Source organism: Herpailurus yagouaroundi, unplaced genomic scaffold (assembly GCF_014898765.1).
Source record: "Herpailurus yagouaroundi ecotype Mexico unplaced genomic scaffold, PumYag 141, whole genome shotgun sequence".
NCBI classification, from domain to species: Eukaryota; Metazoa; Chordata; class Mammalia; order Carnivora; family Felidae; genus Herpailurus; species Herpailurus yagouaroundi.
The window spans coordinates 1,068,084-1,192,421 of record NW_024412396.1 but is presented as its reverse complement, the minus strand read 5'-3'; the positions used below and the strand labels follow the sequence as shown (position 1 = coordinate 1,192,421).

The window sequence follows — 124,338 nt, the reverse complement described above, 5'->3', positions numbered from 1 at the left end:
ATAAAAAATACATTCGTTATTTCATTTTATGAATGCATATCAATGTATATTCATTTTCTGAACTATGGACATACATGTTGTTTCCATTTTTTTGTCTTATGAATAACACTGCTATGAACATTCTGGTATAGGTCTCCTGGTACACATATGCAAAATTTTCTGCAAATTTTTTACCCAGAAGTAAAGTCTTATGTTCAACTTTACTAGATAATGCCAAGCTTTCATCCAAAGTGACTGCATCATTCATACACCCATGGCAGTGGGTAAAATGCCCTAACTTTGAAAAAATTTTTTGGTTTTTTTTTTAAGCTGTCTTTCTTTCTTTTGAGAGAGACAGAGACAGCACGAGTGGGGAAGGAGCAGAGAGAGATGGGAAGAGAGTGAATCCCAAGCAGGTGCCGTGTTGTCAATGCAGAGACTGATGTGGGGCTTCAACTCACGAATTGTGAGATCATGACCTGAGCTGAAACCAAGAGTCAGACACTTAACCAACTGAGCCACCCAGGCACCCCCTTTTTTTTTTTAATGTTTATTTATTTATCTTGAGAAAGACAGTGAGAGCATGAGTAGGGGAGGGGTAGAGAGAGGGAGAGACAAAAAATCCCAAGCAGGCTCCATGCTGTCAGCGTAGAGCCCAATGAGGGGCTTGATCCCACAAACCACACCAACCATAAGATCATGACCTAAGCTGAAATCAAGAGTCAGACACTTAACTGACTGAGGTGCCCCTGAAAATTTTTTATAGAAGTAAAATCAAGTGAAAATAAAATCAATAGTAGCTATGATTAAGATTGAGGGGTGGGAGAGTAGGAACAAAGTTAACAAAAATATCTTAAAAAAAGTTTTTTTTTCAACGTTTATTTATTTTTGGGACAGAGAGAGGCAGAGCATGAACAGGGAAGGGGCAGAGAGAGAGGGAGACACAGAATCGGAAACAGGCTCCAGGCTCCGAGCCATCAGCCCAGAGCCTGACGCGGGGCTCGAACTCACGGACCGCGAGATCGTGACCTGGCTGAAGTCGGACGCTTAACCGACTGCGCCACCCAGGCGCCCCAGAAATATCTTAAGGTGTGTGTGGAAGCTCTTGTGGGCTGTGCTATTTCACCTCAAGTAGCCCACCTCTGCTCAGTGAGACTGAAGGACTAATTACATGGATAGAGGAATGAAACCATTCATTTGTTCTCAGCTTTTGTTGTGGTGGCATTTAGCTTTACCTCCTAAATCCACACAGTAAAACTTTTATTATAAGAATTACGGGGGGCGCCTGGGTGGCGCAGTCGGTTAAGCGTCCGACTTCAGCCAGGTCACGATCTCGCGGTCCGTGAGTTCGAGCCCCGCATCAGGCTCTGGGCTGATGGCTCAGAGCCTGGAGCCTGTTTCCGATTCTGTGTCTCCCTCTCTCTCTGCTCCTCCCCCGTTCATGCTCTGTCTCTCTCTGTCCCAAAAATAAATAAACGTTGAAAAAAAAAATTAAAGAAAGAAAAAAAAAAGAATTACAGAATAAAATTTTAAGAAGATTGAGGAAAAGAGTTAACAGCAAAGCAGTCACTATGAAGGCTAGCAAGCTGCCCACAATGACAGACTGAACATTGTTTTAACTCTAAAAGGTTTCCATCTTCAGGCACTGAATTTACCTTTTGATGCTGGTACCATCAGAGGTGTCCGTCTATGTCTGTACTAGGTCCTTTGATGTATTGTCCTCAGGAGATATGATGTCATATCAGTTCCCAAGATATAGGAGATCCCACAGGACACTGAAATAAAGGAAAAGTCCAGTCAATTATATGCAACTTTAGGATGTCTTCTGTAGGCTGTACTTAGGTTGTAGGAGTAATTTATCAACATTTTCATGATGGTACAAGACACACTAGCATTTTGCGGGGATGGTGTTGACCACTCTTTACTAAAGAGTAAGACTATGTGGTGCCTGGCTGTTTCAGTCAGTAGAGCATGTGGCTCTTGCTCAGGGTTGTGAGTTCAAGCCCCACATTGGGAATAGAGATTACTTAAAATAAAATAAAATGAAAAAAATACTTTGGGGTGCCTGGCTTGCTCAGTTGGTAGAGCATGCAACTATTGACCTCAAGGTTGTGAATTCAAGCCCCGTATTGGGTATGGAGTATATTAAAAAAAAAAAAAAAAAAAAAAAGAGTAAGATTAAGCATTTAGTAATCATGATGTTACTTACTTAAAATGAAATCAATTTTTCTGATTATAGAATTGATGCATATCATTTAGGGTCATTTTTTTTAAGTGTCTGCTCATCCTGCAAGCCAATGATCATTGCTTTCTCTAAGAAATAAGCCTCTGACCCCGGCCTCCTGACTCCATTTATAGGGATTCACCCTCCAGTAACCAGTTTATACTCTATGATCCAGTACCCATTGTCACTGTTCATTGGACTAGGGGTAGACAACTGACCAAACTGGGCCAATCAGATTCTCTTTCTCAGGTGGTTGGAAATGGGACCAAGAGAGTTAAATTAGCCTCTTTGAATGGCTAGAACTATTATGTCAACTTGCAAGTTCTGGTATGGCCATATTCTGCTCTGTAGCCTGAGACATAGCATGAGTGGGGGAGGGGCAGAGAGAGAGGGAGACCCAGAATTCCAAGCAGGCTCCAGGCTCTGAGCTGTCAGCACAGAGCCTGACGCAGGGCCGGAATTCACGGACTGCAAGATCATGACCTGAGCCGAAGTCGGATGCTCAACCAACTGAGCCACCCAGGCGCCCCCACAGTGACCTTTATAAAACAATCCAGGTCATAGCATTTCCTGATTAAAATTCCCTAATGGATTTACCTTACAATTAAAATAAAATCTAAACTCCTTACCATGGCTAACACAGCCCTCCACTATCTGACCTTCTTCCTATTTCTCAGATCCATACCTTGAACATGACCTCCTCTAGCAAACAACACTCCTGGACACTGGCCTCCCCTCTGCTCCCACAACTGTCCAGCTCCTTGCCCTAAGGTCTCTGTACTTCAGAGTAATGCTCTTTCCCTTGCTCTTTACATGGCTGTTTCCATATCATCCTTTAGTCTCTCAGCATCTTTTCCTCTGCCAAGAGGACTTTCTATGACCTTCATAACTAAAGTGAGCACTTCCTCAGTTATAGTCTGTTGTGTGTCCCTGTTTATTTCCCTTGTAACACTTACCATACTCAAAACTACCTCCATCTTTTATATTTATTGTCTGTCTCCTCTCACTAAAATAGGAGGACGTTGAAGGCAGAAAATTGGTTTATTTTGTTTACCTCTATTTCCAAGTGCTCAAATAGCTCCTGGAACATAGAACGTTTCTAATAAATATATGTTGAATAAACGAATAGATGAATGAGTAAGCAGATCAAGAAAGAGAATGACACTGAGCGGCTGAGGTAAGTCAAAAAGTCCTGGAAGCTTTCTGTTCTTGATTCTAGTCTTTTACAAGGCCAGTCTCTGTTCTTGCTCTTAGGTTCTGGAAGAGAGTCCAATGTCCTGTACAAAAAATACCCACTTTTTGCTGAAGCTAGCTTGACTTGTCAATTAAAGAGGCTTGTTACAAGCTTACTTTGAACAGAGAATTGTAATAGAGAAATTCTGTCACTGGGAGAGAATATTGATATTTGTTGATCTACTTTCCAAACAATTTAACTTGAACTGGATCATTCATATTCCGTTCTGTAATGTTTTATTTTTTTAAAACCACAATAAGTGGAGAACATTTTTCTAATGACATAATTTTAAATGAATCTATACAGATTTTATAGCATGCCTATTTTAAAGAAACTAAACAATCACCCAAAAGTTGATGTGTTTTCACAAGTTAGACAATAATCCTAAGATCAGGACAGAATGGAAGCAATCAAGGAAACCATTTTGTTTTAAAGTAAATCTCACATTTAAGTAGCTTTTCAAGTTTGCTAAATTATCTCGTCTTCCCAGCCTCCTATTGTAGAGAAGTAACATGAAGGAAAAGGTGAGATGACCGCATTAGAGTCCTTGTTCTCTGGACCTAAAGCCATTTGTAAAAATATAACTATAGTGGAAGATGAAATGCTGTAGTTCTTTACTGAGTTCAGAGAAGACTGTCCTCATTTATGATCATTCCAAAATACACCACCAAAGACTTATAGCATGGTGGATCAACTGAAAAGTACCAAAATTAAAGTAAAAGAAGCTCCAATAAAGAAACACGGGTTCTCATAATGCAGTAAAGAAAACCCAGGAGAGATGGTCAGTAGAGGTGTGATTAAAGGAACATCCAAATCCAATGACGTCACCAGAGTTAATCTCTCAGGAAAAACGGATTGGAGAGTAGATGTAAGTAAGGAGGGTTTATCAGTTGTTTGAACCCAATGGAATGAAAAACTAAAAGAATTACCTTGAAGTAATATTCAGAATTGCAGTGCACTGGGACAAAGGTAGGGTGAGGGAGAACAAAGAATACCCCTTTAACAGTGATAGATGCATGAAGCCAGCTCGATGACGCCAGCAATTAAAATTAAACAGCCAGCTCCTCTACCTCTGATTTTATCCTCACCTCTGATTAAATTTGGAGGGAATGAACTGTAAATAGTGGCTATAATCAAAAGTGTAAGAATAAGAAAGACATGGATTCACATCTGTCCTTTATGTGTGACCAGGGACAAGTTAGTTAACCTCTTTCCTTAGCTTCTTTATCTGTAAAACAGGGATGAAATACTAAACTCATGTGGTTACGAGGATCCACGAAGATGATACCTATAAAAAGCGAAGCATAATGGTTGGCATTTAGTCAGGCTCTGAATTAGTGAAATGCTAGCTGTTTTGTTGTGTCCACTGAACTAATCTCTGGCCAATTGGTAAGTGTACATTGTATTTATCTGTATATATGTTAATGATTTATATGATGGTATATGTAATTTTCTTGCGTGTTGACTAATAGGAGTCAGTTTTCTATAGTGCTTATATATCATGTCTCTCCTCACTAGTCCATAAGCTCTTTTGAGGACACTGCTGTATACAGAGTACTTAATACAGTGCCTGGTACATGCAAATGTATAATAATTTTTCAGCAGGTATTATGACATTGGATTGTAGCAGAAATTGTTTCCCTTTCTGAAATTATTTTTAATAATTTCATGAAGTTTTGTATTAATTCCCTTCCATACTCAAGAACATAGTGAAGTGAAAGCCACAGTGGTATCTCCCACTTGAGTAGGAGAGGGGAGAGATAAGAAAAATTCAAAAATCAAGTGAAAAATCTGCTCCAAGGAAAAAATAATCTGCTCAAAGGAATGCCAGTATCATTTCAGTAGCGATAGGAGAAGATGCTGCAAAAACATTCCCCTCTTTTAAAAATTAATGCATTGACTAGGCCTGCATGACAAAATATAGAAGTAGGATTTTAACTAGTTCAAATTGAATATGGATTGGGAATCCAAGTCTTCTCACATTATAAGGGACTAACTTTAGCAGGCCCCAAATAGTCAAGTCCCTGAAATGGGGTCTGCAGTTGGGCTCCTTTAAGTTCAAAATCTGGAGGAAGGAAGAGACAAATTATGAAAATACCTTTATTTATTTTAAGTTTATTTAAGTAATCCCTACACCAGGGGCGCGTGGGTGGCTTAGTCAGTTAAGCATCTGACTTTGGCTCAGGTCATGATCTCATGGTTTGTGGGTTTGAGCCCCATGTCAGGTTCTGTGCTGACACAGCACATCCGGAGCCTGCTTCGGATTCTGTGTCTCGCTCCCTCTCTCTGCCCCTTCCCTACTTGCATTCTGTCTCCGTCTCTCTCTCTCTCTCTCAAAAATAAACATTAAAAAAAATTTTTAAGTAATCCCTACACCCAATGTGGGGCTTGAACTCACAATCCCGAGACCAAGAGCCACATGCTCCTCTGACTGAGCCAGCCAGTGCCCCAATAGACTTTTATTTATTTTTTAATATTTATTTATTTTGAGAGAGAGAGAGAGAGAGAGAGAGAGAGAGAGAGAGAGAGAGCGCATGCATGCAAGAGCAGGAGAGACAGAAAAAGAGAGAATCCCGAGCCCGACTTGGAGCTCTATCTCACACACTGTGCGATGATGACCTGAGCTGAAATCAAGAGTTGGATGTTGGGGCACCTGGGTGGCTTAGTCAGTTAAGCATCCAACTTCGGCTCAGGTCATGATCTCACGGTTTGTGAGTTCCAGCCCCACGTCAGGCCCTGTGCTGACAGCTCCGAGCCTGGAGCCTGCTTCAGATTCTGTGTCTCCCTTTCTCTCTGCCCCTCCCCCACTCACACTCTGTCTCTCAAAAAGGAATAAATGTTAAAAAAAAAATTAAAAAAAAGAGTTGGATGCATAACTGACTGAGCCACATAGTCTCCACCACCTCCATAGACTCTTAAGTACAATATTTTTACAGTGAGTGAGAGAACTCAGGAGGAGCTGATCTTTTACGTAAGAGGATAGAAACAAATGAGATGTGTAAGTATTGAGAAAGAAACTTGGAACAGAGATAAAGGGAGAAATGTACAGGCTCTGTAACTGTAGCATTGGTTGTATGAGTGCTCAGAAAAGATAACCGGAATTCCTGGAATTTGGATTGAACTTAATTTGACAAGTATTACCATGTGCCCATTTTGTGTAGTTGCTACAGGGAGAAGAAAAATTGAGCTCTTGCTCTTAGGAGATGAATAATTGAGACAAAAAATGAGAAAAGCACACACTTAACTAAGGCAAAATATAAAAAGTCAACCAGAGAAGAACAAAGCAAAATGAGAATGTAAAGAAGACTGAGATTCCCATTCACTTGAAGGATCAGATAAAGCTTTGTGGAATGGGGATTGTTGGTGTCTGGGAGAGATTTTGGCAGGTAGAGATAGAGTATCCGACACACAGAGGGCAGTCTGAATAGTGTCAGGGGCGAGCAAAGAGCAGGGTGGTCTTGGACAGTAGTGGGTAGCTGTGCTGAGCTGGAGAAAGAGAGCTGTGGGAATTTAAGTGAAAGGAGGCATAGTTTGGAAGACCTTGCATAGAAGTCAGAGGAGTTTTATTCATTCTGCGGACATTTGGCAGCAATTATATATTTTGAGCACAAGAGCAGTAGGGTTAGAGCTGTGGCAGAGCTTTAGGAAGATTTCTCTGGTATTAGTGACTTAGTGAGACTGGCACAGGGGAGGAAAGGGATACTGCTGTGGTTCAGACAAGTGGCCTTGAAATAGGAAGGAGGATGGCAGGGGGATGGAAGAGTGGGATGGATCACAAAGACACTGAGGGAGGAGAATGAAAAGTCTTGCCAACTAGTTAGATGTGGAATGTAGTCAAGAGGGTGATAGGATTAAAGATGACCTAGTGACATGATGCCTGCATGCCTGGGAGACTGGCAGGATAATATCCAATGAATAAACTTATTTTACTGTTCTCAAAACTACGCTAGGCAAAGAAATGGGAGACTATGTGTATTACATATAAACTTACAGTTCTTGGGCACCTGAGTGGCTCAGACGGTTCAGCATTCGACTTCGGCTCAGGTCATAATCTCACAGTTTGTGGGTTTGAGCCCCACATCGGGCTCTGTGCTGACAGCTCAGAGCCTGGAGCCTGCTTTAGATTCTGTGTTTCCCTCTCTCTCTGCCCCTCCCTTGCTCACACTCTGTCTCTGTCTGTCTCTCTCTCTCTCAAAAATAAACAAACATTAAAAAAATTTTTTTTAACTTACAGTTCTTCCTTCCTCCAGAGAGTTCACTCTAAATTCTTTTCTGACTGTTCTGGTGTCCTCTGGTCCTCTAGAATCCTCTTGTCCTCCTGGCTCGTTAAGAGAGGAATTAATACAGTTCTGTTCAGCTATTAAGATATTAACCCTTTGTAGAACAGAGCTTGAAGGCTGTGCTTTTTCTCTATGCATGCTGTAGCTGAAGAAAGTATAGCGACCAGATTCCTTAACGTACCAGTTTCTCAACTAAAACCAAAACTGAAAACATTTATCTGATTTGAGATTAAACAGAAATTTGTTGGTATTGGGAAAATGATCTTTAAATCTCTTCCTAAAGGGCAACCACAGTGGGAGAATTTCTGAATCCCTGAGATCTCTTTGAAGAGAACAAACCCTGCTCCATTGGTGGAATCAGTATCTGCTCAATCCACATATGCCAGAAAGTAAAAGAATGTGTATCTCCCATTTCAGTGTGATGATAGTTTCCAAACCAAACATTGGGCTTTGATTATGCAACAGAACTTGATATTTGAAAATAGATGTTCTTAAAAATTCTGCATGGGCGGTCAGTGCATTCATATCATATATTAAGTGGTATACGGTCCCAATTGTCACATGAAATCCTCTCCTTCACGTACACTGTGTGTAGGCATTGGAAAATTCCATTCTGGTTACTGTCATGAAGTACAGGGATTCCTGAAAGAGTGAACTCATGATTAGTGGTCCTTGTGTGACTTCCCCTATATCCTATGAAGTAATTAATAATAAATTAAATTAAATTAAATTAAATTAAATTAAATTAAAAATGAAACTGAGGGAGGAGCACCTGGGTGGCTCAGTCAGTGAAGCATCTGACTTTGGCTCAGGTCATGATCTCACAGTTGATGAGTTTGAGCCCATATCAGGCTCTGTGCTAGCAGCTCGGAGCCTGGAGCCTGCTTTGGATTCTGTGTCTCCCTCTCTCTCTGCCCCTCCCCTGCTCACACTCTGTCTCTCTCAAAAATAAACAAACATTAAAAAAAATTTTTAATGAAAATGAGGGAGATAAATAGTAAGTATAGAAATAATCTAGAACAGGGGTACCTGGGTGGCTCAGTAGGTTCAGCATCCAGCTCTTGGTTTCGGCTCAGGTCATGATCTCACTGTTCCTGAGTTCAAACCCCAAACTAGACTCCATGCTGACAGTGCTGGAGCCTGCTTGGGACTCTTTTTCTGCCTCCCTCTTTCTCTGCCCCTGCTCTGCTCTGTCTCTCTCTCAAAATAAATAAATAAACTTAAAAAAAAAAAAAGAAATGATCTGGAACACACAAATTTCCCAGTGAAAATAAGAAAATCAACAATGTTTTCCCAGGTTTTAAGCGACAGAGTTAAAAACCGGCTTTTCTGTACCTAAGATTCCTTCCTGCTCAAGCTATTTCACAATAAATCTTAGGTTTTCTCTCCTTTTTTGGATGATCTAACCAGAGATAATGCTGGGCAAAATTCTGAAGTAGGCCAAGTTTGTGTTTGGTGATTTTGCTCTCTCTTTTCTGTATCTCTGATTTTTGTTGTTTTTTAAAACATTTCTTCCTGCCCCTTTCAGGCAACCAGTTACCTCCTGCTTTTTTCCTTGATATCCTCATTATATCTTAGAGTGAATTCAGACCATTTGATATTTTTTTCACCAGGCTTAATGTACTTTTAAATGTGGAATGTGGGGCACATGGTGGCTCAGTCAGTTAAGCTTCTGACTTCAGCTCAGGTCATGATCTCGTGGATCCTGAGTTTGAGCCCCGAATTGAGCTCTATGCTATGAGCTCACAGAGCTAAGCCCTCCTCAGATCCTCTGTCTCCCTCTCTCTTTGCCCCTCCCACACATGTTCTCTCTCTCTCTCAACAATAAATAAATAAACATTTTAAAAAGTGGAACGTAAAGCCTTGTTGTTAAAGGAATCTCAGTCATCACAAAGGAGTTGGACAGACAACATTTTTCTCATTACAAAAGTACTATGTGTCCATGGTAGACATGAACAGAAAAAGGAGAAACTGAAACATACTAATAATCCTATCACCCAAAGATAATCATTGTTATCACTTTAGTTTGTATATGTATAAAAGTATACATTATATTTAAAATAAAAATAGGATCTTTTTTAATATTTAAAAAATTCTAACTGTAATAAAATACACATAAAATGTACAGTCTTAACTATTTTTAAAGGTACAGTTCAATAGTGTTAAATAATGTTAAAAAACAAAATTTGAGTAAATTTTGAAGATCTTACTTATGGGGCGCCTGGGTGGCTCGAGTCCATTCAGCATCCAACTTCAGCTCAGGTCAGGTCATGATCTCACAGTTCATGGGTTTGAGCCCTGCGTCGGGCATGCTGCTGTCAGTGCAAAGCCTGCTTCATATCCTCTGTCTCCCTCTCTGCCCCTCTCCTGTGCTCTCTCTCAAAAATAAATTTTTAAAAAAATATATCTATTTCATAGATGAAAATATGAACTCACTGTCCTGTTAATTTGCATTTCTTTGCTCTTTAATGTGAACTTTAAAAGTATTATTACTGTTTATTTCTTTTTTAAAATATTTTTTTGAGTATACCGACACACAATGTTACATTAGTTTCAACGATACAACATAGTGATTCAACATCTCTATACCTTATGTTTACAAGTATAGCTACCATCTGTCATCATGCAACAATACCATTGACTACATGCAACAATACCATTGACTACATGCAACAATACCGTTGACTACATTCCCTATGTTGCACCTTCTTTTCATGTGACTTACTCATTCTATAACTGGAAACCTTTTTCTCAGAATTCCCTTCCCCCATTTAACCCATCCCTCCTATTTTATGTTTAAGAGTCCCTGATGTATTAAGGATACTAAATTTTTGCACGTTTCTGCTTGGGTTATTTATTTCTGTTTTAAGTGTAAGTATTTTGAAACAGATTTAAGAATGTATTCTTTAAAAGCACGGAGGGGCGCCTGGGTGGTTCAGTTAGTCAAGCGTTGGACTTTGGCTCAGGTCATGATTTCACAGTTCATGAGTTCCAGCCCCATTGGGGCTGTCTGCTGTCAGCACGGAACCTGCTTTGGATCCTCAGTCCCCTTCTCTCTCTGACCCTCCCTTCTTTATTCTTTCTCTCTCACTCTCTCTCAAAAATGAACATTAATAAAAATAAAATCATGGAAAAGTTTTATGTACTAGATCTATGCTGTTCAAAACGGTACTCACTAAGCCACACGTGCTTATTAGGTACTTGGAAGTGTAGCTAATGTGACTAAGGGAATAAATCTTTAATGTTGTGTCCCTTTTTCCTTCCAGTTTCAAAAAATAACTTTATTGAGGTATAGTTTACACATGGCTACTTCAGATGTAAAATACGATGTTTTTAAAACAATTTTTTAAATGTTTATTTACTTTTGACAGAGAAAGAGTGCGAGTTGAGGAGGGAAAGAGGGAGAGGGAGACACAGAATCCAGAGCAGGCTCCAGAAGCTCTGAGCTGTCAGCACAGAGCCCGACGAGGGGCTCAAACGCATGGACTACGAGATTATGAGAAGTAAGATGCTCAACCGACTGACCCACCTAGGTGCCCCTACTTTAAATTTAAATTCAAAGGGCACCACACTGGCTCAGTCAGAAGAGCATGCAATTCTTGATCTCAGGATCTACTCCCCTGTCGGGAGTAGAGACTATTTACTTACATACATATATAAATAAGCTTTAATTTTAATTTTGAAAACTGATACATGATTCAGTTATCAGAAACCTTACTCACACAGGCTTTATTTTACTTTTTAAAAAAAAAAATCTTTTAAATTTTTTTGTCTTTTGAGAGAGAGTGAGCGTGAGCACACAAGCAGGGGAAGAGCAGAGAGAAGACGAGAGGGAATCCTAAGCAGGCTCCAGGCTGTCAGCACAGAGCCTGATGCATGCCTTGATCTCATGAACTGTGAAAGCATGACCTGAGCTGAAATCAAGAGTTGGATGCTTAACCAAATGAACCACCCAGATGCCCCACTTACTCATTGTTTAAGTAGGCTTCACACTCAACATGGGGCTCCAACTCACAACCCTGAGAATAAAAGTGGGATGCTCTACTGGCTAAGCCAGCCAGGCACACCATGCACACACTTAGTAAGTCTTTCTTTTTCTTTTGAGGACTCAAATAAAAGGGAAGGGAGTTTTGCCAATTTAAAAATTGAATTATTTCATTTTTTGGTGTTGGGTTGTATAAATTGTTTATATATTTTGGACACTAACCCAAACCTGATATGTCATTTGCAAACATCTTCTCCCATTCAGTAGACTGTATTTTAATTTTATTGATTGTTTCCTTCACTGTGAAGAAGCCTTTATTTTGATATAGTCCTAATAGTTTATTTTTGCTTTTGTTTCTCTTGCCTCAGGAGACAGATCTAGAAAGAAGTTGGTATAGTCAATGTCAAAGAGGCAGTTGCCTATGTTCTCCTCTAGGATATTTATGGTTCGAGGTCTCACATTTAGGCCTTTAACCCATTTTGAGTTTATTTTTGTGTATGGTGTAAGGAAGTGGTCCAGTTGCATTCTTTTGCATTTAGCTGTCCAGTTTTCTCAACACCGTTTAAGAAACAGTCTTCTTCCCATTGCATATTCTTGCCTGCTTTGTTGAAGATTAATTGAGCATATAATTGTGGGTTTATTTCTAGGCTTTCTACTCTGTTCTATTGATCTAAGTGTCTATTTTCGTGCCAGTACAGTTTTGTAATGTAACTTAAAGAATAAGATTGTGATACCTCCACTTTGTTTTTCTAGATTGCTTTTGCTACCATAAAAACAGACACTTAGATCAATAGAACAGAATAGAGAGCCCAGAAATGGACCCACAAACATATGACCAACTAATTGTTGACAAAGCAAGAAAAAATATCCAATGGAATAAAGACAGTCTCTTCAGCAAGTGGTTCTCGGAAAACTGGACAGTGACATGTAGAAAAATGAACCTGGACCACTTTCTTACACCATACACAAAAATAATCTCAAAATGGATGAAAGACCCAAATGTAAAACAGGAAGCCATAAAAATCCTCAAGGAGAAAGCAGGCAAAAACCTCTCTGACCTCAGCTGCAGCAACTTCTTACTCAACATGTCTCCAGAGGCAAGGGAAACAAAGGAAAAATGAACTATCGGAACCACATCAAAATAAAAAGCTTCTGCACAGTGAGGGAAACAATCAGCAAAACTAAAAGGCAACTGACAGAATGGGAGAAGATATTTGCAAACGACATATCAGATAAAAGATTAGTAACCAAAAATCTATAAAGAACCTATCAAACTCAATACCCAAAAAACAAATAATCCAGTGAAGAAATGGGCAAAAGACATGAATAGACACTTCTCCAAAGAAGACATCCAGATGGCCAACTGACACATGAAAAAATGCTCAACATCACTCATCATCAAGAAAATACAATTCAAAACCACAATGAGATACCACCTCACATCTGTCAGAATGGCTAACATTAACAACTCGGGCAACAACAGATGTTGGTGAGGATGCAGAGAAAGAGGATCTCTTTTGCATTGCTGGTGGGAATGCAAGCTGGTGCAGCCACTCTGGAAAACAGTATGGAGGTTCTTCAAAAAATTAAAAATAGAACTACTTACAACCCAGCAATTGCACTACTAGGCATTTATCCAAGGGATACATGTATGCTGTTTCAAAGGGGCACATGCACCCCAATATTTACAGCAGCACTATCAACAATAGCCAAAGTATGGAAAGAGCCCAATTGTCCATCAATGGATGAACAGATAAAGAAGATGTGGTATATATATACAATGGAGCATTACTCAGCAATCAAAAAGGATGAAATCTTGCCATTTGCAATGTGGATGGAACTAGAGGGTATTATGCTAAGTGAAATTAGTCAGAGAAAAGACAAATATCATATGACTTCACTCATATGAAGACTGTAAGACACAGAACATATGAACACAAGGGAAGAGAAGCAAAAGTAATATAAAAACAGGGAGGAGGACAAAACATAAGAGACTCTTAAATATGGAGAACAAACAGGATTACTGAAGGAGTTGTGGGATGAGGGATGGGCTAAATGGGTAAGGGGCATTAAGGAATCTACTCCTGAAATCAGTGTTGCACTATAGACTAACTTGGATGTAAACTTAAAAAATTAAATTAAAAAAAAGGTTGCTTTTGTTATTTGGGGGCTTTTGTGGTTCTATACAAATTTAAGGATTGTTTGTTCTTGTTCTGTGAAAAAAGCTGTTGGTATTTTTATAGGGATTGCATTAAATGTGCAGATTGCTTTGGGTATTATGGACATTTTAACAATATTTGGTCTTCCAATTCATAAGTATGGAATGTCTTTCCATTTCTTTGTGTCATCTTCAATTTATTTCATCTTTTTTTTTAAGTTTATTTATTTATTTTTGAGAGAGTGTGTTTTGGGGAGGGGCAGAGAGAGTCCCAAGCAGGCTCTGTGATCTCAGTGCAGAGCCCAATGTGGGGCTCTATCTCACGGACATTGAGATCAGGACCAGAGCCTAAATCAAGAGTTGGATGTTTAACCAACTGAGCCACCCAGGTGCCCCCATCATTGTTTTATAGCTTTCAGAGTATAGGTCTTTTATCTCTTTGGTTAAGTGTATTCCTAGGTATTTTAGAAAGACAAATACCATATGATTTCACTTTGTGAAATCTGTGAGATTTAAGAAAGAGCAAACAAAGGGGGAAAAAAAGAGACAAATCAAAAAACAGACTCTCAATTACAGAGAACAAACAGATGATTTCCGGAGGGGAGGTGGATGTGAGGGATGGGTGAAATAGTGAAGGGAATTAAGAGTACACTTATCGGGGCGCCTGGGTGGCGCATTCGGTTAAGTGTCCGACTTCAGCCAGGTCGCGATCTCGCGGTCCGTGAGTTCGAGCCCCGCATCGGGCTCTGGGCTGATGGCTCAGAGCCTGGAGCCTGTTTCCGATTCTTTGTCTCCCTCTCTCTCTGCTCCTCCCCCGTTCATGCTCTGTCTCTCTCTGTCCCAAAAATAAATAAACGTTGAAAAAAAATTAAAAAAAAAAAAGAGTACACTTATCTTAATGGGCACTAATACATGGAACTATTGAATCACTATTTGTGCATCTGAAACTAATATAACACTGTATGTTGACTACACTAGGATTAAATAAAAAATATTTTTAAAGGGAAGGAACTTTTTTTTTAATGTTTATGTAGTTTTGAGAGAAAGAGAGACAGAACGTGAGCAGGGGAGGGGCAGAGAGAGAGGGAGACACAGAATTTGAAGCAGGCTTCAGGCTCTGAGCTGTCAGCACAGAGCCCAACATGGGGCTTGAACTCACAAACTTGTGAGATTATGACCTGAGACAAACCAAGAGTCAGATGCCTAGGGCCAAAACCAAGAGTCAGATGCCTAACTAAGTGAGCCACCCAGGCACCACAAAAAGGGAAGGGACTTTAATGATCTCTCCTCCATTGCTCAGATCTGCCAATTCAAATTCATGCTACCTTTATGATATATATATATATATATATATACATGTATATGTATATATATATATATATATATATTCCCAAATTCAGCATTTTTTTCATTTCTAAAATTTACCATTTTTTAATTCCTACTATTCTATTTTCACCACTCTTTAGAAAAGAGCAGCAGTCAGGGTTCTTTGGACAATGAAGAAGTGAGCAGGGGAGTGTGTTCTGAGGTTTTAGGCATCTGAGCATAAATGGAAATGATGAAAATGGCAGGATTCTGGGGGTGGAGTTGTGGAATAGGTAGTACTCAAAGATAAGAGTACACATTCTATTGGAAACATTCCTCAGGCATTAAGAGACATCTCTCAAACTGTGTTTTAAAAAATCCCTGGGTAGGGGCGCCTGGGTGGCGCAGTCGGTTAAGCGTCCGACTTCAGCCAGGTCACGATCTCGCAGTCCGTGAGTTCGAGCCCCGCGTCAGGCTCCGGGCTGATGGCTCGGAGCCTGGAGCCTGTTTCCGATTCTGTGTCTCCCTCTCTCTCTGCCCCTCCCCCGTTCATGCTCTGTCTCTGTCTGTCCCATAAATAAATAAAAACGTTGAAAAAAAAATTAAAAAAAAAAAATCCCTGGGTAAACTTTAAAGTGGTCAGTAGTGTGAAAGATAATTACTATGTAAAATATAATTTCATAACTGAAAGGATGTGGGCCAGTTCACGTGGTATTTTTGTAACATTTTGATGGGTGCTCACAAGGTTAATTTCTACTTTAATAGTAAAATAAGTACTAATGATGAAATGTAAGGCTTGTCAACTGAAATGTACTCTGTACGCTGTATAAAGATTAGCCTAATGAAACATTACCAGAGGATAAAATCTTGTGCTTCAGAGCCAGAAGGAGAACAGATGGCGAGTGTGTTTAAAGAAGGCTTAACCTACAAGAAACCAGATTCAGGTCATTGCTGGGATGAAAATTACAAGAGGAGCAAAGACGACAAAGGAAAAGATGGAGAAAAACATTTGGTAGGAGGGGAAAAAAACAAATTGAGGAAACAAAGAAATATAAAGTTTTTTTTTAAGGAAGTTTTTTAAGTGAAAATATTTTCACAATATCTCCTTGAAGAGGCGAAGGGCCTATATTACACAGGTTCCAAAGCACCCCATACATATCTTTAGTAGCACTTAATACAATTTACTACAAGTAATTAATTATTCACGTAACACTTGACTCTGTTCTGTAGGTCAGGAACCACAGCTATTTATTTATTTCTGTGTTCTTATGACCTGGCATAGTACTTGGCACAATGCTTATTATATAGCATGTACTTCATAAACATTTGTTGAATAAAGGGATAGGATTTTTCCACCTTGGCAAACTATGAATAACTGTATAATGGTTGTATGCACACACTTAAGAATCAGACTTGCTAGCATCAGAATCTTAGTTCCAACAAAAACTGGCTGTGCCACCTTAGGCAAATTACATAACCTCTCTTTAGTTTCCTCATCTTTAAAACAGGGATGAGATGGTGCACCTGGGTTCAGGTCATGATCTCACAGCTCATGAGTTCGAGCCCCACGTTGGGCTCTGTACTGACAGCTCAGAGCCTGGGGCCTGCTTTGGATTCTGTGTCTCCTTCTCTCTCTGCCCCTCCCTCACACACTGTCTCTCTCTCTCTCAAAAATAAATAAACATTATTATTATTATTATTTTTTTAAAGAAGGGGTACCTGAGCGGCTCAGTCAGTTAAGCCTCTGACTTTGGCTCAGGTCAGTAGCTCATGGTTCATGAGTTCTGGTTCATGAGTTCAAGCCCTGCGGCGGGCTCTCTGCTCTGTGCAGAGCCTGGAGCCTGCTTCAGATCGGTCTCCCTCTCTTTGCCCCTCCTCCACTCCTTCTCTCTCTCTCTCTCTCTCTCTCTCTCTCTCTCTCCCCTCTCTCTCCTCCTCTCCCTCTCTCAAAAAATAAACAAACATTAAAAAATTAAAAAATGGGGATAAGAAAATCACCAAATGAATTAATTTGTGTAAAACACTTAGAAAAGTACTTGACACATGGTATCTGTTCAATAAAAGCTATCTTTTATTATTTTAATTTGAAGTTAGCCAATGACACTCAAAATCAAATGCTACTCAACCTCAAAAACACTAAAGTGGATGTAATGATTCAAAATTTCTTTAATCTAACTTTTTCAAGCTTTATGAGTAAACATTTTTCCTTGTTTATTTTTTTAATTTTTAAGCTCAGGGTTTTGCCTGTTAAGAAGAAAGGTGAGGGTGCCTGGGTGGCTCAGTCAGTTAACCATCTGACTTGGTTTCAGCTCAGGTCATGATCTCATAGTTTGTGAGTTCAAGCTCCACATTGGGCTCTGTGCTGAAAGCGTGGAGCCTGCTTGGGATTTCTTTCTTTCTCTCTCTCTCTCTCTCTCTCTCTCAAAATAAATAAATAAATAAATAAATAAATAAATAAATAAATAAAGCATTAATACATTTTAAAAAAGGATAAAAACAAGTCCTTGATTACAGATTATGATAATATTTAGGTAAAAATAAATTCATACATACATTTTCTTTAATCTGTACAGAGACACACCAAATAATTAGGAATGGAGGCTTTTAGAGGATGGATCAAATAGAAACTTTAACTTTTTCTGTATTTCAAAGTTTTACAAAAATTACATATTCTTAGAAAAAAGAAAAAAGCTTACTTCCATATGGAAAGCTTTAAAATAATAAGATAGGGGAGAAAACACTGGAAGCCTTAAGAAGGCATATATCCAACTAAAGTGACCAATAATTTTATCAGCATGCATGAAGTCTTTTTTGTAGAATTCAGAAGCCAGATCATCAATAATCTATTCACTGGAGTCTATATTCCAAATTCCCTTAGTATGATTTTACCCACTGCCAAAGGCATTTGCAATGAAAACAGAAATAGATATGACAAGATGCTATGACAGAAAGTCAAGCCATCAATCTATAAAATTTTGTGATTCACACATACATACCAAGTACAAAATGAGGTCCATTAATAAAAGAATTACACAACAAAAGAGTGCTATCTTGTTATGGGGTAAATAATAACTGAAATGAGTTTGAGTAGGGGTACAAGGATTGAGGATAAAAACTATGTTATATCTGGTTTTGTGATGTCAATACATTGAACACAGAAAACACTTAAAAAATACATGAGGTACTGGGTGATTGAATAAGCAATTGAATCAATCAATTGAAGCAATATTGAATTGAATATAATAAATAAATTATATTTATTTTTTAAGAATAAATATATTCTTTAAAAGCATTAATTGGGGGGCGCCTGGGTGGCGCAGTCGGTTAAGCGTCCGACTTCAGCCAGGTCACGATCTCACGGTCCGTGAGCTCGAGCCCCGCGTCAGGCTCTGGGCTGATGGCTCAGAGCCTGGAGCCTGTTTCCGATTCTGTGTCTCCCTCTCTCTCTGCCCCTCCCCCGTTCATGCTCTGTCTCTCTCTGTCCCAAAAATAAATAAACGTTGAAAAAAAAGAAAAATTAAAAAAAAAAAAGCATTAATTGGGACTTGAGTTCTGTTTTAAAAAATAGTTGGGCAACTATGTGGATGCAACTGGAGGGTATTATGCTAAGTGAAATTAGTCAGAGAAAGACAAAAATCATAGAACTTCACTCATATGAGGATTCTAAGAGACAAAACAGATGAACATAAGGGAAGGGAAACAAAAATAATATAAAAACAGGGAAGGAGGACAAAACAAAAGAGACTCATAAATATGGAGAACAAACTGAGGGTTGCAGGAGGGGTTGTGGGAGGGGGAATGGGCTAAATGGGTAAGGAGCATTAAAGAATCTACTGAAATCATTGCTGCACTATATACTAATTCGGATATAAATTTTAAAAAATAAAAAATAAAGTTAAATTACAAAGTTAAAAAAAAATAGTTGGGACTATGGGGAAAGAGAATGGCAATGTGGCCTGTTGAAGAAAAAGGACTGCAGGGGCTGCCTAGGCATAGGGTCTTGTGGAGGGGATAACATTGACAGGTAAGGCGGGCTCAGTCAGGGAAGAGCTGTGAATGAAACAATGAAAATGTAGGACTGAAATAGAGAGCTATTATAGGATTTTAGTGTGGGAGTCACACAAAAAAAGCAAATGCTTTTAGATGATTACCATGACAGTAATTTGCAGAATGAGCTTGGGGGACAGATTCAATGTGGGAGAAACAGAATGCAGCCAAAGAGGAAGGGTCTTGAAAGTGATGTGTAATATCTTTATCATATTTATTTTTCATATAGACTAAAGTTGCCTGTATAAGATACACTGTGAACAGTCAGAAAGGTTTCCAAATTAGTGTAAAGAATTATAAAGTAGTGTTAGGTAAATCAGGGAGCTCTGGAAGTTTAAACTTTTTTTTTTAATGGTTATTTTTGAGAGACAGAAAGAGCATGAATGGGGGAGGAGCAGAAAGAGAGGGAGACACAGAATCCAAAGCAGGCTCCAGGCTTTGAGCTGTCAGCACAGAGCCTGACACAGGGCTCTAAACCACGAACCTGAGGTGAAGTCTCAACCAACTGAGCCACCAAGGCACCCCTCTGTGAAGTTTAAATTAAATGCTTTGTCTGGATTCTTCAGAGACCATGTCCTCACTCTCCAGTGGGAAATGCTTATGACAACCTTGGATGATGGAGGATGCAGAGGAAGAGAAGCAATGATGATTGACTAGTAAATTCCTGTTTGACTTGTTGAATATAATAAGGTAGAGAAGTACAACGAGGGTATGTAATATGATAGACATAGAGTACAACATTCAGCTAATTACTTAGGTAAAAAGTAAATTAGGCATTTCACAGATGTTGCTGCTTTTCCTTTCTCCTCCTTCTTCTTGGCAGGTGGCTTGGAACTGGGAGGTGGGACGGTTGCAGGGGATATATTACTCTGATAATAACTCCAAGCCACATAAAGCCTTCCTCAAAGAGAATTACTTCTTGAATGGAAAACGAAAGTTCAGGAGCACCTGCGTGGCTCACTCAGTTAACTGTCCAACTTCAGTTCAGGTCATGATCTCATGGCTCCTGGGTTTGACCCCCGTGTCAGGCTCTGTACTGACAGTTCAGAGCCTGGAGCCTGCTTCAGGTTCTGTGTCTCCCTCTCTTTCTCTGCCCCTCCCCTGCTTGTACTCTGTCTCTCTCAAAAGTACATAAACCAAAAAAAAAAAAAAAAAAAAAAGTTCAGTTTTGTTTTCTCTTTAGCCCAAGGTAAGGAGTTACTACTTTGTTTCCTTACCTCTTCCCTAACTCTTCCTCCACTACTGGAGTCTGGCTCCTGGCTTGCTTTCTACTATACACCACTACCAACAGAAGCATTCAACTTTAGAACTGTAAGGTGTTTAGAGTAAGCTGAAGAGATCAAGGGCGCTTCCTACTTTTCATCTCGCCTACCTAGGTTTACAAAGCTTTAAAACCAGAGTCATAAATCTGTGTCTTCAGCATAGTGCTTAGTAGTTTGCCTTGTATTATGCTATTTTTGCATTGTTTTCTCACCGTTAGTAAATTCTAAGTTACTTGATGGAGGGACTGGTTGTCAATTCTTCCTATATTTTCTAATTCTACCCCACCTAGCAAAGGGATGAACTCCTTGAAAACATAAATGATCTCTTAAGTACTTCTCTTGCATCAAATACAGTGGTTAATAAGTAGGCCGTGACAAAGATAATGCACTAAAACAGATTTCTGGTAAAATGAAAATAAGTAGGTTTTGTTAACATTTTATGGATGTATTTATTCTATGAGAACAATGAGTAATAAAACATGTTAGTGTTGTGAAAAAACATAATTCAATTGAGTAAATTTGAAGATCTAATTGACTTCATTCAATGACTCATGAATCAGGCAGCACCATATCTAGCAAATAGAAAGGAGCTCCAAAGAATTATAGGAAGGAAAGGTTTTCAAAGGCAGAGAGAGGGTGAGATAAGGAAGACGTAAATGGGTGGGTGGGGGGGGAGGATTATTTCAGACAAGGTCACCTTCCTATGGAGGACAAAAGGGTCTATTAGGCAGATTACCTCACTGGTGCTGATCAGGAAATTTCAGAGGGACTGGTTAAGATTACACTCCTGGAAGAGAATCAAACTGCAATTAGGTAAAGTATTAAGTTTCATTTTGGTAGTGTGGGCATAGCACAGGTGATTCCATCAGGGACTGTTGTTGCTTTTTAAACAGTGATTATTTTTATTTACTTAAATCAATAGTTACATGATTGCAGACCAAGGAAGCCTCACAGCCTCTGGGTCCCTCTGAGTAAATGCTATATAAAATATATAATGAAGAAAAGACAATTTACCTGTATGTCCTGGGAAAATAACAATTTCTCTGATAAAGTTACTGATTAATACAAATTTCAAATACACTTTGTGTAAGATCCTGGAATATGCAGTAAGCCAGGGGAATACAGAGAGTAATATGAAACTCTGCTATCAAAAAAAAAACTTACCATCCAAAAACAAAGCCCAAAGTTAATAAAAGGAAGGAAATAGTAAAGATCAAGGTGGAAATGAAATAGAGACTGAAAAAAAAAAAAAGCAATGAAACAAAAAGCTGGTTCTTTATCAATTTTGTTTATCTTTTCAAACAGCCAGGAAAAAAAGAAAACTTTTTTTTTTTCAAGAAAAAAAAAGGGGCGCCTGGGTGGCGCAGTCGGTTAAGCGTCCGACTTCAGCCAGGTCACGATCTCGCGGTCCGTGAGTTCGAGCCCCGCGTCGGGCTCTGGGCTGATGGCTCAGAGCCTGGAGCCTGTTTCCGATTCTGTGTCTCCCTCTCTCTCTGCCCCTCCCCAGTTCATGCTCTGTCTCTCTCTGTCCCAAAAATAAATAAACGTTGAAAAGAAAAAAAAAAAGAACTCAAATAAAATCAGAAATGAAAGAGAAGCAACAACCAACATCAAAGAACAACAAAGGATTACAGTGAATACTACAAAAACTTACATGCAAAAAATTGTACAACCTAGAAGAAACAGATAAATTCCTTAAAATATAGAATTTTGCAAAACTGAATCAGGAAAAAATAGGAGATCTGGGCAGACTGATTACTAGTAATGAAATTGAGTCAGTATTCAAAAACCTCCCCAGAGGCCCTGGGTGGCTCAGTTAAGTATCTGACTCAATTTCAGCTCAGGCATGATCTCATGGCTTGTGAGTTTGAGTCCCACATTGGGCTCTGTGCTGACAGCGTGGAGCCTGCTTGGGATTCTCTCTCATATTCTCTCTCTCTCTCTCTCTCTCTCTCTCTCTCTCTCTCTCTCCCTCTCTTTCTTTCCCCTCCTCCCGTGCTCTCTCTCACGAAAAATAAACAAAACAAAACCCTCCTCAAAACCAAATGTCCCTGACCTGGGGGCTTCACAGGTGAATTCTACAAAATGTTTAAAGAAGAGTTAATACCTATTTTTCTCAAGCAATTCCAAAAAAAAAAAAAAAAAAAAAAAATAGAAGAAGAAGGAAAACTTCCAAACTCAAGCCAGCATTACCCTGAGACCAAAACCAGAGAAAGACACCACAAAGGAAAAAAAAAAAAATACAGGCCAATATCCCTGATGAACATAGATGCAAAAATCATCCACAAAATATTAGCAATCCAAATTCAACCATACATTAAAAAAAAATCATTCACCACAATCAAGTAGGACTGTGGGCACAAGGATGGTGCAACATCCACAAATCAATCAACGTGATACATCACTATAACAACATGAAGGATTAAAACCATATGATCATCTCAGTAGATGCAGAAAAAGCATTTGACAAAATTCGACATCCATTCATGACAAAAAATTCTCAACAAAATGGATTTAGAGGGAGCATACCTAAATATAATAAAGGACATATATGACGAAACCAGAGCTAACATCATAAAGGACATATATGACAAAACCAGAGCTAACATCATATTTGATGCTGAAAAATTGAAAGCTTTTCCTCTAAGATTAGGAACAAGACAAGAATATCAATTCTCAGGGCGCCTGGGTGGCTCAGTCGGTTAAGTGTCCGACTTTGGCTCAGGTCATGATCTCGCGGTCCGTGGGTTTGAGCCCCGCATCAGGCTCGGTGCTGACAGCTCAGAGCCTGGAGCCTGTTTCAGATTCTGTGTCTCCCTCTCTCTCCGACCCTCCCCTGTTCATGCTCTCTGTCTCAAAAATAAATAAATGTTAAAAAAATTAAAGAATATCAATTCTCACCACTTTTATTCAACATTATACTGGAGTCCTAGCTGTGACAATCAGACAAGAGCTAAAAGGCATCCAAATTTGTAAGGAAGAAATAAAACTGTCCCTATTTGCAGATGACATGATACTACATAGAGAAAACCCTAAAGACTCCACCAAAAAAGCTGTTAGAACAAATAAATTCAGCGATGCTGCAGGATACTAAGTTAAAAATACAGAAATCTGTCGCATTTCTATACACTAACAATGAACTAGCAGAAAGGAAATTAAGAAAACAATCCCATTTACAATTGCACCAAAAAGAATAAAAGACCTAGGAATGAACTTACACAAGGTGAAAGACCTATACTCTGAAAACTGTAAGACATTGATGAAAGAAATTGAAGACATAAACAAGTGGAAAGATATGCCATGATCATGGATTGGAAGAATTACCATTATTAAAATGTCGAAACTAGCCAAAGCAAACTATAGATGTAATGCAATCCTTATCAAAATACTAATAGTATTTTTCATAGACCTAGAACAAATAATCCTAAAATTTGTATGGAACCACAAAAAACCCCAACTAGTCAAAGCAATCTTGAGAAAGAACAAAACTAGAGATATCACTATCCTAGATTTCAAGATATAGTACAAAGCTATAGCAATTGCAACAGTATAGTACTGGCATAAAAACAGACACACAGATCAACGGAACAGAATAGAAAATTCCACAATGATCCCACACGTATATGGTTGATTAGTCTATGACAAAGGAGGCAAGAATATACAATGGGAAAAAGACCATCTCTTTAATAAGTGGTACTGGGAAAACTGGACAGCAGTGTGCCAAAGAATGAAACTGGGCCATTTCCTTATACCATACACAAAAATAAAATAAAAATGGATTAAAGACCGAAACATGAGACCTGAAACCATAAAACTCCTAAAAGAAAATACAAGCAGTAATCTCTTGGACACTGGTCTTAGCAACATATTTATGGATAATGTCTCCTCAGACAAGGGAAACAAAAGCAAAAGTAAACTACTTATACACCAAAATAAAAAACTTTTGCACAGCAAAGGAAACCATCAGCAAAAGAAGTAACCTATTGAATGGGAGGAGATATTTGTGCAATATATATCCAATAAGGAGTTAACATCTGAAATATAGAAAGAACTTATAGGGGTACCTGGCTGGCTCAGTCAATAGAACATGTGACTCTTGATCTCATGGTCTTGAGTTCAAGCCCCATGGTGGCCATGGAGTCTATTTAATTAAGAAAAAAAAAAAAAGAACTTAGCTCAACACTAAAAAAAAAAAAATCCAATTAAAATTGGGCAGAGGACCTAAATATACATTTTTCCAAAGAAGACATACAGATGGCCAATGGACATGAAAAGATGTCCAACACACTAATCAGAGAAATGCAAATCAAAACCACAATGAGATATCATTTCATACTTGTCAGAATGGCTAGTTTCAAAAGGACAAGAAGTAAGTGTTGGTGAGGATATGAAGAAAAGAAAAACCCCTGGGGTGCCTGGTCAAGGCAGGTCACGATCTCAAGGATTCTGGGATCGAGCCTTGCCTTGTGTAGCACTCTGCTTTGTGCTGACAGTAAAGAACCTGCTTGGGATTTTCTCTCTCTGCCCCTCCCCCACTTGTGTGCGTGTCCTCTCTCTCTCTCTCTCTCTCAAAAATTAAACTTTTGTGATTTCACTACTGGGTATTTATCCAGAGAAAACAAAAACACTAATTGGAAAAGACCTATGCACCCCTATGTGTATTGCAGCATTATTTACAATGGCCAAGATATGGAAGTAACCTAAGTCTTCTTTAATAGATGAATGCATAAAGGTATATGTATGCATATACACACACAATGGAATATTTATAAGACATTAAAAAGAATGAGATCTTGTTATTTGCGACAACATGGCTGGGCCTAGAGAGTATTATGCTAAGGGAAATACATCAGACAGAGAAGGCAAATATCATAGGATTGCACTTATTTGTGGAATCTAAAAAATAAAAAATAGAAAGAGACTGATAAATAGAGAACTGGTGATTGCCAGAGGGGAAGGAGTAGGTAGGATAGGTGAAACAGGTGAATGGGATTAAGAGATACAAACTTCCAGTTAAAAAAGAAATAAGCCAGAGATTTGAAAAGTACAGCATAGTGAATACAGGCTACCATAATGGAAAAACATTGTTTGGTAACTATACTTATTGTGGGTGGTGAGCACAGCATAATGTATGGCACTGTCAAATCTCTAGGTTGTGCACCTGAAATGAATACATTGTCAATTATACTTCAATAATAAAAATTAAGAAAAACCAAACAAAACAACTTACCATCCAGGACAAGACTGTAAAATTAACCACAGCACTATGAGAGAGTTTCAAATGCAACCTCAGCTTGAGCTGAGGCTTCAAGCACTTGTAGGATGTTTTCCTCTGGTTACTTGTTTAAAGTTGACAATTTGGAAAATACAGAAAAGAACAAGTAAAACAAACAAACAACCCAACAAATAAAACAAAAAGTGCCTGTAATTCTCCCACCAGGAAGAGAACTATGTTAATAATTGAGTATGTTTTTTTACATGCTTAGATTGTTTCCAAATTTGCTTAAAAGCATATAGCCAAAAAATTCAAGCAGTATAACAAGGCATACCACTGAAAAAGATAAAGTTTGCTCCCCAAGGGCATGTTGAACTAAATTTCTAGATCCAAGATGGAGTCCCTCCTTCCAGGTGTACCCTATAAATTCTGCTTGACCGGAAACGCTATATACCCTGTTAGCCAATCCCCAAACGTCAAGCCAGCTCTGGCCTCTAAACTTGTTTCTTTTTCCTTGACCTTTCTAAATAAGGTCAGATATGTAACCCCAATCCTGTTTCTGAGTTGCCTCTTCTAATGCTACGTAAAAGTCGCTGTTGCCCAAATGTCCCGGGTAGACATTGCTTGTGAGGCACCGTATTCTCCCAATCCGTGGATTGTTTTCTCTTGAAGGAAAGACATCAAGCTAGTTAATAAATTGTTTTGTCATTTGACAGGTTAACAGCTAGCTTCATTGTGAATCTCTCTGCAATTCAGAATTAATTCAAAACTAATGCATAAAACTGCATTCACTTATACATTTACCCCTTAAGATGGATACAGATGAAATCACATTATCAGGTGTTCTGCATCCTCCTTTCCTTAACTGTGTAAAGAAATCTCCCCCATTCTTGGTAGAGCTGGAGCTATTTTGATTGCGTTCACGGCTGCTATAATAAAACCAGAGGGACTGGCAGGCGGTAACCCCAGGGAGTAGGTGGTAGGCCATTTCAGGATGAGGGGACTTGAGGGACCAGATTTGGATGGTGAGGGGAGATGGAGGGATAAGCCAATTTGGTTGGCACTAGGGTATCAGCAGGATGACTTGAGGCCAGAGGGTGGGCCTAGTATTCCAGGCCAGCACTTTGGACTTCTTTACTTTTTGTAGTGGAAAGGAATAAGGAAGTTTAGTTGGTTTGGCTGAGTTATGGGTTGTCTGAAGCAAGGCTTGACAGGCTGACAAGTGGAGCTGTCCAGGAAAGGGCTGACATTCGGGTCTAGAACTGAGAAGGGACTTGGCTTGGAAAAACTGCAGGGCTGGTTTGTTTTCGGCAGGCTGGTCCTCATTGCTCCCTTTCCTCTCTAAGAAAAGTCCTCTCTTTACCCACATTCGGTGGAGGATTCAGTAGGTGCGTCCTTTTTTCCTTGACCCGAGGCTAGGGCAGTTCCTTCCAGCCTGCTATCTAAAAAAAATCCCTCAATCCTTCCCCGCCCCCACGCCGCGGGAATTCCGAGATCCGGGCGGGCCTTCTACTTGGAGATCTAAGGAGCAGAGATAGGAGAATGCGGCCGCCAATCAGACCTCCCGGATACCCGGATGTGAAGCGGTGCGCGATACAAAGACGAGTTTCCACCCAGCGCTTCGTCAGGTACAGTGACCAATAAGCACTTCTCAGGTGATAAATGACAGGAAAAGTAGCCATTTACAAACTAGTTTCTCCCACGCATGTGGAAATTCTCCCGAATAGTCTAACCCACTAGTGGTTGTGATTGGGCAGCGTTGTGAAGAGCAGTAGAACTGTCTAATTAGAAGCGGGAGCGAGAAAAGTCGCAGCCAATAGCAGGATTCTCGGGAGCGGGGCGGGGGCTAGGCCTTCGCCTCGGCGGCAGAGGAGACTCGGGGGCCATTTTGTGAAGAGACGAAGACTGAGCGGTTGCGGCCGCGTTGTCGACCTCGAGCAGCAGTTGGCTTCTCCACGTAGAACTCGGGAGTAGGAGATTCAGAATCGAATCCCTTCTCCCTCCCCCCTCCTGGTAAGTGGAGGGGGCGGAAGCAGGGCAGGCGCTGGGTTCCTCCCGGAGCGCGAAGGGGTGTGGGAGAGAAGACGAGGGAACCCTACCCTCGGTAGAGTAACTAGGCCCCGTTTATTCAATTTGCGTTGGGCCATTAGGTTTTATTCAGGACAGAGTTTTATAGGCCTCAGCCCTTGGCGTAGATTTAACCTGGTGTCCTCTGGGCCACGATCGGCAGGGGAAATGTCCTTTTTCTTTTTCGCTCTTTCTGTGTTAACGGCTGCTTCCTTTCATTTTCTACGACCATGAGGACTCCAGGAGAGATATGAAAGGGAAGATCGAGATGCTTCTTATTGCAGTGGAAGTTCCTGTAGTGTCGATGCCTCCTGTTAAATTTAAAAATTGGGCGGGGGATGGGTAAGGGTTACCGAGTAAATCTTGTACCGCAAGCCTTTAAATTCTGGAGCGTGCCGCAGGGTATGAGTAGTAAATATAACAATAGATTTAACGTTTTGCCGATTACTTTTTTACACCTCTCTGAGCAATGGCGGACCTCGAAGTAGTTATTTTCAATTCTATTTTTTTAAAAATTGTGATCGTTTGCATATTAACAGTAATAATTAAAGCTGGCTTACTTTTTATCTGCAGGTTACAAATCACTTGAAATATATAAGTTAGTGGAACTTTGCTTGAGGTAGGTACTACTATCTTTCTCAGACAGAAACTGAGGCTCTAGAGTGTCGGTTACTAGGGTCGTACTAAATCAGTAGCGGAACTAAGGAATTTGACCACTAGGTTGGTTAGTCAAGTGGCTTTACCTAGCTATTGGAATAGTAGGTATTAAAAGTACTATATTTGAATCTTTACAAGAAACTAATTACAGCAACCACTAGCGGTAACTGGAAATTTCCAAACTGGACTTGGGGAAAATATTAGTTACGAGAATTGCAGCTGTTATTAATTTAACATTCTAAAATAAACTTAAAATTTGATTTTCAGGATATTCTGGCAATAATTTTTCCCAAATATCGAAATCTTTTTTATTCAGAAACTATTATAGTGCCTACTTTTTAGATCCTGAAATTTACTAAAAATGTTCACGAAATTTATAAAAATTACATAGGTTTCTAGGTATCACATTCACTTATCCAAGAAAACACTTTGTCTTAATACTGTGGGAAGGGGAAGATTTAGTTGATTTTATTTTTTATGATGTGTTACAAAAACTTACTAAGCAAAATTTAAACCAATACTGCAGGGTAAATTCATCCTTCAGGAAACAGAAGGTAAAAGTACTTTTACCAGGAATAATGATGCATTTGTTAATTCCCTCACTCTGTAGATACTGTAATAGGGATTAAAAGCATTGCCCATTAAAAATGTAAACGTATATTAAATGGGCTTAAAACTAAAGTTTATCACTGCAGAACTGTTAGAAATGAGTTAAGGGTAGTGATTGGTTAAGTCGTTGACAAATAGAGAAATGTGAAGAATTAATATTTAATAGCAGTTATTGGTAAGAAGTGAAATTAATTGAAGGGCTCTTTTCTTGCCTTGAGGTGTTAGAAATATGGGGTTTCTTAGGATCAGCGTGTACCAAGGAAGCAATTACTTTAGTATCCAGCTGGAAAGATTTGACCCCAGAATTCATGTCTGAAACAATTTTAGAGGTGTTTTTAGATTCGTAGGGTTTAGTAGCATTTTCATATGGCTAAAGAGGAAGGGTTTAAGAAGGGTGACTAAGTTGCAGGTCTCCTGACCTTCTGGTGTTTCCCATGCCCGTAGCAGGGGAATGCTTGGCGGTGGTTGCTGTTTTCTTCTGTAGAGAATTTAAACATTCCTTGTTATTTGTGATGAGGTCTTCACTGGGTTTCATATAGCATGCGACTTTGTTTTGAATGGGACTGCTGTAAGAACAAAAGTATAAATCCAAAATAGTTCATTATTGTAATATTAAAGATTACATTAAGTGGTTATTGTCTAATGTGTTAACTGGGGAGTGACATAGTTAAGAGAACAGACTTTATTCCCTATCTCCCCCACCCTCTTTATTGCGTTAGCAAATCATTTAAACCTTATGGCTTTCAGTTTTATACTTAACAAGGGGGCTTAGACATCTTACCTATTTTCATGTCTGATTTCTACTCGTAATTTGTTGTACGGAGGCTGAAAAGTGTACAGAAGGTTTTATTAAAAGCAGTTTTTGTATATTAGTAATTGTTTTCTACCTTACTAACATTTTTTTTTTGTCTTGAAAGAGTTTTGTTAATTATCTGGAGTGCATTACTCATGCTTAATAAGCATACTCATAGGGATCAGGGAAGATGATGATTTTGTACATATTAGATATGTTAGAGAATTGGTGAGAACTGCTAGTACTATTAGTTATTAGATGTAGTATAACTGCATGTATTTTCTTAGATAATAGAAAGTTGGGGTGTGTTAAGGGGAAAAGGATTACTATACAGTTTTTTAATTCTCTTGGTGCAATTACTATGATAGGTTATGATCTTAGATTTATTTTATAGTGCTCATACCTAAAGGGGTACCCGTTAAGCTCTCATAGTGGTTCTTAAATGTGAACTGACATTAGAATTAGCGAGGGGAAGAACAGTTGAAATAGTTTTCAAGGCTCTCCACCACCAGAGTTTCTAATTAAGTCTGGTGTGGGCCCTGAGAATTTGCATTTCTAATAAGTGCCACTTGGTGCTGGTTCGCAGCCCTCACTTTGAGAATAGTCCTTTAGAAGAAGGGATCCAAACCTCCCAGAGGTTGGACAAAGTATTCTCTAGGTATAATTAGGCACTAAAGTTATTTATTTTTTTATGTGTTGATAGCTCATCTATTTAACATAACATTTTGGAAGACTTTCAGAATTGTGAATGCTTTTCATATTAACTTCTGTTTTCATAGTTTGTGTAATTTTTTTTAAAAGATTTTATTTTTAATCTCTACACCCAATGTGGTGTTTTCAACCCACAGGCCTGAGATCGAGAGTCACATGCTCCTGACTGCGCCAGCCACACACCCCTGTAGTTTGTACAATTTAACACATCAGTCCAAGTATAAAAGTAACTTCCTTGTCATGCCTCAACTAGTCTGCTTTGAAAAAGTTAAAATTTTAGAGGTTTAGTATCTGTTCTGTTGCTGTAGTCATTGACACATAATTGATGTAAGGAACACTTTAAAAGCTCAGCATAAGATGTTTTAGTTTACTGACATTTGGCTGAATACTGAAATGTGAGGGCAACCAGTTCCTTATTTGGTCAGAAGATCTGCAATCTAATTTCAAATCTTACCTGATGAAACAGCCAATCTGGTCATGTATGTTTCAGTGGGTGTTATGTATCAGATTCTTGGATTTCATATCTTGGAATTAGCTATGTATACTGGCTTACAAACAGTGGGACCACAGAAACATTCCTCAAGGACCACAATTTATTTTTCACCTATTTTATGACATTAAATATTCAGTAGCTCTAATAATCTTGTCCTTCATTTGTGGTTTTTCTATTGTCAGTGAGTGGAATGATGAGCTCCTTATTTATTTTTATGATGTGCTTCTTATTTAAAACATCTTTCCCCTTTTTGTAGAATCTACCAGGTCTTGTAGTTCGATCATTTACTAGTTTTGAGAATAGATGTCATCTCTAGTAGGTATCTTCATGGTAGACCATTCCCCCTTCATAATCTTGATATTTGACTTATGCTCACTTCTTCATCTCTTTTGGCCTGGTTTTTCTATAATTTCTTTGCCCAAACTGCTGATGTTCAAGATGAACATTCAGTTGTAGATTTTTGTTTTTTTAGACCCTTTTGGGAATATAGGCATATATTTAGTAAATTTTAGTCACCTACTGATAATTGAAGAATTGTGAAGACAGTCACTGGAGGAGGGGATGGTTCTGTAGAGGCTTTCCCATCCCAGTGTAATGTTATGCTTTACCAAAATGTTTTAGATGCAGTGGACAGATGTTTCTGTCTTGGGGGTTTAGGGCACAACATTTCTGAGGAACTCTGACTCAATCTGTCCCTTCTCCTTTCACAGGGCAGCAAGGCGAACCCCATCCCTACTCACTGGAGCTCAGCTTTGATTTTTAACCTCCCTTCCCCACCCTTCCAGAACACACACATTCCCATTCCAAAACTGATTTTATAAAGACATTTTAAACATAATGATGCAACTTGGTGTGCACTACGGCAAATTTACAGGTGTTTTTTTTTTAATTGTTTCCAAAAACGGGCCTTGGATTTAAGATGTAATTTTTAAAATTTCTATTTCTATTTTTTCTGCAGCAGTTGGGTTAGAGGAGGAGGAGCCTTTTAGCCTCTCATAAACTGACCTCTCTACTTCCTCGTGTATTTTTAAGATTGATTGATGATGTGGAAAGGGCTTTGCTTGTCTGCTACTGAGAACTTTACCCTTGCGGTTTTTGTGGAAACTGCTTTTGGAGAAAGAAAAGAAATGAACTTTACTGACTTGACATTTTTGCACCTCCCGTTTTTCTAATCTGGGCTATTTTTATTTTTGTTTTTTTACAGTGAGATTTTTTTGATCTTCAGCTACAGTAAGTTATTCCAATTTTTTTTTTACATTTTTCCTGACTTTCCGCTGATTTCCTTTTTATTGTTGTTACTAGTTACTATTATTATTTATTATTATTATACTTATGATGGTGATGATGATGATGATGATGACACTGATGATTTTTAACCGGATTAAAATCGAGTTTTTCTGAATGTTCATAAGAATTTCTCCGGCCTCCTGATTGACTTTGGAGTTTTACATCTTGGGAGAGAAAGTGAAGGCATTAGCATTTTTAAGTGGATTGATCACATAAACCTTTTCTCTCCCAACCCCACCCTTGCCCTCATCCCCTTCCCCACGCTCGAAAGAATTTTACTGGCTGTTAAGTCTGTGACCTTATTTTTCCTGATCTTTAACTTAACTGTTTTAGAGCATCTCTGGACGTCTGTATTTTTAATTTTTTATTTTTGTTTTTTTATTTTTAATCTATCATTTGTTAAATTTTTAAACTGTGCTGCAATAAAATGTGTGTGGTACTACTTAACACCTATAATGGTGATGGCATTTTCCCAGAAAGCCATCTTCCTCCTGTTTCCCTTGAAATCCCATCCTGCTTTTCCTGTACACTACTACCCCTCACAAACCACAAGCTGCAGCAACATGGATGCCCAGCCTGGAACAGCAGCAGCCAGGATGACCTGGAGCCAGGGGGGCCTTCGGAACAGATGCACACCCTTCCTGGGTGATGGTAAGAGGTGTGAGGTCCACTTGGTTTCATTGCAAAGACTAGGAAATACACCCCTTTAAGTCTAGTTGATACGGTGTAGGTGGTAGCTTCTGGAAATGCTTAGGTTGAGATTTTTGTCTATCTCAGATGTTTCCCAAGGGATGCCATCTCAGTTTTTTGTAAACTATGATGGAATTAGGAGTTTGTAATTGGGCTGACTGAGAAACTTTGGTAATTGGAAAGAGCAGCTGAAGGTTACATATACTTTAGAATGAAAATGGCTTGTTTTTATTAGCAACAAGACGTGGACATACTACGTGGTTTTTTTTTCTTTAGATTATTGCAAATTAGTGTCATTCAGAGTAATCTTCCTTGGGTTGTGGATTGTATTCTGTTTATTCTTAATAAAATTTAACGTGAATCAAGCTGTAAGAAACATCCTGTGATAATAAATGCTGTCTCACTGGGAGTTTTTTTTAAAAAAGGATAGCTAGGCTTTTTAATCTCAGAAAGTGAAATCTAACCTGTATCCAAATTAGGAAAGATCTGGGGGCTGACCTCTTTCAGTGATAACTTGGGACCCAGCTAAATGTTGGGGAATCTGGTGTGTTCCCAAGAGTACTAGGAAGGAATGAGAACCTAAAGACTTAAGAAATTTAGCATCATCTAGTATTTTACTGACAACAGTGGAATATTTTGATAACTCACTTGAGAGTTGCAATAGTAGATTTTGAACTGAGGTTAAAAAGTAAAATGGTTTTTAAAGGCATTATTGAATGCTGTGTGGTACTAGGGTCATTAACATACATCCCTTGCTTGTACTAAAAGAATAAAGTCCAATTAAAGTGAACACTGAAGACCTCCTCAATGTAAACCAGAATGGGAGAAAGTTCTATGAACTGTCCTGAGGTTATACGGAACAGGAATGGAAAATTTTAATAGGTCCAAGTACTGTTGGTGGCCTTTATTGTAGGAAAGCTATTTTTACCTGTTAACTCTCTGTCATTGTCATTGTGTGGTTTCTGTTCGCTATATGCTCTTTCCTGTTCATGCTACAAATTTATCTTGTGTTACAGTTTGGGAGATACAAAAAGGTGTAGTTCTTCAGGGACTCATAACCTTGTGAGGGAAATGGGTGAATGAGATGTCACCATGTGATTAAGAGGGAAACATAGATCCTATAAAAAGTATGCAAAAATGAGTACCTCATTGACTCTTAAAAGGTCAGGAAATGCTGCTTTAAAAAAATTTTTTTTTTTAATGGTAGAGTGTGCAGGCAGGAGAGGGGCAGAGAGAGATAGAGAATCTGAAGCAGCCGCTTCCCTGATCTGGGCAGGGAGCCCAATGTAGGGCTCGAAATCACAAACCATGAGATCATGACCTGAGCCAAAGTCAGGTGCTCAACCAATCTGAGCTACCCATGTGCCCCAGTCAGGAAATGCTTCTAAGAGAAGGAACTGAAGTGAAGCTTAGAAGTAATAATGCCAGATTATAAAAATTTTAATGCCAGGCCAGGGAGTTTTTATTTTATCCAAAACCATTGGTGAGCTATTGAGGTTTTAAACTGGGGAGTGCGATCAGATTTTCATTTTAGAAATGTAATAGTGTGGAAATGGCTTAGAGGAGAGTGAGATTAGAAGTAGGCGATGAGATATTCAAATACACAGAAAAATAATGAGCTGGCCTCCTCAAAAGCAGTGTAATTGGGATTAGAGAGGAGCTGATAGATGTTGGGTAAACAAAAGGAGCAGATTAGAGTTCAGAGTAGGAGAAAGCAATTTAAATACTGCTTTGTGAGGTAGACATTTGAGTGCTTATTCTGAAAATCACTGTTAGGCTGGGGCATATAGGGATGAACAAAAGATTGTTCCCTAGCCCTCTTTGTTATTATAGATCATTGAGCATTTTATAATCTAGAAGGAAAAGAACAGAGTGAGATGATAGGAAGAGAACCAAATTTAGAATATGGAGGTGGGAGGGTGCTGCCAGTGAGAGACCTTAAAGGAATTAGTGTTGAAATTAGATCTGGAAGTGGATTATCCTACCTAAAAGCACAGATTATTGGGAGAAAAAACTTGGCTACAGAGCAAGAAATAATTGGAAAGATAGGCAAGTACCAAGCATAGTATATAGGTCCTTGTAGGGCCACATTTAATATCTAGATTATTTTGGGAAGAAAAGGAGTCTTTTGAAGGAACTTGAGAATGCTGAGATCCTATTTCTTTGGAATTTCCTTCTGGCTATTGTATGGGGATGTTAGTAATGAGGACAAAGTTCAAAGAGGACAATAAATTAGAAGAGTTACCAGAGTAGCCAATCAGAATGGTCACTATCTGGTTAATCTCTTAAAAAAAAGCACATAATCCTACTTGCCCAGGTTTTTCAAATGAGTTTTTTTGGGGCATGTATTACTGAGCAGATGTAAGTTGTTTGAAGAGGGCAGGTTGATCAGATTGTAGGAATTAACTGGTTACTTCTCTGACAACCCCTTTGGTTCAGACATGATAGGATTGCTTCCCTATTTGAAAAGAAAAATGAAGTAGACACAGTTTTTTCCTTTTGGAAGCTATAATATGGACACTTTACCATGTTTGTATTCATCAGTGTTAAAGTTCTTGTAACCTTTCTTAGTTTATTTTAGAGGGGGAGGGGGCAGAGAGAAACTTCAGCAGGCTCCATGCTCAGCACAGAGCAGGGCTAGATCCCACGACCTTGGGGTCACGACCTGAGCCAAAGTCAAGAGTGAGATGCCTAACCAACTGAGCCACCCAGGCACCCTTGTGTGAACTTTTTAAATCATCATCGTAATCTTTGTATAAGTATTCACATTTTGGAGATGAGAATATTGAAGCACAGAATTTTTAAAATTTGCCCAGTTAGACATACTTAGTAAATGGTGACACATGGGTTTAATTCAGGCAGTTAGGCCTACAGATTTCAACTCTTAATCATACTAGGTTGACCTTTACTTGACATATTGAAGTATTTATGGAAAACAAATCTTTACTGGGTTAAAGTTACCCTCGCCCAATTGTGTTGGACCTCCATTTTCAGAGAGTGTCCAACTAAATATCGTTATATATTTTAACTTCTGTTAAATGGCATAATGAAGTGTCCAAGGTAATGAATTACTTAGATGTAGCTTTGTGGTATAATCTTATAAAATATTTGGATGTGACAGTATTCTTTTGAGGAAGTAAATACACTTTAAAAGTGAGTTGTAGTCAAATAAATAATTGTATTTATGGTTTAAAAAAATACACATCCTAGAGGGTTGTGTTGCCAAATCCAGCAGTCTTTTTCAGTCCTCATCACACTTGACCAGTTGGTATGATTTAACCAGTGGAGCCACTTTCCTCCTTGAAACGTTTTTTTACTTAGCTTCCCGGTTTTTGTTCTGTTTCTGGGTCCTTTCATTCAGTCGGATGATTTTCTATACCATTTATAAGCTAATTATTCCCATGGTTCCATCACCAGCCTCGGCCTCTTTTGGATGACTTGCCAATCAGTCTGTTTAACTGCCTGGCTGACTACTCCCTTTAAGGGTATCAACTTAAAAGTCCAAACCTGGGCTCTTGCAATCTTCTCAAACCAGTGTTGCCTGTTAATGAAACTCCAGTTTTTATGTCAATTTAGGTCAGATGTTGGTTAGCCATCCTTATCTGTTTTCTCTCATACCTTATCTTTGGCCTTGTGAAATAACTGTCAGTGCTTCCTTTAAAATACAAGAATTGACCCATACTGCCGTTCCTTGGTCCAGTTTCAAGCTGTCATTGTCTGGTGCACAATTGGAATAGGTTTAGGTTTTTTTGCCCCTCCCACCAGTTGTGGTAGCTGCATTGGTCCTACTGAAATGTAATGCTTGAAAAATGTATTGCCTGAAGGAGTTTCTTCTTGAAACTAAACTAATAGCTCCCTATTTTCAGTGTTAAAAATTTACTGTGATTTAACAAAGTACATGATCTGTTGTGCTCCTCTTTACCAATAGTATACACACAGTATGCTCTAGCCACGTTGCCTCCTTACTGAGTCTTGAACACACTAGATGGTCCTGTCTCAGAGCCTTTCCTTGGAATGTTCTTCCCTGAGACATTCCTAAGATTAGGTTCCTCACTTCACTCAAAGGTCATCTCCTCACTGGTGTTTTCCCTCTCTTGGCCCTTCAGGCTTTCCCCCACTAAATACTCGAGCACTTTTTGACAGCACACGTATTAAGAACTTTGTCTTCTACGTAAAGGTATGAGAGAAATATCTGGAAAGCTACATGTGAAAAAACATTGTTTACCTCTGGGCAAGGAGGGATTTAGGGTTGGAAGGAAACTTGCTGTGTGCCTAGACTGAGGAGTATAATGAGCAACACTATTTTGTTTCTAATTTAAAAACTTAAAACTCCTTTTGTAGAAATGCTTCAATTCTAAAGATTCTGTGACTGAAGTTAAATAGCTAAGGCCTATGGTAGGGGTTTAGTAAACAGTTTTGTAGTTAAGTTGAAATGCAGTTTTTTTTTTTTAATTTTTTTTTTTTTTTAACGTTTATTTATTTTTGGGACAGAGAGAGACAGAGCATGAACGGGGGAGGGGCAGAGAGAGAGGGAGACACAGAATCGGAAACAGGCTCCAGGCTCTGAGCCATCAGCCCAGAGCCCGACGCGGGGCTCGAACTCACGGACTGCGAGATCCTGACCTGGCTGAAGTCGGCCGCTTAACCGACTGCGCCACCCAGGCGCCCCTGAAATGCAGTTTTAAGATAGGTTTGGCTGGAGGCAACTGGGTGGGTCATCCAGTTAAGTGACTTGGGCTCAGGTCACTATCTCCTGTGGTTCAAGAATTTGAGCCCTGCACTGGTCTCTGCGCTGACAGCTCAGAGCCTGGAGCCTGCTTCATTCAGAATCTGTCTCCCCCTCTCTCTACCCCTCCCCCACTTGCATTCTGTCTCTCTCAAAAATAAATAACATTAGAAAAAAAACTAAAGAAATAGGTTTGGCTGTGGTGGAATGAGTTGAGTTGTAATTTGAGGACATGGGTTGTGTGTTTCCTGGAATGGGGCTGTAGACAAAATTTGGAAGAACTTTGTCATTTTCTTAAAAAGTTATCCTCCAGGGGCGCCTGGGTGGCGCAGTCGGTTAAGCGTCCGACTTCAGCCAGGTCACGATCTCTCGGTCCGTGAGTTCGAGCCCCGTGTCAGGCTCTGGGCTGATGGCTCAGAGCCTGGAGCCTGTTTCCGATTCTGTGTCTCCCTCTCTCTCTGCCCCTCTCCCGTTCATGCTCTGTCTCTCTCTGTCCCAAAAATAAATAAACGTTGAAAAAAAATTTTTTTTTTTAAATTAAAAAAAAAAAAGTTATTCTCCAGGAGTATGCATACATAGGCTTTTCAGAAAGTCATGTCATACATACAGCACATAACATTCAAGTAGAAAAAATTTCTTAATGTGAATATAATAACATAAAATTAGATAATCTAAGAATTTTAATAGCTGCATACATTGCATACTTAAACACTATTTTACTTAAAACTATTATTTGGGGCACTTAGGTTCTTGCCATTTTTCCCTTTTATACACAATTGAACAGTCCTAAAACTAAAATTTTATAAGTTCTTTATAATCTTACATACATGTATGTGGATATTTGATGCTGTTTCAATTTTGTGAAAAATTCTTGAACTTACACAAAGAGGGATATAATCAGTTTCCATGAACTTGATCCAGTTTTAACAGTCCTTGTGTAATCTTGTTTCACCTATACCTGCATCTACTCCCTCTGCTTCACATTGTTTTGAAGTAAATCAGGGATTCACTTTTTTGCTTGGTCTTTGTTAATTTGAGTGAATCTTGGCATGGTTTTTCTCATAGGTGATAAAATTGAGTTCAGAGTAACAGAAGATGGTCATCTTATTGTCAGTTCTCAAATTTAGGTATAATCCCATGTTCTAGCTGCTTAGGTCTGAGTGATGGAGAATGTTGTAACTTTAATTCATTTCCTTATTAAAAATTATTTCCTTATAAAAAATTAAAATTTTATGACAAATATTATCATTAGTTTGACAAACTCATTTGGCGACAACCTGACTTCGATTGATTTGATTATTTACAGTCTGTTACATTAAGTGACTGTGATTATGTATATCTATTACTGTATAAAAATTAATACATTTGATTTGACCGCTGAGTGGTTCCCCAGATCCAGCTGGGGTGTAACATAAAAAAAAGGCACAGTATTGGTAAATACTGAAAAATACTGATTTTCCAAACACCTGTCTCCATGGTAGACTTTAAAAAGTATATTTTGGGCACACCTGGGTGGCTCAGTCAGTTGAACATCCAATTCTTGATTTTGGCTCAGGTCATGATCCCAGAGTTGTGGGATTGAGTCCCGTGTGGGCTCCGCATTGAGCATGAAGCCTTCCTTTCTCTCTCTGCCTCCCCCCTGCCCCGACATGCTCTTTCTGTTTCTCTCTAAAAAAAATAAGTAAAATAAAATAGTATAAATTTTATAAAAGTATAATTTGTTGGAACTCAATTGCAATATAAAAAAGAAATGAAATCTTGTGAATAAGTATCACTGACACTTTGTATTTGCTATTCAGAATATGGTCTGTGCTCCAGCAGCAACATCATCATCATCATTGTCATCATCATCATCATAACCTGGAAGTTTCATAGAAATACAGAATTTTATGCCCTATCCTAGAACTGATGGGCACATCAAAGAAAAGTACTGGTCTAGACCACTTGCATTCCCTTATTATTGCTTACTTGTGATGTAGACATTTTGATGGGCTTTGTGGCAAGAGGGTTTTTTGGTGTTTGAGGGGAAAGTTGGGGATCACGGTATGTGAATTTGCAGTAATACAATATAAAAAAATGTAAAAATTGAAATAATGACTCATAAATAGGATTAAGAATCAAGTAATTCAGACGGGTAATTTGATAAATGGTAGATAAGTAGTGGATACCACTGAAGCTAGTAATCAAATATTTGTTGGTGATAAATGATAGCTGAAAAGAGAAATGTTTGAAAAACATAATTTTGCCTATCAATGTGGATCTGTGACTATAATACTTACGAACGTTTTTACCTTTTCCCCATGTTTAAAGAGAATATTCAGACATACAAAACAGTATTGTATATTATATATTATATATATATACCTAGATTGCCATGTTACCGTTTTCTTTGAGTGTTATTTACTGAACCACTTAAGGGAAATTGCTGATTTAAGACCGATCCCTAATATTTAAAGCATTAATCTCAAGTATAAAGATACCGTTCTCTTGATCAAGAGTTCATGTGCACCTTAACCATTTTGTCACTATTATGCACGTAGGTTTTCAGTGATACTAGAAATAAGTACTTCCTGTATTTTTTTTTAATTATTTTATATATTTCCTGTGTCCTTGATGTTTTAGTGTTTGGTCAAGGTTTATTGACTTTACTGAATTATGAAATGTCGCTCTTATTTCTTTTCCTGTGAAAAGCATTCTTTTACATACTCCTAATACTTGTTTGATACTTGTAGATTTGGGAACCTCTTTTTTTGAAATGGCTTAAAACATCCCCAGAATGGCACCAGGGTGGCTCAGTCGGTTAAGCGTCCGACTTCAGCTCAGGTCATGAACTGAACTGTGACTTCAAGCTCCCATTGGGCTCTGTGCTGACAGCTCAGATTCTGTGTCTCCCTCTCTCTGTTCCTCTCCCACTTGAACTCTGTCTCTCTCTCAAGAATAAGATTTAAAAAAAAAATTCCCAGAATGAGTAGATGTTTGTTGAAGGGGAGTTTTGCTATGTAGAAGCTAGTCTAGTTAAGAATATGATAAGTTTATAACAGAGAAAGACAGATACCATATGTTTTCACTCTTTTGTGGATCCTGAGAAACTTAACAGAAACCCATGGGGGAGGGGAAGGAAAAAAAAAGAGGTTAGAGTGGGAGAGAGCCAAAGCATAAGAGACTCTTAAAAACTGAGAACAAACTGAGGGTTGATGGGGGGGTGGGAGGGAGAGGAGGGTAGGTGATGAGCATTGAAGAGGGCATCTTTTGGGATGAGCACTGGGTGTTGTATGGAAGCCAGTTTGACAATAAATTTCATATATTAAAAAAAAAAGAATATGATAGGCTTTGGGGCGCCTGGGTGGTTCAGTAGGTTAAGGGTCGGACTCTTGATTTTGGTTCATGTCATGATCTCATGGTTCATGGGATGGAGCCTTACATCAGGCTCTGTACAGCATAGAACCTGCTTGAGATTCTCTCCCCCTCCTCTGTCTCTCTTTCTCTCTTTCTGCCCCTCCCCCACTCTTGTGCGCGCGCTCTTTCTCTCACTGTCTCTCTCCCTCAGATCATTTTTTGTTTATTTTTGTGAGAGAGAGAACAAGTGGGGATGGGGCAGAGAGAATCCCAAGCAGGGTCCACAGTGTCAGCACAGAGCTTGAAACCATGAACCAGATCATGACCTAAGCTGAAACCAAGAGCTAGACACTTAATCCACTGAGCCACCCAGGCACCCTTCTCTCAAAAATAAATGAAAGTAGCAGCCTTCCCTTTTTTAGGAAAAACAAACGGGATTGCCTGGGTGGCTCAGTCGGTTAAGCATCTGACTTCGGCTCGGGTCATGATTTCACATCTTGTGGGTTCAAGCCCTGTGTCAGGCTCTGCTGACAAGCTCAGCCTGGAACTTCCTTTTGATTCTGTGTCTCCCTCTCTGCCCTTCCCCCACTCATGCTCTGGCTCTCCCAAAAATAAATGAAAAAACACTTAAGAACAATACAATACACTTCTAAAATGCTGAGGTTTGCTTTTTTTTTTCTTTTATTTTTAAGTAATCTCTGCACCCAGCATGGGGCTTGAATCCACAACTCAGATCAAGTCACATGCTCTACCCACTGAGCCAGCCAGGCATTACCTTACCCCCTTATTTCCTTAAGTCAGATGTAACTGACTGAAACTGACAGGTAACTGTTTAATAATGCCAACAGTTGATTATGAAGGTTGAAATGTGGAGAGAAGTACCTGTCTCTGTTGGGACTACTAATGAGATACCTTGAATTTGTGAAACACAATATCCAGTGAAAAATTTGGTTGAGAGATGCCCATTTTCTAAAATTTTACGTAGTTTTGAATTGCTCTTTGTGGAAGGGAAGCACTCAACCATTACAACTTGTTTGTGGGGGGAGGGTGGGTTATAGAAATCTTTGCTTATTCTAGGCCAAGCTGTGCATTATAATCCTTGAATTGCAATGTTGCATTAAGCTATCTTTGCAGAATGACGAATTATGAAAGCAATGTGGTTGTTGAAGAAAAATCAAGGAAAAAGTACATAAAAAATTAAGAATGTTACTACATCCTGAGATGTCTAATACTTAGTAATTTAGATAACTTCTACAGTTGACCTTTGAACAACACAGATTTGAATTGTATGGTTCGACTTACGTGTGGGTTTTTTAAAATATAAATGCAATACTGTAAGCATTTTTCTTAGGATTTAAAAAAAAAAATTTTGTTTTAGTATTTATTTTTGAGAGAGACAGAGACAGAATGCAAGTGGATTAAGAGCAGAGAGAGAGGGAGACCCAGAATGGGAAGCAGGCTCCAGGCTCTGAGCTGTTAGCACAGATCCCGACACAGGGCTCGAACTCACAAGCCGTGAAATCATGACCTGAGCCAAAGTCGGATGCTCAACCGACTGAGCCACACAGGCGCCCCTTTTCTTAGGTTTTAGTAACTTTTTTCCTTATTATTTTTAAGGAGCATGTGAACGGGGGATGGGGGGAGGTAGAGAATCTTAATCTAAGGCAGGAGTGGATCTCAAAACCATGAGATCATGACCTGAGCCAAAATCAAGCTTAACAGTCACCTAGGTGCCCCTCTTGCTTATTGTAAGAATGCAGTATGTAACATACACAGAATACGTGTTAATAAACTTATTGGTAAGGCTTCCAGTCAGCAGTTTTTGGGGAGTCCAGTTCCATTTGGCTTTTTTATTGCACAGTGGGGACGTTGGTGCCCCTTGCCTCCTGTGTTGTTCATGGGACAGCTGTATATCATGTGTGCTCCTTAGCATCTTGAACATCTTTCAATGTCAGTACGTTGTTATTTTTAAATAATTGTTGCTGCTTGTATTAATCAGATTGATGTACTGAAATTCATTAAGCCAGTCCTATATTGTCAGGCACTTATTTCCTAATTTTTCACTGTTAATATGTCCAAATCCTTGTTTGCTTCAGATGAGTTCTCAAAAGTGAGATTGAGCCAAAGAATGTGTACAGGTTTAAGGCTTTTGATAAAAAAAAGTCCCATTGTCCGCTGAAAATAATGGAACCAATTCATAGAAAAAATGTATAAATATGACCATTCCAAGTTTAAAATATTTTTGCTTATTTGGTAAATGAAGTATGGTAATTGATTTCATTTATGTTTTCATTATAGTGATGTTGAATTAAAAAAATCTCCTTAAACCTTTAGTAGTACTTGCTAATAACCTGTTTGTGTCCTTGGCCCATTTTTTTGTTGTTGTTGGTATTTACCAATAATAGTAAATGATGTAGTAGTAGCAGCAGCTGCAGCAGCAACACTTCCTGTGTGCCAAGGACCATGTCAATGTTTTCTGTACTTTGTTTATGCCTCCTACCTCACCAATGAGACAAATACTGTCAATGATACTGATTTTACTGTTGAAATGTCTGGTTTTTGGAGGAATTGGCTTCCCAAAGGGTGGTGTACACTATTCAAAGGGGTTGACCTTGAAAGTGAAACAAGTCTGACCCTAGTCTCAGAGCTCTTGACCATTAGGATGTATTCTTTTCATGCATTTTTGTGTATGTTATTAAGAACTTGAATTGTGGACAAATAGACATTATGGTTTTTTGTAACTTTTATTTTTCGTTATTTTTGTATTTTATTGTGGGAATGTGTTGTATTTTTATGTTCTATTTAGGAAGTTTTCGTTAGTCACTATTGCAAGTGAAATTTGGTCATGGTGGCCATGGCTTGAACTTGTGGGGATAGGTATCTTCATTTTGGTTTAAAAAAAATTTTTTTTTGAAAACAGTGTTTACCTAAACTTTTAATTTGCAATTTTTAAAGTTACTGACTCAGGTCCTGTTCAAACCTAAACCAGGATAGGGCTGATCAGAATACAGAAAATACGCAGAAGCATTTGTCAGTTGAGATTGACTTTTGGTTGTCATTGTTTTAAAACTGATGTGACATAGAAAAAATCTTGTGCTATCGAAGGAAAATTGTGTTAATCTTACTAAACTTCTGTAAGTGATTTGGGCAAGATTCCTCAGGGTATGTTGAACAAATCAGTGAAGGATATGTAATTGTAAGTGACAATATTTTAATACTTAAAATCCGAATCTGACACTTCAGGCTGGAACAAGGGTCATTGAAATAGGTCTAAAGAGGATGAGGGACGCCTGGGTGGCTCAGTTGGTTAAGCGGCCGACTTCGGCTCAGGTCATGATGTCGCGGTCCCTGAGTTCGAGCCCCGTGTCGGTCTCTGCTGACAGCTCAGAGCCTGGAGCCTGCTTTGAATTCTGTGTCTCCATCTCTCTGACCCTCCCCCGTTCATGCTCTGTCTCAAAAATAAATAAACGTTAAAAAAAATTTTTTTTTTAAATAAAGAGGATGAAATGGTATTCGAAGTGTAAAACCGTGTACTAGATGTAAAGAGACCCAACTCTGTAGTCATGCAAATAGGAAGTTAGCATTATATTAATGAGTAAGAATTAGGTTTTACTTTATGAATTGTGCATATGTTGACAATACAAAAGTTATTAGCAGAAGCACTAGCATCTGGATAGCATCCAGAGTGTATTCCATTCTTGAAAGAGCAACCAAATTTGGGCTGCTACTATGTTCAAAGGGACATTGACAGATTAAATTGTTGCATGGGACTTCTTATTTTCACAGATGGTGAGGATAGCACTTTGAATAAGATGATTTATGTTAAAAAGAAAATTTTAATGCTAATGAAGAGATAAGGGAAGAAGGAACTAAAGAAATTAGTTAAAAGCCAGTTAGGTTTTAGAGTTGAGTATCTTTAAATTGTGGATTCCTTGACTTTGGTGGCAGTTCGAGAAGCTAGATAATTAGTGAGTGAGCAAGGATGTTAGGGGATTTTAACATGTTCTGAAGAATTGTGAGGCTGTTGAACTACATGATTTAGTTTTTTCATCTTAGAGATTCTGGGAATATTTTTAAAACCTACAGTTTAAAATTTGTTATTGTATTTCATTACCTATTTATACTTTGACAGGAACAATTTATTATAAAAATGTTTATTAAAATTTGAAGGAAACATGTAAAGAAAATACTTAAAGCATCAGCAAAGATAATCACTATTAATATTTGCTATCTTCGTCCATTTTTCTGTCTCTTTGCTATGGGTGTACCTGTACATCTCTGTATTTTTTTCATAGTATGTATTTTATATATTTATAGGTTTTTAGCAATGTAGAATTGTTACCATATGTAGTTTTAGAGCATTTATTTTGTAAGTGTTTTTCACTTAGTTTTCTACAACATGTTTTTATTAGGGGGTTATCTGATGTTTTTTGTTATAGGGATCTATAAAAATTACAGGCGTCAAAGTTTCTCATTTTCAGTTCCAAATAGGATGACCTGAAATTAATTTAACATTGTCAGTTGCTTAATTAATGCAAGTATATAGACCTACCGGTTGCTTGGCACTTAACTTTAATTAAGAATTTTCAGGGGCGCCTGGGCGGCTCGGTCGGTTGAGCTTTCGACTTCAGTCGGGTCATGATCTGGCGGCTTGTGAGTTCTAGCCCCGCGTCGGGCTCTTTGCTGACAGTTCAGGACCTGGAGCCTGCTTCATATTCTGGGTCTCCCTCTCTCTCTGCCCCTCTCCGGCTCATGCTGTCTCTCTCTTTCAAAAATAAACATTGAAAATTTTTTTTTTAAATAATAAAGTATTTTCAAAGGAACCTATAGAAACATGTACTGGTTTACTTAGCTATAGCAGAGGAAATGCTATTTCTCTTCATCCAATTGGATGATCATTGTTATATTAGTAAATCTAAGAAAAATGTAATTTTGTTATTTTCTGGGAACTTGTTAAAGTGTGTGACCTTGTATATATCATTTTCCCATTTGCCTAAACTAGCTTTAAGAAACTTTGGAACAGGTAATATTACACATGTAAAATACACCATCTGTGTTCCAGCCTTGTGCTTGGTTCTGGTAGCTGCTTCTTAGATTGCCATGTTTGTTCTCTATTTGCATTTTTTTCCCCCTCCTGAATAATTTTAAAATTCTAGGCATGATACTTCACTTAGGAACTTGAATGTGGCTTCACCTTGTAAGAAGAAAGATAGTATGTATCATCACATAATTATCAAAATAATATATAATATTCAATATTCTCTTGTGTACAGTCCATAATAAAGTTCTCTAGTTGTCACCAAAAAATGTTCCCTATCCAGTCAAGGTTCATACATTTCTTTCTTAATCTAGGAAAGTCCTTCCTTTCCCCTATTTTGTATGTATGTATTTATTTTTGAGGAGTTTCAATCATTTGTATTGTTGTATAATGTCTCTACAAACTTGAAATTGATTGTTTCCGTATGTAAGGTTCAAGTATTTTACCAAGAATATTGCATAGGTGATGTGTTTGTTACATCAGCAGGCATATGTCAGATCAGTTGGTTTAAGTGGTGGCATTTATGTCTCCCATTGTAAAAGTACATTTTTCCTGTTAAAATCGTATTCTTTTTGGTAATACTTTGAGATCATGTAAATCCTGTTTCTACTCAACAAGCTTTTGCCCAGTGATTTTAGCATACATCAATAGTCGTCTGAATCAATTCTTAAATTGATGTAATCTTTACCGATCTAACAGTTTTAAGAAGTATCTTTAAAATTTTTCATTTCAGTATGTTTTTCTTTAAAACATTTGATTTTAAATGATTTGAGTTTCCTGCCTTTTATTTTCTCTTCATACTTTTTGGGACTGTTGCATGTTTTGTGTTGAGGTTTTGACAATTGCATATATAATTTTTTACATTTAAATTTTGACCCATTTAAAATTTATTTTGGTGTACTGAGTTTTTTTTTTTTTTTTTTTTTCTGAGTTTGTTTTTAGATGGCTGTGTGCTACCATTTATTGAATTATCTATTTCTCCCTATAATTTATAATATCTTGAGTATTCTTAGTTTAATTCTTAGACATAGTGGTTAGAATAGCTTATCTAAAAATGGCTAGCGTCCCTTTTTGTGACCTGAAAGTGTCTTAAAAATAAAGTATACTGTTCTTTTTTCAGACAGATGGACAGTTCATTGTTGGCCAGAGGTAAATAATTGAATGCAATAAAGATAACAGGCAGAGAACAAAGAAAGGGGGCCAGATTGAGTAAGAGGGAACCAAGAGGGACAAATGATTTATAAAGGGGCAAAATAAGAGCTTAGGATTGTTAAAGGAGGACAACTTAGTGCAGATGACGACACTCTAATTGGGCAGAGAAATTTATAGTATCGGAAAAAGAAACTTTGTCAAGAAATTGTGAAAGGCGGTGTGAAGTAGAAAATCTTTACACTCCAGATTTAGTCATGTATTTTTAAAAATGCCAACTCATTGCTGCCATCTAGTGATACTTTCTTTTTATATTGAAAGAAAGATGGGAAATAACATTAGTCATGTATCTAATTTGAATTGGATGTATGGGGTAGTTAAAGGGTAATAAAGAAAATTTTAAGGCAGAGTTCTGAATTTTCTAGTTTGAGGCAAGTTATTTTTCTTAGTATGATTTGACATCTGATAAGCCATACAGATGTTGTCTTTTATTTTTTTGTGGAGTAAAAGGTAATGTGCTATGAGCAAGTTTAAACGTGATTAGTATAGGGTAAGCAGGTAGAGGTTTAGCTGAAATTTTTTTTTTGAGCAGCTGGCAAAAGTTAATTAGAATATAAGATGGGAAAAGAAGAAAATAGTATGAAAGCTCTCTTTACAGAGAGGGGACATTCAAAAGTGAGGATTGGCTGAAATCTTAAGTAGAAACCTTATGGCTTGTGTACTTAACTTTCTGCTGCTGGGATTTTTGTTTGTAGGAAATATGCCTAAATATTACTACTGTGATACTAAACACAGTCTGAATGAGTGGCACAGTTTTGTCAAGCATTTATCTTTCCAGTCCTTTTCCACTAAAGGTACAGTTCTGGTGTCCCAGACGTAAAAGCAAGGGAGCTACAGTCTTGGTTCCAGTTATAAATTTGTTTTGGGCCAGCTCCCAGCAAAGTCAAGGACCTTCATAACCTATGTTTTTGGGCCATTTGAAACTCTTCATAATCAGAGAGTGTAATCTGCATCTCCCCTTGCTGCCCCTCTTCCCAGCAGAATTTACTTGACATTTAATGTGAACTTGAGAGATGGAGTAGTCATTATAAACATCTCCCAAATTTTTAGTTAGATTGGCAGTCCCAAGTTAGGTTGGTCTCAAGAGGGCAAAGAACCGGGATAGTGCAAACCTGAGAATGAACAGTTGAAATAAAATTTGACAAGTTTGTTTGCATTCCAAACAGATGGAGATTTTATTTACCTTTTTTTTGGTTTTAGGATATAATTGAAATGGCAGGAGTGTGAATAGAAACATTTCTATATCCACAAGTCTTAAATATTTGTCCATCACTGCCACTAAAATCTCTTGGTTTTATTGCTTCAGCATAAAGCCTATGATCAGACACATAGATCCTTTGGTGTAATGCAATAAAGGTAACTGAGTAGTCCTAGTTTAGATTTACTTACCAGATAAAACACGCCTTAGATTCTTTGGGATAAAAATATATATGTAAAGTATGTAGTATGCAAACACCTGCATGCATGTGCATCTGTGCTAGTTTTGAGTGCTACAACCCAGATAACCTTTAGGAAAATATTCATTCTTTCCTTCCATTGTATTTACGGTGTTCGAATTCTGCTCTTCTGGAAACCAGATCTATTTAAATCTTCAGCAGTGAATTAAACAGGATGCAGAGTATCCAGGGAACATAATCATTTCAGAAGTCTACCCTGTTCATTTTACTTTTTTTTTAATAAAAATTGTTTTAAATGTTTTTATTCATTTTTGACAGAGACAGAGCATGAGTGGGGGAGGGGCAGAGAGAGAGGGAGACACAGAATGGGAAGCAGGCTCCAGGCTCTGAGCTGTCAGCACAGAGCCCGATTTGGGGCTTAAGCTCACGGACTGTGAGATTGTGACCTGAGCCAAAGTCAGACACTAAACCGACTGAACCACCCAGGCGCCCCTCATTTTTTACTCTTTGAAACTAATTTTAGGAAGGAACCTTTTTTATTCTGTGTAACTTTTATTTATTTAGATGTTTAAGAAAGAATGAATTTGACTTAGAAATGAGTTCTCTGGGGCGCCTGGCTGGCTCAGTTGGAAGAACATGTGACTCTTGATTTTTGGATTGTCAGTTCAAGCCCCACATGGTGTATAGAGATTACTTACTTCCCTACCTACATACATAAACTTTAAAAAAATTTCTTTTTCTGATAACGCCTGAAACTAAATACAACACTATATGCTAACTAACTAGAAATAAAATAAAACTTTAAAAAAATGATTTCTCTGAGAACACTTTAAAAAAAATTTTTTTAACTTTATTTTTGAGAGAAAGACAGGGCATGAGTGGGGCAGGAGAGACAGAATTCAAAGCAGGCTCCTGGCTCTGAGCTGTCAGCACAGAACCCCATGTGGGGCTCGAACCCACAGGCCGTGAGATCATGACCTGAGCTGAAGTTGGGATGCCTAACTGACTGAGCCACCCAGGAGCCCCTCTCTGAGAAAACTTTAAGGATGTTACTAGACTAATTTCATCTATGAGGAATTACAGAACATTTAGAAGGTGCTAGCAACTTCTGGTTGTCAGAAAAATGGGAGAAGTTGTGGAATTTATAAACTAGCTTGAGGAACTAGACTATGAAGGTCATAATAAGCATTAACCGAAAGCAGAGTACCCACAGGACAACATTTTAAAATATTATTGCTTTATCTTTTGTAAGCATGTGACTTTTATGTGAATATATGTGCTTCCTTTTACCATACAGTTATATATGTTGCTTTTCGACCTAAACATTTAATCATAATTCCCCACATTATTTAAAGTAATTGCCAGATTTTTCTCTTTAAGTTTTTTGTTTGTTTTTGTTGAATCTCTACACCCAATGAGGGGCTCAGGCTCCACCCTGGGATCAAGAGTTGCATGCTTTCCCCCACTGAGCCAGCCAGGCACACCTAAAGTGATGTGCAGATTAGTCTAAAGACTGTAATTGCTGGTAATTAGAATGCTGAGTTAAAAATTAAAAATCTGCTGTACAAAAATGCATGTAGAATATAACATGCTATAGATGTTTGTAAGGTAAAACAAAAGTTAACTTGTTCTGCAACTGCTTTTATACTGAAATCTGATGTATGTCTTGAAGACTGTAGCATTTGGATCTGATTATTTAAGCTAGGCAGCACTTCCACCCATATCTTCTTGCCTAGCACTTATTTTTATTTTTTATTTAAAAAAAATTTTTTTTTTCAACGTTTATTTATTTTTGGGACAGAGAGAGACAGAGCATGAACAGGGGAGGGGCAGAGAGAGAGGGAGACACAGAATTGGAAACAGGCTCCAGGCTCTGAGCCATCAGCCCAGAGCCTGACGCGGGGCTCGAACTCCCAGACCGCGAGATGGTGACCTGGCTGAAGTCGGACGCTTAACCGACTGCACCACCCAGGCGCCCCCTAGCACTTATTTTTAAAAAGCTAGGAGAAATCTGCCCAATGAGGAAAAATTACTCAAGTGTAAACCTTTATGACCCATAATGTAGCCTCAAATAAATTCATTTACGTCTGTTCCATTTCTGTTAGGTCGAGAAAAATAATTAGGAAGCAAAACCTCTAATGACTAAAGTCCATAAAAATACAACTCTGCCAACAAGGTTTGCACCTTGGAATGACCTGTGACAGTTGAGAAGTAAATGAAACCACATATTTAAGGAAAGAAAATGCAGTGATAAAATTTCATACCCAGCAAAACTGACTGACAAGTATAGACCGCATAGGCCAACTGTTAGTAACATGTAAGAACTGAGAAAATATTCTCATGAATTCTGAGTAATACGTTAGAGATAAACCTGAGATACTATAATTTTAAGTCATGGTAGAATTTAAGCAGTAATATCACAAAAAAGACGTGTGTGTGTAATTGCACTAAGAGTATTAAATTATGGGAAATCCAGACTGGGAAACTTGAGGTTTGAATACCCTGTACTCTTCAAAGAGGTTGTTTTGAGTTAAAGGGATGGAAGAGGAACATATCTAAAAGAAGCCATAAAAGACACATCAAATTCGCTTTAATGGGTAAGACTACTAACTAGGGATATACATCAACGTGATAGAATTATTTTGAAAAGAAAGTGATATGGCACACCTGGGTAGCTCAGTCCTTTGAGCATCTGACTTTTGATCTCAATTCAGGTCTTGATTTGAGGATTTTGAGTTCGGGCCCTGCTTAGGGCTCTGTGCTGGGCTTGAAGCCTTCACCAAAAAAAAAAAAAAAAAAAAAAGCGATAGTTAACTTTTGGAGGTTGGAAAGTGATTGAGAATGGAATGGTGCACATAGAGGGCTTCTTAGTTTTGAGATTTTGTAGAGGCTCTGGTACCTAGAGATTTTTACAATAGTGCCTTGTACTCACCTACACTTGGAACAGGAAACACACTGTTTCAACTGCTTTTCTTAAAATTGGTTCCCTTGGCTATCCAGTAAATGGATATTTGGGGATTCTTCAATTCCTGTCTTATTTCCCCCACGTGGGCTGTTGCATGGGCCGTTGGCTTCCTTACCAGCCTGGCATTTTGGCATTTTCATTGGGGTACCTTGACACTAAAGCTCACTATCTAGTTGCTTTTATCTGGGGATTCAGAAAGATCAAAAACTGCTCTGCTGTTGGTGTTTTCTTTTGAGAATCTGTTTTTTTTCCCAATAGTTTCTTTGCATTTGGGATATTGGTCACTATCCATCCCTACCTCCCCAACAGAGATTTCAGGGGTAAGGTACCTTAAGGATTAGAGGTAGGGTGAAATGTGAACTGAGATAATTTATATTTGTAAAATTGGTAAAATTTTGGGTAATCTGTTCCTCTCTTCAATAATTTTTTTTTTTTTAATGTTTGTTTATATCTGAGAGACAGACACAGAATCTGAAACAGGCTCCAGGCTCTGAGCTGTCAGCCTAGAGCCCTACATGGGGCTCAAACCCACCAGCTGTGAGATCCTGACCCAAGCCAAAGTTGGATGCTTAACTGACTGAGCTACCCGGGGCCCTTTCAATAAAATATTAAACAGTAGTATTACTAGAGTGTAAACTCTGAGGAATTGTAGCTGTTGCTGTTTTTCCTCTGAAGTAGCCTTGGTAGCTCGCACTTCTCAGATACATGTTCAGTGAAAAAATGTATTTGTACTAACCCTTTTTTTTTTTTTAGGAAGATGTGTTTGTCCTTGAACCGGGATTAATGAATCTTTGTGGGTTCATTTGTCTTTACTATTGCTCATATTTTGATTAAATCCTTACAGTGAGTATGGGCATTGAAAGCTATACCATTCACTTTAGCCAAGCCTTTGAAGTTGAGGTCAATATATTATTTTTCTGTTAACAATTCATGGTTCTTGCAGCAAATTTAGAAACCATATATAATCACCTAAAAGATAAAATCATATTCTTAAACTCAGAGATGGCACCCAAAGTTACCACCTTCTTATTTGTGTCTGGATGTTTCTTTACTGGCCTTTCCAGATGGAGTTGCTTAAGAATTAATCCGTAATGCCCAGTGGCATTCTTTATATATAATGAATTCTATATTTCTAGATTGGTACAAGCTATATACCTACCATCTTTGTGAAAATTGGAAAAACGGTCATATAAGTCCATTTGTTTTGTGGTTCCAAGGAGTATATTTGAAGCAGGCATTAATGTCCATTGTTTGGTGGTTTACCCTCTTGTTCAGTATACTGATAGCATGTAGAACCATCCTCTTTTCCCTTACAGGTAATTTCTAATTAAACCCAGGAAGATTTTTTCCTGTATTTATTAGTATTTACCATAACATGTAGAATATATGTTTGTTTCTCATGATAAACATTTGTAGAAACCTGGCTTAAGTTGTCCCCATTTACAATAATAGGAAACTTTAATAGCCAGCAGTAATTACGCCTTTCATTTCATTTTTGTTTTTGGTGTTCTAAGGCTTTCTGGCACTCACACTTAGAGTTGAAAATGTGTTCACGACTCTCACGACTGCTGTTTGATAAATGTTTATTTCTTAGTCTTAAAATTTAAGAACTGTTTATAAAGCTATAATTTAGAAACCAAAATCAAATAAAGACAATTTCTTGAATTTTAGAATGGCTAGGAGGGAAAAATGGTTTTGGCAGCTTTAAAATCAGTACTGTTTGTGGGGCGCCTGGGTGGCTCAGTCGGTTAAGCGTCCGACTTTGGCTCAGGTCATGATCTCATGGTTTGTGAGTTCAAGCCCAGCATCAGGCTCTGTGCTGACAGCTCGAGTCCTGGAGCCTGCTTCTGATTCTGTGTCTCCTCCTCTCTCTGCCCCTCCCCCACCAGTGCTCTGTCTCTATCAAAAATAAATAAATGTAAAAAAAATTAAAACAAATCAGTACTGTTTGAAAGGACTAGGTGTTTTAAGGGTCACAATATTAGTGGTCCAAAAAAAAAAAAAAATACCAGTGGTCTGTATAAATGATGTTGTACTATTTTGCTAACATACATATATAGAATATATTTTTACATAATCCATGAGAACTAGTTTGTCATGATTTCTCCTGAGGATTGGAAAGAGACTGATATCTGATTCGAGTTTCAAAAGGATGAATGGGGAAAAATTAATCTTAAGAATGTTACTCTAAATCTAAAGTGGGTTCATCTTCAGTTTGGTAGTTGGAGTGGGAAGGGGCAGCGGATAAAAAAGCTTAAAGAATGTCAAAACTTTTCTCACATAAAAAAAGACCTAAGATGGTAGTATCATGAATCTCCATGTAATTGTGATTGAACCTTTATAACATACATAAAGATAATTTTTGTTTTGAAAAAAGTCTGAGGAAAGTAGTTTTCTTGGTCCCCTTTTGATTCATGCAGTGTTCTACTTACTAGTTTTATCATCATCATCATCTAGTAGTAAATGTCCCAACTGTATTTTGTAGATTATCACATAAAAAGTAAAGTAGGTCAAGAGTCAGTACATTGTGTAAAGTGCTAGTACTGATACTGGAGATACCTCTGGCATATTAGTTCCAGAGTTCTATATATTGCTTTAGTATAATAAGGTTAATTATACTTGAGGGTGTCAGCTGCCCACATTTATCTAGCTAAAGAATGGTTGTTTGTGGGCAGAATTCAGAGTTTTATGTATCTTTGGAATAGTTGAGACTCGTTTTATTAATAGCACTGTGCAAGAAGGTGGAGTTCTTTATACGTGGCAAAGAATGGTTAGGTTAGTATGAGGGGTAAGGTTACAAATCTGAGAAGTTTGTAGTAGAAAGCTTAAGGATTTCGAATTTGCTTCAGGACTTTAGAACAGAGATGGTCACTTAAAATTAATAATGTCCGTGATTGTGTTACTAGTAGTCTCTGAAGAGGACCCCCCCCAGCCCCTCATGGGATAGACTTGGGGAAGAGGGAGCTAAATTTTTATAAGAATGCATATATTCAGGAGCTCTCCTCTCGATAACTTGCTGCTATGACAGTCCTTTTGGTTGACTGATACTCTAGTCACAGTGGTTCAAAATAAGGAGTAGAAAGTTTCATCGAGGAGTATTTTGTTTTTATCTCCTTTTCACCTGAACGCATTTTTTTTTCCTTCCAGCTTTTCGGCTTTGTGAACAACCGTATCATCAAAGACCATGGCAAGCAATGTTACCAACAAGACAGATCCTCGCTCCATGAACTCCCGTGTATTCATCGGGAATCTCAACACTCTTGTGGTCAAGAAATCTGATGTGGAGGCAATCTTCTCAAAATATGGCAAAATTGTGGGTTGCTCTGTTCATAAGGGCTTTGCCTTCGTTCAGTATGTTAATGAGAGAAATGCCCGGGCTGCTGTGGCAGGAGAGGATGGGAGAATGATTGCTGGCCAGGTTTTAGGTAAGATCTGGGTTGAATTAAGTTTTTCATTGATTGTATAATTCACATACCAGTCATTTTTCTTTTTTTTTAATGTTTATTAGTTTTGAGAGAGAAACAGAGACCCACGTGCATGTAGGGTACTGGTAGAGCGAATCCCAAGCAGGCTACATGCTGATAGTGTGGAGCCTGACACAAGGCTCAGTCTCACAAACTGATGTCATGACCTCATGAGCTGTAGTCAAGACTTGGACTCAACCATCTGAGGCACCCAGGTGCCCCCAGATCTAGATTTTTCTATTCAAGCTTCTGTTTTCTGTCCCTTTTCCATTAAGCTAACAGTCAAAAAATGTTAGGGTTGTAGGTATAATTGGCTAAGGATTTTATTCCATTTTGTGTAGCAGAGTTTGGATAAGCTTCAGTTGGCAGTCTTGAGTAAGGTCAGGAGAATAGGAATGACGTGTTACATAAGGAACAGTTGCTGCCTAATAACTGTGTCTACCATTCACAGGAGGGATGAGGTGAAGACAATATAGCTTAGTCATTCTTGAGCTGTGGAGCCGGGTGCTTGGCTCTGCATTGGCGATTCATAACTGTGTATTGGGCAGTCTGCATAGCTTGGCTGAGCCTTAAATTTTCTTAGTTTTTAAAAACTGTGCCTCAGAGTTTATTATCTGTTCTTACCTGAGGTAATAGTACTTTGGTGTTATCAGGAATTTGTCTTAGTTGAGATGATTCATGAGAAGCTTCAAGTATAGTCTAGCATGTTACACTTAATAAAAGGTACTTATTATTAAATATATTTCAGCATTAGCAGCACAAAGTGGTTTTGTCGTAGGTGTTAGTTTTCCCAGTAAGTGTCTGCTCTGATCTAGTATGTTCAGATATTTTAGAATGAGATTTAAGCCCTATTTAATAATAGTTTATATTCTAAACTTCAGAAGATTTCATTACATATTAAGACTTAGCACATAAGTCTTACAGAATTTCATCTCCTTGAATAGTTTTCTAACAACTTACCAGTTGCTAAGATTTGCTGTCAGAATCATAGTAATTTTATATAGCTTATATTTTCTTGGGTGTGAATAATATTAGGGAAGTTGAAGGGTTCAGTAAGAGAAGTCAATTTCTCTTTGTTTTTTTTTATGAATAAAAAGGAATAAGCACATATATTTTGAATGCCACATAATGGCTAGTGGCATTGTTGAGGATACTGTGGTTATCAATTTAACAATTATTTAGGTTTATAAAGTTTATAGCAATTCATAATTGAGAACTTAGTTTTCTGATGATTCCTGTAGAGGCTTATTTAAGTTTTCATTTTGTTTTCAGCATTTTCAGGACTTTGTATTCAGTTGTATAATGTGCAAATTTGAATTCGAATTTAAACATTTTAATTTCTAACTGCCTTCTTCTCCAGGTTGGAGTGGGTTCTTTCCTCCTTCAGTGTATTCATGTTGGTGATTTTCCCTCTAATACTAGATAAAACTTGAGCATTTCATAATGATTGTAGCATTTAATAAATACTTTATATCGTGATTTATTGTAAGGCTTCAACAGCTTTTTAGACTATTTTGGATGTTTATAGTTTTTCAGTGGCTATTTCATGAAAGCTCTTTGATTTTAGAATAAAAGTTTAGTGTAATTTGTATTTCACTTGTAAACCCTTTTCAAATGCTGTTTTAGAAATCTTAACCACAATGGATTGGGAAGGAAAAATATTGGAAGTTTGAGAACCTTGTAATCCTTGATATTGAAGATAAAAGTAACAGTTTTAATTGAGAATACATAAGAAATTTCCATACCCACTTGTCCTATATTCAAACTATAGGAAAACTCAAAGTATAGGAAAACTTTGATACCTGTAAAATGGGTGTGGTGGCAAAAGTGAACTAAAACAGTTTTCTATCATAAAATGAAGTCAGGTTTTTTTATGATACTTGTTTATTTTTTAACGGTCATGGAAATTTACTAATACAAAAATAGAAGAATTTAATGAGCACGTGTGTATGTACATCTCACCTGTCTTACCAACCAGATACCAACATTTGACTAATCTTGTTTTCGTCTGTTGTTTCTTTTTTTCCCCTTTTTTCTCTTAAATTTTGTTAGAGTCAAGTCTCTTTTTAAGACTCCAGCATATATTCAGCAGACTGGGACTTTTAACAAAATGCAAACCACACTGCCCTTATCACATACCAAAATAAAGCCTCCCAGAAATTCCTTAATGCCATCAAATAATTCATTCCATGTTTAGATTTCTTCCTTTAGAGTCTGAAACTTTTATTGTTATTATTTTTAATGTTTATTTTGAGAGAGAGAAACAGTGTGAGTGGGGTAAAAGGACAGAGAGAGAGGGAGACACACAATTCAAAGCAGGCCCCAGGCTCTGAGCTGTCATGTCAGCAACAGAACCCCACTCAAACCCATGAACCTCGCGAGATCAGTGACCTGAGCCAAAGTTGGATGCTTATCTGACTGAGCTTTCCAAGCATCCCTGGTCCCTGGTTGCAAACTTTTTTTTTTTTTAAGTTTTTGTTTTGTGGTTTGTGGTTGGTTTTTTGTTTTTTGGGTTTTTTTTTTTACTTTTTATTTTTTTGAGAGAGAGCTAGGGGTAAGGGCAGAGAGAGGTGGGGACAGGATCTGAAGCAGGCTCCGCGCTGAAAGCGGAAACCCTGATGTGGGACCAAACCCACGAACTGTGAGTTCATTAACTGAGCAGGGATAAAAGTCAGACATTTAACTGACTGAGCCATTCAGGTGCCCCTCAAACTTTTTTTTAAATAACTTGATTAATTCAAATCAAGATCCAGTTCATGTCTGTATGTGTGTTTGATTAATTCCCTCTTAGATGTTTTTAAATCTGAGTTTTCCTGTCCTTCTAATTTAAAAAATGTATGACATTTAATTTGTTGAAGAAAATGTGTTCCACACTGTGTACTGATTGATTCTTTGTGGTGTCATTTAATTTGTTGTTTTCTACCTCTGTTTTGTGTAATACTGCTACATCTAGAGCAGTGCTGTCCAATAGATGTATAAGAGAATATATACTTAAAACACATCTGAATTCAGACTAGCAGCTTACTTCCTTAGACTGCAGATCTAGAGGCTTGATAAAATTCAGATACTATTTATTTTGGTGAAAATATTACATGGACCGTGTTCTGTGTTTTATATTACACCACATCAGGTGACCTAATATGGTCCCATTTTTAGTGATGTTAAGGATAATTTGTGGGTTCTGAGTTTACATCCTGACACATCAATGATAAGGTTTCCCATCAGTTTTTAACTTTAATGGTGATTATCCAGTGATGATTACTGCCTACGTATTTCATTAGGGCTTGCAAAATAATTTTTCTAAACTGATATCTAGCAATCATTAAATATAATCATTGCTTAATAATATAAACTCTTATATTTTAGCTTTTTTTATTTTTGGTTTTTTAATTTTTTTTTAACGTTTACTTTTTGAGAGAGTGAGAACACGGGAGCAGGGAGGGGCAGAGAAAGAGGGAGACACAGAATCCGAACCAGACTCCAGGCTCTGAACTCAAGAGCCGTGAGATCATGACCTGAACCAACGTCGGACACTTAACCCACTGACCCACACAGGCACCCCTAGCCTTTAAAAAAAAAAAAAAAAAAAAAAAAAAGCTCTAGGGGGTGCCTGGATGACTTTGTGAAACCTCCAACTCCTTAATTTCTGCTCAGGTCATGATCACATGGTCGTGAGTTTGAGCCCTGTATTGGGCTCTGGGTTGACAGTGTGGAGTCTGCTTAGGATTCTTTCTCTGTTTTCTCAAAGTGGATAAATAAAAAAGTAAGCTCTGTTCTACACCCAGCATGGGTTGAAGAACTTGCAACCCCAAGTACAAAAGTTGCATGTTCTACCAACTGAGCTAGCCAGGCATCCCCATAAACTTATATTTTAAATTGATACATTTTCTTGCATTGCAAATCATTCCTTAGAGCTTACAATATTTCTTCTGTGGCCAGTGGATCACCTTCAAATTGGTTTCTATGTCCTTGAGACACCTTACTCTTGTAATATTTTATTGCATCTTTAACTTTCTGGCATCACAAGATATTTCAGGTCATCTGATAGATTTCTTGACCTAAATCTCGATTTGCCCCTTTTTTCTAGGAGCCTTGGCTCCTTTAAATGGCACTTACATAGAAACCATGATCTGTACACTGAGAGTGTTTATTATTGTTGAATTTTTAATAGCTTCTGTCTAGTTTCAGCGGGAAGAATAGGAGCACCTTGGTTTTTAGAAAACAAAACATAATTTTGTGCATTGTGCCACAGTTTTAAAATAAGTACGCCTATTAGGTTTTGTTTTCTGTTTTGTTGTTGTTGTTTTTACCAAAATTAAGATTATTAAAAGCAATTTTAGCTTTTAGTTTCTTTTTATAAGTATATATCCTATTCTGGATATCAACACAGTACTATAGTTTAAATCATCACTTGAAATAATTCTTCTATAAGGTTGTGTAATTAGCATGATACATAGTTTATTGTTTTTGTTTTAGAAAATTTTTAAAAACTATATTCTCAACAATAAATGTTAAAAATTAAAAATGAGTTTAGTGAACTAAGAACTGAAGATTATTCATAAATGTAGTGGTGCTCAGCAGATAGTGTACTGAAATTCTGTTTTTCAGTTGGTCATTTGATGAACTGAGTTTTGGAGAGCTGGTTTTTGGCAAATGTATTCTTAATTAGAATAAGAAAGCAATCATTAATTCTTTTGTTAGACAGTGGGTAACGGTAAACAGCTGGCCATGTTGGAATATGTGTTTTAAAAATGACAAGGCATATGGAAACTAGGGCTTTTCCTTTGTTCCCTTATTTCCCTTTTCTTTTTGTTCATGTAACAGTTGCTAGGCAGTTTAGTCTGCATAATATATATTTTTTTAATGTTTATTTAGAGAGAGAGAGAGAGTGCAAGCTGGGAAGGGGTAGAGAGAATCCCAGGCAGGCTCTACGCCCAGCACAGAGCCAAAGTAAAGAGTTCGACACTTACCCAGTTGAGCAACTCCACGTGCCCCTGCGTAGTATTTCTTAACCAATTTTTATTCATCTTTACAGCTGATTCTATTTGTAAGGGGAATGAGAATTTGAGGGTACCATACTCCATATTCATGAATTGCTGTATATTTTATGTCTCTGAGCTCACTCACTCATTCCTAATATATGCTCTGAATAGTGAGTTTTAGTGGCAGTTGAGGGTAGAAGGTACCAAAGACAAACCTAATGTTTTATGTATAATGAATACTTTGTTACAGAACAGAGGACAAAGGAATGAAAGACTAAGTCTTAGCCTTATAAAAATTCATGAGCCCCTTTTATCTAAGGAAAGATGAGATATGGTGTTAGTCCTTTGTTGACTTATATACTGTGTACGCATTTTAAAACTAGTTTAAGATATACCCTACCCCACCCAGAGTTGTCATTAAAGTTTTTGTCTTTGTTTTTGCTTTTTCAGATATTAATCTGGCTGCAGAGCCAAAAGTGAACCGAGGAAAAGCAGGTGTGAAACGATCTGCAGCGGAGATGTACGGGTCAGTACCAGAACACCCTTCTCCGTCCCCTCTACTCAGGTCCGGAACTTTATTATTTATAACTGCATTGTGTCCATCAGTGGGCATCTTCTCTATCTGTTTTCTGGATGTGGGGAGGGTTAACTGTAGTATGTTTTATCTGTGTAAAAGTGATGCTTTATTAATCTTGTATTAGTATACCTCCTTTTCGCCCATTTCCCAGAGAATTATTAGAATTCCCTGAGGTTTTTACTTACTAAAGAGCAGTTTGATATTTTTAACATAAAATGAAATCCTTCAAGAGGAATTGTTTAGTTTAAGAAGCTGGGAAATAAGAAAGGGAAGGAGGGTAGCATAAGAATGTTTGGTTTATTGTTGTATTTTTCAGTGTTCCTGTATTAGCTGTTAATGTTGTATGTTGAAATTGTAGCATACTTGTGCCTAAATTTGCAAATTGGCTGCTGCATGTCCAGTGGCCTCTAAAATGATTGAAATTTTAGTGATTTGTTTGAATGATTGGATATTATTCCATGCTAATCTCTTGATCTGTTTGTTATGATTGGTTTTGCATGGTTTTTGTTTTTGTTTTTCCCATCTACTGTTGTAAATATACATCAGCAGCTCCAAGTTAATCCTTTTTGGTATTTGTTTTTCAGCTCCTCTTTTGACTTGGACTATGACTTTCAACGAGATTATTATGACAGGTATGTTAAATGTGTTTTGTTTTGTCTATTCTGGTTAAAAGCCATTTAAGTAAGAATCATTTTATTGTTCGATTTTGTAACAAACATTCCCTTTTGTAGTAATGAGCAATAAGCAGGTTGTCCGAGTCCCCCCTTTATAAACAAAATGAAAAATACTTTCTTACAAATTGTCAGAGGTAGATGAGGGTGGTGTTTTTGTTAGTTTCAAAGAATCAGTTTATATATGGTCTGGGCATATGGGGGACATGTCCATTGTTTTGTTTGAATATGTATGCCAGATAGAGAAGTAAGGATTCATTGACTGCTAAATGAGGAAATAGAACTTAATTAGCATTTCCATGCTCTCTTCATTTTGTCCCTGTCACATACTTGCCATTTGGCTTTGCTTTGTAGGGGATTACAACAAATTTTTTTTTTAAAGATCCCTAAGTCTCCCTTGAGTAAACCAACTAATACAAAACAGGATACAGTGAGCATACGTAAACGAATTAACAATATGCGCTCCAGACACCTGTGTTGTTAGCTCAATCGGTTGAGCATTCGACTTGATCTCCACTCAGGTCATGACCTCATGGTTCATGGGATTGAGCCCTGTGTGATGCTCTTTGCTGACCGCTTAAACTTAAAAAAAAAAAAAAAACAAAAACAAAAAAAAAAACACCACTCCTTGAAGGACATTTTAAGAATTTGTGTTAGGAGGTAAAAGGTGTTGAAGACTTGCAGACTGGGGATGGTGGTAACACCTTTCTAAAAGACAAGGAGGTTGCAATAATGGTTGGAGAGTGTGTGAGTGTGTGCGTGCACGTGCATGGGCACATACCTTTAGAAAAGCAGTATTACTTGTTGGAGCATGCTGAGAAATAAAATAGGAATATATGTGGATAGGCATAGGTTATGGAAGGTTATGAATGATTCAGACCTGCTGATACAGGAATTAGTTCTTGGGGAATGATATAATACACAAAAGATATCAGTATCATACTAGCATTCTGATAACAGTTTTCATTAACGTTAAAAAATTAGTTTTATTTGGTTTCCTGCTTTTAAAATTATGCATCATATGGAAGTGTATGGTGTATGCTGATACATTGGACTTGATCTAGTAAAAATTTTTCTTTGGTGTTTTTCATCTTAGGATTTCAGTATTCCAATGATTAGTATAATGTTAATATATAAGAAAATTAAATTTCTGCTTTGGGAGTAAAAGTAATAGCTTTCTTGATTTGGGAATAGCTTTTTTTCACACATGAAAAACTTTTGAACTGAGTTGATGAGTCATGCTAAGGCAGTTGGGTAAAGGATTATCAAGTCAGCCAGTAAACACCTGTGTAAAGATCTGAGCGTGTATGCTTTTTCTGTTTGAGAAATACATGGGCTGCGGTAAGCTAGTCATTAATAGGCCAAAAAGAATTAAGAATGGAAACATAGTTTGGGCCTACATTGTTAAAAGTGTTTGAATGCCATATTAAAATTGTGTGAGTATTCTTTGTGCATCATCAGTATAGCTATTTCATTTGTCCTTAGTGATTTCATATTTTTATGTCTATTTATGTTTGAACACATGTTTTGAAAACCATGATTTTCATATTTTGGAAATACTAAAATACAAAAGAGAGATCTGGGCATCTCTTTGCTCCTAAAAATGTGATCAATGGTTGGGTGACTTCAAGGGACAGAGAGAGACCTAATGAGTTTATCTGAAGCAGCTGCCCTTTACTCTCTTAAAAAAATACTCATGCCCAACTATACCTGTAGGGATTCTTATACATATGGTCTAGATAGATGCTTGAGTGTTGGTGTATTTTTCGTAATGCTTCTCAAGAGATTTTGATGTCAAAAGGTTGAGAATCCTTGATTAAAGGATGAGGAAGTAGTTTTGTTTCTTTGATTCTTACCCTATTTCTTTGTCTATGAATCTCTTTAGAAAAATTCTAATACATTTATATATGTATGTATAATTTCTGGGGTATCCTGGACACTGGCACAAATAACTCCTGTTTTAAATTTAGTACATAGAGCATTAACGTGTACAATCCTAACTTCATGACAGTAGTCCTCTAAAGTTTTACTTTTAGTTGTCTTGGTGAGGCAGCAAAACATTGACCATTTCTATCATGCCACTATAAGTATGTTTGGAAAAGATTTTTTTTTTTTTTTTAAACGTTTATTTATTTTTGGGACAGAGAGAGACAGAGCATGAACGGGGGAGGGGCAGAGAGAGAGGGAGACACAGAATCGGAAACAGGCTCCAGGCTCTGAGCCATCAGCCCAGAGCCCGACGCGGGGCTCGAACTCACAGACCGCGAAATCGTGACCTGGCTGAAGTCGGACGCTTAACCGACTGCACCACCCAGGCGCCCCTGGAAAAGATTTTTTTGAGTGAGGAATTTTGGATGAGTTACGGTATCAACAGCAAGGAATAGTAAGGAAATTTAGATGTTTGCAGAAATACCTTCAAATTTCTTGCCACTGCTCTTTGATCCTAAAAATTAGTGGCGGTGTCACTGTTGACCTCATTCTTCAGTTTTTCAAGAGGCAAGAGAATACCTTTAATTACTCTGGTGTATTTGCTTGGTATTAATAGAGTTTCAGTGAAAAGTAGTATTTTCTTCCATTCTAATCTCAGCCAATGGAAAAAGCCTTATGATGACTGATGGAGCAGCCAGGTAGTAGCTGGTAAAGAGAGGATTCAAGTATAGTACTGAGGTCTATAATGAGAAAATACATTTACTCAGGCATAGAGAAACTAGTCAGGAAAATTGCATTAGAAAATCTCACTGAGGGGTGCCTGGGTGGCTCAGTTGATTAAGCGTCCGACTTATGCTCAGGTTATGATCTTGCAGACCATGAGTTTGGGCCCCGTGTCAAGCTGCGTTTTGACAGCTCAGAACCTAGAGCCTGCTTCAGATTCTCTCTCTCTCTCTCTCTCTCTCTCAAAACTTAAAATAAGGATTAAAAAAAATTTTTTTTAATCACATTGAGAAGTCATTGTGAAGATACTTATTTGGAAAGTTAAGATTTGTATTAATTGTCATAACAACATAGTGGTCCTAAATCAACTATGTTGGATTCTTTATTGAAATAGGTTATTGATAATGGCTCTGAGATGAGCTGAAAGCTCTGAATCTTCCTATGTAAATGGGTTAAATTAGTGTTTATTTAAACCTTTTAGTCATACCTTTAAGAACATAAGATTCAAACAGATATTTCAAGACCTAAAATCGGCATTTCTTAATTAGCTTTCTGGGATCTTGAGTTCTACTTATTTTTATGGTAGAGGTAGCTGATCTAGAGCCTATAAAAAAAGAACAATTGAAGAATCCCAAGACCTAATATTTAGCAAAGAAATTTTTGACTGAAGTCCTATGTAATCTCAAGTTTCTTATCCCTAATATGGAAATAATCTTACTAATAGAGTTGCTATGAAGACTAATGGAAACATGAAAGACTAGAAATTGCATTATAAATGTGATGACTCGCAAATATAACTGTTTACAACCAATCAATAGAATTCCCAGTCTTTAGAGCATGAGCATTCATTCCTGTTAATTATCAAGATCTTCACATTTTTTTTTTTTTAATTTTTTTTTTCAACGTTTATTTATTTTTTGGGAGAGAGACAGAGCATGAATGGGGGAGGGGCAGAGAGAGAGGGAGACACAGAATCGGAAACAGGCTCCAGGCTCTGAGCCATCAGCCCAGAGCCCGACGCGGGGCTCGAACTCACAGACCGCGAGATCGTGACCTGGCTGAAGTCGGACGCTTAACCGACTGCGCCACCCAGGCGCCCCAAGATCTTCACATTTCTTTTTTTTTTGTAAAATTTTTTTTTTCAACGTTTTTTATTTATTTTTGGGACAGAGAGAGACAGAGCATGAATGGGGTAGGGGCAGAGAGAGAGGGAGACACAGAATCGGAAACAGGCTCCAGGCTCCGAGCCATCAGCCCAGAGCCCGACGCGGGGCTCGAACTCACTGACCGCGAGATCGTGACCTGGCTGAAGTCGGACGCTTAACCGACTGCGCCACCCAGGCACCCCTAGATCTTCACGTTTCTTATATGCAAAGTTGCTGCAAGTTACACTTCTGGATTATCAGAACGAAGGGAATTGTGGATACCCCTCCAGTCCTCTTCCCCAGAAAACTAACATCTCTAGCGTACTCCAGTTCTCTTTAGGTGTGACAACCGTCTTCTCAACTTTAATGCATATTGAAATGCTTAGTATTTTCTAGTGTTTTCTGGACCTCTTTTTAATGGTTAAAAGATTGCTTTTATAAACATAATCACACCGCCATACTTAATATTAATCTCATCAGTTTTTCATAGATCTCATTTTGTAGGTTATACTTTGTGTTGTTAAGCATGTTTCAGTGCCACCTGTATTTGTGAACTGGTGGATAGATCTGCAGGCTTGATCAGATTTCAGGTTCTATCTTCTTTTTCTTTCTCACCCCCCCCCCCCCCACATGAGGGAGTATGTTGGGAGTAGTGGGGAAGGAGCCCGGAATACTTCATAGAGGTATTGTGCACTTTAATCATTAACCTGATTTGGCAGAAATTTTAAGAATACAGGAGGCATAGGGTGTTTTATAAGAAGAAACACTTTAGATATCAGGAAATAGATAATTAACACTTTTGTTAGAATTAGAGTCACTTTGGTTTTTATTGTTTTGTTTTGAGAGCCCTCTCCTACCTGTGTTGTATTTTGTTTGGGGATGTGTGATCAAGACCCAAGGATTGTAAAATACTCTTTATCTTTAAAACTGGAGGGCAATCAAACTTTAAAACTTAAACCAAGTTACTTATATTTTAGTATTTAGTATAGGATCAAATTCTATAGCCTTAATGCTGCCACCTGCACTGCAGTAATATTACTGATTTTAATTCAGGGTGTGGGTGGAAAAATGCAAAACTGTTACCTGTGATCATTTTTTTTTTTAACATTTATTTTTGAGAGAGAAAGCACCAATGGGGGAGGGGCAGAGAGAGTGGGAGACACAGGCTTCAGGCACTGAGCTGTCAGCACAGAGCCCGACGTGGGGCTTGAACTCACGGACTGCGAGATCATGCCCTGAGCTGAAGTCGGACGCTGAACCGACTGAGCCACCCAGGCACCCCTACCTGTGATCATTAAAGCTTACTGTAGTGTGAATGAATTCTTAGTACATTTTTTGCTGTTGGCATAACAGGAATGCTGCTGTTCTTCCAACGTTAACTACATGTGTTTTGTTAATATTTTAGCATTTTTACAGTTATCAGATTTTGCATCTTTTTTTTTTTTTTTTTTTTTTTTTTTTGAGAGAGAGAGAGCACAAGTCGGGGAAATCAAGAGTTGGATGGTTTACTGAAGTGAGCCACTCAGGCACCCCCAGATTTTTCATCATTAAGATGAAATTATTATTATTAGTAGTAGTAGTAGTTTTTTTCCCAAAAGTTACCTCTTTCATTAGGTAGGTCTGAATATTTGGTCTGTCTTTTGTTCTTAAGACCATTCCTAATTTTATAGGCTTTGGAAGTTTGGGGATGAATTTTTAACATAAAATTACTGATATATGTGGAACTACCATTTTAGATAGATGTATTAATGTTTGACAGACACTGTCAACTATTTCATGTATGCTGTAAACTCTATTATACATAGTTTAGAATTACCTAGATATTCATTAACCAACACATTTTTCTGGTAGGATAGAAGCCCAAAAGTAGCTTTTTGTTTTAGGATGACTGTTCGTGGGCTTCTATGTATAAAACAAAGGGAATTACATAAGTCTTGCCTGTGTGCAGAACATACTGTTGGTTGATTTTGAAAGCCTGAAAACCTGGGGGTGCCTGGGTGACTCAGTTGGGTAAGCTTCTGACTTCAGGTCATGATCACACAGTCTATGAGTTCAAGCCCCACTCGGAGCCTGGACCCTGCTTCGGATTCTGTGTCTCTCTCCCTCCCTCTCTGCCCCTCCCCCTGTTGTATTTTGTCTCTCAAAAAAAAATCAACATTTAAAAAAAAAGTTTTTTTAATCCTGAGAACCTGTAAGATTCTAGCAGAGATCCAGTTTTTGTTGTGTCCTGTTGAGAATCATGTTGCTTCTAGGAAAATTGTTGCTAAAGGACTCCTTATGTGAGCAGTTGCTTTGAAATACTTAGAAGTGATTTTTCAAATTCTTTAAGTTTTATTTATTTACATAATCTCTACACCCAACATGGGGCTCGAACTCACAACTCTAGGATCAAGAGTTGCATGCTCTTCCGACTGAGCCAGCCAGATGCCCTGTTTTTTAGTTTCTTAAAATTTATTTTTAATTTTAAGGTTTACATTTGTGTCACAAAGATTTAGTGTTTTCTTAAGTATAAAACCGTATCCATTTTTTGAAAAATTCTGGAATTCTTTAGATTTTTGTCAGTTGTAGTCCCACTTTTCTTTCCCTTACAAGATCCCTGATGAAATTATTCTGGAATTACATAGTGGTAATGATTGCAGAAGTTTGTGTGTGGAGGGTGTTTTTTCTGTGGTATGTGAATCATATGTTAATATAAATTGGAAAAAAAAATACTCCATTATGGACAGCCAAGTAATTCTTTCTCAGTCATTTCTTCTATAGAAACTTGGGAGCACAGAAAGCAATAAGGGTTTATTAGGTTTGACAGTAGGCTACAGTATAAAAGTGAAGACACAATAAACCTAGTAGCAAAAGATATGGTAATAAGTAACTTATCACACATTACGTATGGGCCATGAATAATAATGTAAATAGTGTATAAGTGACTGGACTGTAAAAGTTCTTACATGAGAGCTTTTTCAGAGTGCTAATACTGCTTCATATCTAAATATATTAAGTAAATATGCCCTCGCACCATGAATAGAAAGAGGAATGGAGTACATCAACTCACATCAAATACAACACATGGATGACAAGCAGTATGTTATCCAATGAAGAAGCTATTGTAGGAAGCACAATATTATACAGTGAAGACAGTGATGTGGAATTAATATTGGCTGCTATGTGTCCTGCATTTGTACAGGATTGTGTCATAGAAAGACGAGTTGTGTTTTCCCGTTGTGGAGCTCTGCGCTCTCTTCACATTTAAAGATCCCCAGGTAGTTTCACAAAGTGCTATTTTTGAACTTATCTTTGATACTAAGTATCAAAGGTTTTGAGGCAGATAGAGTAAAGGTACAGTGGTAAATATCCCTGGTTATATTTGGAGAAACAGCCTGGTATAATTGCAAAGAGTGGTTGTTGTAAAAGCCTTTTATGGTCTATTAGGGAGTTGTGTCCTGCAGGTAGAGAGGTCTTAGAAACTGCTTCATGGATAGAAAAGAGAAAGTGGAGGGAAAAAAAAGATGTATTAAGTAGTTAACATTGTAAATGTTGGAATGGAGAAGGAGGTACAGGAATTTCTGGGGTAGCCTGGTCTTGGTATAATTTATTGAGTTTAAAGTTAAATGTTTTGTAGGGAGAAAAAATGATGTATAGCAGAGATCTTTTATGACTACAGTTATACCATTAAAGGTTACATGAAAGGGATGTTGGAGGGTTTGAGTTGTTTGAATTTTGGGGAACAATTTTACTGTTAATATTTATGTTAGAGCTCTTTTTTAGGAACGTATCCTGGTAGACTGTAGAACAGCAGTTGAGGTGAAGTACAGTTGTTAGGGGAGTTTCCTTTGAAATGCAAGACAGGTGAAAGCGGCTAACAATCATATTAAACAATATTTACCCCTTATTTGTTCTAAGCACCCAGTTTTAGGTTTTGGTTAGTAAGTTAAAGAAATACTGACTACAGGAGCACCCAAATGGCTCAGTAGGTTAAGCGGCAACTTGGCTCAAGTCATTATCTCCTGGTCTATGGGTACAAGCCCAGATTGGGCCCTGTGCTGACAGCTCAGCCTGGAACCTGCTTCAGATTGTGTGCCTTTGTCCCTCTCTGCACCTCCTCTGCTGCTGGGGTCTATGTCTCTCTCAAAAATAAATCAACATTTAAAAAAAAGAAATACCACAGATTAAAGGATACTTCCACCCCCCCCCCCCGCCATGTTCTTGGGATTAGTGGGGCTGTCATCCTGCCTCCCTCCCTTTTTCCATTTTTCTGATATTCCTGAGTAACACTAGACCTGAAGGAAGAACACCTGAAATATTTTAGGTTTTGAAGAACTGATTTAGACCATCTGCTTGGAAAGGCCTGTGATTCAGAGATAAGAGGGTTCTTAGCTACTTGGAAAAGCTAAGGGACACCTCTGTAGATGTGATTTTAAGCATAAGGTGAAATTTTGCATTTGCTAAGAGCCCTTCTGTTGGTTTTATCTTTTGCATGGAAACCTCATTGCCAGGAAGATTTTAGTTGAGGACATCAATTAGTACAAGTATACTCTCAACATAAACCTATTACTGACTTAAAATTTTGACAGTATATTCTTTATTTCACTTCGCTTTCATTTCGGGTTGTTTATGTTTGTTGTTTCTTGGACTCTTAATAACTAGGTGGGAGGTATTTCTTTTGCAGGGGAAGCATTTGACTTGGTCAGAGAATCTGCTATATGGCTCTGAATTAAGTAGTGTTCTGGTTATGACCTCTAATGCAAAATTAGCCACTGCTGTTTTAGGATTCTACTTCATGATATTCTTAATCCAGGTAGACTTTGTCAAGCTCCTTGACATCGGTTTTTTTTTTTTCTTTTTTAAAAATGTAGCTTTATTGAGACAGATGTATAATATATAACATTATAAAATTTTTTTTAACGTGTACAATTCAATTTAGTATATTTAGAGTTGTGCAGTCACGATCATGATTTAATTTTAGAATATTGCATCACCCCAAAAATAAACACCTTACTTATTATCAGTCATATCTATTCTTCTATCCCTAGGCCTGCCAACTACTAATCCATTTTCTATCTATAGATTTGCCTATTCTGCACATTTTATATCAATAGATTCATATAATATTTGTCTTTTATGGCTGGTTTCTTATACTTTATAGTTCATAATTCATCTATATTTTACCATTTGTTAGTACATCATTCCTTTTTATATTCCATTTTTATGGGTGATAACCACATTTGGTTTACCCATTCATCAGTTGCTGAATAATTTGATAAGTTTCTACATTTTGAATAATGTTTTTGTGGACATTTGTATGTACATTTTTGCATAGACATGTGTTTTCATCTGTCTTGGGTACATACTAAGAGTAGAATTGCTGGCTGTAATGGTATTTCATTTTTAACCTTTTGAGGAACCTGCCATACTATCTTTACAAAGCAGCTGTACCATTTTGCATTCCTGTCAGCCATGTATAAAGGTTGCACTTTTCTTCACATCCTTGCTAACACTTACTTTATTACCTGTCCTTGTTATTTAACTATAGTAGTTCAAGTTTGAATAATGTTATCCCGTTGTGGTTTTGATGTGCATTTTCTTACAAACTAATGACGTTGAGGGGCACCTGGCTGGCTTGGTCAAAAGAAAGAGCACAGGACTCTTGATCTCGGGTTGTGAGTCCATGCCTCACATTAGATGTAGTGTTTACTAAAAAAAAATAAAAAATAAAAAATTATGGTGAGTAATCATGGGCTTATTGGATATCTATTTTTAGAAAAATGTATTCAGATCTTTTGCTTATTTTTATATTGAGTTTACTTACTGAGTTGTAAGGCTTCATATATTAAAGATACAAGTCTTGATACAACATCCAATACTGACATTTTTGATATTATTACTGTTTTTAGTTTTTTATAGTTTTACGATTCTGCTTTGTGATCACAGGAGATGTGTTAACTACCATTTTATACAAAGAACCTTTAGGTTTATTTAGTTTGAGAGAGCAGGAGAGAGACAGGAAGAGAGGGAGGTGTATCCCAAACAGTCCCTGTGCTGTCAGCGCAGAGCCCAACACAGGGCTTGATCTCAAAAATGGTGAGATCATGACCTGAGCTGAAATCAAGAGTCACTCTGGTACCCCACAAATGAATTTTGAGCAGTGTTTCAATATGAGAATTGTAATGAATGAGGATTGCTCTTCAGGCAGGAAGTTAGAGAACCCAGACTGCAGTTTTGAAGTAAAGCTACAAGGAATTTGAAGGAATATCCAGGAAATCAGTCTTTCAGGGAAAGATACATAGGATAAGATGATAATTTAATCTCCTCTTAAAGACTGTAATCCCAGGAATAAGAGGAAAAGGTCCACCAAATATAGTTTGACTTATTCAGGCAGATCAACTTTTTTCCCAGGACTTTATTACTTTATAGTAATAAATGTGTTACTATTGTGAGATTGGGGCTTAAGAAGGGAAATAGGTTAATATTGTAAAAAACATATAATTGCAAGAGAAAGTTACTACTGGAATTTTTTTGCGGGTGAATTCCTTAACAGCAGGTATGACCTGATAGTCTCATCACATCCCATTATAGGCACAGGATCTGATTTTTATTTTGGGGTAGATTATTTAGCTTTTCCAATAGTTTTCATACAGCTGGGGGAAAAGCAGATTAGTGCTTTTGGCTTTCCAGCTATAAAGATAGGTTTGATTTGTTGCATGCTGATAGTGTGATTTGTGACAAATCTTTCCTAGAGGCTAGTTTAGGAGAGGCATTGTTGTGTTCACCAGGGATACTATAGTGGAAAATAAATGGTCTCAGAGAAGGTAGGTTGAACACATAAAAGCATGTTAAGGCATCTTTAGCTTTTATGAAATGAGATGAGAAGACAGTGGGGAGAGTTGAACTGAGGAGTGAGAGAATCTTATTTGTATTGTAACAGGATTAGTCTGATTGTAGATAATAAGTGGCTGATAGAATTAGCTAGATAAACAATCATTTGGGAAAGTACCCTGGGAGGTAGACTTGGAAATGGTAAGTAGTAGGTGAATTTTGAAGTTAATAAAGACCAATTCACTTACACATCACTGTGAAGGCTAAGAGAGGAATCAGATGTCACCAAAGTTTGGCCTGCGCAACTAGCGACTTGGAATTTGCAGAAATAGTGATAGAAGAACATAGGGGAAACTAGGTTGAGGAGTGACTATCACAGATTGGCCATTGACATGTTTATTAGACATGTTTATTATTGAGAGATGTTATATAGGCAGTTGTTTATGTGGAGAGATAGTACTTGTCTGCTCGTAGGTCACAAAACCACAATACTGGGTGAGTAGAGACAGAAAATAGAGATCATTAGAGCACTGCAACTATTAAAAACTAGGGAGATGAGGAGTGAGTTCAAGTGATTGAAAAATGCCATAAAAAAAAGCTGGGGATGGGGCGCCTGGGTGGCGCAGTCGGTTAAGCGTCCGACTTCAGCCAGGTCACGATCTCGCGGTCCGGGAGTTCGAGCCCCGCGTCGGGCTCTGGGCTGATGGCTCAGAGCCTGGAGCCTGTTTCCGATTCTGTGTCTCCCTCTGTCTCTGCCCCTCCCCCGTTCATACTCTGTCTCTCTCTGTCCCAAAAATAAATAAACGTTCAAAAAAAAAAAAAAGCTGGGGCATCTGGGTGGCTCAGTTGGTTAAGTGTCCTACTGCAGCTCAGGTCATGATCTTGGGGTTTGTGGGTTTGAGCCCCACGTTGGGCTCTGTGCTGACAGCTCGGCGCGTGGAGCCTGCTTTGGATTCTGTGTCTCCGTCTCTCTCTGCCTCTCCCCCATTTGTGCTCTGTCTCTATCAAAAATAAAATGTAAAAAAAGAAAAAAAATTTTAAAAAGCTGGACAAAAACCAGAAGCATGAAGTGTCCCAGCTGTGTGAATATGTATTAAAAGAGTAGAAGGATGAACTACAAATGTTGAGTAATATGAAGATCGAGAAATGCGGGGATCATTGGTGACTTGACAAGGGTAGGTTTGGGTAATGGTAGGGGCAGAAATTTTACAAAGAAGTTCGAGAATGGAAAGAAATTGAAGACCTCAATAGGATACCTTTTTATATATAGCAGACTTTACTCTTTCAGTGTATTATTTTAACAAACATAGTATATTCAAGTTACAGTATCTACCAGGATATCAAGATACAGGTAGATCATGCTTCTCACAAATTCACCATGAAACTCTTTTTCTAGTCAGTTTCTCCACCCTATTCCTAGCAACCACAAGTCTGTTCTCAGACAACTCCTTAAAGGAAATTTCATTGTAAGCAAAAGAAGTGTACCCTTTGACCTGGATGTAAATTGAGAATATAGGAATGAGTGGTCTTACATGTTCTTAACATACAGTTTATAAACAATATTTGTCATAAATACTGTTTTGTAATTTCAGCTTTATTAAAAAAAAATTTGACAACACCTACAGTTTATTATCTTTGGGAAAGACCCAAAATGATATGTGGGGAAGTGTATGTGTTAACATTATGACAAAAGAATAATGTTATAATTTTGGCGGAAATTGTGTCAATTAAAGATGGTCACCTGGATATAAAGCTTCCTAAGCAGAAGCAAAGACAGATTAAAATTTTTTCTTTTTTTTTTTTTTTTTTTAATGTTTATTTTTGAGACAGAGGCAGACAGAGCATGAACAGGGGAGGGTCAGAGAGAGAAGGAGGCACAGAATCTGAAACAGGCTCCAGGCTCTGAGCTGTCAGCACAGAGCCCGACGCGGGGCTCGAACTCACGGAGTGGGAGATCATGACCTGAGCCAAAGTTGGCCGCTTAACCGACTGAGCCACCCAGGCGCCCCTAAAATTTTTTTTCTTAACATAGTCTTGGATCCGGTACTGTTTCTGAAAGGATTGATCAAAGCAACCTTACATATTGCTCGGATTATTTTTCATTTAGAAAGTTTTGAGATGAATTTTCAAATTGTCTTTCCTGGAAACCTCTGGTTTTGTGTTAACAGCTTTCCAAATGAATTTGTCAAGACAAATCACTGTAATTTTAAGATGCAACTTTTTACTTTTTTTAATATATAAAACTGGATGCATCCTGAAATGAGTATGTGCAATTAATTTTTTCCTTCTCTTTGAGAGTTGCAAATAAATCAGTCAAGCAATTTTTAATCAAATGTATCTTTGAATTTGCAAAAATACTCGTAAGTGTTAAACCAACAATTCTTTGTGAAAGAAGATTGTAGAGCCAGTTGTTCATTGACAACTTTGGTTCTACGTATACAGGGGCTGTCTATGTATATGTCTATATTGTAAGCAGGAATGCATGTGGTGTTCTCAACCTTGATCATTGTTCTTTGGGTAGTGTTCTTTTAAAAAAAGGTAGTTAGGTAATCTTTGTTTTCCTTTAATTACAAAATAGTTTTTTTTTTTTTTTAAGTTTTTAACGCTTATTTATTTTGAGAGAGAGCACATATCTGCGTGAGCAGGGGAAGGATAGAGAGGAGAGAGAATCCCAAGCAGGCTGATACTGTCAGTGGGGAACCTGTTTGGGGATTGGTCCCTTGGGGCTTGATTCCAGGACTATGAGATCATGACCTGAGTCCAAATCAATAGTTGGACGCTTCACCCACTGAGCCACCCAGCCGTTATACATGAAATGATCCTGTGCAGCATACTGGTTTGTCCTTCAGTCCCTTTACCATTAATATGAGTAGGGCTTGCTGTTTTTCCACTGTCCCACAAATCTGTATCCTTAATGGGCCATTGGATAAAGGCAACATGAAGAAAGTTAAGGAATACAAAGTACAACCATGCAAATTTATATTGGTAATTGGCACTCTAACCATAAATTGTATTAGGGAAACAAATTTAACAGTTGCATTCACTTCAGTCCTTCTCTGAAGAAGACTCACTAAGGCAGCATATTTGTGGAAAAACTACTTGCTACTAAGGTTTAGAAATTGTCTCTTACTGGGCCTCCTGGGTGGCTCAGTTGGGTAAGCATCTGACTCTTGATTTTGGCTCAGGTAATGTTCTCACAGTTCGTTAGTTCAAGCCCCACATTAGGCTCTACACTGACAGTGCAGAAGAGCCTGCTTGAGATTTCATTCTCTCTCTCTCAAAATAAATACACATAAAAATGATTTTAAAATTATCTTACTTTAGAAATAAAACAAGTTATAAAAATTTAGCTAGTTGATTTATTTTTAGGCACAAAAGCAAGCATTCTTACAACATGAAAGGTTTTTTGGGATCTGTTTTTGGTATGACATAGTTTCATATTTACATTTTAATGTAAATCTGAATTAAACGCGTTACAGATACATTTTTAAGCCCCCCCCCCCATTTCTTACATAAAGCAAAGTCAGTGGCATACTCATGTATTTATTTAAGTTTGTTTATTCTTGAGAGAGAGGGAGAGAGAAAGAGAATCCCATGCAGGCTCCGCACTGTTAGCATGGGGCTCGAACCCACCAACTGTTGAGATCATGACATAAGCTGAAGTCCAGTGCTTAACCAGCTGAGCCACCCAGGCGCCCTATCAGTAGCCTACTCATAAGTCTTTGAGATTTAAATAAATATATACTATTGAAATTACATTAGGATGAACTTAAAAAAGTTTTTTTTCCTAAATTCTAGTTGGTTAAACACAGTGTAATACTGGTTTCAGGAGTAGAATTTAGTAATTCATTACTTACATAGAACATCCAGTGCTCCTAACAAGTACCCTTGATACTCCTCACCCATTTAGCCTACCCCCCAAACTCTGCCTCCATTAGCTCTCAGTTTGTTCTCTATTGTTATAAAGTTTGCCTCCCTCTTTTTTTCCCCCTTTGCACGTGTTCATCTTTTTTCCCTAAATTCCACGTGAGTGAAATCATATATTTCTCTTTCTCTGACGGTCTCTGTCCATGTCATTGCAAATGGCAAGATTTCATTTTTTTGTTTATTTTGAGAGAGAACGCACGTGGATGAGGGGTAGAGAGAGGAAGAGAAAGAATCCCAGGCAGGCTTCCCGCTGTCAGTGTGGAGCCCAGCACGGGGCTCAGTCTCATGGTTCGTGAGATCATGACCTGGGCCAAAATCAGAAGTCAGACACTTAACTGACTGAGTGCTCACACCAACACACCCCAGGATTTTTTGATGGCTGAGTAATATTCCAGTGTGTATGTGTACCACATTTTTATTGATTCATCAGTCAGTGGACACTTGGGCTCTTTCCATAGTTTGGCTATTGTTGATAATGCTACTATAAACATCAGGGTGCATGTACCCCTTTGTATTTTTGCATTCTTTGGAAAAATACGTATTAGTGCAATTGCTGAATTTTAAGGTAGTTCTATTTTTAACTTTTTGAGGAACGTCCTTACTGGTTTCTAGAGTGGCTGCACCAGTTTGCATTTCCACCCGCAGTGTAAAAGGGTTCCTCATTTTCCACATCTTCACCAACATCTTTCGTTTACTGTGTAATTAATTTTAGCCATTCTGACAGGTGTGAGTTTGTACCTCATTGTGGTTTTGATTTGTATTTCCCTGATGATGAGTGATGTTGAATATATTTTCACGTGTGTGTTAGCCATTAGGATGTTGAGTAAAAATTTTGGTTTTTATTTATTTGTGTACATGTTAAAATGAATTTTATGCTACAGTGTTTAATTGTGCATTTAAGGTAACTTGGTTATGTTAATTCTATCACACTAAAAATGAATAACATGATTTTATTATTTTTTTTAATAACATGATTTTAAAAGTCTGAGGGGTTGCACTGTCTGTAGTCTAGTGAAAAAGTTTTGGTAGTCTTAAAGATAATGGAAAATAGTTACCTAAATCATTCAAATATGTTTTCATAGAAGCTCTTTTTTTTTTTTAATTTTTTTTTTTTTTTTAACGTTTATTTTTGAGACAGAGACAGAGCATGAACCGGGGAGGGGCAGAGAGAGGGAGACACAGAATCGGAAGCAGGCTCCAGTCTCTGAGCCATCAGCCCAGAGCCCGACGCGGGGCTCAAACTCAACGGACCGTGAGATCATGACCTGAGCTGAAGTCGAATGCTCAACCAACTGAGCCACCCAGGCACCCCCATAGAAGCTTTTATAAAAAGTGGGGAAACAGAGGTGCCTGGATGGCTTAGTTGGTTAAGTGTCTAACTTACGCTCAGGTCATGATCTTATGGTTCATGAGTTTGAGCCCTGGGTAGGTCTCTGCTGACATCTTGGAACCTGCTTCAGATTCTGTGTTTCCCTATCTGACCCTCCCCTGCTTGCTTGGGTGCTCTCAAAGTAAAACATTTAAAAATTTTTAAGAAAAAAAGTGAGACAGAAATATTCTTTTCAAATTCTCAAAGATACCAATTGCTGAAGGCTTTGGTTCTTGAATAGTTTTTAAGATTCTGGTATTCATTAGTATCAGTCGTCTTGTGTAGTGCAACGCTTAGCTTCAGTCTACACCATCCAAAGATAAAGTAAAATTTGTAAAGTCCTTTTGTACAAAACCATGCAGAATGTAATGTAAGGTGTGTATTCTGAAGGTTTACCCTGGATAAATCGTTGGGAAACCTGTAGTTAAAGTTGTAGATTGTCATAAGAGAGTACACTGACAAGAATCAAACTCAGGACAGTTAATAGGTCTTCACTTAGGGCTTTAGTTTAAAAAAAACTAAGTGAATTGTTAGTGTGCTAGTTTCTGTGTAGAGTCATTGTGGGTACAGAGTTTGAGGTATCTGTCATCAACTAGTAATTACTGGAACTAGGATGGAAAAAAATCTCTTTTGGCTCTTAAACTCTATACATAATATTTGCTATTGTGTCACATTGATTTCCATGGTTTCATCTAGATCTATCCAATAGATTACTTCTATTTATTCATCAGGATTTTGTTCCTGTCACTTTCTTAAGATCATGCCTTTTGTATAACATGGATTGTACATAATTTCCCCTGTATTTCTCTAAATTGAAGTACGTTTTGAGGTGTCTAGCTAGCTCATTCAGTGGAGCGTTATGACTCTTGGGCTCATGATTTTGAGCTCCATGTGTGGTGTAGATTACCTAAAAAAAAGTTTTTTTTAGTGAATTAGAGCACATTTCTTAGAAATGAGCAGTCATTTTAGATTTGGTCCTGATTTGCTTAAGTAGAATGGAAGATTCCTCTCGTTTCTGCCTCAGTGATTTTTAACCTTATTGGGAATAGGTACATTTGTAGAATTTTAGCAGTTTCAGAGATGCTTACACATTCCAAAGCCCAAACAACATGGTAGCCTATAAAATCAATCCTAGGAAAATCGAAGGTAAGCAGGAAGAAACACCATCTTGAAACCCCATTATAGATCATAATGAAGCAGAAGAAAATACCTAACACTTGAATGACTTTTTTAACATATTTGTGGGCCTAAGATATCTGGCAGTTATTTCCAGAATTGATAATTTGATAATTAATATTAACCTAAACCATCATTTTTAATCTATCTAAATTTTTAAGACCTGAAGGCAGGTATGGTACATTAAACAAATAAATTCAGGAGAATATAGATATTTACTAATATATTCTAGTTGTTTCTGCTTTGGTAGTGATTGAAATTTAATACTATTAATCAGGGTTTTTGAGACCCAAAGATCACTTTTACATCTAAGCATTTAATAAGCTTGACTCTCTAAACTTCATTTATTTAAGATTTTTATTTTTAAGTAATCTCTACATCCAACATGGGCTTGAACTTAACCCCAAAATCAAGAGTCACACGCTAGACTAAGCCAGCCAGGCGCCTCTATAAACTTTTATTTTTATTTTATTTCTTTAAAGTTTATTTATTTTGAAAGAGCAAGAGCGAGCAGGAGAGGGGCAGAGAGAGAGAATCCCAAACAGACTCCATGCTGCCAGCACAGAGCTGGCTGGACCTGGGGCCATGACCTGAGCCAAAACCAAAAGTCTCACACTTAACCAACTGAGCCACCCAGGCGCCTCTGTAAACTTCTAAAGTTTATTTATTTATTTTTGAGAGAGTAGGGAAGGGGGAAGAGAGAGAATCCCAGCCTAGAGCCCAATCCAGGGCTTGAACTCATGAACGGAGATTATGACCTGTGCCCAAATCAAGAGTCAAGACACTTAGCTAACTGAGCCACCCAGGCATCCCTAAACTTTTATTTTTAATAAATGATTTGTTAGGCGTATGTTTTGCTTAGAGATTAGGACAGAGTTCCTTTGTCTTATCTGTTCAGATAATTAGCTGGCTCATGTGTGATCAGAAGTGATTTAGGTTTTTTTTGTTGTTGTTGTTTTTTCCGGTATTTTAATTACCTTTTTATTCTGGCTAGATTTTATACTGACACTTAATGTCCAGATTGCTGGTTTATGGGGCAGTCCTAACCCGTTTAGGGTTTCTAGTGCTTTTTCCTTTGGTAATAGTGAAACTTGTATGAAGGCTTTTTAAGGACTTGGGCTTTATCAATTATCAGTAGGGGATCAGCGCATGATGTTCATCTTAATAAGGTTTTCTTGTGGGGAAAATGGTTACTTAAATTTGTAGCTGGTTTTTGAAGGTGTCATACTCAGCTTTGTATTTCCTATCCCTTTGACCTTGAGGGTTATCATAGTAGGTATGGTTTTCTTCTCATGTTTTCAGTCATACACTTTGAGATTTTACAAGGAAGGTCTACTTAAACTTACTTCTTCCTTAGAGTTTTTCAAGAGTTCATTTTTGTTTGAGTAGCAGTTAAGTTCCATGGCACTAAAAGCCATTCAGCACTAACAGTTTATCTTCCAAAATACACTTTTGTTCTGAAAATTGGAGCATTTGACTTGAAAACTGCATTTCTTGCCTTATTTTCATTATCGATTTACCTGCATTGCGTGAAATTGTATATTTCCAGTGCGGTGAAATATAAGGAATGTGAACTGGCAAGGTCTTTGGTTTGGAGACTTGTGCCAATGACAGTGAGTGGGTTGGTTAGGAGGGGTAGGTTAGATCTCTGAATCCAACAGGATTGGGCCATGAGTTGTTCCATGCCCAAAGATAATGGATTAACTCACCATCATTGACTGAAACTGCTTTTAAAGTATCTTCTTCCTCATTAACAAAATTGTCTACTGAGCAACAACCTCTGTAGAAGCACCAATACCTCCCTACCTTCTAAATCATACATTTTCTTATTTCCTGGAGCTCAAACATAAAAGTGATCCTTTTAAGGGGTGCCTGAGTGGCTCAGTCAATTGAGCATCCCACTCTTGGTTTCAGCTCAGGTCATGATCTCAGGGTTTTGGGATTGAGCCCTGCACTGGGCTCTGCACTAAGTGTGGAACCTGCTTAAGATTCTCTCTCCCACTCGTCTTCTTTCACACTCACGTTCTCTCTCGAATAAAAATTGTTTTTAATAGAGCTTAAAAACAAGAATTATGAGCACTTCAGGAACTCTTAACATCATTTTTCACTTAGGAAATTAATCAATAACTGCTGTGTTTCAAGGGTGGTCTTGACTGAAAACTGCTTAAGTGAAAATTTAGTTGTGCCCTCACTTGTTTGGCAATGTACATGTGCTCTTTCTTAATTTAGGAAAATGTTCCTGTGATAGCTACTCCTAGGAAAAACTAAAATACTACTATGTTAAAGTATAATGGAAACATTTTATATTAAATTGGGTTGAGGAGAAGAAAATTCTCTGAAAGACCATATAAAATCACTGTTTTCACTACCAGGAGGATTGAAACCTTAGATTCAGAGATTAGCCACTAATGAAGTATATTACAGGGAGAGTCCACATATATGAATTACATAATTTTAATACATCACATTTGCTCCTTAAAACTTTGGAAGTTAGGCAGAGCAGCACTTGGTATGGGTAGTTTTCGTAGAAAACTGGGCCTTGAAATTAAGTTAGTTACTAAAAAGGTGCAGAACTAGAATTGTAAGATTTTTTTCCTACTGCTATGTCTTACCTTCTTATGCTGCCACGGTATTTTGTAAAAATGACATGGAATGTGGACATTTTCTAAAACTGATACCCATGGAAGAAGCTTTTTGTTGGGCTTTGAATTTTCTCTTTACAAATTGTAGAGCCATACTTCCCCAATGGAAGAACCAACTGAGCAACCAGTGTCTGTATTTGAGAGCTGAATGCATGCTGGGCATTGGATTTAGGCACTAGTGAATAGCAAATAAGACAGACAATATTCTCCATCTTGTTGTAACTATGAGTATATCTTATGTTTAAATGTTGTTAGAGGGGCGCCTGGGTGGCGCAGTCGGTTAAGCGTCCGACTTCAACCAGGTCACGATCTCGCGGTCCGTGAGTTCGAGCCCCGCGTCGGGCTCTGGGCTGATGGCTCAGAGCCTGGAGCCTGTTTCTGATTCTGTGTCTCCCTCTCTCTCTGCCCCTCCCCCGTTCATGCTCTGTCTCTCTCTGTCCCAAAAATAAATAAAACGTTGAAAAAAAAATTAAAAAAAAAAAATAAATGTTGTTAGAATTGATCATGGCTTTTTATACACAACAAACACATTTGAATGGCTCTTTGTTTTTATAGTCCTAAGCTGGTTAATCTTGGCAGTTTTGTGTGGTTCATTCTATTATCACAAACTAGTTAGCAGTAATGATTTATCTGTATAATTCTGTGGATAATAAAAATCAGGGATTTAGCTAACAGTAAATATAACACTGTTGGCAGACACCAGTAAATGCAATCCCTTCTTGTGAGAACTTTATTTGGGATTGTTTTTATGTTTGTTTTTTGAGTTATATATTATGTGTTGTGTTACTATGTATTGTAACACGTATAAAAAGAGATCAATATAGACTATTCATTATAAAAAGCAGTGCTTTATTGATACTGCCCTAGTACAAAGGAGGTTTTTATGTCCATCCCTTAAGATCAACCAACTATCCTTGGGTATGCATCTTCTTGGAGTAGCTGCAGTATTCAAAGCAGCAAAGAAGAAAGGTTTGAAGTGGACTTTTGAATGAAATTAGCCAAAAGAAACAAATAGACAATATTATTCTTACTGTTGGGTCTTGCTGACTTAATTTTAGTTGTGAAGGAATTCTGTTTTCTTTTTATCCAATAGGATGTATAGTTACCCGGCACGCGTTCCTCCTCCTCCTCCTATTGCTCGGGCTGTAGTTCCCTCAAAACGCCAGCGTGTATCAGGAAACACCTCACGAAGAGGCAAAAGTGGCTTTAATTCTAAGAGTGGACAGCGAGGATCTTCGTCCAAGTCTGGAAAGTGTATGTATTACTGCAGTTTGGTGATTCTGCTATTTTCTTGTGTTGAAATAGGGAAATTAGTGCAGCCAATAGTCAATTTTTATACAAATAGCTCCACATTATCAAAACAGTGGAAGAGGAGAAGGCATTGATTCAGGGGCCAATTTAGACTGCCTTCTATAAGTTACATAAATTATAAGGCCTTGGTAATTTGAAAAAAGTTGCTAGACTTTAGGGAGCTAACTAAGCATTTATAAATTTATGAAATGTGTAGGTCAGTAAAAACAGTACAAAAATGCTTTCAAATATAATTGAGGTCTTTAGCGGGCCTACAAAAGTAAGATTCTACTGCTAAGTGAGCAGGCACATTAGATGTAGTTTTTAGCTACCAGCTATAAAACCGAGGGTCCCCACATTACCGGGAGAATATGGTCCTGGCTCCATTTCTCCCCAGTGATCTTCTGGTGGCTACGGCCATATGGTTTAGCTGGGGATGAGTTTGGCAACAGGTAGCTTTCTGGTATAGTTGATTCTAATCTAGAGTTTTGTTTGTATTAAAGTGAAAGGCGATGACCTTCAGACCATTAAGAAGGAGTTGACCCAGATAAAGCAAAAAGTGGATTCTCTACTGGAAAGCCTGGAAAAAATTGAGAAAGAACAGAGCAAACAAGGAGGTAAATGGTTTTCCTGCTTGTTGGGTATAAAGTTGGGTTAGCCACCTAAGATAGTTGAAGGTATATGTTGGAGTAGTGGGATATAAAGCAATTGAATATGAAACTTGGGGAGTTTGAATTGGGAAGGGCATTCGTGTGGGAGGATTTAGGTTTGTGCTGCAGTTCTGTGATCATTAGTGGGGATTGTCTACATCCTGTGGACATTACTTGCCCCTAGACAGACTTGTCCTTCTCATCCCCAGTAGAGATGAAGAATGATAAGTCAGAAGAGGAGCAGAGCAGCAGCTCCCTGAAGAAAGATGAGACTAATGTGAAGATGGAGTCTGAGGGGGGTGCAGATGACTCTGCTGAGGAGGGGGACCTACTGGATGATGATGATAATGAAGATCGGGGGGATGACCAGGTGAAAACCACGGGAAAGGAAAGAAAGAGGTGGTGGAGGGGGGATCAGGGACACATGGAGTGCCTCTAACTCCATCCTATTTGTGTCTGTTTCTCACAGCTGGAGTTGATCAAGGATGATGAAAAAGAGGCTGAGGAAGGAGAGGATGACAGAGACAGCGCCAATGGCGAGGATGACTCTTAAGCACATAGTGGGGTTTAGAAATCTTGTCCCATTATTTCTTTACCTAGGCGCTTGTCTAAGATCAAAATTTTCACCAGATCCTCTCCCCTAGTATCTTCAGCACATGCTCACTGTTCTCCCCATCCTTGTCCTTCCCATGTTCATTAATTCATATTGCCCTGCGCCTAGTCCCATTTTCACTTCCTTTGACGCTCCTAGTAGTTATGTTAAGTCTTACCCTGTAATTTTTGCTTTTAATTTTGATACCTCTTTATGACTTAACAATAAAAAGGATGTGTGGTTTTTATCAACTGTCTCCAAAATAATCTCTTGTTATGCAGGGAGTGCAGTTATTTCCATTCATACATGAGCTCAGTAGTTGTGCTTCCCTAACTGCAAAGGCAATCGCTTTAGTTGAGTAGCACCTGAGAGCAGCTTTGAGTTAGAGGTATGTGTGTTATACCCCACATAAGAGTGCTTATGTGGGGATGTTCAACACAAATGTAACAATGTATTTTTGTGAATGAGAGTTGGCATGTCAAATGCATCCTCTAGAAAAATTAGTGTAATAGTCTTAAGATTTGTTTTCTAAAGTTGATACTGTGGGTTATTTTTGTGAACAGCCTGATGTTTGGGACCCTTTTTTTCTCAAAATAAACAAGTCCTTATTAAACCAGGAATTTGGAGAAAAAAAAAACCTGGTTTTTTATTTTTGTAGTTGATAATTGTTTACTTCCAATTCTTTGTTTCACAGCGGCTTCCACAAAACCCTTAAAATGTACTAAGTATATTTTTCTTTGAGTCATAGTCATTATGCATACCAACATACACTACTCAAACGATGTATCATTGGGGTGGGTATTGTGTTAAGGAGACAAGTTACTTAAATTCTTTTGCAGAATGGCTCTTCTTTCCAAATGAAAAGGTTTGGGAACTACATTAATTAAGCCTTTTCATCAATGTTTTGTGGTCCAGTTGGCACCCTTTTTGAGGTTTTTGTTGTGTGCTAAATTGTTTTCTCCTTAAATACATGAGGCTCAGACATGTCAAGATTTTTGGAAAATTGAAACAACTGGAGAACGAAGTTTCTTTTTTCTCCCATTTTATCCTTTTAATTGATATAGTCCCAGTTGCTTCCTGGATTGAGTCTGTGCCTCACTGTTACTAAAAATAGGAAAGCTCTTTCTTTACTTCTCTTCTATAGTATATAATAACCTTGCAAGGTTACTGAGAACATGTATTTTACTTTAAATTGGTTTAATCCCTGTAAGTAATTTTTGCGCCTTTGCCAATATGATTAAATTGTTGTGATTTTTAGTCACGATACTAATTAGCACCCAAACTTCTAAGGACAGATTTATTAAACAGCTTCTAGATTTGTGATGTTTGCCTAATCCTGAAAGGTCCAGTTTATTTATGTTTTATACTTCAGTTTCCAGCCGAACAGGACAAAAACATTGTTAGTTTAGACTACTATCATTCACACAAACCTTGGATTCCCCAGAAAAGTTGTTGCAACAAGGCATTTGTATCCAGCCTACCAGAAGTCCTGTCCTATTTATTAGAATTCCATAAATCGTTTTATGTAACAGGTGACAAAGCAGAAAAGAAGGAAGAGCTGAACTGTGGACTGCCTCTGGACCTCATGTCCACAGTACGAAAGTAGCTTTTTACCCACCCTGTTTCTGATCTGACATGATTTCATGTTACACAAACTCCCTTTCGGCACATAACTCCCAACAAGAAAATAAATTGGATGCTTAGAAGAAAGGGACACGGTTCTAAGATGTTAATAAAACCTGTTTAAGGTTATAATGTTAGCCATCAGTACTTAAAAAATAATAGACTAGTCAGGCCAGGCCTAAAAATACCTACTTTTATAATTTCGTATGAAACCAAATATTGAAAGAAACTGCAGAAAGCTTAGAGAAATGATCATATGCTATTAGAAAACATATACACATAGGGTTATTGATACAATGCCAAGAGACCTCTAGTTTATCTTGATGGGGAAGAATCATTTCATACTTGAAGATCCTCTTAGAACAATACTGTAGAATTCTATAGTCATAGGTGTACTCTTTTAATACTTTGAAATTCAGGCTCCAAGGCCAAAACTGTACGAAAGTAAAGGAAACATGATTGAAATAGCATATAGTTCTATATCTTGTAATCTGATGAAATGGATAGATTACAAACTTGTTTTTTAAAAAAAGAGGCCATCGTCTTACCACCGATCTAATGAAGGTTTATAGTCACTGTTACCTTACTTAACTTTGGGCCCCAGGAAAGAGATTGGAGTAGTTTTAATAGAAATCTAGGCAGAGCAAGTGGTGGGCTTGGTTAGCAGTGCAGGTAAGGATGAAAAGCTTGAGTTTCAGACTCAGCTAATTGTTGTTTAGAGGGAATTCTGGGTAACGACAATCTCAAATTCCAGGACCTTAAGCTATTCAGTAGAAGTAAGATTTAAAACCGTAAAATATGGTGATGTATTTGTTGGGTATAAAATTCAGAATAATGTTTTCCTTTTTTCCCCCAATATGCCAAGAAATAAAAGAAAAAATAGCTTGGAAGCTTTTAAGAATGGTTGCCAGCCAGGAATGGATTAAGAAGGTAGATGACTTAAAATGAAATCTTTGAAACTTTTTTTTTTTTTAAGAGTTTTAATTTTTTTTAGAGAGAACAAGCAGGGGAAGGAAGAGGGTGAGAGAGGATCGCAAGCAGGCTCCACACCCAGTCTGGACCCCAATGTGGGGCTCTATCTCATGACTAAAATCAAGAGTTAGATGCTTAACTGAGCCCCCTAGGCTTTGAAACATAACCTGATACCCAATTTTTAATGGAGAAACTTCTTTGGAGTTGACTGGCTAAGGTAGTTTCAAGTTTCACCTGAAAACTGCAAGGATTATTAGTACTATTCAGTACTTGTTTTAAAGCCTCTGTTTTACAGAGGGAACTAGGCATAACAAAATAGGAAAATGTAAACAAGAACAACAGAATTATGGTAAATTGGAACCAGGGAATAAACAAGTCAAATGAATAGTAAAAATGTAATGGAAGGAATAGAAAAATAGGCATCATTCCAGCCATACAGTAACCAGAAGGTCGCAAAAAGGAGTCTACTGGATGACTTCTAGCAGTAGATTTATTCAAAAAAATAAGTAGCTAGGAGAAGCAAAGCCCATGGATATGATATGCAAAGTAAAGAAACAGAACTGACGAGACATGGTTTTAGACAACCTAGATGAGGTATGTTATGGAAGTAGTTGGGAAATAGGAAATAGCTATGTATTTAATGAGATCAATTGAAAGCTATACTTAGTTCTGAGCACATGTAGCTGACCTGTGATAGCATTGACTGACTAATGATGAACGAATGAATATTATGTTTAGGAAAACTAGAAAGCCTCATCATTGTGTGGCCTAGGAGAATGAAGGATTTATCCATATCCGTTGACCTTTTTATTGAATGTGAGGAAAATTCAGCTGCACCAGTGTCAAATGGGGTTTGAGTTTCTGGACCCTGGTTCAGATCACACCAAAAATTGCAATTCAGTGGAGTTCTAGATAGATTTAAGGAAAAAAGACACTGTGATGAGTTGAAGCCAGTTAACAATAGTAGACACACAGATAAGACATAAAATGAGAGCGACCAGTAAAGGAGCTACATATAATGTGCAGAGTATGGGCTGGTAAGTAACTATAAGGAACTTCATTTGCCTTATCAATGCTGAATCTCCTAGAGAACAGGTATCATTTACACTGTGTTTGACAAATGGGGCATTATGTTGGAGAATTTTTAGTGTTTGGAAAGACCTTAGGATAAAGTGAAAATCTGCCCAGCTTTTCTGTACAGAAAAGGCTAGATTTTAGATATATATGTGACTGGGATGACAATTCCAAATATTTAGAGGGGAGACTAAAGTAGGAGTGTTGGGAAATACCTATTTGAATTTTAATCAAATTAGTCCTAATAAAGAAGGCCTCAAAACAATATATGGTTTATAAGTAACTTTCAAGTTACTCCAAAAGCTTAAAATCCCAATTTGGAAAAGCAAAACCTGTTTAAAGCTAGTCAGAGCTGTTGAGAGCTAGTCAGCCTCCCCCACCCCGCACTTAAGTCAGAACTACAATAGAAAGAAGGGACAGTATAATGGAGTGCAAAAAGGCAAAGCAGTTACATAATAGAAGCCCAAGATTTGATTGTGCAAAATGACTCCTGCAGGCTGGCCTCTTCACAAACAGTTTTAAAATAATTATTAGTTGAGTGGATCTCAACTTTGGTTGTGCATTAAAATTACCAAGGGAGCTTTTAAAATCCTGACACCCAGGTGTGCATTCCAGACCAATTAAATCTCTTCTGGTGGGACTTAAGTGGATTAAGAGAAGTGCTTACAGTAAGAAAGTATGGTGGCAACGCATTTTAAAAAATGAAAGTGTCAGGTGAAAGGGTGAGAGTGTACCTGCATTGAAATCTATGGCCAAAGTATAGAAATCACTGAAGGAGGGGGAGGTATCTGGGTAGGGTTATAAGTTGAGAAAAGCTAGGGCCGGAAGAGAGACACATGTTAAAGTAAGCCCAATTTTATCCATCCACCATTCTTAAAACTATTGCACTGTCCAGTAGAACTTTCTGTAATGGAATTATTTCATAATGCATTGACCAATATGCTAGCCCTGTGGCTGCCACCCTTGAAATGTAGGTAGTGTGACTAATTGGATTCTAATTTTTACTTTTTTATTAGCACAATGAAGGGTATGGGCAGAGGGAGAGAAAGCAAGAATCTTAAGGGGCTTGATCCCACAACCCTGAGACCATGACCTGAGCTGAAGTCAGAGTCGGATGCTCAACTGACTGAGCCACCCAGGCGCCCCAAATTTTATTCATTTTTAATTTAAATAGCCACAGGTAGCATGTGGCCAGTTTATTGGATAGTGTAGTGCTAGAGAATACTGAGCAGTTTTCAAACAAGTACAGATGACTTGGTGAACAAATGTGACTTTCCAAGTTGTTTCATGCCCTGAGTTCATTGAAGATATTTCTAGGCCCTAAGCCCTACAGTAATTCAAGAGTATGACATCCACAGCTACAAGTTTAGTCTGCCAACTTCATTTAGCAATGCTTCTCGCAAGATATAATCTTGTCAGGGTGGCCCAAGGCATCCATCCATCCAAGCATGATGCCGGGCAAGCATTTAACACAGTCTTAGTGATTTTCACACAATCCCATTAGATTAGATTATATAATCCAATATATATAGGATTATATTCCATATACATATATATATACATATGGAAGTAATTCTGTGTTTCAGAGTTTCGGATTAAGTGCCTTGTTGAATGCCCCATAATTATGTTAGCGCCAACATTTCGACCTGTGATCTGACTTGACCAAGGATTTTGGACCTTAGGAGAGGAAATGGTATCTTTGAGCTTACATCCTGTATCCCAAAAACTGACAACTGTTACCAAACCAGGATAACAGACTTTAGGATCCCAGCACTCTTTCTTAAATTTAACAAAAGAAGAAAAATATCCTTACAATTTTTCTCTCGATTCTGTACACTGAATACTATGAGGGATTCATAGACCTAACAATTACAACACATCTTATTGAAAAACACCTGGCTAAGAATATAGTCTCTCTCACCCGTTTTCCTTAGCTCTTCTTGGGTAACCCAGAGGCACTATTTTAAACTATTCTATCTCAAGCAACAAACTTTACAAATATCTTGTAAAAATTATTTTCTTCAGGATAACACTCTGATTATACAACTTTGACCCTGTATCTTTATGCCTGCAAGGTCCATTAGAAGCACCTGGCAGTGTCGTTGCAAGAGTGTCCTTAAAAAAAGGCTTGATCTTTACCCCAAAAGATTTATTAATGTGAAATGGTGTTCAGTGACACAGGTTGAGATACCGCTGCAAACTTACAAGCCACAATAATGAGTTTCTGGTGTGATTTTGGGAAATAGGGGCCCCCCCCCCCCCCCCCCGGCAAAAGTTTGAGCCTACCTGTCGAGTTCAATGACTCAGAAACCCCGTGCCCATTTCCAGCTTGGTTAACAGCTTTACTAGTTCCCATCCAGACTTAAAAAATCTTCCTATGGATCATAAAGTCTTGGAGTCTGATAACCTTTTGCCTATTTTGTCCCTGCCCTAAAGGATACTTGCTTTAGAGAGAGATGAGACACTTAAAGACAGACCCTCTTGGCCCTCCTGGAGGGATTTACCAGAGGGCTTGTAGTGGAGCCAGGTGGTCTGCTAGATGAGCTAGAGCCAGCTGCCAGCCCACCCTCTCTCACAGTATTCCTCTCCCTACTCAGAACCCATGATACTACATTTTGTTAGTTTCCTCATCCAGTCAAACCTGCCCTTTCCCCAGAACTTTACGTGGACTCCACAGAAGCTGTTCTATGGTGGCAGCTAGGTCATTCACAGGGTCCTGGAAGCTGCCGGGGTGTAGTTGCCAGAAGGTTGTCTGCTTAATTGCTGGAAATACTGCAGTGGTCTGCTCTGTCCTTAGCAGGTCCTTCATCCTGGACTGACCCTCAGCATTTTTCCAGCTAGATTCTCAGTGTCTTGGGAAGGAGGAGCAGCTCTTAGAATCTACTCCCTTGTGGGAAGTCTAGAAGCATCCTCACTTGCTCACTGTTATTTGACCACCTGTGGAGATAGCTTCAGTGTTTGCTGTCAGTGTTTTCATTCCCTCTCACCTGGGCAAACAATCCTGATTCATTCCCCTGGTGGGACCCAGTAACCACCTGGCTACATACCCAGGGCCTTGCCATCTCCCTACCTCTCTGAAGCTTAACCTGTCTTGTCCTCTTAAGCACTCACCTAAGTGTAAGGATACACATCTTCCCTTTTAAAATAATACCCCTCCAGCACAGTCCCTCACTTTGTGAAGGAGTCTGCAGTCTTCACACAAATGGCTCAAAGTTTTATTTTCCTTAGATCTCTACAGACCTTGGGAGGCTTTGTCTCAGCTTTGGTGTATCTGAGGAGTCCTGTTTTAACTTTTCCCACCCAAGACGGCAGCCTCCTGCCTGCCCTTTATACACTCATTTTTCTTGCCTTCCTTGCAATGCCCGTTGGATGTCAGTGGTTTCATTACCACATTTCCCCACTCCTGCCCTCTTGCAACTTTGGTAGTCTTCAGTCCTCCCCTTGAGGAATAGTTGTACTTGGCTTCAGAATAACAGCAGCTTCAGAATCTCCTAGGCACAATTCAGTTGCAACATGATCACATACCACTTTTCCTAAGAAGAAATACGCTAGTGAAACAAAAATAACCAAGTTTAACAAAATGCATATCCCTGTATCCAGCTGAGGTAAACACATGGTTCTATTTGCTGTTTAGAAATAAATGCCATATTTTATTGCTACTGGTAAAACTCATGTGCCTCATAAATGTCTGTTCAATCCGTTTTCCTTTCTCTCCACCTTCACCTACCATCATTCCAGTCCAAGCTACCATCACCTTGCCTCTGGTTTACTGCAGTACCCTCCTGTATACCCACAGCCACTGTGATCCTTTTCCAGTCACTTCCGCACAACAGCCATAGCGATCTTTTCAAAACACACCTATAATCATGGCACTTCTTGGTTTAAAAGCCCTTCTGGCTTCACTTGCCTTACGATAACGGTAAAACTTCTTACAGTCTACACAGGCATAAATGGTCCTCCCTTGACCATCTGTCCAGCCTCTCTACCATGTGCTCCCTTACCTACCTTGTCCAAATTTTCTTTTGTGCCTCTTACTCCCCATGGTCACTCCCCACACCTTTGTCCATTTGGGTCCCTAGTTAACTTCTTTTCATCCTTAGAGTTCAACTCAAGTGTTGCTTCCTCCAGGAATCCTCCCCTGCCTTTCTTAAGTAGACCAGTAGGCTCTCAGAGAACCAGTAATCTCTTTGTAGCACAAATTAGTCACACTCATCAACGTGTATGATTTCTTAATTAATACAGCTTTCTTATTAAGAGTGGCACTCAGAGCAGGAACCACATCTGTTACTGTTCACCAATATATCTCAAGTGTTTCACTGTGTCTGAAACTTAGAAATAGGCTCAATGAATGAAAACGGGAAGTGGAAAGGTGAAGTGGGGGAAGGTTATCTCTGGGTAGGGCAGTATTGGAAACACAGCCTGAATGCCAAGCAAGGTTGAAGAACTGACTGTACAACACACCTGAAGGAATGTTGTAATGCCTTGGGCCTGTCCCAAGGAGATGCATTCTTGCAGGTGAATTTCAGTGCCCCTGCTTTCATTGTAATATTTCACAATCCTTTCCCTGTGCCTCCAGTAAATCCCTAATAATCCATGTCTGGTTGCCAAGGATATGAGAGAGTGCATTATCCAAGAAAGATGCATATGCTCACTGAAATTAACCTCTTTTAATACCTGTAAGTCCAGTTGCCCTTACAAAGACCACTGTACCCTTAATGAGTTGCTCTCTGACCCAACACCTGTATTCTTTAATTTTTTAAACTATACATATATAAAATGCATGCATTTTAAGCATACAGCTTCATGAGGATTTACAAAATGAACATGCCTGTTTAATTAAACACCACCTTGATCAGGATATGGAACATTACCAGCACCCCAGAAGCAACCTTCATGCCCCCTCCAACCATTACCCCACTAGGTAACCACTATTTTGACTTCTATCACCATAGATAGGTGTTGTTTGTGAACTATACATAGATGGAATAGTACTGTTGAAGTTTGGGCTCCCCTGGGAGAAACACTTGGGTGTAGTTTATGTGGGGAATGACTCCAGGAGACATGACTCCTGAGGAAGTGGAAGAGTGAGACAGTTAAGAAGAAAAAGCCAATATAAAGGTGTGTTACTGAGATTAGGTACATAATGCTCAGAGTTTTCTGAAGGATGGGGTAACAGGAGGCTGGAATATTTATCCACTGGCTCCTGTTCCCCATTGACAGAGGGATGCCACAGCAGGGGTTCACTTCTCTGCAATTTTGGGCTGTAACTGATCTTAATCAGCTCCAACAGCAATGAAGGACATTTGGATTGTTTTGGTTTGAGTAATATTGCCATGAACATTCTTGTACCTGTCTTATGACAACACATGTACACATTTGTACATATTTCTGTTGGGTATATATATAATCGGGTGGTATTGGGGCATAGGTTATGTGTGTATGCAGCTTTAATAGATATTGCCAAACAGCTTTCCAATGTGATTGTACTAATTGATATTTTCACTAGCTGTAAATGAAATTTTTCGTTGCTCCACATCCTTATCAGCACTTGGTATTGTTAGTCCTTATAATTCTAGTTTTTTTTAATGAGTGTGAGTGTGCCTCAGTTTGCTCTTTGGTAAACTTTTTATTGTATAATTTACATACAGAAAAGTTCACAAATCATGTGTACAGCTGTTACACACTGAACACACTCACAAAAAATAGCAAGAAATCAAGAATTGAAAAATCACCACTACAGAAGTCCCATGCATGCATGCCCTCTCTGGCAACTTATACCACCATCCCAAAGGACATCTATTATCCTGACACCATAGATTCTTTTTGGCTGTTTTTGAGCTTCAAATAAGTGAAATAATATATTATGTGGGGGGCGGGCGGTTGTCTATCTTCTTTGAGTCAACATTATGTCTTTTCAATTCATCTATATTGTTGCATGTTGTAGGTGGTTCGTTCATACTGTTGTATAATATTACATTATACAAATATACTGCAATTTATTCATTCTGTGAGTAGGCATTTAGACTGTTTTCAGTTTGGGCTATTATGAATAAAGCTGCTATGAACATCCTAGAGCATGTCTTTTTTTGAACAAATGTGTCTATTTCTGCTGGGTATAAAACTAACAATGAAATCACTAGAATAAAGAATACTATCCCATATCCTTGCCTATCTGCTATTTTCCAATTTTAGCCATTCTAGTAGGTATCCTAGCAGTGTCACATTAATTTTTCCCCCCCTTGGGGCTCCTGGGTGGCTCAGTCTGTTAAGCATCCAACTCTGGATTTCAGTCTTGATCTCATGGTTCATGGGTTCAACCCTCGCATCCGGCTCTGCACTGACAGTGTAGAGGCTGCTTGGGATTCTGTCTCTCCTCTCTCTCTGCCTCTCTCCCACTCACACTCTCTCTCTAAATAAATAAACATTAAAAAATATTTAAATTTTTCTTAATTTTTTTTTCTTTCCTTTTTAAAAAATCAGCTTCTAGAGGCACCTGGCTGGCTCAGTCAGAAGAGCATGTGACTCTTGATCTCAGGGCCCAGAGTTCAAGACCCATGTTGGGTGTAGAGATTATTTAAATAAATAAAGGTTTAAGAAAAAATAAGCTTGTAATGTTGGAGTAACATTTGGTTTACAGAAAAGTTGCAAAGAGTACAGAGAGCTTTTTGTCTACCCACCCTCCAGTTTTGCCTAATGTTAACATCTTAATGCTACCATGGTACATTTTTCAAAATTAAGAAAGCAACACTGGCACATTACTATTAAACTCCAGACCTTATTCAGATTTCAGCAGTTACTACATTCACTCATGTTGGTGGGGGGGGCGGTTCTGCACGATTTTATCACCTGTATAATTCATGTAATCACCACCACATTCAATATGCAGAACTGTCCCATCACCACAAAAGAACTCTTATACTATTTATCATTGTACTGTGTCCCCCATCCTCCTACAACTGTTCCTATCCCTTGTAAACCACTAATCTGTTCTTCATCATTATAATTTTGCCATTTCAAGAAGTTCTATAAATGACATCATACTATGTAACCTTTTGAGAAGGGCTGTCCCACAGACACCCACAGCACAGTGCCCTCGAATTTCATCCAAGTTGTTACATGTAACAATAGTTTGTTCCTTTTTATTGCTGTGGATGTACCAATTTGTTTAACCCATTCATCTGTCGAAGGACATTTGCAATGCTTCCAGTTTGGGGCTATTACAAATAAAAGTTGCTATAAATATTTGTGTATCAGTTTTTGTGGACATAAGTTTTCATTTCTCTGGGATAAATGCCCAGGGGTGTGGTGATTGATGAGTGGCATGGTAAGTATATGTTTAATCTTATGAGAAATTGCTAAACTATTCCCCGGAGTTGCTGTGTTATTTTACATTCCCACCAACAAGTACAAGAGATTTAGTTTCTCTGCATTCTTGGCAAGATTTGAGATTGTCACTACTTGCTTTTTTAAAAAAGTAATCTCTATACCCAATCTGGGCTCGAACTCAACCCTGAGAGTAAGAGTCACATGCTCCACTGACTCAGACGACCCAGGATTGTTGCTAGTTTTTATTTTCACTTTTTTTTCAGGCTTATTTACTTAGTGAAAGAGACAAAGCGTGAGCATGGGAGGGGGGGAGAGAGAGAGAGACAGACAGACAGACAGACAGAATCCCAGGCAGGATCCGCACCTCAGTGCAGAGCCCAATGCGGGTCTCAAACTCACAAAACCTGAGCTGAAAACAAAATTTGGACGTTTCACCGACTGACCCACCCAGGTGCCCCTATTTTCACTTTTTCAATAGGTATGTAGTGGGGATTTGTTTTCATTTTTTTGTAGTTTTTGTTTACTTGTTTGCATTTCCCTAATGGCTATGATATTGACCATCTTTTCACGTGGTTGTCTGCCATCCACATACCCTCTTTGGTGAATTGTCTGTCAATGGCTTTTTTCTATGTTATAATTGGTTTGTTTTTTTTTTTTACACTGCTGAATCTTGAGGGGTGCCTGGTTGGCTCAGTCAGTAAAGCATGTGCCTTTTGATCTCAGTCATGAGTTCAAGCCCCACACTGGGTACAGAGCTTACTTAAAAAAAGAAACTTCTGTGGGGTGCCTCTGTGTCTCCCTCTCTATGCCCCTCCCCTACTTGTGTGTGTGCACTCTCTTGCTCTCTCTCTCTCTCTCTCTCTCTCTCAAAAATAAACTTAAAAAAAAGAAACTGCTGAGTTTGGGGAGTTATTTATATATTCTAGAGACAGATCCTTTGTCAAATGGTTTGCAAATATTTCCTCGCATTCTGTAATTTTTTTATCTTTTTATTATTTTATTCTATATTATTTTAAGTTTACATCCAAGTTAGCATACAGTGCAATAATGATTTCAGGAGTAGATTCCAGTGATTCATCCCCTATGTATAACAACCAGTGCTCATCCCAACAAGTGTCTTCCTTAATGCCCCTTACCCATTTAGCCCATTCTCCCACCCACAACCCCTCCAGCGACCCTCAGTTTGTTCTCCGTACTTACGAGTCTCTTATGTTTTGTCCCCCTCCTTGTTTTTATATTATTTTTGCTTCCCTTCCCTTATGTTCATCTGTTTTGTCTCTTAAAAGCCCTCATATGAGTGAAGTCATATATTTGTCTTTGACTATTTTAACTTAGCACAATACCCTCTAGTTCCATCCACATAGCTGCAAACATCAAGACTTCATTCTTTTTGATTGCCGAGTAATACTCCATTGTATATATATACCACATCTTGTTTGACAGTGCTGCTATCAACATTTGAGTGCATGTGTCCCTTTGAAACGGCATACCTGTATCCCTTGGATAAATACCTAGTAGTGCAATTGCTGGGTTATAGAGGAGTTCTATTTTTAATTTTTTGAGGAACCTCCATACTGTTTTCCAGAATGGCTGCACCAGTTTGCATTCCCACCAGCAGTGCAAAAGAGGTCCTCTTTCTCCGCATCCTCGCCAACATCTGTTGTTGCCTGAGTTGTTCATGTTAGCCATTCTGACAGGTGTCAGGTGGTATCTCATTGTGGTTTTGATTTGTATTTCCCTGATGATGAGTGATGTTGAGCATTTTTCATGTGTCTGCTAGCCATCTGGATGTCTTCTTTGGAGAAGTGACTATTCATGTCTTTTGTCCATTTCTTCACTGGATTATTTGTTTTTTGGGTGTTGAGTTTGATCTTTATAGGTTTTGGATACTAACGCTTTATCTGATATGTCGTTTGCAAATACCTTCTCCCATTCTGTCAGTTGCCTTTTAGTTTTGCTGATTGTTTCCTTTGCTGTGCAGAAGCTTTTTATTTTGATGAGGTCCCAATGATTCATTTTTGCTTTGGTTTCCCTTGCCTCTGGAGACGTGTTGAGTAAGAAGTTGCTGCAGCCGAGGTCAAAGAGGTCTTTGCCTGTTTTTCCCCTCTAGGACTTCTAGGATTTTGATGGCTTCCTGTTTTACATTTGGGTCTTTCATCCATTTTGAGTTTATTTTTGTGTATGGTGTAAGAAAGTGGTCCAGGTTCATTTTTCTGCATGTCGCTGTCCAGTTTTCCCAGCACCAGTTGCTGAAGAGACTGTCTTTATTCCATTGGATATTCTTTCTTGCTTTGTCAATAATTAGCTGGCCATATGTTTGTGGGTCCATTTCTGGGTTCTCTGTTCTGTTCCATTGATCTGAGTGTCTGTTTTTGTGCCAGTACTATACTGTCTTGATGATTACAGCTCTATAATATATCTTGAGGTCTGGGATTGTAATGCCTCTTGCTTTGGTTTTCTTCTTTAGGATTGCTTTAGCTATTTGGGGTCTTTTCTGATTCCATACAAATTTTAGGATTGTTTGTTCTAGCTCTGTGAGGATTGCTGGTGTTTTTGTTTTGTTTTGTTTTGATAGCGGTTGTGTTTGTTTTTTGATCTTAGCAGAGCCTTTTGTAGAGCAAATGTTTTTAAATTTGATGAAGTCCAGTTTATCAATTTTTGTCTTTTATGGATCATGCTTTTAAAAAAAAAAAAATTGAGAGAGAGAGAGAGCACTAGTAGGGGAGGGGCAGAAAGAGGGAGACACATAATCCAGCAAGCTCCAGGCTCTGAGCTGCCAGTAGAGCCCAACGCGGGGCTCGAACTCACAAACAGTGAAATCATGACCTGGGCTGAAGTTGGATACTTAACTGACTGAACCACCCAGGCACCCCAATCATGCTTTTAAGTGTCATTTCTGATAACTGTTTACCAAGAACTAGGTCCTGATGATTTTCTCCTATGTTTTCTCTGATAAACTTTATAGTTTTATCATTTACATTTTTTGACTATTATGAACGTTTATTTAGCAAAAAAAAAAAAAAAAGTTCAATAAGAAAATGCATAGCCTGATTTTTATTTTGTAGTAAAACAGGTGCTAGGAGAGGGGACATGTGGAAGCAGTTGGTTTCTTCCGGTAAACACACCCATTGTTTATACTTGTCCCAAGACTTCTAACATGATAATACTATTTCTTTGAATTACCACCATTCCAATATTGTTCTGTTGCCCACTAGTGCCATCTCCACACACTGATCTATCACAAGATTCGTAAAGGGATCGAACCCCAGCAATATTCCTTGGACATCTGCCACCATTTAATTTCAATGATAATTTCTTGTCTATAAATTTTTCCAACATGGGAGCGTGAGCTTTGCTCATGGTGTCTACCTCAAAGATGCCTCCTCATTTACATTTTTTTAATTTTATTTATATTGAGCAGGAGAGGGACAAAAAGAGGGAGACAGGGAATCCCTAGCAGGCTCCATGCTGTCAGTGCACACTCACAAACTGTGAGATCATTACCTGAGCCAAAACCCAGAGTCGGACAAATAACCAACTGAACCATCCAGGCACCCCTCTTTTACATCTATGATCCACTTTGTTATTTTTTGTATAAGATGTAGGGTTTAGATTGAAGTTTTTTTTTTTAATTTATTTTTTACCTATGGTTATTCAATTGCTCCAGCACCATTTGTTGAAAAGACTATCATTCTACCAGTGACTTGTTTTTGCACCTTTGTCAAAAATCAGTTGGGCATATTTGTGTAAGTTCTATTTCTGGGTTCTTTATTTTGTCCCATTGATCAATGTATTTATCCACCTGTCCATACCATGTTTTTGTTAACTGTAAAATTGGATAAAACTGTCTTAAAATTGGTTAGAATGATTCCTTCCACTTTATTATTTTTATATCTTGATCTTGTATCTTGCAGCCTCACTGAACTCTTATTCTAGGAGTTTTGGTGGTTAATTTGTTGGTAGCTTGAGAAAGGAAATTTCTCAGTTCACTGAGAATTTTGTGGATTCATCTGCCTAGATAGTCATGTCAACTGGAAAAAGGGATAGTTATAATTCTTCCTTTCCAGTACGGATGCCTTTTGTTTCCTGTTCTTTCATTCTTACACTGGCTAGGATTTCTAGTACAATGATGTATAAGGATGGTAAGAGCAGATATCCTGCCTTGTTCCTACTTTTAAAGGGAAAAGTATTCAGTCTTTTACCATAAGTATGATGTTAGCTGTAGGTTTTATTAGGCTAATTTTCCTCTACTCCTAACTTTTTGAGAAGTTGTTTTTTTTCCTCCCATGAATGAGTGTTGAATTTTGTCAAGTGTTTTTTGTGCATTAGATGATATTGTGTGACTTTCTTCTTTAGCCTATTAATATGGTGGATTCTATTGACTGCTTTCCAAATGTTGAACCAATCTTGCATCCCCAGAATCAATCCCATTTAGTCATGGTGCATAATTCTTTTTATATACATGGCTAGATTTTGTTTGCTAATATTTTGTTGCAGACTTTTGTGTCTATATTCATGAGGGTGTGTGTGTGTGTGTGTGTGTGTGTGTGTGTGTGTGTGTTGTTCTGGTTTTTGGTTTGGGTTTGCTGTGCTTTGATATCATGGTAATACTGGCTCCATTAAATGATTTGGAAAGGATTCTATTTTCTTGAAGAGATTATGTAGAACTGGTGTAATTCTTTTCTAAACATTTGGTGGAACTAGCCACTGAAACCATCTAGATCTAGAGATTTATTTGTAAGGATTTTTAACACTAGGAACCCAATTACCTATTATCTATTTTGTATTGAGCGATTTTTATAATTGTTTTTATTTTTTAGGAATTGATCCATCTTATCTAAGTTGTTGAATTTATATGGGTAGAGTTGTTTGACCTATGCTCTTATGATTCTTTTCATGTCTGTGGGCTCTGTAGTGATTATCTACTGTTTCAATCTTGATATGGTAACTTGTGTCTTTTTGTCAGTCTTGATAGAGGTTTATTAAGATGGTTGATTTGTTCAAAGAGCCACATTTTGTTCAGATTTTTATAGTTTTCTATTTTCAATTTCATTTTTTCTGCTCTTATCTTTATTATTCCCTTTTTATTTTTTTAATATTATTTTTTAAATTTACATCCAAATTAGTTAGCATATAGTGCAACAATGATTTCAGGAGTAGATTGCTTAATGCCCCTTACCCATTTAGCCCATCCCCCCTCCCACAACCCCTCCTGTAACCCTCAGTTTGTTCTCCATATTTATGAGTCTCTTTTGTTTTGTCCCCCTCCCTGTCTTTGTATTATTTTTGTTTCCCTTCCCTTATGTTCATCTGTTTCATATCTTAAAGTCCTCATATGAGTGAAGTCATATGATATCTGCCTTTTTCTGACTAATTTCGCTTAGCATTTTGACCTGAGCTGAAGTCAGACCCTCTAGTTCCATCCACGTAGTTGCAAGCGGCAAGATTTCATTCTTTTTAATTGCCAAGTAATACTCCATTGTGTGTGTATGTATATGTGTGTATACACACACACACACACACACACACACACACACACACACATCTTCTTCATGCATTCATCCATCAATGGGCATTTGGGCTCTTGCCATACTTTGGCTATTGTTGATAGTGCTGCTATAAACTTGGGAGTGCATGTGTCCCTTTGAAACAGCATACTTGTATCCCTTGGATAAATACCTAGTAGTGTAATTGCTGGGTCATAGGGTATTTCTATTTTTGGTTTTTTGAGGAACCTTCATACTGTTTTCCTGAGTGGCTGCACCAGCTTGCATTCCCACCATCAGTGCAAAAGAGATCCTCTTTCTCCGCATCCTCACCAACATCTGTTGTTGCTTGAGTTGTTAATGTTAGCCATTCTGACAGGTGTGAGGTGGTATCTCATTGTGGTTTTGATTTGTATTTCCCTGATGATGAGTGATGTTGAGCATTTTTTCATGTGCCGGTTGGCCATCTGGATGTCTTCTTTGGAGAAGTGTCTATTCATGTCTTTTGTCCATTTCTTCACTGGATTATTTGTTTTTTGGGTTGAGTTTGATAAATTCTTTATAGATATTGGATACTAACCCTTTATCTGATATGTCGTTTGCAAATATCTTCTCCCATTCCGTTGGTTGCCTTTTAGTTTTGCTGATTGTTTCCTTTGCTGTGCAGAAGCTTTTTATTTTGATGAGGTCCCAATGGTTCATTTTTGCTTTGGTTTCCCTTGCCTCTGGAGACGTGTTGAGTAAGAAGTTGCTGCAGCTGAGGTCAGAGAGGTTTTTGCCTGCTTTTTCTTCAAGGATTTTGATGACTTCCTATCTTACATTTAGGTCTTTCATCCGTTTTGAGCTTATTTTTTTAATCTTTATTTATTTTTGAGAAAGAGACAGCATGTGAGCAGGGGGAGAGCAGAAAGAAAGGGAGACACAGAATCCAAAGCAGGCTCCAGGCTTTGAGATGTCAGCACAGAGCCTAAGGTGACGCTCGAACTCATGCTCTGTGAGATCATGACCTGAGCTGAAGTCAGACGCTTAACTGACTGAGCCACCCAGGTGCTCCAGTTTTTAGTTTATTTTTATGTATGGTGTTAGAAAGTGGTCCAGGTTCATTTTTCTGCATGTCGCTGTCCAGTTTTCCCAGCACCAGCTGCTGAAGAGACTGTCTTTATTCCATTGGATATTCTTTGCTGCTTTGTCAAAGCTTAGTTGGCCATATGTTTGTGGGTCCATTTCTGGGTTCTCTACTCTGTTCCATTGATCTGAGCGTCTGTTTTTATGCCAGTACCATACTGTCTTGATGATTACAGCTTTGTAATACATCTTGAAGTCCGGGATTGTGATGCCTCCTGCTTTGGTTTTCTTTTTCAAGATTACATTGGCTATTTGGGGTGTTTTCTGGTTTCATACAAATTTTAGTATTGTTTGTTCTAGCTCTGTGAAGAATGCTGGTGTTATTTTGATAGGGATTACACTGAATATGTAGATTGCTTTGGGTAGTATTGACATTTTAACAATATTTGTTCTTCCTATCCAGGAGCATGGAATCTTTTTCCATTTTTTGTATGTTCTTCAATGTCTTTCATAAGCTTTCTATAGTTTTCAGTGTATAGATTTTTCACCTCTATGGTTACATTTATTCCTAGGTATTTTATGGGTTTGGGTGCAATTGTAAATGGGATCGATTCCTTGATTTCTCTTTCTGTTGCTTCATTGTTGGTGTATAGGAATACAACTGATTTCTGTGCATTTGGTTTTTTGGTGGAATGTTTGGGGTTTTCCATATACAGTATCATGTCATCTGTGAAGAGTGAAAGTTTGACTTCCTCCTGGCCAATTTGGATGCCTTTTATTTCTTTGTGTTGTCTGTTGAGGCTAAGACTTCCAATACTATGTTGAATAACAGTGGTGAGAGTGGACATCCCTATCTTTTTCCTGACCTTAGGGGGAAAGCTCTGTTTTTCCCCATATAATTTCCCTTCTGCTTGCTTTGGGTTTGTTTTGCTCTTTTTTAGTTTCTTAAGAAATAAGCATTTATTACTATAAATGTATTTTTCTGCTCTGCTTTAGCTGTTTCCCACAAATTTTAATATGTTGTATTTTAATTTTTATTCAGTTCAATGTAATTTTGATTCTCCTTGAGACTTCTTTTTTATCCATAAATTATTCATATTTGTTTTCTTTAAAGTTCAGGTGTTTGCATATTTTCCTATTTCCTGTTCTCTTATTTATTTCTGGTTTGTTGCGATTATGATTAGAGGACATATTCTGTACTATTTCGATTATTTTGTTTGATTTATTTGAGAAAGAGAGAGAGTGAGAAAAGGAGTGGGGGAGAATGGCAGGGAGGATAGAGAGAAAGAGAGAGAGAGAGAGAGAGAGAGAGAGAGAGAGAGAATATCCTAAGCAGGCTCCATGCTGAGCATGGAGCCCAACATGAGGCTTGATCCCATGCCCCTGGGATCATGACCTGAGCCAAAATCAAGAGTTGGACATTTAACTGACTGAGCCACCAGACACCTCTCAAGTATTTTAGAGTTGCTGAAGTTTGTTTCATGACCCAGGATATGATCCATCTTGGTGTATGTTCGGATGCTTAAAAAGTATGCCTATTCTGTTGTTTAGTGGAGTGCTGTATAAATTTCAGTAAGATCCTATTGGCTGATGGTGTGATCCAGATTTTCCATACCTTTTTTTTTTTTTTTAAGTAGGCACTAAGCCCAAGGTGGTGGTCAAACTCATGACCCTGAGATCAAGAGTTACATGCTCTACCAACTGAGCCAGCAAGGTGTCCCTCCATGTCCGTGTTTATAATCTAGTAGATATATACAGTGTTTAGAGAGGGATATTGAAATTTCCAACTATGATTGTGGACTTATCTACTTATTTCATATCTATCAGATTTTGATTTGTGCATTTGGACCTCTATTGTTTGGTCCATACCTATTTAGGATTTAAAGTTAACACTAACAAATGGCAAGTGGGAAACGTAAAACTTAAGGCATTCTCAGGACGGCATTGTCTCAAGATGAAGTTGAAGAAGACAGTAAATTTTGTTAAGACCATATAAAGATACAGGATGCCTGGGTGGCTTAGTCAGTTAAGTATCCAACCCTTGATTTCAGCTCAGGTCATAATCTCATGGTTTGTGAGTTCAAGTCCCACATTGGGCTCTGCACTAACAGTGCAGAGCCTGCTTGGGATTCTCTCTCTCCCTCTCACTTTGCCCCTCCCCTGCTCGCTCTCCCTCTCAAAATAAATAAATAAGCTGAAAATATAATAACAAATTTTTTTATCTTAAAAGAAAAAAAAGACCATATAAAGATCCAAGGTGGTGGTACCTCAGAGATTAGTTCAGTCAAACAATAGGGTTTCTAAAAAGCTCACAGGTATTGTGCCTCAGCAGTCTCAGCAGAGGCTCAAGGAAGACAGTTATCTCAAAGACATGTATTAATGGGATTTTTTTCTAGCAGACAAATCCTAGTAAGATTCAGAGAAGTTTTTAAGAGAATAATAGTGACAGAACCACTACCAGCTTGAGCTGTAGAACAGTAGAAAATAAAACGAAGTGTTTTGATTCGCCAAACTTCTTCAGCCAGGAAGCAAACCACGAAAACTACTCAGCCACAAACACAAGCTAGTTTTCATATATAGGAGAGTTCAGTGAGCATAACCGTGATCTCAGAGGTGGAGCCAGACACCACAGAGAATTTCCCAGGACTTGAATCCTAATCAAGGAATTGCCAACAAGTGCCTACTGGCTTTCAGAATTTCTATGACTCAATGACTTTTGTGTACCTACCTTCCCTTACCCCTCATCTTTATTCTATAGTAGTTATCCCATCTCTGTCCTGCCATTGTATGTTGTGAGTGTAGAAGCCAGATGTAACTTGTGTGTTTAGCTCATCAGTCTTATGACTGAGAGGAATTGTACAGGAGAAATGCTGTGTAACTCTACCTAATGAATTTCATCTATACCTGTACCTGATTTAGATGATGTGATCATGGACTTGAGCTAACACTGTAATGAGATGTGACTGTGGAGGGCCTTGAGAGCAGATGAGTGTATTTTGCATGTAAGGTGGACATGAATCATTGAGGGCCAGAGGGCAGATTGTGATAGCCAGTCTTCAAGATGGCCCCAAAGATTTTCACGTCCTGGTATTGATACCCCTCTGTTGTCCACTCCCACAGTGAATAGGGCCAACCAGTGTAACCAATAGGATATTGTGGAAATTACAGTATATCACTCCCAAGTAGCATAAAATAATAAATTTATTGATTTAACTAAGTTGGGGGAGAATTTGTTGTATGGCAATAGGTAACTAACCCAGTGATCAACGAATTTACTTACATATCATTATAAACTCATGGGTTTAAGCATATCTGATAGACTGCTAAATATTATTGTTAAATACTTAAGAATAGCTACTAATAGAAAGAGAAGAATCAGTGGAAGGGGGAAAAAGCACACTGAAAAACAAAGAGGGGCACTTGGGGCTCATTCAGTTGAAAGTCTGACTTTGGCTCAGGTCATGATCTCAGTTTGTGAGTTAGAGTCTTGCACTGGGCTTCCTGCTGTCAGTGTGGATCCTGCTTCAGATCCTCTGCCCCCCACTCTCTCTGCTCCTCCCTCACTTGCACGCATGCTCTCTCTCTTTCTCAAACATAAAAATAAACCTTAAAAAACTAAATAAAATTTAACCCAAAAGGAAATAAAAATAAGGTCAGAGAATGGGAGAGGGAAGCAAATTGGAAAAAGTATGATAAATAGAAAAATCAAAGTGAGATGTAAAAATAAATTCAATGTATATCAAAAAGCCCCCAAAACTAAAAAAAAAGCCAAGAACCAAAACCCCCCAATCTCACCAACATAAAGACAGAGATACTCTGAATGGCTAAAAGAAAAAATTCCAGATATATGATGTTTACAAAGGCCACACCTAAAACTTTGAGTGTTGGTTCTCAAAATGATTTTAATGAGTGACAGGCCAACAGACTCAAATAAAGGACACAACTTCCTTAACCATAAATAAAGGATATGAGAAATTAATTAAATGATACCTGCATAGAGAAGACACAGAAGCATTCTATCAGTGGGACAAGTATCCCTGGCTTTCAGGTCTCCATTAAGGTATTCAGCTGCCTATGATAGCATCTGATTGGGGTGAGGATCTTACCCCATTCTTCACAAAGTTGCCTTTGAGGGGGTTTGTTTGATTTTTGCCTAGTCCATACCAGCTTTTCTGGTAAAGCCTGAAAACATTACTGAATGTTTACTGTGTGACAAGGTACATCTGAAATCAGTTTTCCAGGCATATCATCATCCTAGAAAGACCCAGATTTCAGGTCTGCTTGGGGAAATTCTGCAAATATAATGGCACAGAAAAGTTGCAAATAAAAAGAGTAAAGGTAATGAAAAAGATATACCATTCTAGTAGTAATCAAAACTGTAGTGACAGTTTTTCTATCAGAAAAAGTGTTATTTCACAGCAAAAAGTATCAGCAGGCACAAAGAAAGTAATTTTATAATAAGTGGGTAAATTTATCAAGAGGACATAACAATCTTAAATGTTTATTTACCTAATAAAGAAACTTCAAAATACCTGAAGCAAAAAGTAAAGAATAAGGAAAAATAAACAAACTCACAATTATAGTTAGAGATTTCAATATACTCCCGTTTCAATCCTTGACTGAACAAGTAGGCAGAAAATCCAAAAGGATATAGTAGACTTGAACAACTCTATCAAGCAAGCTGACCTGATGATTATAGAACACTCTACCCAAGAACAGCAGAATATACATTCTTTTCAAGTGAACATGGAGTGTTCACCAAGATGGAACATATTCTGGGCCATAAAATGAGTCACAATAAATTCACAGGCATTCAAGTTATACAAAGTATGTTCTTTGACCACATGCTACTAAATTAGAAATCAATAATGGGAAGATCCCTGGAAAATCCCCAAATATTTGGAAACTAGTATACATCTTTAATTTTACTATGATCTTGGGCAGGAAGGTCCTCAGCCGTAGTCTAGGTTACAGTATACATTGGTAAAATAGCATACAAGAACACCAAGAATACTTCGTCTTCCACTGTACTGGAAGTACAGATAATAATTACATAAGAGTTAAGTTTAGGGTCAATAGAGAACAGTCTTTGGGGGCTAATGATGAACATATTGGTAGGGATCTCATGTGGATCCATTCTCTCCATTCCCAGTTTCCCAATCACCTTATTATTCCTCAGGATAGAGGCTCTTGGAGAGGTTACTAACTTTGCCAACACATTAATGGGTCTACCTGGGGCCAATTATTCTCACTTCCTCAGCTGCCTCCTAAACCCTCATCGGTGAACACATCATCCTCCCCAGCTGTGAGCTACTAGGCTGCCCAGGGGAAGGGATGTCTCTCCTCAGGACAGGATCAGTTGAGGGGATGCCTTGGGTTAAAGTCAGTAGCATCTCGGATCTCCAGATTCAGTCTATGTACCCAGTAAATCTGGTTTTGTCTTTATGGTTTTTCTACTGAAGGCTTGTGTTCTGACCCCCAGAGCAATAATAGCTTTGCCATCAAGTCATATGCTTTACTTGAAATAAAGTATTTGCTTAAGAACATGTCAAGCAACTTTGAAGGAGGAAATTCTTCTGGTGTTTGATTATCATCAGGTAATACTTCGATTTCTGGAAATTGATGACTACTGATACACATTTAGGAAGAAAATGACCAAGACAACTATCCTACCCATGGGCTGATTTTCCAGGACACAGAGGATTCCAGTAGGTTAGAAAAGGCTATTTATATGTGGCTCAGGAGAATCTGTCTGTTCCTGCAGGTACCCTATGGTTTAGTGTTTCTTGAAGTGTGGTTCAGAGATCACCTGTTTCAGAATCACCAGATTTGGGCCCACAGGATCAAATTTTCTGAGGTTGGAACCTGGATCTGCACATATAGCAAGCTCCTCCAGTGAACCTTGGGAAGGGCACCTTAATGTTTAAGAACCACTGTTTGGGGTCATCATTGCTCAAAGAGACGCACTAGCTGCTTCCTTTGGCAGCCTTTTCTCTATCTGTGCTCCTGCTCTGCTATCCCAGGGAGGAGGGCAAAGAGGCAAGAGTAAATAAAGCCTCTTGCCTACTCCTCCCTCATCTACAGGCCCAAGGTATTGGTTCTCACTCCTAGACACTCCCCTCCCCAGCCTATTTCCATATGATAAGACCACCCTTAAGTTTTCTTCCTAGTTTTCATTCACAGGTACAAACTGTAGCCAACAGAAATAGAGGCTATTCCAGCATCCTTTGAAAAACTGTCAGAGATGTCAATTTCTTCACAATCCCTCGCTTGGTGTACTCTCTATGTTCAGAATAATTTTGAATTTAGTGCAGAGTGGAGAAGAGAGATAAGAGGGGAAAGCAGAGAGGAAGAGAGAGAGTGGACTTAAAGCGAGTAATAAACCTGGAGCCTCTGATCAGCTATCCCTTGTATTACCTACCACCCTACCCCATCCCATCCCACCTCTGGACCTCATCTATGCTCTCCTGATAATTGGTCACATTCCTACTTGACTTAGCTTTTGTCCATCCTTTTAGTCACAGAATCAGAGATACTTGACCAGTTACCCACACTGAAACAGTCTATTGAGGAAAGATGCAAAGCTGGATCTCAAGAAGTCCTATTCCACTCTTAACAACCACTTCTCAACTTCCTTGAAGTTCCTGTAAGTTATTCCATCCTGAGATTTTTAGTCACTTCTCTGAAGTCCTTGTAATTTGCCTTGAAGCTGGGTTGGCTTTTGAAACCAATGGAGCCAGTGACATTTGCAACCCAAATCTAGGGCTGCGCACATTCCTGAAATAATGGGGTGTATTACAAACTAGCAGCTATTGGGTTAAGAATGGCTGAATGTTACATCTCAGTGACATCAAATCTATCACGGAGTTATGCTCCATGTGCTTTAAAAGAAGTTACCAATGCTCTGTGTTCAAATTTGCCCTCTTATATTTTGAGCATCTCAGCTTTAGTAGAGTGTGTGAGCTCTTTGGGCATTACAATGCTTTCTTGTCACCATTCACAGTACTCTATCAATGGCCACAGTGCCTTCATTACCTACTTGACAGTCAGAGTTAGTTGTTCATATGTTTAGAATCTTCTCCTGCCCTGGTAGTTTGATGATTCTGGGAACTTTGCTAGTGGGATAAACTAGAATCTTTGCCTGCTGAATTCAGCTCTCCTCTCCCGAATCCTCCCAATATCTTCCGTGGTGTCATTCACATACACTCCTCAGGGCAGGAGGAGGGGGCTCACTTACTCACTTTTCTGTCTTACCCAATTACATCTGGCTTCAAAGTATTCACAGCTGAGTGTCCTCACCTAAGACCATGGAGCTCTTAACTGACTTAACTGACTCCAGAACCCAAAGGTAATTCAGGAACATGGTGGCAGAGCAGCCAATGGAGGGGAAAATAGTATGGTGTTTATTTAGGTAGTGCACCCATGGCCTCTTTCATTCTTTGAGTAGGAAAGGCATTTTATTTACAGAGCTTTACAGAGCTGTTCCTTCCCCTCTGGCTCCAATGGCTTCTGAGTCCAGGATGAACCTGTTTCCTGGCAATGACTGGTGACTTTGTAAAGGACGCTCCCAAGAGCAAAGTCTCAGTTTGCTCTTCAGAGCCCTACATCATCCCCATGTCTCCACATCCCCAACCCTCATCACTGTGAGAACTCACAGTAGGGTTTGGCTTGTGCCAAGTTCACAGAGGCAATTTTATAGCTGAGCCAAGAAATCACCCCTAACTCCCCTAGAATATTCAGGATCCTCTGAAGGCCTGTTCAGTCACTCCTGCTTAGTACAAGTGTCTCTGTCTTGTATTGTTTGGTGGTGGGTTGCTTGCCAAATTTTGTCATTGTTTCATTTTATTTATCATATTTAGTTATGTGCTAGGTCTGTCTCTCTTGTGAGAATAATCAAAGCTAACATTCTTTGAACTTTCTTAGCCTGCCAGGCTTTGTTCAAGTGCCTTTGCATGGATTAGTTCATTGGATTCTTTCAACAGTCTTTTAAGATTAGTGCCATTATCCCTATTTTACAGATGAGAAAACTGAAATCAGAGAGGTTAAGTAACATTCCCAAGATTACACAGCTAGTTAGTGGTGAGGTCCCAGCATGGAAACTTGGCAGTCTGATGCCAGAGCCTGAGTGCTTTAACACAAAATATACTATCTCTAGAATATAAGCTCCCTAAAGTCAGACACTTTTGTATTGCTGATAAGAACACAGAGCTAAGCATATGGAAGACTGTCAACAAATATTTGGTAAGTAACTGCTTCATTATTGAGAACTTCTTAAGGTCGCTGAGAGACCAAATGGTATATGTTGCTTTTCTATTTTTCATTGCTGCTCTAGTAATGCTTACAGACTATCCAATCAACCAAGTAGAGAAGACCCTCTCTATGACCGAGTTCCAGCTACAAAGGACTTTTTCAGCGAGACCAGTCTTCAGAAGGCTGTCCTTAGCCAAAGCAGAACTAAATCCAGTGAGAGCCCCTGAGGGTTCCACATCATTTCTGGTAGTCCCCTCTTTACACACCAGAGCACTGGAGAAATATGGAAGGGGCAAACCTGAGCCAAGAGATTGAGTTTGAGCTCTTGGGCCTCACCAGGGACCCCCAACTCCAAAGGTTGCTCTTCATGGTATTCCTGGGCATGTACACCATCACTCTGCTGGGAAATCTGATCATGTTCCTTCTGATTCACGTGAGCACCCCTCTGCATACACCTATGTACTCTCTCCTGAAGAGCCTCTCCTTCTTAGACTTCTGCTACTCCTCCACGGTTGTCCCTCAGACCCTGGTGAACTTCTTGGCCAAGAGGAAGGTGATTTCCTATTTTGGCTGCATGGCTCAGATGTTCTTCTATGCAGGTTTCGCCACCAGTGAGTGCTATCTCATTGCTGCCATGGCCTATGACCGCTATGCTGCTATTTGTAACCCCCTACTCTACCCACTCACTATGTCTCCTGAGATCTGCCTGTCTCTCATTGTGGGCTCCTATGGTGCAGGATTTCTCAATTCTCTTATCCACACAAGCTGTATCTTTAGTCTGAAATTCTGTGGTGCGCATGTGGTCACTCACTTCTTCTGTGATGGACCACCTATCTTGTCTCTGTCTTGTGTGGACACCTCGCTGTGTGAGATCTTGCTTTTCATTTTTGCTGGTTTCAACCTTTTGAGCTGCACCCTCACCATCTTGGTCTCCTACCTCCTAATCCTCATCACCATCCTGAGAATGAACTCAGCCCAGGACAGGTTCAAGGCCTTTTCCACCTGTGCTTCCCACCTCACTGCTGTGTGCCTCTTCTATGGCACAACACTTTTTATGTACCTGCGCCCCAGGTCCAGCTACTGCTTGACTCAAGACCGCATGGTGGCCGTGATCTACACAGTGGTAATCCCAATGTTGAACCCTCTTATTTATTCTTTGAGAAACAAAGATGTGAAGGAAGCTTTAAGAAAGGTTTGGAGCAGGAAAATAATGGAATGATCTTCTCAACTCATTACCACATCCTTCCTTCCTTCCTTCCTTCCTTCCTTCTTTCCCTCCTTCCTTCCCTCCTCCCTCCCTCTCTGTCTCTTTCTCTCTTTCCCACATACCTTTAGAAAGCCAAGGGAGGGAGTCTAGGTGGCTCAGCCAATAAGCATCTGACTTTGGCTCAGGTCATGATCTCATGGTTTGTGAGTCCAGGTTCCACGTCAAGCACCCTGCTTCTGGTGAGCCCCACTTCTCTTTCTCTTTCTCTCTCTGCCTCTTGTGGGATTCTCTCTCTCTGCCACTCACTCACCTGCTCTCTCTCTCTCTCTCTCGCTCTCTCTCTCAAAAAAGAAAAAAAAAAAAAGCAAGCAAGCAAGCAAGCCAAGAGAACTTTACCAGTCGGCAGTTGTGGTGCCAACCTATGCACATTTGCTCACTCCCTGCTATGAATGACCGGCATACACTCTGGTCAGCCAGTGCTTCTGCATCTACCTTCCACACAAAGAATTGTTGATATCATAGAGACTAAACACAGCTGAGGGTGTCCGCTTGTTGCATAATTGGACCATTGGCAAGACTTAAGTAATGACTTTGTTCAGATGCTTCACTCATATTTCCGTGTGTGAGTACTTTATTATTAGAAACTGATGTTTATATTCCTCATAATAAAATCTCTCCTTAACTAAGTTGAAGACTTTGACTCCTCCCCTCCTTTACCATCTCCTCTTTGTAAAAACTGACTTTTTAAAAAATGTTTTAGTTTTGAGAGACAGAGACAGAATGTGAGTGGGGGAGGGGCAGAGAGAGAGGGAGACACAGAATCTGAAACAGGCTCCAGGCTCTGAGCTGTCAGCACAGAGCCCCACACGGGGCTCGAACCCACGAGCTGTGACATCATGACCTAAGTTGAAGTCAGATACTTAACCGACTTAGCCACCCAGGAGCCCCAAATGTATAGATTGTACCAATTCCAGTTGTACCAAATGTATAGATTTGTTTGGGAGAATTCACATCTTTAGGATACTGAATTTTTTTTATGAACATGCTTTATCCTTGTACTTATTAGGTTTCTTTAGTGTCTTTTATTAATGCTTTATGACTTTGTTCATAATTTCTCCCTATCCAGAGACCTCATATCTTTGCTTATCTATGTAACTTATATCTAGTATTTTTTAAAGTTTATTTACTTCAAGAAAAAGAGAGCATAAGCATGGGAGGGGCAAAGAGAGAATCCCAAGCAGGCTCCATGCTGTCAGCCTCAGAGCCTATTCTGGGGGCAGTGGGGAGAAGCAGGGGGCAGCTCCTCTTACCTGTTTCTTGCAAATCCATCCAGAAATATTCTATGCATCTCTGGGAAATCACACCCCCAACACACACTCAAAAATGATAATATTGTATAGCCGGTGCTCAGCATCCAGATTTTTTCATTTAACAACATGTATGGATTGTTTTAAATGCTTATTTATTTTATGACATATCGGACAAAGGGCTAGTATCCAAAATCTATAAAGAGCTCACCAAACTCCACACCCGAAAAGCAAATAACCCAGTGAAGAAATGGGCAGAAAACATGAATAGACACTTCTCTAAAGAAGACATCCGGATGGCCAACAGGCACATGAAAAGATGTTCAGCGTCGCTCCTTATCAGGGAAATACAAATCAAAACCACACTCAGGTATCACCTCACGCCAGTCAGAGTGGCCAAAATGAACAAATCAGGAGACTATAGATGCTGGAGAGGACGTGGAGAAACGGGAACCCTCTTGCACTGTTGGTGGGAATGCAAATTGGTGCAGCCGCTCTGGAAAGCAGTGTGGAGGTTCCTCAGAAAATTAAAAATAGACCTACCCTATGACCCAGCAATAGCACTGCTAGGAATTTATCCAAGGAACACAGGAGTACTGATGCATAGGGGCACTTGTACCCCAATGTTCATAGCAGCACTCTCAATAGCCAAATTATGGAAAGAGCCTAAATGTCCATCAACTGATGAATGGGTAAAGAAATTGTGGTTTATATACACAATGGAATACTACGTGGCAATGAGAAAGAATGAAATATGGCCCTTGGTAGCAACGTGGATGGAACTGGAGAGTGTGATGCTAAGTGAAATAAGCCATACAGAGAAAGACAGATACCGTATGTTTTCACTCTTAGGTGGATCCTGAGAAACTTAACAAAAGTCTATGGGGGTGGGGAAGAAAAAAAAAGAAAAGAGGTTGGAGAGGGAGAGAGCCAAAGCATAAGAGACTCTTAAAAACTGAGAACAAACTGAGGGTTGATGGGGGGTGGGAGGGAGGGGAGGGTGGGTGATGGGTATTGAGGAGGGCACCTTTTGGGATGAGCACTGGGTGTTGTATGGAAACCAATTTGACAATAAATTTCATATATAAAAATAAATAAATAAATAAATAAATGCTTATTTATTTTAGAGAGAGACAGAGCACAAGTGGGGGAGGGGCAGAGAGAGCAGGAGACATAGAATCTGAAGCAGGCTCTAGAATCCAAGTTGTCAGCACAGAGCCTGATGTGAGGCTTGAACTCATGAACCATGAGATTATGACTTGAGCCTAAGTCGAATGCTTAAACCAACTCAGCCACCCAGGTTCCCCTAACAATGTATCTGGTTTAAAACCTAGTCCAGAGCCCAGATGGCAGAACAGCATGTAAGTTTTGTGTGTGTGTGTGTGTGTGTCTTGCGTCCATGAAATACACCCAGATCAACACTAAACCATCCTGAACACCTAGAAAACTGATTTGAGGATTAACACAACAATCTGCACAACCTGAACCACAGAAATCAGCAGGTATGCAGCGCAGAGAGGTGAACTGGAGAGAAGCTGCAGGGGCAGGGAGCTGTTTTTGCATGCAGATCGAGGATGGAGACGCCAGGGAGATTACAGGAAAATCACCTCCCTCAAAATCAGCTGGAGAGAAAGTGGAAAAGTGGAAACAGCCGCAGGGACCGAAAAGGGAGAAAGGAGAGGGTTTAAGTTCCATGAAGACTCTATAAACGGGGAGTGCAGAGCCTGAAACTCCACAGCTCAATACCTGGTGGTGCTCTGGTGGGAAGGGCGAATCCCCAGGAGCAGAGAGAAGTCCAATGGTCTTCAGGCCACATGGGGAGAGGCGGTTCACCTGCTGGGAGGACATCTGGTAGATGTGTGGCCCCCCACAGGAAAAGGCCCCAGTGGGCCTGGAAGAACAACCACATTCACCGGTGCTGGAACAAGGTCGTTGGCGGTGAAGCCTGGTGCCAGATGCGTGTTGTGATTTTCCATAATCCCTGAAATGCTGCGGCTACACGATTGCGTGAACTTTTTCTGGGGCGGGCTGGAGCCCAGCCTCAGTCTCTGGGCATCAGCAGCAGTACAGTCCCATAAATGTTCCTGGGTGCAGCCGGCACTGGCCATTGCTCGTTGACACCCTCCTACAGAGGGGCAGAACGGGTCAAAACCGCAGTCCCTCAGAAGTGAGGGGTCGGGAAACACAGCCGCATCTGAGATAAAACTCAGGAGGGAGGTGCTGCCTAGCAACCTGACGGCTTGGTCATGGACAGTGTAAAAGCCGGGAGTGGACGAAAGCCGGAGACAAAGGACAGGTGTGCGATTGCTGGTCGGGGAGAACGGAGTTCAAATACTAGAGACAGAGTAGTTGCGTGACGCCATTTTGACCACTCCCGCGCATGCGCATACGCACCTACAAGCACCGCAACAATCCGCCCCAGTAAGCTAAGCAGCGCCATCTAGTGGAGAATGGAGCCGTTACACTAAGCCCAACCCAACTGGGCCAACCTCTCTTCGGAACACGTCTCTCCGCCTGCTTCATTTACGGACTATAAAGTGCTTCATAGTTTGACTTCTAGGGGAAAACAATGTAATTTCAATCATACTTAAGTCTGTTCGCTGGTCTGTCTATTCAATTTTTTTTTTTCTTTTTCATTTCTTTTCTTTTTCTTTAATGCAGAAAGAGAAAATATTTATTTCTGTTTTTGATTTTTATTAAAAATATTTTTCCTTAGGGGCACCGGGGTGGCTCAGTTGGTTGAGCGTCTGACTTTGGCTCAGGTCACAATCTCACGGTTTGTAAGTTCAAGCCCCACGTCAGGCTCTGTGCTGACAGCTTGGAGCCTGGAGCCTGCTTTGGATTCTGTGTCTCCCTCTCTCCCTGCCCCTCCCTCGCTCATGCTCTGTCTCTCTCTCTCTGTCAAAAATAAATAAACATTAAAAAAAAATTTTTTTATATTTTTCTTTAAATTTTTTCTACTATAGTTTTTACTTTTTTTGCAAATTTTTCAAATTCTATTTTACTTCCATCATTTCATTTTATTCTATTTCTTTGTATTCCTTTTTTCAAATTTTCAAAAGTTTTCCTTTTTTTAAATTCCTTTTTCTTTAATCTATCAAGCTCCTTTCAACACCCAAATCAAAACACACCTAGGATCTAGAATCATTTTATTTGATTTGTGTGTGTGTGTGTGTGTATGTGTGTGTGTGTGTGTGTGTGTTGTTTGTAATTTTTTAATGTTAACTTTTTACCTTATTAATTCCTTTTCTTCCTTCAAAATGATGAAATGAAGGAATTCACCCCAAAAGAAAGAGCAGGAAGAAACAACAGCCAGGGACTTAATCAACACAGATACAAGCAAGATGTCTGAACAAAATTTAGAATCATGATAATAAGAATACGAGCTGGGATCGAAAATAGATTAGAATCCTCTTCTGAGGAGATAAAAGAAGTAAAAGCTAGTCAGGATGAAATAAAAAAATGCTATAACTAAGCTGCAATCACAGATGGATGCTGCGGAGGCAAGGATGGAGGAGGCAGAGCAGAGAATCAGCAATATAGACGACAAAGTTACGGAGAATAATGAAGCAGATAAAAAAGAGGAGGACTAAGGCAAAAGAGCATGATTTAAGAATCAGAGAAATCAGTGACTCATTAAAAAGGAACAATATCAGAATCATAGGGGGTCCCAGTAGATGAAGAGAAGGAAAAAGGGTAGAAGGGTTATGTGAGCAAATCATAGTGGAAAACTTTCCTAACCTGGGGAAAGACACAGACATCAAAATCCAGGAAGCACAGAGGACTCCCATCAGATTCAACAAAAACCAACCATCAACAAGGCATATCATAGTCAAATTCACAAAATACTCAGGCAAGGAGAGAATCATGAAAGCAGCAAGAGAAAGAAAGTCCTTAACCTACAAGGGAAGACAGATCAAGTTTGCAGCAGACCTATCCACAGAAACTTGGCAGGCCAGAAAGTAGTGGCAGGATATATTCAATGTGCTGACTCAGAAAAATATGCAACCAAGAATTCTTTATCCAGTAGGCTGCCATTCAAAATAGAAGGAGAGATTAAAAGTTTCCCAGACAAACAAAAATTAAAGGAGTTTGTGACCACTAAACCAGCCCTGCAAGAAATTTTAAGGGGAAATCTCTGAGGGGAGAAAAGGAAGAAAAAAAAAAAAAAAAAAAAAAAAGACCAAAGAAACAAAGACTAGAAAGGACCAGAGAAAATCCTGAGGAATTCCAACTCCACAAGAAACATAATGGCAAAAAATTCATATCTTTCAGTACTCACTCTAAATGTCAATGGACTAAATGCTCCAATCAAAAGACATAGGTTAACAGAATGGATAAGAAAACAAGACCCAACTATACGCTGTTTACAAGAGACCAACTTTAGACCTAAAGACACCTTCAGATTGAAAGTAAGGGGGTGGAGAAGCATTTATGATGCTAATGGTCAACAAAAGAAAGCCAGAGTAGCCATACATATATCAGTCAATCTAGACTTTAAAATAAATACTGTAACAAGAGATGAAGAAGGGCATTATATCATAATCAAGGGGCCTATCCACCAAGAAGATCTAACAATTGTAAACATTTATGCTCCAAATGTGAAACACCCAAATATATAAATCAATTAATCACTAACATAAAGAAACTCATTGATAAACCATAACAGTAGGGAACTTCAACACCCCACTTACAACAATGGGCAGACCATCTAAACAGAAAATCAACAAGGAAACAATGACTTTGAATGACACACTGGACCAGATGGACTTAACAGATATATTCAGAACATTTCATCCTAAAGCAGTGGAACACACATTCTTCTCCAGTGCACATGGTACATTCTCCAGAGTAGATCACATACTGGGACAAAAATTAGCCTTCAACAAATACAAAAAGATTGAGATCATACTGTCATATTTTCAGACCACAACACTATGAAACTCAAGATCAACCACAAGAAAAAATTTGGAAATGTAACAAATACTTGGAGACTAAAGAACATTCTACTAAAGAATGAATGGGCTAACCAAGAAGTTAAAGAGGAAATTAAAAAGTACATGGAAGCCAATGAAAATGATAACACCACAGCCCAAAACCTTTGAAATACACCAAAGGTAGTCATAAGAGGGAAGCATATAGCAATCCAGGCCTTCCTAAAGAAGGAAGAAAGGTCTCAGATACACAACCTAACCTTACACCTTAAAGAGTTGGAAAAAGAACAACAAGTAAACCCCAAACCCGCAGAAAATGGGAAATAATAAAGATTAGAGCAGAAATCAAAACAAAACAAAACAAAACAAAAAACCCAGTAGAACAGATCAATGAAACCAAAAGCTGATTCCTTGAAAGAATCAACAAAATTGATAAACCACTAGCCAGTTTGATCAAAAAGAAAAAGGAAAGGACCCAAATAAATAAAATCAAGAATGAAAGAGGAAAGATCACAACCTACACAGCAGAAATAAAAACAATAATAAGAAAATATTATGAGCAATTATATGCCCAATAAAATGAGCAATCTGGAAGAAATGGACAAATTCCTAGACATATATAAACTACCAAACCTGAAACAGGAAGAAATAGAAAATTTGAACAGACCCATAACCAGTAAAGAAATCGAACTGGGAATCAAAAATCTCCCAAAAAGATTCTCCAGGGCCAGATGGCTTTCCAGGGGAATTCTACCAAACATTTAAGGAAGAGTTAACATCTATTCTCTTGAAGCACTTCCAAAAAATAGAAATGGAAGGAAAACTTCCAAACTCTTCCTATGAAGCTAGCATTACCTTGATTCCATAACTAGACAAAGACCACACTAAAAAGGAGAACTATAGACCAATTTCCCTGATGAACATGGATGCAAAATCCTCGACAAGATACTAGCCAACTGGATCCAACAACACATTAAAATAATAATTCACCACGACCAAGTGGGATTTATACCTAGTATGCAGGGCTGGTTCAATATCTGCAAAACAATCAATGTGATTCATCACATCAATAAAAGAAAGGACAAGAACCACATGATCCTCTCAATAGATGCAGAGAAAGCATTTGACAAACACACTATCTTTTCTTGATAAAAACCCTCAAGAAACTAGGAATAGAAGGATCATACTTCAAGATCATAAAAGCCATATATGAAAGACCCAATGCTAATATCATCCTCAATGGGGAAAAACTGAGAGCTTTCCCCCCAAGGTCAGGAACAAGACAGGGATGTCCACTCTCGCCACTGTTATTCAACATAGTACTGGAAGTCTTAGCCTCAACAGACAACACAAAGAAATAAAAGGCATCCAAATAGGCCAGGAGGAGGAGGTCAAATTTTCACTGTTCGCAGATGACATGTTACTCTATATGGAAATCCCAAATGATTCCACCAAAAAGCTACTAGAATTGATCCATGGATTCAGCGAAGTTGCAGGATATAAAATCAATGCACAGAAATCGGTTGCATTCCTATACACCAACAATGAAACAACAGAAAGAGAAATCAAGGAATCAATCCCATTTACAGTTGCACCAAAAACCATAGAATACCTAGGAATAAATCTAACCATAGAGGTGAAAAATCTATACACCGAAAACTATAGAAAGCTTATGAAAGAAATTGAAGACACAAAAAAATGGAAAAATACTTCATGCTCCTGGATAGGAAGAACAAATATTGTTAAAATGTCAATACTACCCAAAGCAATCTACATATTCAATGTAATACCTATCAAAATAACAATAGCATTTTTCACAGAGCTAGAACAAGCAATACTAAAATTTGTATGGAACCAGAAAAGACCCCCAATAGCCAATGTAATCTTGAAAAAGAAAACCAAAGCAGGAGGCATCACAATCCCGGACTTCAAGATGTATTACAAAGCTGTAATCATCAAGACAGTATAGTACTGGCACAAAAACAGACACTCAGATCAATGGAACAGAACAGAGAACCCAGAAATGGACCCACAAACATATGGCCAGGTAATTATTGACAAAGCAAGAAAGAATATCCAATGGAATAAAGACAGTCTCTTCAGCAACTGGTGCTGGGAACACTGGACAGTGACATGCAGAAGAATGAACCTGGACCAGTTTCTTACACCATACACAAAAATAAACTCAAAATGGACGAAAGACCTAAATGTAAGACAGCAAGCCATCAAAATCCTTGGAGAAAGCAGGCAAGAACCTCCTTCACCTCGGCCACAGCAACTTCTTACTCAACAAAACTCCAGAGGCAAGGGAAACAAAAGCAAAAGTGAACTATTGAGACCTCCTCAAAATAAAAACTTCTGCACAGCAAAGGAAACAATCAGCAAAACTAAAAGGCAACCAACGGAATGGGAGAAGATATTTGCAAATGACATATTGCATAAAGGATTCATATCTAAAATCTATAAAGAACTTTTCAAACTCAACACCCAAAAAACAAATAATCCAGTGAAGAAATGGGCAAAAGACATGTATAGACATTTCCCCAAAGAAGACATCCAGATGGCCAACCAACACATGAAAAAATGCTCAACATCACTCATCATCAGGAAAATACAAATTAAAACCACAATGAGATATCACCTCACACCAGTCAGAATGGCTAACATGAACAACTCAGGCAACAACAGATGTTGGTAAGGATGCGGAGAAAGAGGATCTCTTCTGCACTGCTGGTGGGAATCCAAACTGGTGCAGCCACTCTGGAAAACAATATGAAGGTTCCCCAAAATACTAAAAATAGAAATACCCTACGACTCAGCAATTGCACTATGTGGTATTTATCCAAGGGATACAGATATGCTGTTTCAAAGGGGCACATGCACCCCAGTGTTTATAGCAGCACTATCAACAATAGCCAAAGTATGGAAAGAGCCCAAATGTCCATTGACTGAAGAATGGATAAGGAAGAAGTGGTATACACACACACACACACACACACACACACACACACACACAATGGAGTATTACTCGGCAATCAAAAAGAATGAAATCTTGCCATTTGCAACTATGTGGATGGAACTAGAGGGTATTATGTAAGCAAAATTAGTCAGTCAGAGAAAGACAAATATCATATGACTTCACTCATATGAGGACTTTAAGATACAAAACAGATGAACATAAAGGAAGGGAAATATAAATAATATAAAAACAGAGATGGGGACAAAACAAAAGAGACTCCTAAATATGGAGAACAAACTGAGGGTTACTGGAGGGCTTGTGGCGGGGGGGATGGGCTAAATGGGTAAGGGGCATTAAGGAATCTACTCCTGAAATCACTGTTGCACTATATGCTAACTAACTTGGATGTAAATTTAAAAAATAAATTAAATTAAAAATAAATAAATAAGTAAATAAATAATTAAAATAAAACCTAGTCCATATTAGTCGTTATAGATCTCTTGTTCTTTTTTATAATTTCATTGTTTGGATATCCCATCATTTATTTTACCAGCTCCCTCTTTCATGGATATTTAGGTTGTTGCAAATCTTTTGCCATTACAAACAATGCTGGGAGATATGCAGTTCCTGACCAAAAAGTATACACACTTTAAGTTTTGGTAGTTATTGCCAAATGGCCTTCCTAAAAAGTTGAAGAACCAATTTATTTATTGTTTTTTTAATTTTTTTAAGTTTATTTTGAGAGGGAGTGCATGTGCACATGAGTGAGAGAGGGGCAGAGAGAGAAGGAGAAAGAGAATCCCAAGCAGGCTGTACAGTGTCAGCACAGAGCCCGACACAGGGCTCCATCCCATGAACTGTGAGATCACGACCTGAGCTGAAACCAAGAGTCGAATGCTTAACCAGCTGAGCCACTCAGGTACCCCTTGAAGAACTAATGTATATACCCATCAGCAATGAATTAGAGTGCCTGTTTCCATTCACAGTTTATGCTCTAGAAATATGACCTATTTGAATATCCCAGAGTACACCATGCTTCCTCAAACTTTTTTTCTTGGCCTCATACTTGTGCTCTTTGCCTGTAATATTTTCCTTCCCTTTCCTTTCTTGGGAAAATCCTACACATTCTTCAAGTTCTTTACTCAAATGTCACCTTTCTGTGAAGGCTCCTTTTGCCAAGGACCCTATACTCTCAATAACCTTGTACATATCTCTACTAAGGGATGTGATTATCATCATTTACGATATTATAATTATAATAAAATAATGTTTATTCTCTACTAGAATGTAGTGACAATTTCTTTTCACTTTTATTTCTAGTACATAACACCATGTCTGGCTTAACCACCCAAGTATTTGTTGAGTTAATTAAGATGAATCTTAATCAACAATGCATTCCAGGTCCCTTCCCAGGGTGCTAATTATTGCATCGATGACAGTAAATCAGACTTCTATAAGTTGCGCAGTTTGAAGGTTAAAAATATCTCTATGCCAATCCCTCCTTTCAATAACAATGTAGTAACCTCCTCCAATAACTATGGGAGCCAGAGCACACTAGTAACTACTCGGATGGCAAATTAGCTCAGGTTGCTGGCTCTTTCCTCTAAAATCAATCCTGAAGAAAATATAAAGAGGAAAGCACAGGATCCAGGAACAAACCACCATAACTACACCCTCTATGAGACACTGCTGGGGAAGCCACAGTGTCTTGAACTGGAATGTGTGCCAAGAGATGGGAGAAGATGAGGGGGAAGAGAGTAATAGAGTCAGCAGGCTATCCTCTGGGAAGCAGTGAGAGATTAGGTGGAGAAAAGCCTCCTAAAGTCTGCTCTCTGGTACAAACTTTCCGTTAGAAAATAAAATAAGTCATGGGGCACCTGGGTGGCTCAGTCTGTTAAGTGTCCGACTCTTGATTTCAGCTCAGGTCAGGAGCTCACGGTTCGTGAGTATGAGTTTTGCACCAAGTCCTGCTTGGGATTCTCTCTCTTTCTCCTTCTCTCTCTGCCCCTCCCACACATTCTCTCTCTCAAAATAAATAAATAAACTTTAAAACATAAAATAAAATAAGTCACAGAGAGGAAAAAAAAAGTACAGCAGAGGAAACATAGTCAATAATACGGTGATAAGGTTGTGTGGTGACTGCACTTACTGTGGTGAGCACAGAGTAATGTATAGACTTGTTGAATCATTATGTTGCACACCTGGAATGAATATAACATTGTATGTCAGCTATAGTCCAATAATAAATTTTAAAATATTTGCTTGCTAAAAAAAAAAAAAAAAGCTCTCTCTTGTCTTTTTACAGGGTTGTTTTGAGATAGACAATCATTCCTGCCCCTTCACAGCAACATGCTAGACCGTTGAGGGTGGTACTCATGGGGCTGTCTCTAAGAACTGCACAATACTCCATGATTTTATCTGTTATTCTGTTATCCATTCTACCAGGGCTGCACACCAGTTTGCCTCCAAATTCCCTGCTACTATTCTAGTCCTTCAAATTCTTTCTTTCTTTCTTTCTTTTAATGTTTTATTTACAGTAAAACCTTGGATTGCAAGTGACTTGTTCCCCGAGTGTTCCACAAGAGGACCAAAAATTTTTAATAAATTTTAACTTGATAAACGAGCAATGTCTTGCAATACAAGTAGTATGTGATGTCAAACGTCACATGGTCACAACTGAGCCAATGGTTCTTGAAATTGGCTTTGATATACAAGTGCTTTGGATTACAAACATGTTTCCTGAGTGAATTATGCTCATAAAACAAGGTTTTACTGTATTTTTGACAGAGAGAGACAGAGCACAAGCGGGGTTGACCACGGAGAGAGGGGAACAGAGGATCCAAAGCAGGCTCTGAGCTGATAGCACTGAGCCTGATGCAGGGGTCCAACCCATGAACTGAAAGATCATGACCTGAGCTCAAATTGTCACTCATCTGACTGAGCCACTCAGGTGCCCCTCAAGTTATTTCATTTTCTGTTTAATTCAGCCAGTTAGTTTCTGTTGTTTGTAACGATTAACCCTGACTGTTAGTGGAAACAAGTCTGCAAGGAAGGAAAGAGTTAGGAGGTCATTATTATAAACCAGGTGATGACGGTGTGGGGAAGAATGTTGGAGGAATAAGAGATTATTGGATTGGGAATATATTTTGGATATAAAGGAGACAGAATTTTCTAAAGGATTGGATAAGGAAGAGGAAGAAAATAAGGTAACCAAGGATGACTCCTGGGTTTTTGGCTAGCACAGCTCTGTGATTGGTATTGCCATTTAATTGAAGTGGGAAAGACCGAGGGAGAACGTTTTCCTAAGGGTAGAAATTGGAACTTCTGCTTCGGTAATGCTCCACTCCAGATTCCTGTTAGACGTCCACGCGGAGATGATATACGAGCCTGGGGTTCTACACAGAATCACATCTGGAGCTACAAGCTTATGGGATCAGCAGCAAATAGAGTATTTAAAGTCATAGGACTGGATGGAATCATTAGGGAAATCGTATATATAAAGAAGATGGCCATGAAATGAAGCCTGAGGCAACTGATATTTAGATATTGGGAAGAGAAGGAGGATCCAGAAAATTTAATATAAGATATGAAAAGATAGAAATAATTAGTGAACTTGACAAAGGCATTTTCATACGGTTGTGTGGAGAAAAGCCCGGGCTTTACTTCCTTTTTCCCTCCCTCCAACTTTCTCTTTCTTCCTACCTGGAATGCAGATAAAATGCCTGACGCTACTGTAGCCCTGTTGGGTCGTTATATGCACTTGAGAATGGAAGTTTTGTGCTAAAGATCTCGGAGCAGGAAGACAAAGGGCCCCTGGGTCCCTAGTGACAACATGGAACCATACTATCTACCTCTGAGCCTCCATCACATAAAGGAACACAAAACTTACCTTTTTTTTAAATTTTCTTTTTTTTTTTTTTTTTTTTGAACGTTTATTTATTTTTGGGACAGAGAGAGACAGAGCATGAACGGGCGAGGGGCAGAGAGAGAGGGAGACACAGAATCGGAAACAGGCTCCAGGCTCTGAGCCATCAGCCCAGAGCCTGACACGGGGCTCGAACTCCCGGACCGCGAGATCGTGACCTGGCTGAAGTCGGACGCTTAACCGACTGCGCCACCCAGGCGCCCCAAAACTTACCTTTTTAAAAAAAATGTTTATTTTGAGAGAGAGAGAGAGAGAGAGAGAGAGAGTGCATGTGCGAACAGGGGAGGGGCAAAGAGCGAGGGAGAGAGAATCCCAAGCAGGATCTGTGCTGTCAGCACAGAGCCCGACATGGGACTCGATCCCACAAACTGTGAGATCATGACCGAAATCATGAGTCACGGGGCGCCTGGGTGGCGCAGTCGGTTAAACGTCCGACTTCAGCCAGGTCACGATCTTGCGGTCCGTGAGTTCGAGCCCCGCGTCAGGCTCTGGGCTGATGGCTCGGAGACTGGAGCCTGTTTCTGATTCTGTGTCTCCCTCTCTCTCTGCCCCTCCCCCGTTCATGCTCTGTCTCTCTCTGTCCCAAAAATAAATAA

General features: G+C 38.6%; 3 protein-coding genes and 1 pseudogene across 21 annotated transcripts in view; 2 read left to right on the top strand and 2 right to left on the bottom strand.

Moving 5' to 3' along the window:
- RPGRIP1 (RPGR interacting protein 1) overlaps window positions 1-7,790 on the bottom strand; it is a 104,230-nt gene extending 96,440 nt beyond the window's left edge. For 7 of the 10 annotated variants that reach the window (XM_040476580.1, XM_040476585.1, XM_040476582.1 and 4 more), the window contains exons 1-2: window positions 7,670-7,790; window positions 1,635-1,754 (exon numbers count right to left, since the gene is read on the bottom strand). In XM_040476580.1, coding sequence (XP_040332514.1) covers window positions 1,635-1,653 — 19 coding nt within the window. In that variant the 5' untranslated portion in view covers window positions 1,654-1,754; window positions 7,670-7,790. The remainder of the gene's footprint in view (window positions 1-1,634; window positions 1,755-7,669) is intronic. The other 3 variants (XM_040476587.1, XM_040476588.1, XM_040476589.1) reach the window with 1 other exon arrangement.
- Window positions 7,791-27,560: 19,770 nt separating this feature from the next.
- On the top strand, window positions 27,561-84,234 carry HNRNPC (heterogeneous nuclear ribonucleoprotein C). Of its 10 annotated transcripts, XM_040476563.1 has the most exons (11): window positions 27,562-27,702; window positions 28,330-28,375; window positions 31,730-31,893; window positions 32,224-32,249; window positions 54,815-55,092; window positions 60,564-60,678; window positions 61,275-61,322; window positions 82,176-82,336; window positions 82,876-82,989; window positions 83,232-83,392; window positions 83,492-84,234. In XM_040476563.1, exons 5-11 carry the CDS (start codon window positions 54,852-54,854, stop codon window positions 83,573-83,575), a joined length of 924 nt encoding a protein of 307 aa, XP_040332497.1. In that variant the 5' UTR covers window positions 27,562-27,702; window positions 28,330-28,375; window positions 31,730-31,893; window positions 32,224-32,249; window positions 54,815-54,851; the 3' UTR covers window positions 83,576-84,234. The 10 variants fall into 10 exon arrangements, with proteins under 10 accessions (XP_040332505.1, XP_040332502.1, XP_040332497.1 ...); XM_040476571.1 differs by lacking the exon at window positions 31,730-31,893 and having other exon boundaries at window positions 27,561-27,702; window positions 60,564-60,639; window positions 83,235-83,392; XM_040476568.1 differs by lacking the exon at window positions 31,730-31,893 and having other exon boundaries at window positions 27,561-27,702; window positions 83,235-83,392.
- Window positions 84,235-97,702: 13,468 nt separating this feature from the next.
- LOC121031249 (small nuclear ribonucleoprotein G-like) lies at window positions 97,703-97,969 on the bottom strand (annotated as a pseudogene).
- An 8,572-nt stretch (window positions 97,970-106,541) lies between these two features.
- On the top strand, window positions 106,542-110,911 carry OR5AU1 (olfactory receptor family 5 subfamily AU member 1). Its single transcript, XM_040476560.1, has one exon. It carries the CDS (start codon window positions 109,694-109,696, stop codon window positions 110,627-110,629), a length of 936 nt encoding a protein of 311 aa, XP_040332494.1. The 5' UTR covers window positions 106,542-109,693; the 3' UTR covers window positions 110,630-110,911.
- The last annotated feature ends 13,427 nt before the right edge of the window (window positions 110,912-124,338 follow it).

Coding starts and splice junctions, on each gene's coding strand:
- OR5AU1 (XM_040476560.1), top strand. CDS start 109,694: ATGGAAGGGGCAAACCTGAGCCAAGAGATTGAGTTTGAGCTCTTGGGC.
- HNRNPC (XM_040476566.1), top strand. CDS start 54,852: ATGGCAAGCAATGTTACCAACAAGACAGATCCTCGCTCCATGAACTCC. Junction 61,323..82,175: donor CAACGAGATTATTATGACAG/GTATGTTAAATG, acceptor TTTATCCAATAG/GATGTATAGTTACCCGGCAC. Junction 82,990..83,231: donor AGAACAGAGCAAACAAGGAG/GTAAATGGTTTT, acceptor TCTCATCCCCAG/TAGAGATGAAGAATGATAAG.